The sequence below is a fragment of the Pseudopodoces humilis genome, chromosome 1 (assembly GCF_049639895.1).
Source record: "Pseudopodoces humilis isolate 2021_Gansu_Grassland_sample_001 chromosome 1, ASM4963989v1, whole genome shotgun sequence".
In the NCBI taxonomy this organism is placed as follows: domain Eukaryota; kingdom Metazoa; phylum Chordata; class Aves; order Passeriformes; family Paridae; genus Pseudopodoces; species Pseudopodoces humilis.
In genome coordinates, this window is record NC_142200.1 from 46,289,301 (window position 1) to 46,400,233 (window position 110,933).

The 110,933-nt window shown below is 43.4% G+C and overlaps 1 protein-coding gene across 1 annotated transcript; it reads right to left on the reverse strand.

Annotated features, from left to right (window-relative positions):
* Positions 1–13,195: 13,195 nt before the first annotated feature.
* On the reverse strand, positions 13,196–83,927 carry CABLES1 (Cdk5 and Abl enzyme substrate 1). Its single transcript, XM_005517438.3, has 10 exons — positions 83,404–83,927; positions 50,193–50,264; positions 47,804–47,896; positions 41,009–41,086; positions 31,058–31,157; positions 29,399–29,555; positions 28,499–28,602; positions 19,054–19,160; positions 17,919–18,126; positions 13,196–16,355 (listed from the first exon to the last, which is right to left on the reverse strand). The coding sequence occupies exons 1-10, from the start codon at positions 83,925–83,927 to the stop codon at positions 16,215–16,217; spliced, it is 1,584 nt and encodes a 527-aa protein (XP_005517495.2). The 3' UTR covers positions 13,196–16,214.
* Positions 83,928–110,933: the final 27,006 nt, after the last annotated feature.

The window sequence follows — 110,933 nt, forward strand, 5'->3', positions numbered from 1 at the left end:
GGTTGCTTAATAACTGTTAAAAATTAATCTTGATATATTAGAGCCTGCAGTCTATGTGAAAGTAATATTAAATGATGAGTTTATATTGTGGGAAAGGTCTACATGGTAAAAGGAACTCGATAGCAAAGCTTCAATAAGGAGAGGGACTAGTCTCACATGATGTTAGATATGTAAAGTGTAGTCCCTTAATCTAAATTGACCAACTTTCCTTCATAGTCAATGGAAAGAGGGTTGCTCTCACAAAGATATCCTTTTGGATAGATTACTGCGTTAGGAAGTGCATATCGCTCTGTAGATAGAAACTGGGCGACTAGTCTAAACAAGATACATGGTTTCCACAAGGCTACAATTACCAGAGGAATATCTGCTTCAGTGTAAAAAAAATTCCACCAAATGGGCTTGAAAACATGGCTACATTTTCATTTCAAATAAAGCACCATAGAGTGAAGGTAAATTTTACAAATGCTTGCAGTAAATTCTATGACTGAGGAGTTTTAGATAAAGATCAGGTTGTTGGTTGTTGTTTCTTGGTTGTTTTTGGTTTTTTTGGTTTTTTTTTAAAAAAACACTGTAGTTTGAAAGAGAACTAGTCTGGCCTATATTAGTCTGTACCTAAGCTTATGTCAATTTATCACAAAAGGTGTCTTTATATGGGCATGTTGTCTCTGTATGTTGGATCCCACTCTGTCTCAAGTTTGGAGTGAGCCATTTTTTTGCCAGGTGGTAAAACTCAGGTTTGGGAAGAAAGGGGGAAGAGAAGGACAAGCATGGAAAAATAGATGTCCAAACTGTCCTGAAACCAGCATGAGCCACGTGGGAAGCTGGGCCCATACTCACACCCAGTGAGCCATGACACAGCCAGCCATGGATCCTCATGGCATCCTGGTCTGTAAATTCAGACAGTCCTGGCAGTGATGGCTGCAGCATTCTGGCTTTCCCTAGAGAGCTTTCTCTGCAGCCAGTTGTGGCAGAATCCTTGCTGTGCCACCTTTCTGCTGACTTTGAAGTGAATAGTGACCCTAGGAGACCTCATGGAAGAGTCCCTGCGTGATTGCTGAGGTTTTGCAATCATAGCTGGAACCTTTGCTGTGGGAAAAGCTCATCGTGTACCTCTCTTCTTGCATAATTCTCAAGGATAGGCTGCAGTCTGTTTTTTTTTCTTCCTCTATCTTGCTGGTGCTGTTCCTAGCAATGTACCAAAGCAGAACACCCATTTGCTTTCTTGCTGGTGGTCTCGGTAGAAAGGCAGAGGCCAAACCAGCAGCCAGGATTGCTGTAGAACTTTGATCAGAGGGCATCTTGGTGTGACTGCAGGAAGCTTGTTTGGCTGCAACAGGCATTTAGGCTGCCTGGACTCTATGGGAATTCAGTCCCTGCAGACAGTGCATTAGTGTCCCCCTACACAGTAAGGCAGCTGCCTTTTTATTGAACTTACATGTGTTAAACAACACTGAACTGTTTTACCTTTGCTTGCATTTTTTGTGCCTTAGTGCAATGTGCTTGCATTTCTGAGACTCTGCTTGAGACAAGTAAAAAATGCAGGTTTAAACTGATTGCTACATAAGCAAATCAAAGAACCACAGTTAACAGTGGAGTTGGGCTCCTCTGTCAAACACAACTGATTCAGTACCCTCTGAACCAACCCTGCCTGCTTCAGGTGAGGATAACCTCTGCAGAGCAGCATGAGGCTCATCCGTCTTACTGAAAACTCAGAGTAGTGTGGAAATAGAACTCAGTGGCCTTCAAAATCCATATTTTCATATTTGGAGTTGTCTTAAGGTGCTAAAAGTATGGGTTGGCTTCCTTCTTGCTCAGGCTGTGGCAGAGGGAGCAGCAGAGCCAGGCTCCAGTGTGGCATCTGCCTCCGAGGGAGTCCTGTGAGCCAAGGGCTTGTTCAGTGCTGCTCACAGTGATCTGTCAAAGGGTCAACCCTGCAGTAGGGCAAGTGGTGGTGGGGAGAGAGCCCTTGGGGGACTTCTGGCTGTTGGAACAAGTGGTGCCTTTCTCGACACGTGTGTACTGGGGTGGGGATGCCAGCCAGGAATTGGTGACCTGTAGCAGTTGCAAAGCCCCGAGAGGTCATCTCAGCCGGCAGTGCAGAGCAGGTCATACAGACCTAAAGGTCAGCCGAGGGAGGGCACCAAGAAGACCCTGGCTGGCCACCACTGCCCTTGAGAAGGTGTATGTTCCCACCTGTGGCACTCAAGGAATCAGAGACACAGAGCTGGTTGGGCTCCCTGCCAGCCTCACAGCCCTGAGTGAGCAGGCAATGGCAGCAGAGAAGAAATGTGGGCAGAGCAGGCACTACTGCCTGCTTGCAGAAGTGGGGACTGGAGATGATGGGGTAGAGCAAACCTGATAATTTCCTGAGAAAGCAGTGCCCTGGTCTTTCATTCAGCTCTGCCACAGAAGGAGGGATGCTAGGGGTTGTTAAAGTTATCTTTAAAGCAGGAAACCTCAGAAGTTCAAACTTAAAATGGCTCTTGCAAGACTAGTGAATAGTTATGCTAAGTAATTTAGAGCAGGAATAAGCAAGGGTGGACCATTTATATCTAATTGACCTTTTTTCCAGTCAATCAAAAATAGAAAGTGCCAAACACACAGCTCTGAGGAAGGAGGAGCTCCTTTAGGTTGTGGAGAAGCAATGACACCGATTAATACCTGAATGCAAAGTGGTGGGTCTATAGCTCAGCTGATGCAAAACACTCCAGATTTATCAGTATCCATCATTTAAGGAATTACTGCCCTTGGATTGTCAATGCATGGGACTAGAGAGAAAAATTGGAGTGTGCTGGAGAGGCAACAGGTGCTGGAGGCTGTCCCATCGTGCCCTTTTCACATCTACTGGTTTTTGATCAAACAACTGACTGAGATGGTCCTGAATAATTTCATATCTTTCTGATCCTACCTTGCTTACACTTACTTTCAAAGTGTCTTTTTTTCCTTACAAAGTATTTGGAACAAGGCTTGTATTATCCACTGCAGTGGCATGACTCATGCATGTGGCTGGCCTTCAACATAAAGAGCATCTGCTTAAAGCCAAGTGCCATCAAAAGAAGACTTGAAGAGTAAAGCCGCTGGATATGGACTACAAGTGGATTGCAAAAATACAGGCCACAGGGATTCTGTTTTGAAACAATCTTCTGGATCTGGTGGCTGTAGCATAGCTTCCAGCAGAAAATGTTATTAAATGAATTAGATGAACCTGATACTTAACACTGAAGTGAATCTGTTGTTGCTTATTGCTACATTGTGTTGGCAGAGAACCTGTTCCAGTCTCTCAACAGAAGCTGAAAATCTGCAGAGCAGGTGATCTTAGCAAAAAGCAATAGGAAAACCTTTAAAATTATTTTTAAAAGAAGCTCTGTACCTTTTAAAATATTTGGTAAGGCATAGAATTCTGATTTACCATTAGTCTTTGTAACACCTATCACCTTTGTCTGAGTTGGTGGATGACTATATATATATATATATATATAATGTGATGTCAACATAACACATGCTTTGAAAAGGATGCTTTATTAAGTATTGTAGAAAAGTTAGTTGCTGGGAGCTGTACTGAGTGCTGAGGGCAGGTTTCCTCCAGTTCCTGTTACCTAAAGGAGATGGTGGGTTGAAGAAAACTCCATGGCGAATTTGCCTTGCCCAGAGCTGAATGAACAGCTTTCAAACAGATCATCTGCTACTGTGAACAAGGCAACAGGCTCAGTGTGAAACTTTAATTCTGTTCCAGAGGATAGAAACATGGACAGGCTCATTTGGTTTGAAAAGAAGGCGTGGGTGAGGGGAAGGAGATTGCGGGCAGGACTGAAAAAAATTGAGACTGAAATACTTTTGTACAAGGAGATAAAATAGGATGAGATCTGCTTCTGAAAATGTGTTTTTTATTCATAGGTTTGGGGGGAGTGGGGGCTGGGGCTTTTCTTTGTGGGCTTGTTGTTTTGCTTTTTTTTTAATTAGGGTTTATTACAAATACATATCTGTTTAGTCCCAAAAAGGAATTAGAGGAGTCTATGAAGGCTGTGTAACTATTTCCATATTATTCGACTGGTTTGAGAAGCTTAACCCTTTTTTTAACTAAAGTGTCATTGTGTAAGCCTTGATTTCTTCTAGAAAATGAACTGGTTTTTTTGTAATAATGCTGGTAAAAAAGTTGTGCTCTTCTTGATCACCAAGATGGGGAGACTACCTCCTATTTAGTATCTGTGATCGGAAGGAGTTACACTACTCTTTACCTTTTAATAATTTCCTTGGCTTCCATGTAGGTGGGAGTAGCCAGCCAGCATGTTAAGTTCTTGATTTGATGGTATACAAAACCCCATTGAAAGCCACACTGGGAACATGATTAGCAAACTTTGTCTTTTGTTCTGTCATTAAGATTTGAAAACATATAGCCCAGGACTTGTTCAGCTGTGAACTTGCTGCCCATATAGAGAGGGCTGTATATAGAAGAATACTGTGAAATGGGTGGGAGTTTCTCTCAGTGCCCCTGCCAGGCAGTGGCTGAAATCCCATTACTGCACTCACAAGATGTGGCTGTGGCAGACCCTGTGACTGCTTGAGCTTTCCTGCTTCCTGTTTGCCATCAGCAGTCCCGTAACCTTCATGACTTCTGACAAACATCACTTTGAGACGGAGGAAAACATGCACATTCATAGGTGAGGCTGGTGAAGAAGTGTTTGCTCTACCCTGAGATTCATGCTGGTTCAAGTACTTGAGCGCCAGTACAGCTTGGGAATCAAAGGCTAGGCCCATTTTCCTGTAGGAGTTTGATCCCTGTTTACACTTAAACTTTGGATTTCCTTACTGCTGCCAATGGGGAAAGCTGGTGCACCAACAAGTTTGTTTATGCTGGAGTTGCAGGCAACCAGTGCCTTGTGATTCCCTGTAAGAACAGCACCTGCCTGGAGCAAGCTGGCTGAATAAAAGAACCAGCACAACCCTTTTGAAACTGATAAGGAGAATGGTTGACGTTGTTTGGAGGCAGTGGTTATTCAGATTGAAACTGGGTCATTAGGCAATGAAGAGGGAAAGGAAAAGTGGAGAGCTGGGAATGTTGTTTGCTGTGCATAAGCACAGAAGAAGTACCATCAGTTGGACTAACAAGAGGGTTGGAGTTTCTGCTAAAAGGGCTGTGTTTCAGACATGAAGTTGTTGTTAAGAAGAAATGTTTTTGAGACTTGCAGATGTCCACTGTAAGGACTGTGTGGCTGTAATTAGCAGTCACAATGCAAAAGCAGAAAGCATTCATTGACTGGGGTGGGAAATACCTTGAGGCAAATATTTCTCAGACCATCCTTTGAACACTGTGGAGACCAAGCTAGTCTGGCTAATCATCCCCTCTAGCCCTGGCTAGAGACAAGAACCAAAAGGGACCTTTTGCTATTTCTTTGTCACATACCTTCTGGGACACCAAGGGATGAGCTTGGCTTCGAACATGGGCAACAACTCTTAAGGAGTCATTTCTCCCTTACTGATCACCTAGAAATTGGTCTGTTCTTTGCCTTCTCAGGGGCGAGGTCTCTGTGCCAGTTACCACCACAAGTTCAGAAGTTAGCAAATTAAGTTCCTTCAGATTTGGGCAGACAGAAGAAACTTTAATTGAGACCCTTCATGCCCATAAGTTTGCAACCCTGTGGGCAGTCCAATGCCAGGGAAAAGATTATCAGCATGTTGCCAAGGATGCTCAGCATGATCAGCCCTTACAGTGAGTTTCTCTGTTTAAGCTGAGTGACAGAAGTGACAACCCCAATTCAGTGTCAGTGGAGATCAAGCTGGAGGTACTGCTTTTATGTGACTCTGCAGGCATTGTCCTGGATCTTGCCTGCCAGCCCTTGAATGACTGGGTCTACTTGTGCAAGTTTCAGCAGTTAGTAGAGAAATCCCCATAGCTGTAGTGTAAAAGACACAATAAATTTATCAGGCAGAAGCAAACAGCATCCAAGTTCTTCTCTTCTCCATTCTGCTGCTGACTGTCCCACTGCCCAAGTCTGAGATCTGCAAATCACTGCCATAATGGCCTCTCAGAAAACATAGCTGAACTTTCTTTCAAACATTATGTTCCTTTCGGGGGAAGTTAATTGTTTTCCTTCATTTGATGTCTCCAGTTATGGTCAAAGAATTAGGATGTAGGATAGACACAGAAGCTAAAAATTTCAGCAAGGCAGCTTTTATTTCTTTATTATAGTTGTCTGTTCATACTATCTTCATCATGGGTGCTCCTTGGTCTTATTATTGATGATGAATAGGAACAGACTGTGCAGAGATTAACACAGATGGTTGTAGCCTCAAGACTTGATGAGCTGTTACCAAAGAAAATAAATCTCTACTTTGAAGGAGAGCCTTACACAACAGAATTTCATGTGGTTCAGCTGTATTCAAAGGGGAATATTAAAATTGCTGAGCAAAGAATTGAATGGCTCCTGTTGTGAATAGCCGTCTGTATGGGTAAGTTGCTTACAGCAGTCTCTTAGATGGAAAAAACTCAGCTGTAGTGTTTTCTTTTGGGTTAAAACAAACAAACAAACACATAAAACAAACCTTCTGTGATTCAGAAATGTTTGGAGAGAAGCAGTGTGGTTCACCAGAGCAAATGCTGAATTGCAAAGGCAGTGCCACTGAAAATTTTGAGAGAGGAACCCTTAACCTCCTGCTACAGAACTAAGTTTAAAAGCTATAGAATAACTTCCCCTTTCCCTTCAAAACCCCTCTCATGTTTTTTTACTCTTCTTGTTTCTGAAAATGTGACACAAAGGCACCATTCTGGTTCAAACCCCTCTTTGAAACCATAGAAAGTCAGTTTTAAAGGTGTATATGCAGTGGAAAACAGCTGAGATTGCTGTGTAATCTCTTGCTGCAAGCACCTGGGGCTCCAAGAGATCGTGGGAAAACAGGGAGAGTTTTTTAGACTAAAGGTAACTTGGGTCCAGTACCATGTTCTGCACCATGAGCTAATAAGGCAATCTTTCAAACTGGAGCAAATTAAATCTGCTGTATCAATCATGTCCCTCTCTTCACAGTGTATGGGCTTCAGGCTAGATACAGCTCCTGTAAACAGATGGCTGTGCTGATGGGAATGTCTTAGGCTGTGACTTCAGCTAGCAGGAAGAAAGGAATGGAATATTCTGTTGCACCACCTCCCAGTCCATGCAATCATTTCATTCAAAAGTAATGACTGGAAAGGTTTTGCAAATGTTTCTGTGTTTTTGTGTTTCTTAGAGAGAGGATGCAACGTGCTCTTAATCATGTTGGTCTTTCTGAGAGACTTCATGAAACTCACTTCATGACGAATTCTTTCATGGGCTGGAGATCTGTCTTGCCTTAATAGGAAGGTACCAAGTAGCTTGAAATATTTTTGACCACTCCAAAAATATGTTCCTGCTATAGAATTCTATCATCATTTTCCATGTAAGAGTTTAAAAACAAACAATAAAGCAAGACCATGGCATGAGATTTCAGCTAGAGTATTCTTTAAGGTTTTGGAATCTGGGGGGCAGGGGTGGGGGGTGGTTGTAGAATGTACTGAGTTTCCATTTCATCATACTGGTTTAATCTTCTGTATTCTGTAACAGTCTTACATAAATAGCCATAATTACAGTGATACTTTTACTTTATTGCTACACTGTTAACTGCAAAAAAAGAATCATATGAGAACAGTATTGTTATTATATCAATCAGTAGGTTTAAAAGCTGCAATTCTGCTTGGTTTTACAGCTTTTAACATATTTATTCTCCCCCCCTAGGAATCCCATTGCTAGGCTCTAAGCCTGGTTGGGGTTTGAAAAGTCACTGATTCACTGTCTTCTGCTCCATGGAGAGCAGCAACCCGGGTGTAGATTGTTTTCTATGTGCCTTGATGGGCTTCCCCAATGTCTGATCAGGTTTTCAGTAAAGTTGTCGTCTCTAAGCTGTTTATTCTACTGAAACTGCAGAATGGTGTCTCCAAGATTCTTATCACTTTCTCAAATCAGTTGGATGTCATCAGATATGTCTCACATCTTTAAGAGGTGAGTAACTTGGATGGTTAGCAAATGTAGCATCACAGTGGTAGTGGTTCTATCCTATGTGCTCAGTTTTGCAAAATGTTTGAACTTACTGCTGGTGAGGAATATTTTAATTCTGCAGCCCTGTGGCCTTGCAGATTTTCGTGCTCCCCTCCTTGTGACCCAAGGATCTGCTTTAGGTCACAGGCTGCCATTTCTTTAATATTTGTGTGCAATTATTGCACTGCCACCATCAATTAAATTCTCTAGATATTTTTCTTCCTGGTCTCCTGCAGCTTTAATCTGAAACTTTCCATTTTCCTGTCCATGGACACCATCACAGCCTGAACAGGGTCCAATTTTCCATTAATGGACACAGCAGGCTTTTAAAATAAATCAGATGAAGGGTGGAGTCTGCAGCTCCAGATGCACCATGTGAAAGGGTCAGCCAGACCCAACTCCCAGCACTGCATCAGCTTCTTTCTGTTCATCTCTGTGCTTATTGAAATAATAAAAGGTGAATAAAATGGTGGGGGGGTGGGGGGGAAGGAAAATAAGATGCTTAAACAGCAGCAGTCAAGAGAAGAGCACATAACAAGGAATAAAAGAGGAAATGGGATGTAGTTCTTAATCCATCTGAATGATCCGTAATTTAAACTGTGATCTGAAAAATGTTCCTTAGAAAGTACATCTGAATGCAACGCCTCCTATGCTCCACTGACTGATGGAGATCTGACTTGGCATATTTCTCAGGTTTGAGGAAATGAAAGGTTATGCACTAGACAAAAATATAAGTGATTTTTTCTTCTTTTTTTTCTTCTGTGCGGTTGCTGTCTTAATTCACTTCCATTCTCTACAGATACACAGGTTGTCCTGGCAAGCAGATGGCATCTTGCAGAGTCTTGTGTTCAGAAAACATTACTGAACCTCTTGGGCTGTTGTGGGAGATGAGCACAGTGCTGTTCTGGTGTTGGTTTTTTGTGCACTGTCATCTTGGCCTGTGGAAACACCCCAGAGGTTGATACCATAGCCTCTGCTGCTCATGGGAGAGAGTGTTTCAGGACAGCTGGGAGGATGTTGCTCTGGAAGAAGGCATTAAATATTGAGCCTTCAAAAATATGCTGTGCTTTTGGAAAATCTGCATGTAAATGTCTTGGGGTTGCTTATTAAGCTGGAGTTAGTCTAGCTTTGACTAGAAGAAATGTTCACAACTAGAAGAAACTGACATTGTCACAAGCAACTGATGTTTGGAAATCTGTTGGACTTTGTGCATCTCAGATGTGTGAGCCTGTGCTTTGATGTTTTGCTGAAATGCTTGTGTTCCATGAGGAGCCCCAGTGCAGTCAGTGCCTGGGCATCATCGTGGCAGGCTGGAGGTCAGACTAAGCCCTCTTCAAATAGCTCACTTTAGACCTTGAAGGCAGAAGGACAGCTGCTAATGGTTGCATTTCAGTCATGCTGTTCATTCAGTACCCTCTTAGTCCTCTCACAGCTGCTGGGAGAAGAGAGGCCCACTTCTCAAGAAGAGATGAGGGTGAAGGTGAAGATGACGCTGACAATAATGATGATGATGATGATGGTGAGTGGGTAGTCATTGCTCTAGTTCTCCTTTCTTCTCCCTTTTCCTCTAGGGATGTTACCATGGACAATTGTGGTGATGACCTTTCTTCCCGTCTTGTCAGTGCTGTGAATTCCTTTTCAAGGGAAGCTGAATGGGCGTGGGTAGGTGCACAGCCAGGTCTTACCCCAGCATGCAACTAAGAGGCAGCCAAAGTATCCAGGTGGGAACCAGGTCCACCATGCACTCTTGGCCTGCACTGAGGACGAAACTGCATTTTTCCCAATTAAAAAGGAATGCATGAGGCAGTTTAATTGACAGGTGTTAATTGCTTCACTGGCTGCGCTCTCACAGATGCAGGACAATGTGAAGGAGGTGTCTAGGGTTCAGGCTTCTGTTTACAGATGTGCTGGCAAGTGGGAAGGGATTGGGGAAATAACACGGTCTAGACCATTAGTCCAACTCAGATGGTAGCAATTCTGTCATTTTTGACTGAGTGGGATGAGAGCAGTTTAGAAATAAAAGCATTGTATGTGTCTTTTTAAAGCTTCACAGCTACTGTTTCTTGATTAGCTTTTTACCTTTTTAAACAAAAATCCTGCCCCAATACTCACGCCTCTTTGGTTGCCAACAAAAAGTATCACTAGAAACCACAGCCTCCTGTTGTTTTATGCATATTTATAATTTTGCAAACCATTCCTCCTTCCCTCATGCAGCCTGTTCAGCTCTGCAATTCTTCTAAATCTATTCCTAGTGTTATCTTCCCTCCCCACTGAGTGGCTGTTTAGTTAAGAGCATGTTGAGTTGTGAAGGGCTGGGGGAGGCCGTCACGAGTGTGCTGCTTCCCCAGCCAGTGGCTGCCACGAGCATTCCTTGCAAGAAGGGAGCAAACCAGCATGAAAGTCTTGTGCTTACTCTTTGGTGAGCTTGCTCTTTTCTTAGCACTCTATAAATATGTTGAGATTTGCCATCTTACCTCCTTTTTATTTTAATTTGCATGTATGTGATGATTGGAGAAGTGTGAGATAAGGAGAAAGAGCTGAGACCTGCACACTCCCAGGGATTCCTGATACACAGATGGGAAGAAATCTAGGGACCAGATCAGGGTTCTTTTAGTCTTCTGGTGTGGGAGATTAAAAGCTGATGTCATGCCTGTCATTTTTGTGCTTTTGTAAAACACTGCCTTTGACTTTTGTAAAACCCCAACACAGTTCAGTCCTGTGGGCAACAAAAATGGTACAGCAACAGGGGAAGAACAGGTGGCTTAAGCTAGTCTAGATGTCTCCAAACCCTTCCTTGCTGGAAGGCTTCAGCCTAAAGAAAAGTTTAGCTAAAGCTCTGTCTTAAGATCTAAGAGAAAATCCCAACATTCCTCTCCTAAACCAATGAAAAGACTCCATTCCTGGTAAACCAGTCTTTGTTTTTGAACATAGGTGATTTAATACCAGTTTGTAAATAAACCCTTCTGCCTCTTCATCCTTTTGCTCTCCCAGTTAACTCTCAAGAGTAAAAACCTTCCAGCTGTTGGTAAAGAGAAGCAATGGAGAGGAGGGAAACTTCCCCCTTGGGTGAAAGAAGGAATAGAAGGATATAAAGGCTTGCTCATGGATGCTGCTGCATTGAAAATGAGGGAAGTTTAGGTCTTGTGTCAGTGTTTCTGAAAACCTGACTTGCACAACTTCTTCCACAGTAGTTGTACCCCTTGATGTTAACCAAAGCAACACTTCACTACACGTGGAAGCCCCTGGGAGAGGATTTGTTTTCTTACCTCTACTTTCTCCTTTTAGTGTCTTGCTTAACTAAATTCCAGGACTTTAAGGATTGCTGCTAAGGAGCACCACACCCCAGAGCTCACTTAGTGAAAAGATTTCAGTTTCAAGTTAGACAAAATACTAACATAAATTCAAAAAGCTATAAATTGGTCACCAATGAAATTTGACTGCAAACTGGAAGACTTCTTCATGTTTGAGAAATTAAGCCCTGGAGCATCTGTCTAAATAGTGCAACAGAAGCAAAGGTCCTAGCTGGTTTAAGATGATGTTTAGCAAGATTATGGAAAGGAGTGTATGACAGGCTAGATGAATGTGTAGGAAGGGAAATTTATGATAGCAGCCAATATTTAGTGTTTGCTGCTCAAGTCAGCAACAGCTTCTTGGTCCACCCCTGCCTTGCTTTGAAGGTGTGCAGGCCATTTTCCAGGATCACAGTTCCGGCTCTTTCCCAGTACCACGCTATAAGCATCGCTTCTCTTCTCTCTCTGTTGGTCCTGCTGGGGTCTGGGCAGGGTGTATGTTTGTTGTTTTTTCTCAGGGATTGAAGAGCTCTCCTCTGAGCTCATCTGGACCATCAGGTTTCAGGCTGTGGTGGGGGTCTCTGGCTGTTACAGGTTCACATGAAGTCGGTGGGAAGGATCACAGTTTAGGATTTTGCGAAGGCCTTTTTGCTTTGCATACAACATACAACAGGACACACCTGATGGTTTTTTCTCTCTTTTTTTCTCCCTCTGCAGTGCAGTTTGCAATGGGAGATCACCAAATTAAGTTCAAATCTGCTTCCCACACTCTCCTGCCTTCCCAAAGGTGCAACCTGGACAGATTTCAGTCTAGTGATGTTGGCATTGTTACTCCGATTGCTCAGTCTCTCACCTCGCTCAACTACTTTTACCTTGTTTGTGTATTTTTACATGTTTATTGTGGGGCCTGGTGCCAAAATCCTTTAGCATTGTGGGAAGGTGCAATCGTGTCTTAGCAAACCACTCCTCACAAGTCTCATGCTCTATATTTTAGGAGGCTGGAGCAATTAGCTGAAGTTGTGTCATTTAGATATGTTACAAACTATCCCAAATAAGCCATTGCAAGCTCATAAGTATCTTAGGAAAATGATTGCCAAGTATTTTTCTGTATGTTTGCATGTTCTGAAGTCTGTGTAAATCATGGTAATGTTTGCATTGTCACAAATATGATTTAAAGCTGTGGGTCTCTGGAGTGATAGGTAAAGGTAGAGAGGCAAACCTTTCCCATAACTTTATTAACATGGAATGAAAATACAAGCTAATGGGTGTGTTTGGTGAAACCACCTAGATAGGCATTGGATTTAAGGGCTGTCATAGGTGTAAAAAACATATCTTGAATGCAAACACATGGTGGGTGTGCAACACACAAATGTCCAAAACACAACTTTCAGCCTCCAAAGAGGAAGCAGCTGCTTGTGAACTACAACTGGCAGGTGGGCTGTTTTAACACCACCTGGGATAAACCAAAGTAATGCATTCCTAATTCTCCTGTGAACAAGGGGTCATGAAGTATGAACAGTGGTGAGGAGCCTGCCTGTGCCTCATCCTCTGGCATACCCACAGCTGGGACTCAGAGACCCTGCTTCTGGCATCTCCAGGTGTTGCCAAAAAAGAAGGGCTTAAAATCCCAACAAACCCAAAACAACAGTCTGGGAAGAAGGTTATGATCTTGAATGGAAGGAAAATGTTTGAAGTGAGGGCCCTGCAGGGAGCTGAATACCAGGAGATGGCCTTTGGCAACCCCACCACTGGCTTATTAATAAGCAGCTGTGTGTCCCAGGGGGAGACAAAACCAAACCGCTTTTCACAAACAGATGAGAGACAGAATCACCTTACATACTGTCACTGGTGGAAAAGAGTCTGTGTTTTTCAATTTTTTTTTAAAATTTTATTCATTTTTTTTTAGAAAAGGAATAAACTCTGCATGGTAGAGCATACGGTATATAATTTCAAAACAGAACAAGTTATATGGAATGGATTATTTTCCCAAACTATTTAAAGTTGAACCTAAAATCATTTGTAAATCAACACTCATTGCCATGTAAGACAAAGGAAAACAATCAACATGTTTTTTGTTTGGTACAGATTCTCTCTACCTCTTCAGTCTGAATTTTCCCAAGGTTGGGCAGAAAAGGGGGGAAACTTCTGCCCATTGTCCTAATCATAATTGTACTGACCAAGCTTTGTGCTCTGAAATCTAGCAACATATGGCTTTATATATGTTCCTAAGTGAACAGTGCAACATCATCACCACCTTAAGTGTTTATTCCACATTCAAACTGTAACTGAACATCACTCTGAAACCCTTTTCTGCCCCCAAAACAACAGCAACGACAATGAAAAGCAGAAAGTCGCCAGCAATCAGATTTCATCCCAGAAATCTGTGTAAACTGTAGATCAGGGTTGGGTAGCAGCACAGAAGGCAAAAAATGTGACAGCTTGATTCAATAGCATCTCTAAAGACTACTGTAAGACTGTCATTCTTTAGTCTGCATCTTGCAATCACAATTTGCTTTTTCCCTGCAATGCTATAAAGCAATATAAGAAAAAAAATCAGACTCAAAAGCAAAAGGGAGAAGCCTTTGTGGAAAGGTAAAGCTTCTGCTTAGTCTTGAGTGGTGGCTATTAGAAACAGATCTCTGCAATCAGAAACAAATCTTGAATGTATATACACAATTTGGGTGGAAAGGGATAGGGCCAAGGGCGGAAGCCCTCCTAGCTGACCCACAGACTGTTTTGGATCATAGGTCCACACTACACCCACTGCCTTTTTGGCCTGAATAAACCAGCAAGGCAGCCGCAGGCTCCAGGTGTGCTGCAGGCTCTTGCCTCCACTGTTCCATGGCTGTGTGGGGGCTAGGAGAAGAAGGAGGAGGGAGTAAGAGTGCTGTCAAGGGCCCCCCTCCCTTCACTTTGCAGCTGGCTGAGTGACGCGTGCGTTGCAGCGACACGGGATGTTACACTGGGAAGGTTTAAGTGCACACTTTCCTCTTCATCCCCTCCTCCCCAACCCTGTTGGAATGTATCTATATCAGTAATCAGGTAAGTATTAATAATAACTGTAAGCTAGTATAGTCACCCGCCCCTTTAGAATGGGGGAAGAGCAGTAGCATCAAACAAACTCCCCGTTTGTCCTGATGTGTAACCTTTCCAGATCCTGTAGAGAAACTGTATGCAGGCTTTTTTCATACTAGAATTTAAAGGAATCAAAGCTGGTAAAGAAACTGGATGTTTCCTGGCCTAACTGAAGGAAATAGTAAAACTGATTAAAGTAAGAGTGAAAGAAAGTAAGCATTAGTGTGTTTGCATCCTCTGGTATGTCCCACTTCTCTGCGTTCTGCTCACAAGCCCTTTCCATACTCTGAGCAAGCACTCCTAAACTTAGAGAGGTAAGGCTTCAGCTGAAATCTCACAGTTGAGACTATTATTTATTTTATAATTACCACAAATGTAATAACTTGACTTTAGTGGATCCATGTGGGGCACGTTGAGGGCAAGGCTTGGTAAGTGAACCAGCACAGGAGAAGATTGGGCAGGGGTGGAATCCCACATGATAACAGCAATTGAACCATGTCCATCAGCATGGCATCAGCTTTGTGTGCATATAGCATCAGGAGCTTGGATAATGCCTGTGAGCTCTCTGGGTGTCCAGTCAGAACTAGGGAAGCTGCAAGAAGTTTTACCATAAAACTCCAGTACTGCAATGTCTAAAGGAACTGAATCTCAATGGGCACAGATTTTAGGTTTTGCACAGTCAATCCTAATTAAAACCCCAAAACTATCATGGCTGATGCCCCTGCTGTTGGAGCCTTAAGACACCCGTTATACTGCTGAGCCCTACTCTTTTTTTTTTTTTTTTAATAAAACACTGTTTTAAGATAGAGCACAATAAATGTGCTTATTACGCACTCTAACATAGAGCACAGAAATACAACACTACAGTGTGCAAGTCTAACCATCTCCACAGTGGGAAAAGTGCGAAGGTTAAAAATATGCATGTGGCTTAACACAAGATATTTTTAAAAAACATGACACAGAAATCTTATACTAATGCTTTCATCTTTACCACAAACATGACTGAAAACTTAAGGTCAGTTGCTGATCCTTCTCTCGCAGTAGTAGTAGTAGTGTAATCCTTTCAATGGTACAATGTTGGAAAGATCAGAGAATAAAAAAACCCAAGTGTCCAAAAATGATCCCATTTACCACTTTTCCAGTAGTTACATTTTTCAAGAAGTAAACGTGTAAGGTCACCTTGATCTTCACCATCAGTAACTGATACACTTGGAAACAGCTAAGCCAACCACCTGGACTGAGATCAGTTCAGCGTCGCACACGCACACACACACACGGATACACACACAAATACCCCACAGGAAAAAGTGCACTTTCAATTGCTGATACAAAAATAGATTGGCACATTCTTTTTGACACAGTGAAGATATCTTCTTTAAAAGCTTTTGCACTTTAAGAAGTCCTCTTGGAATTTGCAGCAGGTCTGTAGAAAAAGCGCTACGAGAATGCACTCAGTGGGCTTCCAGGGTTTGTGTGATGAAGAGAGGGGTGGTCATGGAGGCTGCCCTTCTAATTTTTGCCTACTTTTATAGCTGTAGTCCCTACAGGTAGGGTCAGTTGCCACCCAGTTTCAGCACGTGAACTATTTACCAATAGCTCAGTCTTCACCTGCTTTGAGAAAGTAACGATACATAAATTCATCAAAGCCAAGAGTCGATGCAGTATTTCCTGTAGCCAGAAAAACTGTTTTAGGGGGGGAGAGAGAGCGAAGTATTAGGAGTCTGATTTTGCATTTCCAGTAGTAACTGCGGCTCGGGAGAGCCAAGGGGGAACAGTCGGGAGCCCCTTCCCCACCGGGCAGCCAGCGCTAGGAGTTCTGCACCAAGCGTCTGTAGTGCGGCATCACCTCGTGCTCGGGAAGGTGGAGAGCGAACTCCAAGGCCACCAGCACCGGGAACTCAAAGGCGATCAGCTCTCGCCTGTTCAGCCGGAACTTCTCTTCCAGTTTCTGCAACCACAGCCAAGGGGAAAAAAACAAATTAACAAAAATTCAACGAGGGTTTGCCTTTCTAGAGCTTTCCCACAAATGACATTATTCAAAACACGCATGCTGCTGTCATTAAACTTCTGTCCTGATCGACTTGCATGGCTCTAGCTTTAGGAAATCAGAGCTGTGTGAACTGGATGTATCCAATCCTTACTGTGAAGGTGAACTCATAGAGCTCAGCCAGCCGTGCTATTTCTGACACGTTCGTCACTTCACTCATTCCACTGTGAGCAGATACATCTTCTAACAATCACAGTGATTACCACTGCAGCAACAGGAAATTCCTGGCTTCATGCAAACATCAAAATCACTTGTGTAATGGGAGACACGCATCTTGTAATTGTCCACAAATTTCCTGCACTCCTTGAAATCACTAGTTTTCCTTTCAGTGTTAGGCTGTGCTACAATGCCCTGTTGGGGAAACGATTCTGCCACAATTTGATTTTAATACTTCTGAGGCAGAAGGTGTCATAAGAACAGTGAATAATAGAAACTGCTATCCTCAGGAGGGATGAGATGAGTTTTATAGTTGTTTTTGTGCTGTAAGGTACTAAACCTCCCATTGGTTCTGGTGTTTTCACTGGATGTGGATGCTACAAGCAGGCTTGTAACCAATTGCTCAAGGATATTTCCACCCCTCATCCTCTTACGATCTCCCTGGCTTGCTACTTCTCTGCCCACTGGGTCTACTGCAAAGTTCAATGTATTATGGATGGGCCAACGTTTCAAGATAGCAAGAGAGGCCAGATCTTCTAGTTCCACTTGGCTGATTTTTTTTTTAATTTGTAATTATTCAGAGGGCTTTCTAACAAACTGACTGTCAGCCCAGCTCTGTGACTGCAGGAGGAGGGCATGAGTCCAGCCTTGCCCCCCATCCATGATCCCATGTCTCTTCCATTGAGTGAGCTGGTTGTAGCCACATACCAAGACACTAGCCTAACTTTCTGTAGCATTAAATCATATTGGTACCTAGGTGCTTGCAGAGGATTATGACATAACACCCCCATGGTACCTCTTTCATGTGAAGTGGGTAGAAGACCCACCCCCTGCAAAAAACATCTGGACTGAGGTGTTCTAATGGGAACACCTCCTTAGGCTTTCTCATCCAAAAGCTGAACTTGACAAAAGAAATACAAATGTCTATTGGACTCCATTTGAAATTAGTATTTGCATTTAATTCCCAAAGGAGAATCCTTACTGACACTCCTGAAAACACAATTAAAAGCAAAATTAATTTCCTGAAGGTTCACTTGGTGCCTTGTATTGCCAGAATGACAGTCATATACACCTCAAACCTCACAGCATCTGACACCAGGACCTTCTATCCCATCAAACAAGCTTCCCACACCTCTGCAGGGACATTGATCACTACTGCTTCCACAAAAATGGGTAACAAGAAAAGATATTTAGCTGGCTGTACAGCTGGAAGCCTAGAGGAGAGCATGTCCACTGACAAACAGACTTGCACAGACCACACACTGGCACTTCATGCAGATGGAACACTGGAGTCCTATAGATACGTACATCTATAAGATGCTTGACTTCATGTTTTCTGAGGTCACTGCCAATTTTGGCTGCTAAAAGAACACAAGCTCCAGCACAAAGCTTTCTATTCTGCTTGTTCAGCTTCCCCTTGAGAGCGAGCTTCTCAAAGTAGACAAAGGCCATGGCCACTGTGGGCTCTTCAAAACCACATTCTTCTTGAGCAAGCTTGCGCATTTCTCTCTTCAAGCTGAGTAAAGAGACCAGACAAATATGCCGTGAGGTGAATTTTAAAGCATTTCTCCTTTCACCCTAAGAGCCACGCTTTCAGAGATTCCTCCTGAGTCAAATGGCAGGGAAAACATAATTTGCTGGGCAGATACCCTTATTCTGTTTTGGGGGCACGTTTCATGGCAAATTTTTACATCACCCGCACTGCCCCCAAAAGACAGTTGTGTCAAACTATAAAAGCAACGAAAAAAGCTCTGACATTTTTAGCAACAATATTTTATCAGAGGTCTTACACTGCATACATTTGTTTAGTGTATATATATTTATATCATAATAACATTTTCATTATTGGTGCTCTGTACGCTGCTTTTGCTGCGGGATATGGTCGGTCAAATCCAAACTGACAGTTCTGCCCATCTACTGCAGCACTGCCTGGTTACTGAGCAGTGTGGCTCAGTGTCCTTCTGGCCACTAGGGTCAAATGAAATTATCATTACTTCAGTGGAGCAGTATGTCTAGCCTGCTACACCAGAAACAGAGATGGAATATTACAACTCTGCTGTGAAGCCAACTACTCTTTTTGCTTCTGGCCAAGGCACAAAAGTCAGCACTTCTCTTTCCTCAGTCTCTTTTTAAGCCAAGTGCCATGAGCTTAGAGACTCCTGTGTTATTTTTTTGAGTATTTTAATACAGTGCATGCCCAGCTCTCATCCTCATCCTGCTAGATGCTGTGTTTGACACCTGACCAGTGCATGTTTGCACATTCCTCTATCCTGTTTACTCATCCCAGTAATCAAAGCAATCATCTGACTTACTCTGCACCTCTGCTGGTCACTGCTCCTGGAAGATCAATCAGAGCTGTGCTTCCTCTCATGTACAGCAGGAATTGCACTGACATGTGAGACAGCTGCATCACGTTGCAGCCTTATTGAGCTTTGCAACGTACCTTCTTATTTTACTGAGGGTTAGCTTGATGTGAGGGAACTTCTCCTTAAAAGTCTCATTCATGTCCTTCTTGAGATCTGATGGCTTCACGTAGTCTATGACCGTGGTCTGTAACACACGTCAAGAGAAAATTACTCTTTTAGTTTGCAACAAAGAAGATCACTCAATTCCCAGAAACAGGAAATCCCAAACAAGTGCCAGTCAGTCCCAATGCTTTCAGCAGACAGGAAAATGAAGTCTGAACTAAGGCAACTATTTATTTGTGGCTGACAAAACAAGTAACCTATTCAGGCCTTGAACAATACATACCTCATTAGCATCCTCCAAGTATTGCTATGAGTGATTTTAAGATAAATGTGTGTGGATGAAACCCACCTGAGAAGTCTTGTAAGATTAAAAAAACCCCATCACAATAACTGATATGATGACTAGATTTTGGTGCATACCTCCATGTGGTTCTGAGATCCATTCTGAGTTTCTCTCAAATTGATTCTTTAAAGAAACCACTTTTAAACAAATTTTGACTGCTGTAGCATACATTTATGATAAAGTAAGTAATCAGCTTGTATGGCAGGTCACTCAGTAGAGTGGAAGGCAGCAATGTGGTAAGTTAGGCAGTAAATGGACAAAAGAGTAAGGACAACATTCAAAGTGTACAGCTCTCTGTCTCCTTTGGGCTTCCTATTCCAGCCTAAGGAATCTCCCCAGTTTGCAGAGAGTTCTCCCAACCAACACAGCACCTGCATCTGTGGGTGTCCAGCACTTCTCTTGTTCCCTTAGTCTTTGTTCAGATAGCATTCTGCCCAAATCCTCTGTTATCATTCACCTGGCCAAAATCTATCAGCTCAACAACAAACCAACCTTTCTTTTGGGAATGTGTAAATTCTCTTCCAAGCTATGGCAGTTCTGCCCATTGGACAGAAGTGGAGAGGAGCCCCAGCTTGGGCACCTGGGGGGCAGCCTGATCCCCAGGCATCCAGCAGCTCCCTGCCAGCCTCAAGCATGTAAAAGAGCAGCAGTTGATAGTGCAGTGAATTCTCCTGCTCATAAAACAGTATTTCCCTTCTGGTTTTGATTAATCTGTATTACGGCAAAGGGCTGTTAACACCAAACAACAAGAGGTGGAAAGAGGCATGCAAAACCCTTGCTGTACGTTATGCCTTTATAGAAGGTGGAGCTCTGTTGTAATATATCCTCATGGGAATTGAAATCAGTCAAAAAGACTGACTGAATATGTTTTCAGACATTTTTTTTTATAATTAAAATTATATATGGAAGGGCTTGGGGAATACAAAGTGCAATGGCTCTAGAGAGAAACCAGACAATTCCCTTTATCCAGTCATGTTGTTCTCTGTTTCCAAAATAAGCATGAAGGAGTATAAAACACACCTAACTTTTCCTGCAATTTATTTAGGAGATATGGTACTGACATACTAGGACTTCAAAACAGAGCAGAGTTTGTGTTTCCCCTGAATAGGGCCCAGCAGTATTTGAGGCAAACATAATAGAGAGTAAAACCCCAAGTTTTTGCCACAGGATGTTGTTATGGTCATGAACACGTTTTAAAACATGGGCCATTCTGCCACACCAACACTCTTCAGCCACACCTGCATCCCTGCATGTGTATGGATGAGTCTGACTGCAGGTTCAGGCAGACAGTGCAGTGCCCCTGAGGTTAAAAATTCATAAGCTGCCTTGATGCTGAAGCAGGCAATGTGCTGCCACACCTGAATAAAAGGAAGAGAGGAAAAGACCAGGAGGAGAAGCCTTGCCCTACCCAGGATCAGTGGGAAAGCCTTCAATGGAATGTGTGGGCCTGCCTGGTTTTACCCCCACTGAGGCTGGAAGGATGTATGCACACCCCATGCAGCCGTGGCTCCTCACTGCAGACAGCTTCTGACATGCTTCATCTCACCTGGCAGGCCTCAGACGTCTAAAGCAGAAGAATTAAGATCTTAACAACTATCCCTTTTCCCTTCTTTCCCTGGAATGTTGCAGCCTGACTGCCTACTCCTTGGTATTGTTGCCAAAGGATCATCAGCAAGCTGGGTGCTGCTGATGTACAGATACACTGGGAGTTTTGTGTGTTAAGAGGCTTCCTCTTGGTACTGCTGCAAGAGGACACTAAAACAAGCCACATCTAATTTAGACCACTGCTGTCTGCTACTCAGGATATAGAAACATGGGTTCATGCTGCTCTTGCTTACAGAGCCAAGCAACGCTAACCAGATACTTCCTATTAAATGTAAAGATGATTTTAGTTACCACCAGTATTTTTCAGTTGTCGTGGGCAATCCTACAAATAGGGAGCTCAGTGTTACTGTGCAAAGCTACCTGACACTTTATTTCATGCTTCACTACCTAAGGGCCCATTGTTTGTTCTTCATTACCACAGAGCTCACAGTTTTATCTTAATTAACTTGCTTTTAGATCTCTCCAGGTTATCTTCTTCTTTTGCTTATGTGCACAACAGAAATCACTTCCCCACAGAAAGGGCACAGCAGCAGAGGGAGGGAGGGCCTGTCCATCCTCCAGACCTGGCTGAAGGGCTGCACAGGAGTTGTGCCAGACACCAAGCTTCAGCTACTTTCAGCTCTAACAAGTGGGTGTCAGGGTGACTCTGGGGGCCACTGTGCAGAGGGGGAGCAAGCCCTGGGCTCTGCCACTCAGCTGCAGCAGCAGCCCCCTGGGATGCACCTTTCCCCATGGCTGCTCTGCAGGCACCGACTTGTTTTACCTGGGACTCCTCCAGCCTGTGGGAGGTTTGCCAGAATTCAGCTATATTCTCTTTGGAAGGAGAAAAGCTCTTTTAAAAAATTTCATTTAAAGCAAAGTGCTAAGAGGCTTGAGACTAAGCAGACAGCTTAAAACTGAGAACAGTAAAGAGGTATGGTTATTTTTAAACATGGAGATTTGTCAATTCTGTCCTGTTGATAAGGATCTCCCCCTCTCCAACTCTGAATACTGCCGCTTCCTGTGAGACAACAGTCTCTACAATACAAATCACAGTAATGAAATCCAGATGAAAGCTGGTGTGTGCTGGTTTTGATTCATGTAACAGGATAACAGCAGCATGTTTGAACACACTGGCTCTAAGGCAGCTACCTCATCTTGTCAGTGCCATGCTGGAGAGCTCAGCTAACTGCCCTTATTCTCAAGGAAAGGACTTGTACAAGTCTACTTTTTTGTCCCTTGATTTTTTTTCCTTCGCAGCTGCTGCAGAAGCTGAACATTGAGCAACAGGATGCTGCTTGTCCAGCTGATACCTACAGAAATGCCCAGCAGAGAGGCAGGCAGAATATACTCCTAGAAAATATCTGTTGAGAAGTAGTTTAAAAGCAATGCTGGGTATTAGCATCTGTTGAGTGATTAAATCAGCTACCCTTCCAAATGGTTTCTGAGCAGGCACCTGAGTACCCCCTGTTGCTGGGGCACAGCACTCATGAGGCTACATAGGAATCTTGGTCCCCAGTCCTGAACCTGCTCAGGGTATCTCATGCACCCTACAAACAGCTTGCCACAGAGCAGCAACCCCCACTGCTGCCCCTGCCCACCAGTAAGGGAGTGGAAGAAAGCTCTGGGGTGGTCTAGCAACCCACAAGAACCAGCTGGGATCTGACAAAGGAGGGCTTGGACACAACATCATCCTTCTGTGCCTGCTCCCTGCTCAGCATTTACGCTTCTCTTCTGTTTTAGGCCACGTCACTGCACTTGAGCTGCCTGCATGGCCCACATGAAGCTGCCATGTGAAGGAAAACACATGACTGTCTGCCGAGGACAATTCTGGTATTGCCTGGGTCAGGGCTATGATAATACTGATGCTCCAAATTTCATGAAGGGTTTTCAAATATTTCCCTGAAAGGAGCACAGCTTTTCTCTATCCAAACATGCTTTCTTATACATAATATTACTCCCTACCAGGCAGACACTCTGTACTCCCAGAGCTGTCAGACACAAGAACAAGGCACTGGGAACTACTAAACTGTCTCTCTCATACTCTAATCTCCAGTGTTTTTAACTTCTGTCATCCAGAACTGCCTGTCTCGTTTCTCACAGCTTATTTGCACGGAACACATTTCAGTTCAGCATTCAGCAAAACTCCTTCGTGGGCTCTGTTACGTTCCCTGTATACAAATCTGTGTATGTATATTTTACTTTGGCAATGGAAGCTGCACAAGACAAATGAAAGCCCTGATATATGGCAGCTGACAGATGCCTGGACAGCGTGATAAACGCTTCGGCCCAAGTCTCTACTCTGCACACTTTTTTGCATGGCTGGCAGTTTTGAACTTGGGAGCTCAGCTCGCGTGCTATTCACAAGCGTTTTCAAGCAGCTGCTTTCTCATAGGAAAGCTGTATATATAGTTTCATAAATATGAGAGGAGAGAGAATGCCTGAAATGGTTGGAAAGACTGGCAGGATGAAATATTGTTGAAAATAAATCCTACCTTGGCACGCAACCAGTAAAAGATGATCTAGGCTTGGATGCCTCTATCTCTTAGCTTAAGAAGGATAAAATCAGAATAAAATAGGTGAATAAAATGAAAGATGTATGATAGGCTCTCTTCAGCTGTTGTTACTGTGTACCCCCGGTAAATCTACTTCACAGAGAGCAGACAGAAGACTGATACCTGAAACAGACGTTTTGGTAGGTCACTGATAAGTTCTCAGCCACACAAGAAGAGGAAAGCAGTCAATAACTCTGCACTCTCTGACTACTTTAGTGCATCCCTTAGGTGACCTGCTACGTACCTATCAACTGCTAGTAACCTAATTCATATACTTATGGTTTATGATGCATATATATGGGAAATCCTAATAGAGAGGAGACTTTAAACTGTGAAGGGAAATGGGAGTTATTCCAAATTATAAATAAAATTCTGAAAAGGGAAAAGATAAGACTAAAATAAGATGTTTCTGTTGTTACAAAGTTATTAACATTCAACGACCTTAAACTGAAAGATTTTGAATTTCACAAGGCAAATAGTCTCCAAACTGCCTCTTTGTAGTTAAGTACATGGATGGAAACGAGTTTATTTTATATTGTTAACACTATGGAATTATTCTCAATATAGTTGTTTACTACAGTCAAATGCATAGAGCACAAGATTTATATATGATTATCTATCACTGCTATCCTCTGCTCCCTGAGACTTTTGGGTACAAGGTCAGTAGCTGATAAAAAAGCAGTCTGGAGATACTTAATATACAGCTACAGAAGTGGCTTGAAGAACAGGGTGACAGCACTGAAGGACACTGGCTGCAGTGGAGTCTGCCTGACCTTGGTGCTCCTTGTGAAAGACAGAACAGGGGAACGAGAGACCAAATGCATTATATCGTCATGCAGGGCTTTTGTTAGACCAAAGGGCTGGAGCAGCAAGCAGTTCTAATTTTAAAATCATACTGGAGGACTAATATTAGGTAACACAGCCCAGCTGTGCTCACCACTAACACAGTACCTGGCAAGTGCAAGCTGCCAGACAGGCACTGCAACAGCTCTGCAGACTTTTGTGACATGCTTCTTTCATTAGTGGTGTGGAAATGTCAATTTGCTTTTATATAATTAAACCAACACGCTGACATTGTAGTTCAGTACCCAAACCTAATTCCACGTGTATCCCTTGAGCACAGATATAGATGGATATTTCAGGGATGCGACTACAGAAGGGTCACTCAAAGTTAATGTGCTGCTGATCTGGGCTTTCCTTCTTCTGCTGCAAGTTTTGGCAGCACACAGTGACCAGCTAGCATGCTCCTGTGTTACCAACACAGCCTCAAGCCTGTTGAGAATGAGTTTTCTAGATCAGCACAGAAGGAGTTTCTGCTGGAAAGAATGCAGAGAGACCGGGGGGCATTGATGAGTCTGTACATATGCTAGCCAACATGAGATTCGAGGAAAGAAATTAATGCTTAGTCTGGTAGATAAAGTTCCTGTTCTAGAGAGATTTAAGAATCTGCACAAATTCCTGTTTTAGCAGTATCAGCCAGGAAGACATCTGTTAACCATGACATGATGTTTCCCTTCCCCCCCACCCCCCAGCATGAATTTTTTCTATCTCTTACTGTTTATATTGCGGCAGAGATTGCAGACTCTCCTACAAAGACAACACAAAATGAAATAATTTCTCCAGGGCAGACTAGAGTTTGACTATAACTCATACAATTAATACAAGTCATAGAACTTGTATTGGGAAAGTATTAAAGAATACTTTCAGAATTGTCCCCTGACAGGCAATTTATGGGTATTACTTTTACAAATGCAACAGGGAAGTGTATGCTCTGTTAAGCCTAGGACTTCACGACAAAAAAAAAAAAACCCAAAAAAACCCAAACATAACAAAACAAAACAAAAAACCCAGACCAAACCAAAAGCACTTCTGCTTCCCTAGAGCCATCTGCAAGGAGGAAGCTCAGCTTCTCTTTGAAAACAGCTGAGGACCTGCAGCTAACACTTCTCTGCAAGAGCCAGGGCTAATTCAGCTCAGTAAAATTAAAAGACTATAAAGTCAACGTCAGTGATGATAAATTCAGGCTCCACAAAAATTGAGCACACAGAGTTGCATGCATTTCTGAGTAAACTCCAACCACACATTTTGTCTGTCTTATGCCTCGGGATAAAGCCTGCAGTGTTTACTGATGCAGTATTCACACAGATCTCAACAGAGCTTTCCCAGAGGAAAAATCCTGGCCTGCAAAGCACAAGCCAGGCTCATGGGAGTAATATCAGAGCATACAGCTCTATCCCGCAGGCAGTGACGCAGCCCAGCATCCACTCCACTTCCACACCTTCCCCCCATTAACTGCTCTGACATCCATAAGGAGGGGTGAGGGGAATATCTACAAGCTTGCAGCTGTCAAGCATTAATGCTAAATCCTGGCCAAGTAACGAAACTTTGATTACAAGCTGCAGCTCTCCGCGCACAACAAAATGCTGGGCACTGACATCAGAGCCGCTCTCAGCTGCTCCGGCACTTGCGAGAGGCAGCAATTACAGCCAGATTCCACCCAGCTCCCGGCCTCTGCAGGCACTTGGCAGAGGGCTGGCACTGCTGCAGTGGCTCTGCATGGTCAAGAAAAGACCACAGGTCTCTCTCCGGCCCCGTACTGCAATCTGCTTTAATTGCGGCGTGCACCGATTTTTATATCTGGGGGGGATAAATTACTTGGAATTATGAACCTATTAAGCTCTTGCTCACACTGATGTGAACTGCAGGGAGAGGGGGAGGGAATGCCAGTAGAGTCAGGAAAGCCTATAACAGATGTGAGTAAAGTCTCCTACATGGCAAATATGGCCTTATATTCGGCTCTATGAACAAGCCTTTGCCCAAACTGAAAAATCCTACTTAACCTGCAAGCTCCCAGGACACTCCAGCACTACTTTTTCTCCCTTCTCTTGGCTGAAAGAAGCACCAGCACGTTATAAAATCTTTCAGCTGAGCACTGAAGAACAGCCATCTACCCTTCAGTTTCTTGCAAGGCTGTGCAGCTGCTGCATGGCATCACAGCTATGCTGCTTCGGCTGTGGGCAGGCAAAGACAGAGCCCTTGGCACCCGCCTGGGATCCCCCTCAACAAAAGAAACAGAGCACTTAGTGTCCTTCAAACCCTTCTTAGATTAGTGTCTGCCTTCAGAAAGGGAGATGGGAGTCCCACAGACCCTCAGGCAGTGCTGAAGAAGTGATGTCTGGAAGGCAAATTCAGGAAAAAAACCCTCAGCTGTCAAGTAAGACATTATTTCAGACACAGCAGCAATTAATCCCTAGAGAAAATTAAAAATCAGGGAGATCCCTGTCAATGCAAATATATTCTAGACAAACAATGACAATGATTTAAATAACTGTCCTTGAAGTCCATTTTTCACTTTTAGGGCATCTAGTCATACTCCTTTTCAAATCCCCAGGCAGCTCCTTTTTACAACAGAAGTACAAATATAAGACTTTGAAATGCTTTGGTCAACCAACATACAGAGAAAAGTGGCACTGAATACCCTCTCCTGGATGGAGAACTTCCTTGCAGGATGACATCCTGGCTCCCCCATTTTGACTCACTTAACTATGTCCATGAGAACATCAAGTTAAAAAGGGATCAAAGATCTCAGGTGATTTTAGGGGACCTGGCAGACACTCACAGCCTGAGGAAGGTCAGAAACACAGCCATGACTGCTAGAGCTATGTTCCCTTTGGATGTTGGCTAACAATGTCTTCCTCCTTGAGGGAAGACAGTTCCCTGACCATGACAGTAACCATATCAAAACCTGACAAATATTTTCCCACACAGATGCAGCTGCTATAAAAGCTACAGAAATGCCAAAAAATAGCTCGCCAACCCTTAAAGGAAAACCGGCAGCAAGTAAGCAGAGGACATTCTTGACTTCCCATTTGAAAATCTAGAATAAACACAGCTTCAGAACTCAATTAAGCCTCTGTGTGCAACAGACAGAACATTCCTGCTAGCAAGGAGATAATCTTCAATCCCCATGAAACACTTAGAGCTTATTTTGAAGAAGGAGCACCTAATAAAGAAGGAGAGCCAAATTTCCCCTGGGATGGGGGGCAGATGAGAACATACAAAGGCTGTACCTTTACATACATTAGCAGTTTCTTAAATAGTGTCTTCTGTTCCAAATTAAACAAGAACATGGACAACATTTTAGACCTCAATGTTTCAAATCCTATCATATCTGTATAAAGATAAGAGTAGTAGGTCACCACTTTGGGGGAGAAAAAATAAATCTTTATCCTACTGCCTATTATTACTCTGGATGTATAACCCAGACAGATACAGGCTCACATGTGTGTGACTGCACTGCATCTTGCAACAGTCCACCCATATTAATCTACAGACTTGGAGCAATCAAAAAAAAAAAAAACAAAAGGCTACAGAAGTCTCTCACCACAGAGAACATTTAGTCAGAGCACAGACCATGGAACAGTTATGTGTCTGTATTGTTAAGAGTTTGGATGTAGTGAGAAATATACAGGCTCTGCACACAATTGCTGCAATTAAAGGAAGGACTATCCCATGGTGAAATAAATACCTGGGAAACCAAGCTGTTCAGAGAAGTGAATGATTAGCATCAAAACACAGAGTAACTTCATGACTTCAGAAAAACCCCAATGGGCATCTTCCTATTTTGTAATAGGTGCCAGTTTGAGGAAGTATAAATTTTCCTCTGAATGCCAGAGAATGAGTGCATTGTTTGAACAAGCCTTTCATCTAAAGCATTTATGAAATACAGCAGTAATAGAAGTGTTTGCTTTTGTAATACCTCCACAAGTTTGTTTTAACATGTCTTGAGAAGTAACTGTCATTTAGAACAAAGCATTCCGAACAGCTCTTATTAGTAGATTAAAAATAATAACAGTCTTCTTAAAATACTGCCAAAGGAAGCCTCCACCTTCAGGATTTTGTTACTGGAATTTCTCTGTCCTACACAGAATCACTTACCATATAGGAAGGAAATATTAAAACCCGCTTATGTTTGCCACATGGCCACTGGGGATCATCTAAAAGATTTGGGTCGTATTCAACAAAGTCTCCCAGGTCGCTACCTATAAAACAACAATTTAGATATAGAATTCTGAGAGGAATTCATTACACCAAGAAATCTCTGGACTTAACAGAAGTGGCAAATGAATTCACAGATAATGCACAATATTATCTCCATTCAAGATTTTTTAAAGAGATGAAAAATTGCTCTAAGTCTTGACAACTCTAAGTATTTCTGTACTAACATGATTTGCCAAGATACAGAGGACCTAGAGGTTACAAATTACCCGGTAAATGTGAATTTAGGGGTTAGAGAACTGCAGAATTACATCAAGCTCCACAGTGACTTTTATTCCTGGCAGCAAGTTTTCATCTGTTCAAGCAGATGTTTTGATTTGTTTCATTTATCATACCAAAGTATTTTAAGCATATAGTGCTTTGGCTTATGTTTTGTGTCCGGTTTTGTAAACACAGCCCTTTCCAGCCTAACAAAGGTCACAAGCGGAATTTACACCTTCAGCTTATGACTACTGTGTTGCCACTGTAAATTTTCCATGGTAAAGGAAGGTAAGGACGAGCCTGGTGCAGGAGGGACAAACAATGCTGCTGGCAGGAGGAGGCATGCTGGGTGCCATCGGGGCTGTCGATACGACCAGCGTGCTTGTTTATGTAATTTCCATCCTCCACAGACAAGCTTTCTAAGCAAATATGGAATAAGCTGTGCTGCACCCGAAACAGAAGACTGTATCTTATTTAGTTTAAGCTCATGGAGAGACTAAAACACATGTCAGTCCTTTGCAATAACTGCCTACCATCAGGGTACCCAAGGATGTTAAAATGAGCTACTTGAGAAGTTACCTGCATCAATGCTCCCCTGGGTGCTGTTAGCTCTTCCCAAAGAAAGGCTACGATGGCTTGCATTGCGAAACTGGGAGAAAGATGAGGTGGAGTCTATCGTGTTCCTCCGAGTTCCCAGAGCATTGGTGGGAAATAGGAACTGTGTATAAGAAACCGTCTAAAAAAAAAAAAAAAAAAAGTCAGAATGGACAGACAGTTACTTTCAGCCCAGCTTAGATGCAGTGGGATGCCTTTGGTGCATTCCAACTGGAAGCAAGAGAAGCCAAATTAGTGGAGGATTTTCTGGATTCAGTAGTCAGGCACAGATGAATAAAAACCAGTCACCTACATTTGCTTCAGTGCAGTCAGTTTATCCATGCAAAAAATGCTTTTGCAAAGGCATTAATTCTTCAGCAAAACACACACACACACAAGCTCTAATACACTGGATTTACAAAATCCTGCTCAAGGGTCAGATTTAAAAACATATCAGTTTGGTCAGGTTTTTTCCGGTGGGCCTTCTCTGTAGCACATTTCAGCAGCTTCTTTACTGAACTAACATCACCCATATGGGTCCCTCAGCACACAGCTGCCAGAGGCAAATCACTTAAATGTTGCTAAACTGAAGCACCTTCTCCTCTATTTTTCTTTCTCAGGACTTTGTCTGGCAGAGTCTTATTGATGTAATAAGTGAGCTCCAGTTCACAGCAATGGTTGTGGGAGATCATTTACTAGCCCCCCCAACATGGACTAAGTGTGAATGAGTAACTTGTGACAAAATTATTTTTAGAGTGCACTGATTCTCTGTCTGTACCCCTGGCCAAGAAAAAGCTATGCCTTGCTTCTCGTTGGCTCATTTTCCAACAATAACATTGCATTGAAGAAAAAAAAAATGAGTTTGAGACTCTAGACTGGTTTATGAGGAGGTCAGAACAGGTATCAAATAAAACATGTGAGCTTTCATTATTTATAAGCAGACAGATTGTCCTCAAGAATTTACAGCCTGTGGTCTGGCCTGACACCTGGTTAGGTGAGCACAACATGTGTAGCAGCATTGACCCAGGGCCTTTAAATCCATATATGACAGCAGACTGAGTAAAACTGAACTGTGGAAAGTAAATCAGGCTTTCAGGAAGAAATATTTTCTTCTATGATTAAAACCATTTCTCCTCAACATTTTTCTTTAAAATTGATCACTTCCCTAAAGATTCATATTTGCTTATTCTATTCAAATGAATGAGGTCCTGGATTTTGAAAGACTCAACAAATTTGTGCCACTGTCTTTCTGCTCTCTGGAAAAATATTAAGCAAAATGTTATTAAATACAACTGAAAGCAAACAGAATTACAGCTACAACTCTCACCAGAAATTATTCTCAAGCTCCTGACAATATACCCTGCAGTGATAACTCCTGCTAGAGCCAGGGGAAGGCTGTGTAATTCAGTAATGCTTTGCACACTCAGATATTGCCAGAGGCAAATTTCTTCAAGGATACAGAGTTGTCTGTGTTGACAGCTTGGACAGTCCTCATGAATTTCTGCTAAGCTTATTTACAGTTGCACATACTGTGCTTTAACTACTGCGTTACACTACATGTTATATTTGCGCTTGTTATTAGTTAAGCCAGTTTTCTCCCTTATAACATAAAATCTGAGGGAGTAAGAACTGAAGCATCCCCACCTTCCCATCTGCTCCGAGCTCCACACCTTCAAGACCAATTATCTCTTTCAGGCACACTCCAGTAGAATGGCACTGGCGTCCACCATCCAGCTTCATATCCCTGGGAAGCAGAAAGAAGAGCAGAAGCAGCCCTTAATACATGTGCCTTGTTCACCTCCCACCACCAAATGCTGAAATTAGGTGCAACATGAATCCAGACATGCCAATGCAAAGCACAGACCAGACAACTTTTCCTATGGGAAGCACTTGTGTTGTCTAAAACACTTTATAGAGAAAACACCCCAGTTTGCTCACGGCTGCAGCTCACACCCCAGCCCACAGTGCAGAGCAAGGTTCCCCATCTCTGGGTACCTCTGACAGAAGCTGGCACTGGGGAGGAACTGGAAGTCATATACACTTCAGGTGAGATACAACAATCCAGCCTGAACACTTGACTGCCATACATCCGGCAGACAGATGTTCCCAGACCACACACACATGTTCCTCTATGTGAAACAGAGATAAATTCCTGTGCAAGATTCCAGGAAGGATTCACAGGAGAGTGGCCAAAGCCCAGTGACCCTTCAGCTGGAGGCTGACAGGAGAAAGCCAGTTTTCCATGACCCTAGCACGGAAACTTGGGGATCTACTTTAGAAGGACTGACCCACCCGGCATCTTCCATTTGGAGATAAATGAGATGCCTGAGACAAGCAGGCTGTATCTCATGCTTTAGCCTCATGATCAAAATGTGAGCAGAGGTAAAAAAGAGTAGGAGCAAATCCGTGCCTCACAAATGACAGCTGTATAAACTCCATAATATTTATCCTGCAATATTTTCCTGGCTGATTGCTGCTGGGATCCAAGTGTGCGCTCAAAACTCTGTGTGGGACAGATGCTGATGGAGGCCAGGAGAAGCCCTGCAGGCTCTGCACCCAGTCACAGCCTGCTGGGACATACAATACACCCTCTTTCCTTTTCTTTCCTCTCCAGCCTATCATACATTTTATTTCTCAGGCTATCCTGAGTCACCAGTAAGTTATGTACCTCACTGCTGGAAAAATCCAACACATCTATCTTCTGGAAAACATACTTCAGTGACAAAGGAAAAGACTGTATCGAGTTTCTAATCCCAACAAAGTCCTCTTAGTTTCTTGATTGGAGTTCACTTAGCACAGTGTCATATTATCATTCTTGTTTCCTGGTATCATGTTACTGAGGGTTGGACTAATAATTTTGTAAAAATAACTCTCAGTCAGAAGCATGGTATTAGCCTCTCTGCTCCTGCACAGAAAGTGCTTAAGGGAACTACTTCTCAGAGAGATAAATGCCAAATTGTAACTATTTCAGCAGGTCTTATCTATGAAACAAACACACAGCCTGAGGAAGCCCCTGAACCCCAAAATGAAAACAAATATCTAACTACCTGAAATCAGAACAGTGTACCTTCTTTCCATTCAAGACCTTACAGGCACAGAGCAAGAAATAATGCTGTTACAACTCTGAAAACACATCATGGAGAAATTTTTCCATGTAATTAACAGACATGGATAGATAACTCTGCCACTCATCAAATGGAAATCCATCACCCTTTGAAGAGTCAGCACAGCAGCTTTAAAAAATAAAAGGCAGCTCTGACGACTGGAAAGAAGTCAGTGCTTTGAAGCAGGGAGCAGGGTCAGCTGGCAAGTGTGAGCACACACAGGAATGATTCCTGGACATCAGCTGAAGATCGACAGACACTAATGCCTCCATTTCCACATCTTTCTGGTATTTCTGAAGAGGATTCTCCTTTCAAGACCCTGTGAACAACACTGCAGTAATTCTGCTTGTTTTGCAAATCTGCTTGGAGTGTTTCCCTTCTCCACATATGCTCTTTGTTTCTAGAAAATATATGACTGCTTGTGTTGTAAAATGGAGTAATAAAGTGTTACTGTTTGGAGAGAAATCTGCCCATAAAACAGAGAATTAAATGCTCTCTCTTGAGGAAAATCAGTACTAAACAATGTGCAGTTTCTTATGAGCATATAAATGGAAAGGCTCATCCTGGCTTATACACATCCTCCTCTCTCTTGTGAAAGATCTTGGTTAACACCTCATAAGGAATTCCTAAGAAACTTGACTGTATCCTTTTTGAGCTCCCTATCAGTGTGATCAAGAGCAAGCTGAAACAGCAAAAAATAAAATTTTTTGCACTACAAACCTTTATTTTTTTTCTCTCACTCCTACTAAAGATGAAGAGCTCAATAAGGTCTTGGCAAAGCTCTTGCTGGGAGAGCAAGCCCAAAGGCTGCCAGCCCACTGCTGGGGGGAGCCCCACACAGCACAGCTGCTTCCTCCACACAGCCCCAACACCCCAAGAACAACTAGGAAAGGTCTGGGGGATGCTTTCCCTTAGACCTCTCCAAATGGGTGAGTTGTGCCTGGGGAAGGGTCAGGACGGCTGTTTGGGTACAGCCACTGCCCCAGTGTGGCCATCCACTGGCACCAGGTTCTTTAGGACACATCCTTACATGGCACCAGGGTCAAGGGGTCCCACAAAGCAGGAGCATATGGAGGACAGGTACTTCATAGAAAAAACAAACCAAGCTTTCACTGTGTTTAAGTTATTTAAATTACCAATTGGACTGAGGAACTGCACAAACCACTATCCAGTAGTAAATGGTGCTTAGAAAATGCAGAGAAGGAACAACAGTCCTGGCCAAAGAGGCATGTAAGTAAAGAAAGCTTCCTTCCTCCTCATCCTCAGTTTTGATTTTCCTGCTTTATTTCCAAAAGTGCTTTTTAAGAAACTTCAAGGAATTCAAGCAGACACTCAAAACCAAAAATAAACCATAGGAACTTATTTTACCACCTTCACTTCATTTGAGCAGGGAAAGCTTGAGAAAGTGAGAAGATCAGGGATAACATTTCCTTAGGAGGCAAAAAACTAGATCTCAGTTTCTGACAAAGTTTGGGGAATTACCCTGATTTACATCAATGTCAAGCTCTAGATATTCTATTCATGGATATCATTTCTGGAAGACTGAGCTGCATTAGAAACTACCCACAGAACTGAATATATTGTCTCAGTTATCCATGACTGCAGAATGTTGAGGAATACATGGGTACAAGTAGCCAGGCTCACAAGCTGCAGACTGAGATGCAGATGGGAGTGCAGAGCTCTGGGCAGGAGCCTGAGAAGAGAGGCCATGAGCTGCCAGCCTTTGGGGTAACACAGGGCATGATGGTGGGTGACACCAGCCAGGTGAATGAACACTGGGAAACACTGAGAGATCCAGGAATTGTGGCCTTTTGGATAACAAAGGAGATGAAAACCAGTGAGCCAGCAAGGTGGATGGACATAGGGAGGGGGCAGGAGCCAAAGACTTGGGAGGAAGAGGAGATTTCTGGAGACTGTGAGGGTATAAAAGCCATGGGGTTCCTTGGCTGGGGATCCTCCTCAAGGCACCAGCTTGGGCTGTTTCTGTGGAACTGCACCATGAATAAATGGCTTTATGGAACAGAGATCTGAGACTTTGCCATGGGAAACCTGGGGTCAAACCAGAGAGGAAATCTGATCTGACTGTGTGAGTGGGGTGTGTGAGGAGTCAAGTGAGGACCTGTTGGGTTACTGGAGCCACCCACCAGGAAGTGGCTTCAAACTCAGCAGTGAAAGTCTCTGGCATTGGAATGTGACCAGCAGTCTCTTGAGCAGTCAGACTGGGTAGTTTCCTTAGCAAGAAAAAAAGAGAAAATTTCTCCATCTAACAGAGTTCACAGATTTTCTTGGAACCATACCAGGTGACATGGGATCCCAGATTTGTTGTCAGATGGTGAAAAGTTTTACTGAGCAGATAGATAAGGATCAAAACAAGCAATCTCATCATGTCTTTTATTAGCCAGGCCAGGATTAACAGAGTATAAACTGGATGCTGTTACCTTTGGAAGTATAACACTTCTTTAACGAACCAAATGTTATGCTTTGACGTATCTACAAAGTCCCATGCAACACTCCTGCTGGGCACTTGCTCTTTAAATGACAGTAACAGTTGAGCACTCTAACCTGTGAATAATTTAGGAGTCCATGAAATATTAAACAGACTTCTAGATGCATGAAAAAGCCTTCTGCTTATTGCAAAAAGGAATCTGATAATTGTTGTTTAGAGATGTCAGCCTGTGCCTGAATTTTATGCTTAGCTATTCCCCCCCACTGCTAAGATTTATTCTAAAAGCAAAGGAGGTTCATGAGACATCAAGAAAAGATGCCATTCTCATCTGTCAGTGTAAATAATTTCTACTTATCATCTCTGTTTATTAAGACAAGGACAGTGACAGCTCTGGAAAAGATGCACTGCCAGTCAGACCAGCAGCAGATCTCCCGCTGCCTGAGACTGCGTGCTGTAATTGATCAAGAGCTTTCAGATCCTAATGCCATTAGTGTTGCCAGAACAACTTCAGCTGCAATTCACAGGGAGAAGGAGCGAAAAAAACTCCTGGAAAGATGTCTCTAATGGGCCAGCCTTCTTTTTCTCTCTCCAAAGATGTTTAGCTGTCAGCATGCCAACTCTTTTCCTGATGTTCTGCCCAACACAGAGTAAAAGTTCAAAATTTAAACTTACTAGCTTTTGGAGATTTATTGGTCAATTTCAATCTAAGAGAACAGATCAGCTCACAAGAATGAGCAATGCTGGCTCTGTAAAATTCTTATATGAGATGATCAGTTTTGAAATGTCCTTTTGTGAGAAAAAAAGCTTCAGATTTATGTGTCTTTCTGTAAAGCTAATATGCACTTGGTTTCATTTTTTGTTCAATTTCTGAGAAGCAGGGAAAATGGGCAATGGTAAAGAAATGCAGGGATATTTCAGTTTCCCTGTCACAGGCTAAAAACAGATAGTTGTTCTTCCCCAGGCTTACAGAATGATAAATGCTCAGGAAAAGCATTGAAGATTGATGACTTAATCAAAACTGCCTTGCATACAAAATCTGTTGGGGAAGAACAGCATGGAACTTGGTAACAAATCTGAAGGATGTAACAGAGTATCCTGCTTTGCTGTCTGCTTATTGCTACTATCCATATGGCAATTTAGATGCTCTCATTTCTCCTGTAAATATTGCCCTCTTTTCCACACTCACTAACCTGCCAAATAACTGATGGCAGCAAGACAACCACACGAGTCCTTCTTTTTGCCTCATTTTGCATTTGACTTTCTTACTCAGTTTAAACACTAAATATGAACAAAGATTGCAGAGCTTAGGTAAAGAAGGCTGTTGGGAATGCCAAGTCTGTGGACTAATTGATCATTTTGGTTAGAAATTATTTGGGGTGATGGCATTGAAAACCTCTTGCTCTTGGCATCACTTGGCATCAATATTATTGCTCTGGGCAGCATTTAGTTAAATTCAAAGCTAAATTCAGCAGCGACTTATCTTTAGAAACTGGATGAAGCGGGTTAGTAGCATTTCTGAGAAGGACACAAATTCTTTTTATCTAGTGACTTGCTGCTTTACTTCAGAAGAACGGTCTGTTTCCTGGGCTTGAATCCATTTGATTACTCATACTGCATTATTTCCTTTAACTGGAGGCAAGTTCCATCAGATGAATACCTGTATTTTTGTCAAGACAGCAATATTCAGCAGCTATTCCTGCTGCAGGTAACCACTTAATGAATTCAATGCCACAAAGAATAAAAGATAAGGTGAATTTGCCATCTGTATAAGGATGTGCATTATCTGATGCTCTGAGTTTTCTGTCCTGTAGCTCATCACCTCCAGCCCTGCTGTCAGTCAGTCACTGCAAGCCCAGGTCTGAGTGCTCCATGTAAGACTAACCAGGCTGCAGTGCTGCATTTGTGGTTTTCTGCCAGCTCTCCTTCTCCCCCAGGTCCGCCAGATTCATCTTCTGGACAGGACTTCACAGAACTAAGCTCTTAAAAGAGTTCTTACAACATCACAAAAAAATATCATCAGAATAGGTATGATTTCAATCTGTGGATGCTATTGCCATTGATAAAATCAAGCTTAAAAAGCACCTTCTCCAAAACATGTTTTTAAATCATGAAGCACAATGCTGTGTGCCAAAGATAAAAAACAAACCACACATCAGAACAGTAAACCCAACTAACTGCAAAACCTTTTATTCTTGGGGTGAAAAACAACATGGCACCTTCTTCCTCCTTTATAACATTTCTAACAGTGACAAACACTGCCATTGTCCTTTTTTTGAAATTGCTTAGGCTGTACTAATGAGGACTGGGTTGCTCTCACTTGGCTGCAAGCATATGCAGCCATTTTTGCAGGCTACCATGTCCTCCTGGCCACATGGAGCAACTACAACAACATCTGTGAGCACCACCAGAGTTGTACCATCTCCTTGGAAGCTGATGGAGAAGCAGTGCCTGGAGAAGCTTCATGAACAGGCAAGCAATGGAGAATAGGCTCCCTTCTCCCCTGGCCAGGATATCTGCTTTTTCCAGGATAACCAGAGTTGAACCTGGTTCTTCTCCATCCTGGCTTGGGCCCACAGAGCACCCTTGCACACACCACACTGGGGAGTGGGGTGGTCAGAAACCTTCAGGAACGTTCCAAGAGAGTCTGGCTGTAACAGCTCCTCTTTAGGGACTCGAGTGTCCAGAGCATGACCTGCCTAATGGCTAAAAGGATAATATCTGCTGTGTCTGATCCCTGTCTCCGGTCTCAAAGGGCTGAAATCCAATTCACCTCAAACCATCTGGAGCCCATCTCCAAACGAATAATTCCTTCAAGTCTTATTTAATCCATCTGCAAATGGCTTCACTCTTTGGTTTGCCATGACACAAATCCCCTCTGAGGGCCCAGAGCAGGTCAGCATGTGGGTGTACATGCCTGTGCTGAGGGTGTGTGAGGTAGGACAGCTACCTGCTGCTGACCTGAGGCATCTTCCCCTGCCCTGGAAGTGGAACAGTATCGAGGCTCAACTCTGTTTGCTGTGAGCTTCCACAGTGACAACCAGCCTCTGACAGAGGAGGTGTGTGTCACAGCAGCTCAGGGGATGAATAAGGTGCACCTCTGATAAAAATGGGAAGTCAACACCTGCAATTTTCTGCCCATCTACAGAACTAGATGGGGATTAATGCTTATCTGTGGCAAGGAAGGTATGAAGTGGATACTGAGGCAATTTCAACACTGTTCACAAAGTAGATATTAGAGAAGAAAGAGGAACCCTTTATCCATTAACGTTTTCAGTGCATTGAAAAATGAGAGGCAACTGCATAACCCAAACCTGCAGTACTAGCACTTGCCTCTAACCTGTGCATCGCACAATGACTTTGTCATAAAGCCAAACATTTGGACAATCTTCCTCTGTGTCTGTTAAATTAAGAACAGAGGCAATAAGGCTGCTACAAGTGTTTTCACATCACTGCATCCCTCCCCTTAGCTACCACTAAACCCTGCCTAGGGTCTGATGACTTTGGGCTGTAACATCAAGAGATACTGTGGGGCAAGCAATGCCAGCAGGCAAGATGCTCAGCACCTCCTTCAGCTCCTGACTTGCAGTGAAGCTTTCCTCACACTGTCTTCACCTGGCTAGATCTGCTCTCACTTGCTCTGCTGGTCTAGACAGAGGAAGAAAAGTAAGCATTTAGGAAACTTATTCCAGGGGCACCTCAAACTTCATCCCCTCATGTAGATCTAGAGCTCTCTTCCCAGACCTCCATTTGTATTGGCACAACCACTTAAAAACACAGGTTTGGAGGTTTTTGGGGAGGGTTCTTGCTGTTGTAGTTTGATCTCTGGATGGAGGGCAGGCAAGTGAGGGCCACAGTCTAGAGTACACTTCTCTCACCTCACTGGTGAGGGGTGATGCTGCCCCATCCACACAGGACAGGTACAGGTACATGGAGTGACTTCAGAAAGTGCCTTTTGCCATGTTTTTATAATGGATCTGTTCCTGCACACTGTATCTACCATCCTTGGTAGAGTACAGCTCTTCTGCACTGCCTCGAGTACAACACTGGCTGGCAGCCTCCACAAAACAGCTGTGCCTGGAGGTTCACTGGCCACAGTGCCTGTGAGCTGGAGCAGAGGTGGAGAAGCAGCAGCAGCTGCACTATGTGCTTGCTCCTCTTACACAGAACAGTTCCTCCTGCCTGCTCATCCATCCTACTCTCCCACTCCTGTCAGGGCTTTCTCCAGTTCAAATTTCAGATGTGTTCATGGCTCCCAGCAATGACCTGTTTCTTTCCATTTACTGTTCAGTGATATTTGCAGAACACAAACCAGCTGGGACATCTTACCTGGGGACAGACATCCAGGGATTCAGAGAAAGCAAAGCTAAAGGATGCTGTCATTACAGTACTTCATAAGAGAATATCCAGTGTCTCTCCCCCCTCCAACTTCACATCCAAAATGTGCAAGTAAGCAAGCACTGAGCAGCCTGAACAGAGTGGCTATAGTTTATGCTATACTGCCTCATCTGTTCTTTGCACCAGCTGTTCCTGGAAGGAGGTGCCACTGAATTGTTTCTCTCTTCCTCTGATGCTCTGGAAGAAAGACAGAGGGCATTTTTTTTAAATCTTGGCTTTTTAGCCAAGGGAACAGGGTTGGATTGTTTTGTACTGGCACTTGCTACCTTCTCATCCCATGCCCTTCTTGCTGTGCAAGCACAGTACAAGACATGACATGCTGAAATAATATTTAGTTTTGCAGCTGGGCTCATTACTGCTGTAATTTAGAAGGTATAACCAGTCATCAGAATTTCAAAATATGTTCAATTTTCAATAAAGAGCCATTTTCCACAGGATGATGACCATAAAAGAATGACAGTGTACTCAAGAACAAAGAAAAAATGTGCCAGTCTGTCAAGAATTTGCCTGATGTGTCATCACAGCTTAATTAAAGGAAAAAATTTACTGTAAGAGAGAGCAGACAGAGTCAATCCTCTGACAAAGGTGCTTCCTTTCCTTTGCACATTAAAAATAATCTCCCTTTGTTTTGAATTACTGGTGCACAAGGAGATTGTGACAAATCATTCTCCAGAACTAAACTGATGGCTGGAAAGTACAAGCCAAATTTGTCTTTTATACATTGGATAGATTTGACTGTAGATGATTTGGGGATCTTTCAAACCCCCCTCAGTGTATTAAATCACTATTTCCCATGCATTTTGTGCTCTGCAGTCCCTGAGTCAACCACAAGGACTTCTCAGGTCTCTGACAAGTGGTCATGGTTTCCCCCCCGTCCCAGGGTCACAGAGCTGCTGCCCACCAGCACTGCTGATCCCAGCCTTGCACTGCACCTCTAAAGGCCCATCAGAGCCTGCCAGGCCACATCTTCCAGCCAAATCCAGTTTCTTCCACTTCTGTGGTTTCAGTGGAAGAGCTAAGTGTTTTCTCAGTCTTTGGAGAACTACTTTGTTCCAAAGTAACTTTTCTATCAGATTTACAGCGTCTCAGCATGTCAGGGGATGTGAGGCAGCTGCATGGACAGCTGTGAACCTGTATAATATCATGGCCAAAATAATGTTTTCACTGACTGAATGATCTGACCAGTGACTAAAAGTATTAAATAAAAAGGTATTCTGCTAAAATCCAAGTATTTCTTTATAATTCTAGAAATCTAGATACATCATGATATACCATGATTGCATGGAAGAAAGAGAAAGACAAGATGGCTTACACAATCAAAGTCGTGCTGTCTAGAGTAATTGTTTTGTCAAAGATGAGTGAAGCCAGAAGAAACAATAAAAAAGTGTATTTTTTCAAGAACATTGATTTCATGGGGGTAGTTTTCTCCAGCTTAATAATCATAGATACCACAACACATATAAATAAAGTGGGGAACTGAGAGCTGTAGTTTTAACCTGGTAATGGTCCACAAAGCAAATACACCTAGGAGCATTTATCTCTTCTCAGAGCAGACATGTAAAAGCATTATCCTCCATCATGCTGTTGTCTGTTATCAGGTCTACATGCAGGCCCAGAAAGACTATGCAGTACACGTATAAATATACATACCCGACTTGGGTACAGTCTCGATATGGCAGCACTGAAAATATGCTACAGAAGGATCTTCTGCTGCTGATAAGGACTATTCTAAAATATAAAAGAAAATAAAAGAAATCAAAGACTAAAATTTAAAAATCCCACCACAATAAGCAAAGCAATAGATGTTACCATTGAGGAATTTGCAATCATAAAACTTGCATAATGGACGATTTCTCTGTCCTCTTTTACATCTCACAGATATTGTGCTCAGTCTTTACAGAAGTGCTGAAGCCTGTGCTGCAGGGAATGAGCATTGAATGAGTAGCAGAGCCCCCTCTACAGGCTTTCTAGGAAGACTGTCTTGAATATGTGACTTGGAATCCAGAACAGATGCTTTCCTAGTGAAAGAAGTCCACCCACAGAGGCACGGGACCATTCTGTCGACTCACTACAATGGCTGAAACTCAACAGACAAACCCAGCAGCAACCCTGGTGATACACACCAGCAATTACCATTGATACACGCTCTGGCTGCTGGTTGTGACCTTCCTCTGCTAAATCGAAGGACTCCCTTGGTTATCAGCTTCTTGTTCCTGAAACAGACTTCATCCATCCATCAGGCTAGGTTTGCCTAAGTTTTCCGATCCTTTCACTGTTTGCAAGCTTCTTCCTTGAGTCTTCTCCAGTTTTGCCCCATCACCTTTCTTGGTCTCCAGGCATTATCCCTGACCTCAGAAGCTGCACATCTTCCAGTCTTACCTTTAGGATCAGTGTCCAGCCATGACACTCTGCCAGCCTCTGGGCTCAATAATCACACTAGCCCTCTTGGTTATGATATTCCATTGACACTCAGTCGTAACTGATCCACAACTCCCTGCCACATCTGTCTCAGTCACTGTCAGGGCTGAATCCCTCCTCCTCTAAGCATGGCTTGCCTTTGCTCCTCATAGGCAGTTAGCCAAGATTTGGCTGCATGAAATCATACATCATCTGCCTGCAGAGAGCTTATCTCAGAATCCAGGACACTCTCAGAGCAAATGCCTTGTATTTCTAACCAGTCTCCAAATCTCTGCAACATCTGCAAAGTCACTGTGTGATACTGTCCTGGTTTCAGCTCAGATAGAGCTCATTTCCTTTAAATCAAATAACTTGGAGCCACCTCTGTCTGTTACACAGCCACACTGTTGCCTTCAGCCATCAGACTATGACATATCAAGCAACATCAAAACCACCTTGAAGTCAAGACCCGCTTCCCATAAAACAGAGTGGAATGCCAGTAGCTACATTAAGAAAGATTTGGGAGATGCAGACTTGCAAGAAGCCAAGAGAAGCTTGGTCAAGAAGTAAGATATAAAATGCCAGTAAGTAACTGCTTACAAATATACCCTTTTTCTTTATTGCCTTCAAGACACCAAGAATTGTACCATTGTAGAACTCACCCTTCTTCCCTCTAAAGTTGGCTGACAGGCTGCACCATGCTGAACTCCTCAAAGACACAGTGACAGCAATTTGTGATGTTTTCTGACCTGATTAGTGTTAGAATTTACTGACATTTTACCTTTCTAAAAATCTCCACTTGTGGTGAAAATGCTAGGACCTACCACTACGTTGGCTGTCAGGTCTACTGTACTTCCTTGCTCTGCTCTCCAACACTGATTTTTCTGACATTGTGTCCCACAGATCTGTGTGTGAGGATTTAACCTGAATTTTTCATCCTTCGTCCTGCACTGGTCAAAGCTGGACAACAAACCCTAGCAAACTCTTTTTGTTCTTTGAAAACCAGCACACACACCTATGAATCTCATCACAGTTATGCTGTTATTAGAACACTGTTTCCTTAAGGGACCAGCTTAGTCATCATTCTTGGAAAAGGTTTAGCTCCCCAAGAGAGCTGCTGCACATAATCCTTGGAAAAATGCAGAATGATCGATTTTCCTTCTCCTGGATTACTCCGTTATAGTAATCCTATTTCCTTCCTTAAAAGCCCGTTTGAAAGCAAAGAGGGATTTACCCTTTAATGAAGAAGGGCTTCTAATAGTAAACACACATACAGCTTTAGGAAGTTCTCTTGCAGCAGATGAAGTACAATTTCATTGTTGTCTGAATGCTGTAACATTCCTTACCTAAGGGAAATGTCTCAGATCCTACAAGATTGTCTCATGGTGCAGCAGTGAGTTACAGAGCAGGGAGGAATAATTCTTCCCATTTGAGAACAGCAATCCACAAGCAAAAAAACCCTGGCATATGATTAATTTTGTGCTTGCCACTGCTTACTGCTGAATGGTTGCTACTCACAACAGCTTGCTTGTTCACTGGAAGCCTTGTTTGCTGATGTATGAAACTTGGCACAGGTTTTGAGGCTGACATCAGAAAGCATCTTTGAATTCGGAAAACCACAGTACCCACTAAGCATATTATCCCCCTCCCTCTGGCTGCTTCTGGAAATACAGCTCTTCCACCAACGCCCTACACCTCCCTAAAAATACCTCTCAATACTTAAAAGAAAAACAAACTGGTGCTTCCATGTCCACAAGCAAAGACAACAGTAGGAAGTCACCACAGAACTGTGTGTATCAGGAGGAATCAGACAAGAAAGGAAATAAAAAGCACCAGCCCAGCCTCTATTTTTTTCCGATTTCTTTCCCTTGGGACCCAAGTACTGCGTCTCTTTCCATGAACCAGCAGACCCTCTTTACACAAAGATCTCCCAGGCAGAGCAGGAGAGAAGCCCACAGCCTCCACTGCCAGGACGCCACAAAACCTCATCTGCAAAGCTGCTGAGTGAGAGTGATGCAAAACAGCTTTAGGAGCTGGACTGGAAAGGAAGCAGGGAAAGCAGTGGTCAGATACTCATCACAGAGGCATTTTATGGACAGGTACAATGACATGCATGGAAGCAAAACAAATTCTGAAAGCCTGATATGGTTTGCTGGGGCAGAAAGTCCAGAAACTTGCCACAAACTATGCTTTGGAGAAGTTGCAGTGGAAGTCCATTGCTGTTCAATAAAATCAAATTATTGCTTATGGAAGAGAAGTATTTTCCTGGACTTCAACTCTTTAACAAAGGGCATCTGCACACCTCTGAAGGAGCTATCTCAGAAGCTGCGTGAGAGTGTTTACATGCCTTGGTTCCAACTGTGCCACCCAGACATGTTCAAAACCACTTCACAAAAAGGTTTTCATTCTTTAATTCTCACATTTCACCAAAAAGTTGTACTAATTACTATGGTTCAGAGCAACCGTTATTTTGCAAGAGAATTTTGACAATGTGCAAAGGCTATAAAAGCTAATCCTTCAATTTCTTTATGAAGTGTATACTGCAAAAGACCTTAATGAGCATGAAGCTCTCAACAGAATCAGTAATTTGTTAGACCTAGAAAAATAATGTCTGCTTTTCCTAGCATCTGTCTAGGTTTGATTGTGTTGGACCAAACGGCTGCCATCAGGCAATGTGATATACATTATATATATGCCATCCACAAGTGGAATACCACAGCCTCTTTTCTCATTCATGATTGATGACTTTTGACTGCCGGGGCTCTGTTGCCCTGCACACAAAGGTGAACACACAAACCACGGATGCTGTCAGGGTAGCAGCCTTCATTTTGGAGTCTCAGAAGCTCAAGAGTGATTAGAAGGTGGCTGAGAGTTATTATGAACCCTGAGAGTGCTGCCAAACCTCTTAGTCTGCATGTCTGTGCAATTAAGAGAGCAGCAAAAGAGACATTTCTTGATGGCATTCCCTTAGATATGTTTGCTAACAAAAACACCTGAGAAAGCAATGGCATGGGGGTGGGAGAGGAACGTTGTTTTACTGCTTTTTACACCTGCTATATACAATAACTCTAGACTTTTTCTTGTCCCATTCTCACCAGTAGCTGTCTGTTCAGCTGGCTCAGGTTGCTGTTTTGGTGGCTCATTTTTACTAATCCTCTGCTTCAGTGTTTATGGAGGATATCACCAATAAACCTGCTGAATAAAGCAGGTAAAACCATATGCTGGTGGCTACCTGTGCTAGTTTGTATGCCATGACAGGGTTGATTTGTCTTTAAATGGTAAAATTTATTTTGTGCTGTTTTACAAGACTGCTTTGCTACCACAGTCTAGGAACCCTAATTCTCTAACTCCTTTAATAAGCTATGACCTAGAAATCCAAAGAAACCGGTTTAACCAGCGATCAGAACTATCAACAGGAAGCAATACAAGGACTTGCTGATTAAGCTCCAGTCTGTGTATTTTTTCTGTATGAGCTTTTTCTCCATGCTAAATAGCTGAACTCTTATTTTAACCACAGCAGGTCCTGCCTTGCCGCAGGACTGCCAAAGGCTGGACACAGAGCATCGTTGCACAACACATGTCATCCCTGAGGCTGAGAGGGGAAGAGGTCTCAGAGCCACAGGACAAGGACACATCACCTTACAGGTTGACAGAGGCAAAGAAGGGCAGCTACTGGAGAAAGGAGCCCTGAGCTATCACTCACACTGCAGTTTTCTTTGCTGTGACACAGTCACAAGCCAATGAAACAATTTCTGAAAGTGCTGGCTATTTTAAAGCCCGGTCATCAAATTCACCACCCAAAAATATATTCAGTGTAGATGTTTTCAAAGCTGGGTTCCTCCTCTTAAGTGAAAGACTGGCATGCTGTGACAGAAAGGGTCAGGGGTTTTGGAGGAAGCTCAGAGCCCGACTCCAGCCCAGCTCAACACCTGCATAACCATGCATGAGCCACCTGGGGCAAGGTCTCAGACATAGAAAGGAGCCCTAGGAGGGTTTTCTATCCATTACAACAGCTGTGCTCCTCTGTGTCACAGGCAACTGGGGAGGACAGCTTCAGAGATCTTAACGTACTCAGAATCATTGTTGATTTTAGGATGAATAAACAAAGCAGATCCACATGTATTTCTAGAGGTCCTTTTCACCCCAAATGCCTATTAACTCCAGTGATTACATCCAGACCCCTGGGAAAAACAGAGTCTGCACTCAAATTACTTACTGCTAGATATAGGGGTGACACAAAGTGTTAACTCCGCATTTTATTTTTAGCTAGTATCGTTGTGGCTCTACGACCATAGGATGAAAACTATTGCCCAAACTGTGTCTCTCATTCTTATTGTATTTGTATTCCAGATAAAGAGATCTTCATTATGATTGTGGAAATTTTCTGGAAAACTGTGTCTGCTGATAAAGATAAGCCAGCTGAATGACAGAAGCTTTCACACTGCTTTCTTAGCAAGAAAAATATTCAGTTATATTGTCAGACATAATGACTGATCTTTGAATTAAGATAAAATGTTGCATATATGCTACAAATATTTCTTTGCAAAACACGGAGAAAGGAGTTTACAAATCAAATATTTATTCATTCTTTTGCAGGTATTATTTCCATCAAGTTTATGCCTAGATTTTATATACACATCTCAGAAATTGTTCTCTGTGGAATTTGCATAATACCTTGTAAGTCTATTTGGCTGTAAGAAATTCCCAGAGCATATATCTACTTATACACAAAATGAACTAAAATTAAAGGGCTGCTTTTCAGAGTTTGATTCCACATGTATTTGTTATAAAGACAATAACTGGCGGCTAGTCAGACAATAGTCAAGTCAATAGTTCTGCATGTGACTGATACAAATGCTGGGTCTAAAAGCTGTTTCTAAAATCTCTCAGGGCCACCTTGTGCAACATTTATGTTAATTACTACCTTTCACTGCATTGTGTGTGAGAACAACACTGAAGAAAATTTTTCTTGAGCCAAGTAACACCTATCAGAATTCAATTCATAAAACCTGTGTTTCAATGCAATGTTGGAATTTCTACTGATGTGGTTCCACGTCTGATGGAAATCAAAGGCTATGGGCACAAATTGGTCCATCAGAGCATACATGGTTCTCAGCCATGGCAGTTTTATGAGAACAGGCATGTGCAAGGGTCAACTCTCATTGGGAGAGTTTAGTCTACATGCAATCTATTCAGGCAGCCTAGTTCAAACCTACTCCGATTTGGAAGAACAAGAATAAAAAAATCACAAGGCACATGGAGAAATGGTTTTTGGAAAAATCAGAGCGGACAGGTATGTCCTTAATAAGCAGGGAGGAGCCAGTTTCACTTCTGTGCTGGATGGTAGCACAATAGAGAACCCATTTTGCTGATGGATACACCTTCAGCTGATGGGAATACCATCACTTTGGTATTACTACTTTGCAGTAAGCCAGGTCTCAGTGGCTGCTGTACAGGTCCCACCAGTGCCAATGGCTGTAACCTGGGCAGTCCACATCCCAGTTCAGGGCATGCTGCAGACACAGGTGCACCTCTCACATCCCCTGGAAGCCTCTCTGCCTGCATCTGCCATGGAAACTAGGATCCCATGCCTCATCTTGCCACGACCATCCTTGGCTGCGCATTTACCAGCACGCTGTATCCACTAACAGATGTTGGCAGTATCCTTGAACCGTTGCTAAACTTGGTCCAGGCAGGTTCAGACGTGTGCTACTCTCACACTTAAAACGCGGCAACACCCTTGAAGAAATGCAACCAGATTATGCCTAGTTTACTCCAACAGCATCACAGATTTTCCTTTTATGCAGGTTATTTGTATTAAGGAGGCAAAGGTCTTAAAATCCAAGGGCTAGCACTTCCATTGACACGTGCTTCCCTGGGGGATGAAGCATGCACTGCAGCCTGCACCCTCAGAGATCGTTTGAAAGACCATTAGGAGATATGTGATGAGTGGCAGTGGCTGTGCTCTTGCAGAGGGATGCTGATCCTGCCCCTTCCCTCACATCCCATGGGTTGCCTCTGCAGAAGCAGCCTTTGCATGCACAGTACCTGCCGTTTCTGGTGTCGTGTTGCCGCATGTTCTTGATAAAATGAACCTTCTTAAAGTTCTTTGGTCTGGGTGATCCTGAGAGTGTCCGACATCTGAAAAATAAATCAGTTGCAAGGGAGGGGAGGGAGAAGAAAAAAAAAAAAAAGTTCTCAATTCCCTGCTGTACCGCCAAGAAGTCTACACAAAAGCAGGAAGGAAAGACGAGACAAATGATTCAAGTCACCCTGTGCTAGGAATCAGCAAGAACAATAAAGACAATAAGTCTGGAAACGCGACAGCTCAAACAAAAAATAATATTTAAAATAATAATAAGAAAGGCACCATCCCCCTCCCTTCATGCAAAAAAACCCCAAAACACCAAAAAACAAACTCGTAAAAAAACTCAGCAAAGTAAAACTTCCTGTAATCTGCCATGACAGCTGAGCCCAAGCTTTCAGAAAAAAAAAATTAAACTAAACCAAAACCTAGAAAATATGCAATTTTCCCCACTCGCACCAACACCCACGCTTTTGTACGCTCCTCAGCTATTGATAAAGGACCCATTGAGGGAAGTTCTTTCTTGTTTTAATTTTAGAAAGATTTAAAATCTCCTATTTGCAAAGATAATTCCTATTTGATTTTAACTCTAAATATTACTTTTCATGTTCCTGACAGTATATGAAACAACTGAAAATAAAATAAACTACCCCAGGAAAAAAAGAATAATTGTTCTTCAAAACATTGAGCCTTAAATCTATTTTACATCTGAATACACTTTATAAATTGCAGTTACAGAAAGAAATTGCCAGAGGGAGGAGAGATGAGACAAACAGCAATATCCTCCCCCCCCTCGCCTTCCACCCTTGCTCTTTCTAATCAGCTGAAACCACGGCGCATGTGAAAGCGCTCTCTGTTTCATCTCAGGGCTGTTTTGTTGCAAGGCGAGGCAGAGCTCCCAGACACTGGAGATGAGTCCTGTGCTCACAGCACAGCCAGGGCTGGACTGCAGCTGCTGCATCCTCCTGGCACCCACAGGACCAGCATCCTCTGCCGGTGCATGGGACCACCACAGTCCCTTGGTGTTAAGCTTCCCTAACCTATCTTTTCCATCTTCTAACCTTCTTTCCATCTTCTCCCCAGTGCAGGCGGAGTTCAGCAGCTTCTCAAACCATGCTGGACTGAAACCACAGGCCACCATGCCAGTCCCTACCACTGTACCTAAACGCCATCGTGCTGCACGGGCACACCCTAAGAGGGGCACCCCATCACTCTGCCACTTCTGCTTTCCTCCTGCTAGTAAAGGCCTTAAGATTCCCTCACCCTCTGATTGCAGTTAGCCTTGTTAGCTTCTCCACAGGAAAATGGCACCAAGAGAGACATTCTACCACAAATTCTGCAAATTAGCAAGTGAAAGTGCTGCCTGGCAAACCATACTTTGTTTATATCTTTTACCAATTATACATGTTTGAATCACTTATGGGAACTATTCATAACATGCTGGTAAGCAAGCAACAGTAAGCTTTGTAAAAATAATCAAGCTTTGGTAATAAGCCAATTGGTACAGCCTCTGCTACTCTTTGCTTCGAGGTAGGGAGAGACAGCCAATCTGCATGTGGATAAACAAGGCTAAACACCAGTATAAACCAGCTGAATTACAGGTCCTAAGATAAAGAGGCTGTCAAACTTAGGCTGCCGTCTTGCCGAACAGCTGACCTGGAAGCATTCCATGCACTGGTCAGATTACTGACCAGCCAGTTTCTGAACTGTTAAGCAGTTGCTCCATTTTCCATCACCCCAGAGGATTGCCTAGCGACTAATTACTGTGGTCCCCAGACAAGGAAGCTGTGGTCTCCCAGATGCACAAATCAAACCGCACTGAAGCTGCCACTATTGACAAGGATGGGAGCAGATTTATTAGTGGGGTAGCAGTCACAAACCTACCAGCCAACACGCAGACAGTAATGCTGGTAACCAAAATAAGCTTGCTTGTGCTGAGAGAATAAATAGTAAAACTTCATTAAAAATACTAGCCTTCAAAAACTTACTGTTGTAAACCATCTCTACGTACTTTTTAAATGTACCACAGATGTTAGGGTACTACTGACTAGGGGCTAGTCATTCGTATTGGTGCCAACTAAACTTTTCTATTAATCAAATCTGGCATTTTAATTCCTGACATTTAATCTAAATACTGGCTTTTTGTTTAATGACCTAAAGCCAGGGAATGTGCAATTCCTATCAGCCACCACCTCACAGGGCATGTGGAGCTTCAACACTTTCACTCACTATGAGGAATATCTCAATGTGAAGACCCAGCTACTTTTCAACATGAGGAGGGAGAGCAAGACTGCCCATGCACGTGCTTTACAGACAAGAAGCCAGAGAGAGAGAGAGAGTAAATAAAATGACCTCCGCAGCGGGGCGTTTTCCTCAATGTCCTCCAGAGTCTCCAGAGAAGATCGCTGGGAGATCAGCCGACGTCTGCGGAGAAAGCAGAACACAAAACATCACTGCTGATTAGAGGGCACAAGAAAGTCCTCAGAGCTGTTATTCAGTTAAGATCACGCCCCTCACTAGCCAAGCCATACCTTTTGTTATTAATAAATTTTGTTCCATTCTGCTTATCTTAATCTATTTGTTTCCACCCAGAAGCCAACTTACTCCATACAAGCTGCTACAGCAGAGCAGAAGTTGCAGTTTTGCAACAGCTCCTCCTCAGTTTGTGCTCCCCTTCCTTCAAGGGTTTAACACCCATCTAACACAGTCCCACATGTGCTGCAGTACAGTTGGCAGTGCTACAAGTACAGAGCTTTGACAAAATAATGCAGACAGATTCACAGAGACTGCCTGTCCTTCACACTGCCACTGGGGACACTTCTCTTTGCCCCTTGCACTTTCTACCAAGCAAGTGCCGCTTGTTTCTCCATGATGTCCATCTCATCACCCCTGCCAGGAGTGTCTGAAGTGACATGAAAGATGATAGTGCCAGCAACACTGTTCATAAAGCAGCAGTTTAAACAGAAGCTCTGACCATCCCCATGAGCTGCACAGGTGAGCTAAGCTCTGCTTTAAACCATTTTCCTGTGTCTGAGTCACATCCTTCCTCTACCTTCAAAGAAATAATTACCGAAATCTTAGCATTACAGGTTTTCTCTCTGTTCTAGCAGGCAGGGATGCCCCAGTACAGGCTTTCTTTTAGCGGCCATTACTGCTGCACAACCTCCAAACACCCAGACAGCAGCACAAAACCAGGACTGCACCCAACCCTCCAAAAAAACACCGTAAATACCAAGAATGACTGTGTAAGACATGGCCCACCCGCAGGCACATAAAGAGAAATTAAGCTGGCAATCATTGAAACTACTCCGTCGTTGATGGGCGTCAAAACAGCTGCAGCAGCCAGCAGAGCCGTGGCACTGTGCCCCAGCACCTGGCTGGCAGGAGCTGTGCCAGCACCCATTGATCCCAGGGCCATGGCTGAGGCACAGAGCACCTCACCAGTGACTTCACGAGTAGGAACGATAGAAGTCCTCAAAGACTATCACTGTTTCTTGCCCAATTCCCACTGAGCTGCCTTACTCCCTTCACCTGCAAGCAAAGAGTTTCAAGAATGTCATGAACACTCCTATATGCTTGGAAAGGTGCTCATTAATTCATTTATGGGCTGTATTTTATATATTGTTTTTCTCTGATGCCAGTGTAAGCAATTTCTAATCCTTCCTGTAATTCCCTTGCCCCTCCAGTTGTGCTGCTACAACTGTTCCTGCAGTCGTGCTGCAAATCTGATTACCAAAATGTTTTTCAGTTCAAAATAACCCTGAGGTTCAGTCATTCCATTTGTTGTTAATTCAAACACCCAATTTCTATCACTTTCCCACTGACAACGCATGTCAGGACAATTTTAATGTGCACACAGCTTTTTCTTTAGTCCTTAGAAAATCATAGAAAACCCCTCAAACAATTTTTAGATCAATTAAGTGTGAAGTATAATCCTCTTAGGAAAAATATGCAAACCTAAATCTCCTCAGGCTTTGTCTAAACTAGGATTTTAGAAGATCTGGTGCAAGATAGGATACACCTTCAAAATGCTAAAAAAAAAAAAAAAAGCCTGCATTTCAGGATGTGCTGGCATAGACAAGAAGAGACCAAACACCTGTCTCTTGCACCCATGGATGCTCCCACAGATCCATCCACAGTCAGAGAGGACACAGGAATTGTTCTTATTGGGAGAAATTCAGATCAGGAGGAGCTCCTCCTCCTTTTTTGGTTTCACTGATCCATAAGAAAAAGCTGGAAGTTTCAACTACCAGCACCACTGGTAGATGAGGTGGCAGATGATAGCTGTTGGCTTTTTAATACCTCTTTATACATCATTAGCTTAATAACACAAATAATGGCATGCTCCCATCTTGTGGTGTTACAACACCAAAATCATACTTGGCATGTTGTTAGTCAAAGAGAGATAAACAACGGTACAACCTCGCCACCTTCTTCATATTAAATTTATCAAATTAGTCATGCTGTAGATGCCGGGTGCTTGGTACAGCACCAGGTGCATATTCCAGCTGCCACTGAAGCCTTTTTCCAAGAGTCTCCTTGCCCAAAGTTATGCACCATCCTCAACTTCATTGACGATAGTTTGTCAGACACGGGTTTGAAGATCGTACATTTGCATCTGTCATTGAGGCAGATGTGCTGGGCTGCAGGAACACACACAACTGCATTTCACCAGCTGGTCATCCAGCTGCCTGCTGGAGTCCTCTGGCTTCCCTCGCTGGTCTCAACTTTCTAAACCTGGCACCAGGGATGCTGCCTCCTGACTTCTGCTTGCTAACCTCACATAGGCTGGATGGGAATCACTGCCACCTCTCTTGGTGTGAAAGACCTCGCACCGATTTTCACCAGTACTGATTTTGTAGTGTTTTGGGTACCTTACGTGACAAGTGAGTCTGCACAAAGGAGTGGGGGAAGCTCTCTGTTCACCCAAACTTGGGAGAGGAGCACTGATACCTGACCTCCCTCCCAAATGGGACATAATAAAAGCATAACTCTGGATAAATCCATCCAGGAAGAAAGGAAGAAAATACAAATAAAAGGTACTGGTAGCAGTGAGAGCAAGGATATCCAGCCCAGCCCCCAACCCAGCTGAAAACTGCCACATTTTTCACCTCTCCCCAGAATTATTAGTTTTAATCACTTCAACTCTCAGCACTGTCAAAGGAGCACAGGAGAGGCGGATTTGGAACAGCTCTGTTGAAATCAGTTCATACTGTCCAGGAATCACACCCTCTTTTCACTGAAGAAGCTCAGCTGCAGTGAAGGATGTGCAATTATTCCACTTTATCTTAAATCTTTATTTCAAGGCCTAATTAAGATGACCTAAATACCAGTATTTTATAAGCCTTCCACAGCTGGATATTATACTAGAAATGCCAACTAATGAATCTACCTGCTGTGAACAAAGTCACATCCTGTGCCACACACACAGGACAAAAAACAATTTTGGGAAAGCAAAGCTTTTGAAAGGATCTTCCAGGGAATACAAGAAAAATCACTTTTTCATTGACTACATTAAGAATTAATCACCTCAACTGTGTTTAGTATTTAAATTAATCATCTTTCTCTCTTCAGGCAAGCAGCCATGGTTTGTCTATACAACTCCTAAAAGGGTTATTTTTCAAAAATTGATTTTCATTCTATAGCAGCTGGTGTATGTAGACACTTGCACTGAAATAACCGAAACTGTTTTATATCACACATCACTATCATTCTGATGTAAAGCTGTGTTGATACCTATTTTGTATTTAAAAATGCCCTATTTCAATAATAATTATGGGAAAATCGTATTGTGAAGGAAGAATATATGCAGAACAAGACAAAACAGCACTACGTGACTCACACAGGATTCAGGCTTTGGGATGAGTCTCTAAGCAGATGCAATTTCAATATAAAATTCTTTAAAACTTTTGTAGAGTAAATGCCAGTCAACTAACACACAAAAATACAATTGTCCTTAATAAACAAACTAAAGAAGTTCCAATAAAAATGTTAATTTCTGCTAGTCCACAGAAAGCCTTAAAAAATTCCTCCTAGTTTAATGATCACATTCTAGGATTACTAAACTCATCCTCACTCCCCATAGCCAATTCACAAACACAGGAAAAGGCAGATCAGCACTGGAAAGATGGTGACCTCCTCGTTCTAATGGTCAGCCCCTGTAGGACAATGGTCATGGTCTCATGCAAGTTACAGATTTATTTTGTTTAAAAACCATGTAGTATCACTTTCCCTTAAACACCTATCTAAAATATTTTTTGTCTGTTTCCTTGCTGTTGGTTTCCTGTGCATGTGCCCAGAAATAACCAGTACCCTGCAATCAAATTCCAAGTGCAGAGCAAAGAAACAAACTAAAGAGACATTTGATGCCATGGTATTTTAAATGGCTGTTTTCTAAGGTACTCATGACCCTGCTCGCATACTGGATTTATCTTTGACCAGCTGTCTGAATCTCTGTGGAAGTTTCTTAAAAGCTAAAATGTTGTCTTTATTTCCCCTCTCCAAAGTCAGATTAATACATTGCAAAAATGATATAAAATACAAGGGCAAAAAAAAGAAACTATAGACAAGGAAAAATGAAATAAGGCAGGTCTGTAACCAAAACTGCAAATAGCCAAAGCAAGTAGACTGCAAATATATTCACCATAACCACCCCATCTATCAGTAGAATATTATCTTCGCTCTCAGCTGCTGCAAAATACTCAGCTCAGTTATGTTAAACATACAAAATCTTAAGCCACATGCTGTCTAGCAGGTGATAAAAAAAAAAAGAAGGAGCTGCAATCAGAACACTGGATAAATTCATCCAGGAAGGAAGGAAGGAAGGAAGAAAGCCAATGATAATCCAAGAGATAAGGAAAAATAAATCCATGTGTAATGACTTTCTAGCACAGCTATAAAACCAGGAAGAAAAAGCTGCATTTTAAACACAACTAATTTCTGTGAAAGTTAGGGGTGTAATTTTTCCCCCGCTTCTGTTAAGATTACAAACCTGTAACAACTGAAGCCAGCAGTGTGGGTGCTGCTGGCTCTCAGAACAAAAAACACCCCTGCAGGACAAGCTTCTTCCCTTTGTCTGGAACAACTGCATCCCTTCAGAGATGCAGTGACATGGGACACACAAGTGCCAATCAACCAAACACCTGCTGACTGCATTAACAGTGATGGGAGAACTTGGGAGGACAAAGGCATTTCCAGAGCTGAAGACTGCTGGCAGTTCCCATGTCCACTGGGCTACCTCTTCCCTTCAGGTGGCCAGGCAAAATGGGCAAGAATCATGGGGCAGAAACCTCTGGGCTGTTAACTTCTGCTCACAGCTGTGTTTATACTAATGTGGCTTGGAAGCATCAGAAAAGCACAGGACCGCTTGACACTTTGAAAATGTTGGATTCTTTATTTCCACTGTGCCTTCATCACAAAAGATGTGTCTTACACACAGAAACACTACCCTGGATAGGTGCAGAAGGGGAGTGGAAAGAAAGTAACCATAAAACTTAGAGTGATTGGGAATGAGATCAGGATACCTGTAAGGACACCTTGGGGCCTGCCTAGAGGTTTAAGTGAAGGGTCTCCCTCTGCATCCATCCACTCTCTGGAAGGTGCCAGCTCCAGACTCAAAGAGGTCTTGCTCAAAAGCCAACCTGTCCTTTGCAAGCACTCCCTGAGGAACTACCAAAACCTACTCTTGGACTTGCAGTTCCCATAGGTCAATCCAGGCAGAGCATCACCTTGATCTTCTATGGGAACAGCAACACTAGGGCTGTTTTTTCATTTGGACTTCATATTGTTCCTTCTAGCACCAAAATGGCTTGAACAGTAAAAGGAAAACAAGGAGAATATTCAGTGAGATCTAAGATTAGGCTTCCATGTAATAGAATGAATAAAAAAACACTAGAGTAAATATATATATATGTATTATATTATAATATTATGGCTACAAACATATCTTGCAGGCTATTCTGAGTTTTGAGTAAGTTATCATTTACCATTCTCTTCCCTAACTCCTTTGGAGATGGATTTGGGTACAAACAGAAGCACAGCTCCTGGCTCTCTCCCCACTCTGGGGCCACAGGAGTAGGTATAAGCAGAGCTGCCAGATGCAGGCTATGCCCCATCCCCAGCAGCTCCAGCCCCTTTCTCACTCCAGGGAAACTTAAATGCCATTTCTGTCCAACTCCTCCTCAGCCTGCCGGCTGAATGCCTCTGACCAAACTCCCAGGCAAAGCTGTGACAATTAATACACTCTTCTGAAATATTATACAAGACATCAGCTGTGAACGAATCCCCATTCACTTCCTGACCCCTGACTTCATGTCCCAGCATGAACCCAGATGAAAGATCCGCTAATGAGTCACCTCTCACCCTCCCTCTGAAGTTTTTACTGGGATTCTTATGTCCCAGCTCATTTTCTTCCTATCTTTTGCCAATATTACAGGAAGACAAACACAGGAAAAACAAACCCTGAGACTATTGAAAATTATTAAGGGAAATAGAATTTCCAGGAGCTATCCAAAGTGATATAAAGCCGTTTTTAATTGTGTGCTATCATAATTACACAGCAGAGCCATTATCTGCAAAGAACATCAAACTCCATTTAGGACTTCCACACTGCACAGTGTATAGTCAAGGCTGCCCACAATGGGAGTTAAAATCATCTGGCACATGCGGAAAATGGGTTATTTTGTTAATTCAGCAGCCCAACCCAAACACACAGAGAACATACTGAGAGCCCTCCATTTAGCTGTCACCTATGTGCAGGCAGGATGCCAGCACAGTCTAAGACCAGAGCTTTCTGCAGTGGGCTGTGAAGAAAGTCTTTGAAGCAGAGATCCTCAGCTAGCAGGACACTCAACAACCTCCTTTCTTGGGATATGCACTGCAAGGAGACAGACCTTCAAATCTAGTGATAAGTAGGAGAATGATGCCATGCCATGCCATGCCAAATGTCTCCACAGTCTTCATCAACCTTTTGGGCATAATCAGGAAGATGGACAGAAACAAAGAGATGACAGGAGAGCTATGGTATGAACATGGCTCTACACACTCCTCCTAAACCAGGGGTACCCCCTGCACTCAGTATTTTATCTATACTGTCATTCAGCTCCTTCTCCAAGCCTCATCCTCCTACAATATCTGAGGCAGAAGCTCTGAAATACACAGTACTTGAACTGCTACCTCCTGCAGCATTACATCTGCACATAACATCTCAATGTGAAAAACACACTGCCATCCGAGAGGTAGGATGTAAGTAAGAATTAAGTAAGAATGAGGAAAGAAGTTAAGTAACAATGAAGAAAATAAACACGTCAATTCTGAAGTATCCCACTGACCTTTCACAATGCAACACAATGCTCTGTTCACATATGATTATGTAGCTTTACACACATGATCCTTCAAATAGCACACAAAATTCTAGCACAGCCCTGTCCCAATACCCCAGAGGGATCATCTGGGTCTGGTTAAATCAAATATAAAATTAAGATTACCAGCACTCCAAAGAGACAAGGAACTTTCACTATAAGTGCTGAGTAGCAAGCTGTTCACTGACAAAACATTTGTACAGTGTGAATGTGTACATGCAACTGTGCAGAAAAACAGAAGGTATGGTAGAGCAGGACTTTTTGGACCTTTGGGCTTTTTTAGTATCATGCACAATTTAACTTGACACACTATCAGTCCTTCTAGAAGACACGATTTCAAGAAATTTCTAGCAAGGAAAAAAACTCCCAGGGTTTAGTCTAGGGAGAACAGAAGAGCAATCACTACAAGCTGTTAACTCTGGGAAACATTTAATTTTCACCTTCCCCGGTAGGATTCCAAATTCTCCAAAGATGTATCTTGTTTGAAACCTACCATCATGGTTTAGTAGTGGATTTGGCAGTGCTTGTTAATGGTTGGACACAGAGAACTTAAAGGTCAGTCTAAATGATTCCATGATTCAGTGATGCCATCTTCCCTCTGCAGGCAGCTGCCTCTGCACCCAGTCCTCAGACTGTTGGCTCTGCCCGAGCCCTAATGAGGAGTTACAGCCGCAATTCAGTAAGATTCATTTAAAGACAGCAGAGCTCTCAAAGATGCCAAAGTGCCAAACATTTACATTCTGTTACCTTTAACCAATGATTTACAGATTCACTGTCTTCACTTTACTGACTGCAGCAGTGTGATAGCTTTCAGAAGGCTTCTATGCAGTGATTTATCCTGAGTATGCCCAAACACTGGAATAACTATGTTTTTCAGAACAACCATTACCTCATAACCTAACACACATTATCATGGTAAAACATCAATGGGCATCAGCTTAATTAGAGTCATTCAAAACTAGGAAAGAAGCAAACAACAAGATTAATCACCTGACCTTATGAAAACAAGGACGCTTGCCAAAGCAGATACAATAACACTGTAAAGAACATACAAACTGTCCATCTTTATATCCTTTTGTTGCAGTAAAACCCACGCCCTAATAGCCTTCGTTGGATTAACATGAATCTAACGGATTCTTCATGCATCATTTATCCCTGATAAAACTCTATGCATTACAAAACAATTAATATTTAGTTCTGTTCAAAAGTAGTGTCTCCCCTTAAATATCACATCCCAGGGAAATGAAGCATCAATTAGGCATCATTTAAACCAAGTATTTGAGAAAACCACACACTGCCAGAGAGTGTGCAAGTATCAAAGCACAAAATGTTGCATTCCACAACACCCAAAGTCCTGTAATTAAGTAAGAAACTCTCTTTCAAGTCAAGCCCATATGCAGTAGATATTAGAACACGTGAGAACACAGACATGCACTGCTAAGTCATCTGAAAAAGAGACTTTAATTCTAGCCAGCATAACCATGCTTTTCCTCTTTCATATGAGGTAGTTTCTAGGTTACCTACATCCCAACCTCATATCCCTGTCTCTCTTCCAGACACACATGTGCTATCGGCGAGAACATATTCCACAATCCTACATCTTAATATTCTTAGAAGAGACATGAACATACGATTAATTGCACGGTTAAAAGAAGCCTAGATACTGTGAACGGTCTGGATAGAGGTCTTGACAGAGAAAGAAAAGTCCCCTGTGTGAGCAGGGCACAAAGAACAAATGAATAGGAGAAAGCTTATTAACATGAGGCACTTCGGGCATGAGATATGAATGCTGGCACAGGTGGTGGCAATCTGAGCGTTTACTGGTGTGTACTTTGCCACACATTCCCTTAGGATCAGCCACTTCTCCCAGCATCTCATTACATACCCAAGAGTCAATGCCCTGCTTTCCCTGGCCACTCATGGCTGAAGACCAAGCCTATGTATATTGTTCAGAGATCAGTTGCCATATTGGATGGCTTAGACATCTTAACTTTTTGATATCTGTGATAAGGTGAGACAGTCCAGTGCCACAGTTTTAAATATTATTTCATCTACAGGAATTAATGCCTTGTTAGTTCATGCACAGTCAATTTCAATGCCAAAGGCCTTTGAGTACAAAAATATGTATTCACCTAAAATATTGCATTTGCTTATGCTTTACACTAAGGAACATATTTGCAATACAGGAGACACGTTCTAAACACAGTACCACAAGATCCATTATTAGGGTAAAGGCAGTTCCTTACTGTCCAGCAGAACTGCTTCAATGTACCAATGAGCTTGTGGACATGAGTCTTGCAGGGGGAGAGCTCAGTTCTCCCCTGCTTGTCTCACTAGGGACGAATCCTGGAGCCACCCAGCATTTTTCACTCTGGGAAAAGCAAATATCCTCCTTGTTCCCCCATGTCAGCCACCATGACTGGGCATGGCCTCTTCCTGTTACTTGGCCACTGTGTTTCTGCTGGTAGCAGAGGGTTAGATCATTTTCTTCTCTCTCTGTTCAGGTTCTCTGCTCAGCATGGCTTACAACAACTGGCTTATTCCCTGTCTGAAGTTACTCTTTCCTGATACAGAACTCTAATAAAAATTTAAATATTTTCAAAAAAAAACAGTTTACTCCATTGTGAACACTTAGTTCTGCAAGGTGAAAGGCCAGCTACAAACTGAACACCATCGTTCAGCCTATCACAGGTGCACAAAGACTAATTGTGGTTTAAAGGGTGGCATTTGAGAGACTGGATCTCCTCAAGGAACCCTCACTTCCCCCTACTTCTAATGGGGAAGTATTGTAGGAGTTGTCATAACACTGGTAACATTTGGTTGTGTAGCTGTGTCATTGCTCTCTTTTAAGGTGTGGTGGGTACAGACATGTCCAATATTTAGAGAAGTTGGCCAAGAAGCCCATCCCACCTGTTTTTACAACAGAGAGTACCCAGCAGTCACCCTAATGGACATTTCATTGACTTGGCAAATGCAGCCTATATCTGCAGGCTGGGGAACTGCCTTTCCCAGGATCAATACACCCCCAAGAGCACACATAGCAACTGGCAGAGGCCAGAGGCTAGAAAGCACCTCCTTAACTCTCTTCTGAAAACAGCCTCTTTCCAGGGCACCATCCCCACTCACTCAGGGAACACATGGTGCTCTGCCACCCCACAAATAGCTGGATATGCAGACTTGAAAGGTTCCCAAATTTATGGCCTTTTATTTTCCTATATTCCCCACATACTGTCACAGTGTTGGGTTATAAAATGTAATCTGAGCAATCTCCTGCTTAGTAAATTATGTAATTATTGGAGAACTGAATTTTTGTGGATGCCAGCAAGTTGGCCAGCTAGGAAACATTCAGCAATGAGATAGCAGTTTTCAATCAGTTTCTGAGGGGAGAAAACCCACAAAAAACTTCAAGAAATTTGGACAATGCCCATAACAACTTGCTTTAACTTCTGGTCAGTTCTGAAGTGGTCAGGCAGTTGGACTGGATGATCCTTCCAGGTCCTTTCCAGCTGCAATATTTTATTCTATTTTATTCTAAAAGCAGATTCATTAACACATCAAAGTGAGGAAAATTGCCAGAGCATGCTGTTAGACTGAGTCTACTGATAATTTGTATTATCAGAATGATAAAATAGCAACTTATAGTGACAAAGCTGGCCAAAAACAGTTTAGGGGACTGATATTAAAATGCAGCACAAGACACAAATTTCACCTTTTCCATATTCCCCTGTCTCGGTTTCCTCATTCTGTGCCAGAAGGATCAGAGGCAGCAGCTCTGGCAGATGCAAGAGCGGACAGTCTCCTTAAAGCAGCACTGACTGCTGTACCAAATAACCTCAGAGATGATTCTTGACTTGCTCAGTATCTCGCCAGCACATCCAAAAGTTATGTTGCATTCATATTATGCAATGAGGAAAAGTAGAGGTTGGCTGACCAAGCCCAGCATTCACAGTGATCCACTTCAAATGTGTATCGAGCCCTCAATTTAATCTAGTCTATAGTGCATATAAGCAGAAAAATAGATAAAGCAATCATTAAAGCAAAATAACCAACAATTAACTGTAGTTGCAAACCCATCTCCTGGAAGAGACGATTAATTGAGAATGGGGTCACACCCTGACCTTACAGGAAATCTGGAGGACCTGAGTCACTAAGCTCTCCCCATCACAAACAAACAACACAACATTAAGCTATGGTGAGTTTATATAACCCATACATTACTTCAGACGTCTATACACACAGGAGGTGGGGGCAAAAAGTCTAGAAATAACTGTAAAGTCCCAGGACAGGCAGTTTGATAGTGCATCTCTCTCCTCCTTCTCTTTTGAGGCTCAGGAGAGGCAGGGATGGCCTCCATAATCCCATATTCGATGAAGGACTTCCCCCTGTCAATAGCTTTACTAAAAAAGCATTCAGAAGGGCATAAAGCACCACTCAACTTTATTAAATCTTCTCAGCAGTCAAAGCTCTCTGCCTGAGGTCTCTGTCTCCAAATATCTGGGAAGCCCAGGAACAAATCCCAGCACCAGACCTGAAAAACACCTGGCATGGGACCCTAAGCTGATGTGGTGGTTGGTTCTTTCAAGGCTGAGGTGTGGTCCGCTAACTTAGTCTGAAATGATTTCGTTTGAGTGATTTCCAGGGTCTGGAAGATTAGTGTTGTGGCTGTAACTGTAGCCATGCTAAGCACAACCTTAGGCAGACCTTTGGGTGACAAATGCCATGACTGCAGATGTAAAAACATATTTAATTCTTCTGTAGCGTAGATCCTTTTTTTGTGTGTGTTTTTTTCTTGTTGGTGTTTAATTTCTTTATATACATGCACTTTATAAATGGCTTTGGGAATAATAAACACGAAGCCAATACAGAAATGGGTATATTTGATTTTAAAGGCTCTGCCTATTTACATGGAACAAATCAATGACATTACCATTTCCCTGGGATGAAGAGGCATACGGATAGAACCTATGCAGATGTAAGACTTTTAGTTTTTCTGGTCTCCCCCTTCCTTTCTCTTCTTAAAATCTCTGCACTTCCACCAGCAGCCTTTAGAGACAAAGGGTCTGTCACTTTTTTTCAGAGTTGCATTATTGCCTAGTCCACCCTCAGTCAGAGGACTTTTCTTGATAACATAAAACAGTGCACTTTGTCATCTGATTCAGTGGCAATTTTAAAGCTCTGCAATGAATTGCAATGAATTTGCAGCTCATTTGAAATGAATTAAGTTGATGAAAGGTCACAAGGAACCAAGGACAATTTTTACAAAGCATCTCCAGGCCGTTTTTCCAGACCATCAGCTCTCTTTTGCTAACCCAGGAACACATCTCCCACTCTTTAGAAAGCAAACCGTCTGTTTCCCCATAAAAAAAAAAATCCCAAAGTATTGCCTAATGAAACACACAAAGAGTCCTTCTCATGCTATGGGAACACATTTCAGGATTCTGCTCACGTGCTTTTTACTCAGGCATGCTTTGATGTAATAGCAGGGGAGAGAAATTTTGAAGGATTTACAGATTAATCAGCCAGAGCATGGATGTAGGTTAGGACTATGAGAACCGTTCTCCTCTGGGATATTATCTGCAGCTCAACTTACCCAAGATGAAATGAAACGTTGCTTTGGGAATGCAAATGAATTAGGATGTCACGAAAAGTAATTCAATTTGTAGCAGTGGGGTTTTGAATTTGGTTACTTACCTACAAGATCTTTATTTAACTGTAAACCTGGTACAATACTTACTGTGATTTCCGATTTGAAATTAATTGTACTGCTAATTTAAAAATCAGGCCTGATAAGTACTAACTGTTTTTCAGGTCATATCTCTATCACCTGTGTGTATATCTCTATGCCACTGCACACTTATGGATGCTCTGTAACAGATCTGCACAACAGTGGGATCTCTCACACGTAAAAACAAGGGTAAGACTTTCATTCATTTCACCACTGTGGAAGAGGTAAGTGGAACAAGACAGCTAATTAGTCATTCTCCATTTCAATCCTCGATAACCACAAAGAGAGCTTGTTTTTTTACTGCAGGCATTGTCTTACATCAAACAATTTGTAGATAAGAAAAACCAGTTCTCTTCCTGAAGGCACACAAGCAAGAATTTTGATGGAAAAGATGAAACAGCATTAGAAATTAACTGTAACACTTCTTCCCTTCCCTAGTCACCAGAGTATGTCCATTAGGACGCAGTGCTTATATACAACTATATCATCCAGACTGACAAATTTTGCACAGTCTGCTGTTTTGGTACTACAGAGCACAAGCCATTAATAGCTGACTGCCTCATTCAAATGAAACAAGACAATTATCAGCTGTAACTTACACAATTAATAATACTGCTGCCAGCATTTTCAGCAGAGATTTGATTCTTTTATAGCTCATTTGAAGTCTTTAGGGAACGTGTTATTAGTACATCTGTCCTGCTGTAAACATAATTATCATGCAGAATTCCATTTATCATGCTGATCAGGAAGCACTTTCTATCAGCCTTTCAGCCTGGGAACACTGATAAACAGGCAAGGGAATTTGACTGCCCCAGCTCAGCGGGAGTGTGCTCACTGCCGGGACCATTGCTCTTTCTGGCTGAGCCTGTGGCAATTTTCTGAATAAGCACAAGACTTGTGCTGACCTCTGACTTTGGGGTACATCATGTTTGAACTCGGGGTATATCCTGCTGGACACCGCTTGTTTGTATGATCTGTTGATTTTATGTTCTCCTGTAATTCCTTGCTCTTCTCCGAGACCACACTCAGAGGTGGTTCAGGCTTCTGGAGCTGCTGCACAGGGAGAAGGCAGCAACTGGATTCACCATGACCACGGCTCTTAGTCAGCGGCATAAATCAAGTCCATGTCACAGACCACAGGCGACACCTGCTTCAACAGAGCATCACTTTTAATATACAAAACTGGGCTGGGGCCAGGTGTAAACAAACATCAGTTAAACAGATGTCAGTGAAAATGGTGCTGAATTTTGGCTAAAATGTGTATGAGATTTTAAATAGTGAATACTATCAAGACTTATCAAACTCTGATACCTTACATGCAGAACAGCCCACAGCTGCAGGCTTGCTGTGCAGAGAAACTGTCTACATGGACAACTTAACCCTCAGAGACCTGCAGAACATCCTGACATCAAAGTAAGATTAAGCAAAGTAAAGGTCAGCCCCTGAACAGACCTCCTGCAAACTACAGCTTCAAATTGGTTTAAAACAACCTCACTTATACTAATAAGCTGATGCTGTGACCAAAAGGTGCCATGCTGCTTCAGCTATCTACCACCCCCTGCATCACACCAGCAGAAGGTCTCCTGCAGCCAGCCAGGTAAGGGAAGCACACAAACAATTAGTGATCAGCTTCTCTTTGGTGTTGTGAGGGAGGAAAAGATCTGCTGTCCTCAATGGGATCAGCACAAAACAATCCTCAAACCACAAGAAGTGATTAACTGTTCCTGCAGGCTGCTCCCATAGCTGCTGGCTGTCCTCACGCCTTCCTCCGCTGCAGCTCTGGGTACCTCCTTCAACTCAGCCACTGAGCAGCACCTCAGTCACAGGAAACAGGCTGGACTCCTTCAAGCTCAACAGACAGAGATGGCAAACAGGTCTGTGGATAATACTGAGCACATCCAGTCTTTGGAACTTATTTTTTTCTATTGGTCGAAACATTCTTTTTTCCCAGTGTTTGAAAATTGCCTGACAGGACATAAGGGACCTGCGGGTGCCCTGAGGTTGATGGAATCAGACTGCCACAGCAAAGGGCAAAGGAGGAGGAGACCAATTCCTGATGATATCAGAAAGCAAATGTTGTTTCAAAGAGAAATTATTTGACTGCTGATAAATTTGTGATAAAGTTATGTTGTTGTTTTTTTTAATGTGGGAGAAATTCATAAATCTAACTCAAGAAAACTGCTGTTGCAGGCTGACATTGATACATGCGGAACAGCTGCATGACCACAGAAACTCCTAAGTTCACTATGTTAATATATTGAGCCATTATGGATTGTATTTTAGGCAACTTATTTCCAGATCATTCTGATGTTTCATTTAATTGTATTAAGACGGGGTGACTGTGAGAAATAAGTGGCACAGTGGTTACATCAATTACTCTCTTTAAATTCAAGAATCATGCATATCCAGATTGCTTAATTTCTCCCATACATCTGCATTTGCATATCTTTCTTCTCTGAAGAGCTTTCAAAAGCTCAAGTTTTAATCAGAAGACTATTTTTGATCCTAATTTTCCAAGCTGCAGTAAAGCTGCTTCATGACCTAATCTGATGGCAAACGTACCATCATTATACTGTGGCTTCTAGCAAGTAGTACAATAACTAGGCATAATGTTTCTTATTTTTAATCACTGATACACCAGGTGCCTTGTGTCTAATTAGAGCTATCGATTTGTAGACATTGCTTTAACTCAGACTGGCAGATGACTTGTTGGAGCAAGCGCTGCCTGAGGTGAATAAAATCCCCTGCTGGGCAGTGTATGTACATCAGCCCCCCCAGACACACCCCAGCACACCAAAGCTGTGAGCCAAGGCAGCCCTGCCTCCTTGTACACCCAACTCCGACTTTCTGCTTTTATTTTTGATGCTATTCACAGCAAAATCAAAAAATCTCCTATTTCATGGGGAATGGAGCATTTTGATTTGCCTGAAGCCAAAGTTTCACCTAGATTTTTTTTTCCTTTTATATACACAGAAGCATACATATTCATCTGCACATACGATATGAAAGATACATACTCAGGAAAACAAAAGAACATTTCCCACTGTTTGAACATGCCTCCTTTATGAAGAATTATTGAAAAAAAAGTTCACAGAGTTTCCTCTGGTTTGGCTTAACAGCTTTAAACGTTGTGCTTCCAGACAGACAGAAAATCTGGCTTACCCACAGCTTCCCCCCCTCTCTGCTCCACATTTAACAGGTCGCTGTTGTGACCACAAGAAAGATGGCAACTGCTGCTAAAACTTTAATCTCCCCCTAAAGTTGTAATCTTTATATAGCAAATATAATGAGCTTTCTCAGTGACATACTTCAACAATGTTTAACAGGATTGCATAAGCAAAGTTATATTTAAATCCACTGAAAATGCAACCCAATTCTCCACAGTCTGCTCTGGTGATAATTAATGACAGATTTCATTAATATTCACTTATCCAATATTTTTTCTTGTAGGATTGTGTCCTGCTAACACCAAGACAGTGGAGAAGAGCTGTCTTCTATTAAAGAAGCTCTGTTAGGCATCACAGATAACATATGGAGCGTGACCATGCTGTTCTCTATCCTCTATTACCCCTCAATTTTATTCTCTAGAAATTGTTCCAGGCGCTAGTTCCAGGCTATAACTAGAGTAGGAGCAGGAGGTATTCTGCCACTGCTGTCAGAGAAGCCATTGGAGGACAGAAAAGGAAAAAAGAAAAGAAGTTTCCAAGTATTTTGCAAAGTAGTCAAACACTTGGAGGTGGCAAGGTTTCACCAGGAAGCACCAAATTATCTATCCTATTCTCAAACAGGAACAGTCAAGAGACACTCTTTTATGCCAATGAAATTTCAGTTTCCCAGGGCAACACAAGGATGATACCACAACAGCCTCCCTCTCTAGGGCAGGCTGCAGGAATGTTACCCCCAGCTCTGCACTTAATGCAAAAGTAGGAAAAATCACATGAAGCCATATCCCCCAACCTCTCTCACAATCCACACCTCACCACAAAATAAGTCTTGAGCCCAAATCTCTGCAGCATTCTAAGCTCCTCCTAGCTATGGAGGAGGACAGGGAAGTGAGGAGGAAAGTGGGAGGAAGAAGGAAACAGCTGCTTCCCCTTCCCAACCCGGTATTTCTCCTGAAAGATCTGATCTCCACCTCATACACAGAGTGTAACAGGAGCTACTTTCTTTTCCTGTGTCCTGGAAAAATATGGACAAAACCCCTTACTCTCCTTTACTCTTGCAAATCATCTACCCTGTCTGTGCCACTTTTGCTGGGAAGCTGAAGCAGCATCTTTTGCTGGGCTGCAGAATCCTGTGCAAAGACAACTGTCACTCCCAGCATTTAGTTTTAATTCCCATTTGAAGCCCAGTGAACTACTCCAGAGCATAACAAAATGTCCATTAAACTTTGTAAAGAACCAAGACTTCAATTTCAAAAATATTTATCTTGATCTCAAAGATGCTCACTCTAACTTCTGACTCCATGGGCGAATGATTTGACAGACCACACATACATAAAAAATCAGAAACTGAAAAGAAATTCAGTAACACCAACCTCCCAAGCTATGCACTGGGAAGCTGGCCATGGAATTGCCTGATTTCTTGAATACTTGAGAGGAGGTAAAACTTTATTTCAACTCATGGATTACGGCAACAATTGGAGAGAAATTCTTATAAATAAGGCTCACAGGTTCAAGAGGCAGCTGTTTGTCCCATCCTGACATTACGTGTTGGCACAATCCTGCAGTGCCACTGCTCAGTTTTCAAGGTTCTTTTACTATTGGCGGTGAACGTGTTATTGTCAAAGACTGTCAAGTCAACCACACCCAGTCATTTTAATCAGACACCACACAGCTGGATTCATACCCCAAAGCCAGGACTGTGGGCAGCTGTCAGCCCCACAGCCACCACAAAGCGAGCAGCTGCTGCTGGGACAAGTTTCAGCAAGAGCAGGCGGTGAGCTACTCACAGGCACTGCTGTCGGTATGACCACAAAACAGGTAATTGTGAACAAGCTCCAAGCTGGATTTGAACAGCTCAATCCAGCAGGAGGTGACACCCCATCTCACGACAGGTTAACGACGTGCTGGGGATTTGGCATGCCCCAGAGCAGCTGGCTGGTTTCGTTGAGATGGGCAATGGTGCCCCTGGGTCACATCCACAGAAGAAAGGCATTTTTGAAACAGGAGGCAATTGCCTTGCTGAAAAAGAAATGTAATAATAAAAAGAAATAAAATCAGAAGTGCCTCCTGATGGACTTCAGTATGACAAGTTTCTGGGAGAAGAGAACAAAAGCTGTCCATGCGTCCAGGCCCTAACCTCAAATACCACTGGATGGGTGGAGGATGTGAGAACAGAGTCAAGCCACGAGAAGGATGCCTGGTTCCCCTTGCATTTCTCTTCACCTCCTCCTATAAACTCAAGAACCACACTGCTGATCATTAGGGTGTGGTGGCTTGTTTTCCAGTTTCACATCTACCTTAGCCTGGCCCCTGCTGTGGGACATGCCAGTGCAGAGGCAGCTCCCCAGACAGCCCCCCATACTCCTGGGGCACACTTTGCTATTGAGCTCTCCCCAGCAGCTGCATCTTCCCATGACAGCAAGGACCAAGGCAGACACTAAAAGCAGCACTGAGATGGGCACAGTTGTTACCACTTCCATGGTGATATCCAGCATTTTCCAGAGAGCCTCATCTCCATGAAAAACATATACACAAGGACTCTGCATGTGCACATGTTGCATTCAGTATTCATTGCTGGTTCTCTGAAAGTGGAAGGCATGAGAGACCTGTGACTCGGTTTAAACAACAAAAACAAAGCTAAAACATATTAAACATTCATGAATTTCTGTGAATCCTTAATGAATCTTATTTTCTGCCTTCTGTTACGTAGCTCTTTAGGGCTACGTCCTTTAATTTTTTATTTCTTTTATCTTGAAAGCTAGAAACTTTGTCAAAACAGCAGAATGCAAGGGGATTAGGCTGAGCATCTCCACTTCTTCTCAACAATCCATTAACTTTGAAAAGCCTCTACCATAGATTGGAAGACTTTGGAGCTGGAAATACTGGAATAACTTCCTCTGCCACAAAAATGGAAAGGAGACATGGGACCCTTTATCAGGTCATGTGACTCAAATGTCGCTAATGCTTCCAACCGTCATGAAAAAACATTAAAATCTTACGCAGAAAGAAAAGAAAATAAAGTTTGAGTCCCTGAAAATGGATAATATTCATCTGGCTCCCTTACTCCATTCAATCAATTAAGCAGTGTACTTCTGAAAGCTGAAAAAATTAAATGTGGGGTAATATGAGAGCAGAGGCAGACCTCTGTGCTGTCTTAACCCAGCGTTGTTAACCCAGAGTTGGAGTTTAAGGTGATACTTCGGGTTGTGAAATAAAATCCTGGAATTTTGAACATATTTGCTTCAGTGAGCCTCTGCTTTGGGGCCACTAATCCCTTTAATTGCCCCAAATCACCTAGAGGCAGAAAAATCTTTGTTCTATAAGCAGCATTAGGCAGACAACAAAGCCCTTCATCATAAAACCAGCTGGGGAAAGTTTGACAGCAGCTCATCATGTCTTCCTAGATTAAGTACATTAAAAAGAACATAAAGCATTAAGTGCCATGAAAAAAAATCTAATTGCACACCATCGTTTACAAGAACATCTCAAACTTTCCCTCTAAGATTTTAAAATATACCAGACCAGTAGTGCAAAGAGGTCACTTACAGCAATAAATTGTTCTGATCCTGTCAAAACTCCCGCACTTCAGTATTCGTAACAAAGGTGTTAACTGCTTGACTAATGATGCATTTCTGCAGAAACCTCAGCTGATGGGGCTCATGCTCTAATCAAACTACAAAACTGCTCCAATTTGACTATTTTAGGCAATGTCTTTATGAGCCAAAGGCAACAAATTACCTGGAAAAGTAAGACTGAACATATCTGCAAGTGTTTGCAGGATCAGGCTCTATTTTTATATTGCCTTTTATCAATGACAAAAGCTAATTTAAAAAATTGCCTCTTTCAAGAGATGGTACTAAATATAATACAAGATTTACTTTGTAAAAGCCTTGAGGGTGTGTTAAAACACACAAAAACTATCTCCTAAAAAGGATTAAGACATATTTAGATGGCACAGACATGAAATGCAATCCGAACAACTCCAGTACAGATACTAATCATGTGAAATGGATAACCTCATAATATCACACATCTTAGATCATCTGACTTGTGTGTCTGTCTGCATATTCAACATCACAGCCCCAAGCTGAAAAAACACAGACAGAGAAGAAAGAGATTCTTGTTTCCTGGTAAAGCTTCTTGCATTAAAGAAGTGAATGCAGGGCAAAAGGCCCATTCAAAAATGTGTCACAAAACACTTCACCACAGACCTAGGAGCTTTGTTGTGAGAGGAGAAAGGAAAAAAAGAAAAAAGGATTTTGAGCAACAATATTGACTAATGGGATTATGTATATACAACAGTCTCCCATTCACAACACCCTCCCAGGGAGCTGAACACAAGCTCAATTTTACCTGCGCCAGGAACAATTACATCATTTTATGGCAGATATTAAGCCAGCAGGGTACAGACCACAAAGCTGCTACCAAAAATACTTAATCTTCCAAGGAGGATATCAGACAGGCAATTAAAGAAACAGTAATCCTCCGCCAAACATTACATTTTATCATCTGTAAACGTACATCTGTAAATCTCTCTTTGTTTTAAGTAGGAGCCCATGAAACATACATTTTTGTAGAGTAATTCTGGTAATCTAAAGCTTCCAAATTATATATAATGTGCTAATAGTGTGTATATATGTATACATATATCTGTGTGTTATATAATGTATATAATTATATATAATATATAATATCTGGGTAAGTAAAACACAGAAAATAGAATCCTGATGACAATATAGCAGCACATGAAGACAAACTGTTCAGCATCCTTTTGAGCTTGCTTGCATCCAAAATCTTTCCTGTATTCATATTAGACAGAAGGGGTATACAGAAAGAGACCCTAGGAGTGAGCATCCCTTCTTTTTAATATATGAACTAATTTTTCACCCAACCACAACAAGCATATATGCTTTGAAGGTTTTTAAGAAAAAGGAAAAAAAACAAACCAGAAGACAAATTTGGGAGTAGAACGGCTCCAGCTCTAGACAGGAAAAACGGTGTTTTAGCAACCGGAAAAACTTCTTCATGCACCTCAAAGAATAAACACAGCTATGAATACAGAATAAACATCCTTGATTGTACTAATAAGAACAAATATAATGTAGGCACACAGCTATTGTCTGAAGAAAAGCACATCCAAAGCTTTCACAGTGACAACTCCAGCCCCCTGCCACACTCCAACAGGCGCTGCACAGCCTTGCAGACTGCCAGGACAATGTCAGCAAGGAAAGGGGTGGTCAAGTGCTGTGATGGTCACCACCACGTGCCTGTGGTGAAGCTTTCCAGCGCAAGAATGTGTCAGGAGTGCAGCAGAGGAGGGGGGAGCATAGAGTTTGCAGCCAATGCTGAGGTTCCCCCAGAGGTGTTGTTGTGGCGCAGTGAGTAGCGCTACCAGCAGTGGTAGTTCGGATACTCGATCCTGACGGCAGGAAAACATCTCCACAAATTCAACAAGCAAAATGAGGGATGCAGGTGCTAACAGAGCAGCACTCAGCTACCTGTGACAGAGCAACAATGAGAATCGTGAAAATTTCCTCTCCTGGCAGGATTTGCTAACTGCTATTTGGAAAACAGAAGATTCACATTTTTCATTTTTCATTTAGAAGCAGCAGGACGTTAGTAATCTGTCCAGATATGGAACCAGAATTGCACTTCTGCTGCTGTCTCTTTGACTGCCAGAGAACCCGCAGCATTTTCTGTCCTTCCCACAAGTCTCTGCAAAGGAAGAAGGTTGAACAAAGTGCCACTATATGAGGGCCATGGCCCCCACAGCAGCAGGAAAAAAAACAAATTATGCAAAACTTGTACTGTTTTGCTTCAGTCACCCTTTGCCTCCTCAGACCTGAACAATAACGAGCTTGTCTAACATGGAGGAAAGGGGGGAATGGCTTTGTGCTTGGATGGGTCAGAGCAGATAAATGCAGAGATGTGCTCACCAAACACCACCTGCATCTGGCTGGAGTAAGCAAGAAACACAGAGGTGTTTCTCACAAGGGTGAGAAGCTGCAGACAGCAGCACCAAGAGAAGACCACAACCCTACCCCTCTGTACAAAATCCTGGTGTGGCTCCCCCTACCAAATCTCTGGAGGGATAAAGCATGAAGTCACATTTGAGAGCTACTAACATAGATGTCATTGGCAAAATTTTGCCCTATTGCTTCCACTGAAAGTGAAATCAGCTATACTTTGTATAAAAGTGTGGCTTTTTATTTTCTTTTGATTAAAAAAATGAGCCCTCCTTGCCAGACCACAGGAACAGAAACCACTACTTCCTCAGTCACTGCATGTTCACATCTAAAAAAAGCCCTGGACAAGGATAAAACCATGCTGGGTATGGCATCAGACCTCTGCATTGATCAAGCTCACAAACTGCCATCAACATGTGACAGACAATTTTGAAATTTTGGTTTTCCTGTTTTACCTTTTCCACTAAACAGACAGGAAATATATCTGTTAATGTGAACAACTGAACAAAGAAAAGTAATATCCATTTTTGCAGAATCTACCACATTACAAAATGAAAATCTAGAGAGCCCACGACTGACCAATAAAAAAACAAATCCCTCCTCAGTTCCCTAGGGACCTGAAGTCAAGTTTTCACTACCATAACCCCTCATCTTGGGAAAGTGGATGTGAGGATCAAGAGCCTCCCAAAAGATAATTTCTTCTAACTTATGAAAATGTTAACCCCCAAAACAAACAAATAAACAAAAAACCAGTCAGGAGCATGTTGAAATATTCTTGGGGAATCACGCAAAACAAAGAACTGCAACAACTGCAAGGCAAGTGCCAGTTACACAAAAGACCGTGCCACCCTTTACTGTTGCTATCACATTCATTTATCCCTTAAGATATTCAAGATATGCAATCGCTCAACGGGTTGGAAATAGTACCTCTGCACTTAAAATAGAAAAGACAGGCCTAATCCTGTTCTCATTTGTACCTGAGCAACCCTGCAATTAATTCAGAGGTTGTTCGTTTTCAGGTGCCTTGATCTTTGCAGACAGGCAGTGGCTTACAAGCGGTTTTTCATGCCAGCCTCTTTGCTCTCAGCCCATCCTCCCCAAGGGAGCGAATTCCAGTTACAACCCACACCCTTCTGCAGTGCCCTATTGCACTAAACAGGACATGGGCTTGGGGCTTAGGCCCCAAGGAATATGGGGGAGTAATGGTATTTTGTACAGCACTGAGCATAGCACCGGTACTTGCACTGGAAGAAACATCCTCACTCCTGTTGCAACTCTGCATCTTGCAGGAGAAGGAAGCCTGCGAGCTCACAAACACACTGCAAGAAAATACACATTTCCATTCACATCATTTATTCAACCTTCCCACAGAGCATGACGACAGCATCAGAAAATACTGCCTTGAAATTGTCTGTTTAAGGGTGCTGGCAAATTCATACAATTTGTGGTTTTTATTTTCAAACGTGTCTGCTCAAAGTTGCTCCCTGTTGCACCCTAGCACTGTCTTTGACTTGAATAGCCTTACATCAATAAGGAAACTAATGAACAAACAAGGAACAAGTATTTCTAATAATCTCTTTAAAACAAACAGAAGCAATTCAGACAATGAAGTCTGTTCCTTAAAACAAATGTGTGCAGACACTTGCTACTTGTGAGGCTGCTCTTGAGTTCTGCAGTACCTGGAGTGCCTTTTAAAATAGAAGAATATTTTATCTTGAGGCAAGTCATGCACATGGAAAAATACAGATTTTCCAAATAAATCTCAAAGGTCACAATGGAGGTATTTGACAGTGGCACTTTGTGTTCTGCTGTAAATAAATCTGCCTCTTTAAGCAACCACCTCTGAGCTCTCACTTCTGGATTAGCTTATGCTAAAAAATGGGATTCTACAAAGCAGTGAACACCACCAATTAAAAATCAAACCCAGTTTTGCTTTAGGAAAACAGCCTCATATAATTAAGGAGGTTCCACAATGCTGAAGAAAAAGGTTTATGTAAACTCCATTTTTAAAAATACAAACGCAACCCTTTGTGCTTTAAAGGCCACAGTTCCAAGGCTATTAACAGCAAATGAAGATCCTTCCTCACCTTTTTATATAACCTGATGCAGCACCTGCACGACTCACCTACCTAAGCAATTAAACTGCACTTTGCACTGTAACACCTGAAAGCTGTTTTGCCTCTCTTCCTATTATCCAAAAAACATCTCCATGTTTTGCAGTCAGAAACGCTATCATTCACTTAACTAAATTCAGGGAACTATGAAGCATGCTTGTAACTACCAAACCTCCTCATCTGCGCCCATGTCCTAGGTATCAAGATGGGTGTCTTCATTTTCAAGTAGCTGTCACCTAATGAGGACTTTAGTCCCTGTTGTGCATGTCCACCACACCCCATGGACACGTGGGCAATACTTCTGTCACCCTGCATTTGTCTGGGTGTAGCTGATTGCAGCCTTGACTGGAAAAGGAGGAAATTAATCTACTCTTATGTTGGATCTGTAGGTATTAACAGAGGCGCGAAAGCAACAGGAAAATAAAATTTTGACAAAACATAAGGAATAAAGTTGGCGAGTTAAAACCCCAGAAAGATATTTTCCAGATGCATTTCAGACCACAGCTGACATCTGGCTTCTGCTCTACCCTACACCCTTCACACAGGCTGAGTACAGTGGGGTGGGGAGTGCAGGTTCCTAGAACATGTCCCTGTGAACAGGGAGCAATGAGAGCTTTATGAGCTGCATTTCTGCATACACAAACGTATGTATGTGATCCAAGCAGGCCTGAAGGCAAAGGGCTTTATGTGACATTCACCTCCTGGCTCCCCCATTCTCCATCCCTATATCTGCTGGGGGTACTGCATGAAACCAGATTGCCACAGGGGCAATCCCTGAGTGCCAAAGGCATCCTGTCTCCTTGGGGCAGAGAGGCTCTGCTCTCCCCTCCTCCAGCACCATGCACCCTAATTCAGCAGACCTCTTTCTGAAGCAGGCTGGTGAAGTTGCACCCTTCTATGGGCACACCACAAGGCTGGGAGTAGAACCCACTTCTCTGCTAGCTGCAGGGGGCAACAGACTGCCCCAGTGCTGTGAGTTATCTCTGTAAAAAGCAATAGTAATAATATCCCTTCAATCATGATGAAACTAAATCCATGCCACTGTGCCAGCATGTACACCTCCTGTCAAAAAGGGAGAGAGCTCAGCTCAGGATCTCTTGCCTTCTCCTCTCCCCTTTCTGGTATATGAACCTCTGCATCATCCAACCTCGTTGGAGGGCTAAGACATCTCCTTGCACTTCCACCCGTGGCAGACCTACCAGAAACAATGATGCTGGAAATGATGGAGCCTTCCACATTTGTCCATTCAATTTCCTTACTGGGGGTTACTAACCCTCTTAGCTACCTGCAGTGGCTCTTTCTTCATCCTGGAAAGGGAAAGGAAATGATGCCCCAAAGAGGGCAGAGGATAAACAAACCTGTCACCAGCCTTCCCACACCGCAGAAGATGCAAGCAACAAGGACAGCAATGATGCCTGTGGTTGGTACTTACTGAGGCTGCACTGGTACCACCACCACATCCCAGTATCACTTCTCTGTCCCTTGTGTACACAAAAAAATCTGAAGGTATGACCTGTGCAGTCATGGGTGAAGCTACCCACAGAAGACAGCACATGGATGGCAGAAAAAAAGAGCTCAGTGCAAGTAGGCTGCTAACCCAGTGGCACTGATGAATTCCCAGGAATTCACTAGGAATGCCCAATATCCTACCCTAAGCCCAGAGAAGGGGAAAAGCAAGCTCAAGAGCTTAATCCCTGCTTGTTTCATACAGCTCAGTTCCTGCTACATGGTGCAGAAAGAAGTCATCATAATGTCACCTTACAGATTTTTCCTGTTACACAAAAAGGGGATGTTTTTTTTCTTTGCAGGAAAATTTATGCTTCTTTTGAATGCCTTTACCTATAAACTGATGTGCCTATGTCTGATTTGCCTTGACAGCATGTAGATCTGAAAACTTAATCATATTTACCTTGGTAATATGATTATCTCTAGGAGAACCAAAACATAATCCATTGTTGACTGAAAAATTATGATAAACTTCTCTAGCTTTCCATCTTTTAATCCCACCAATACTATAGAGTCAAATCCCTGATATTGCAAAGATTTACTTCCTAGCAAAACATCATACACTGGTGCTTGATTTAACTGAGCAATTTTATATATAAGTAAACATACAGTCCAGGCTTTTCAGGATCCCTTGTCAGAGAGGACATACCTTCCTCTGTTATCCAAGACAATGAGTGGAAAATATATTTCAATTGTGGTGAGTGAATCTTTCCCCAAACCTCAATTTCACAAAACTGCTAGCCTGATCTATAACAACACAGGGGGAAACACCACTGCTTGCTAAGAACATGCAATTGTGCTCTATATTCAGATGAGGTGAAAAGTTGCTTGTTTTTTTTTAAATACTTCTGCTAGAAAAGAAGATAGCCTTTGCTTCACTTCTCATTCACTTCTCAGTTTTCCACAACAGAAAACCTTCCCTAGGCAAACACTCTGAAACACTGCTTCTAAAAGCAGTGCTGGCTTTGAAATACATCATGAGAACAAAAAATACATTTAGCATTGATGACAGGAAAGCAGTTGCTGTGAACATAACACGCCAGCCCTTGTAAAGGAACTTCACAGTTCCTTAAATATGTATCCCCCTAAATCTGCATATTGCACACTGAAAAGCAAATCCCAAGAGTCCTAGAAAGCTCCCACTGGCACATCACGTTTTCTCCAACTACAGTTGAATTTTCTTCTCCTAAATGCTCTATCAGGCTCTCTATCCTACCCTTGCAGCAAAAAAAAAAAAAAAAAATCCCAAACAAAAAATCCCAAAACTTCTGAAAGCCCTTCGTTACAAAAACAAATACCATTCCCTAAACTTCTCAGCATGTTATTTGCAAACAACAGGCCAGCAAGCAGATATTCTCCATATGCCAAATTATGTCATTCCCATTTTCTAGAAAGAATACTTCTCACAGCAAACTGGCAAGGGTTTTTTTCAGTTGGGTTGTGAAAAGAGCCAGCTCTGTGTCTTGCTGCACCTGCTGCGTTGCTAAGTCTGGTATCTGGTGGCAGCCCCACAACTATCCATAGCAATTCTGGGTCCAGAAAAGAGTTTGTCATAAAGGCTGAGTACACCCTCAGAGGTACTGGCAAATGTTCAGAGGTGAATTCTGTGGATATTTGTATATAGATTCCTGCAGACATCAGCTTGTCCCATTTGCAAATAGAATCTGCTTTCCCACGCTTCTCAAGGGACAAGCTGGTGCATACAGAAGTTCCAGTGTACCGAAGCCCCAACATATAAAACCAAACTTCTGCATTTTTAGGTTAAATATAAAAAACAGCCTTTTCATTCATGTGGTGGAGAACTTACACTACAAGAGTAGTGCAGCTGAAACCAGAGGGAGAAAATAATTAAAGAAAATAAATAAATCAAGACTTGGTTCTGCTTCTCATCTTTACCTTCCATCCATTTGCTGTACTACTGAGTCTCCTGACAGCCCACCTGACATTTACTTTTTTGAAACAAGGAAATCACAGAATTTATAGAAGATTGGGCTTTTTTCCTCTTTTCAGAAAGCACACTTGGGCAATCTCATATTTGTGTTTTAGGTGTTTTGAACTGTTCCAAAGCTAAGCAGTATCTTCTGCCAGAAGAGTTCTCAAAGTCATAATTGCAGACTAAAGCATACTTCATATGCAAAAGCTATCATCAAACTATGATCTGTCATTATCCTATTTATCTACCAATAGAACTATGTGATGTCTTTTGTGATGGTCTGCAGGGCTAGTGACTCACATAGCTGCTACCCATTTTCATCATTTCAAGGTGCTTTCAACACTGTTATGGTACAGATGAAAGTTATATAGCAGGCTTCTAAGGAAAAGATCAAGTTTGGCTGCCTGCACAGGAGATTTACTGGTAAATAAAAGGGTGAAAAGACAGATCAAGTAGTGGAAATACACCCAGCACATAAGCAAACCTGCTGAAATTTGTTCCTTCTGCTCTCCTATAACCACAGCACTATAACCACACATGGCAGGGTTGGACCTGGAAAGCTTTGCATTCGCAGCCAGTGAGGGCAGCCAACACAAAGATGACTTCTCATGGGTTACCAGCTCAGGTTTCTTCACAGGGGTTAATGTGTACCCATCCAGGTATATCCCTCTCATCTGTCCAGCTCTAAGGCTGCCTCGCTCTGAAACCTGCAGAGTCCTGAGGCTCTGGCAGACACAGCTGCCTCTCAGCATCTGTCCCTCTGTAAAGCTCCCTCATTAATTCCCTAGTACGCATGACCACCATGTTCTGTCCCACTGTTCTGCTCTTCAGAATTGACAGCAAAGGGTTTTTTTCCTTGTCTGAAGAATATTAACCTTTTTTATCTGCCAGAGATGCTCACTAAATAGTATAATAAGAGCCTATAATATGCCAGAGCAAATTTCTGTGGGATTTGTTTTTAAAAGCTTGTGTACTAAGGGAACAAGGCTGCTGCCCATCTATCTGTGTCATATTCCAATGACTTCTCAACCACTGGTCAACTCCAACTAACACTGGAAGATCTTCCCATTTCCACCAGTTTCAAAGGAAGTACCAGAGGCAGGCACAAACATCTGTGCCCTGAATAAGGGAAATGTCTGGCAGAGACCAGTGGTGGTGAAAGCTGGTCTGTGTGATGTGGGGCAGGCTGTGCTCAGCACAAGCACAGCTCAGCGAGCCCAGCAGCATCAGTGACTGCCCCTGCACAGCTCTTGGTGAGCGAAAGGACCCAGCCTCTCAGCGTGCTCGTGCTGAAGGGTGCACCCAGCCCTCCTTACAGGACTCACAGAGGAGCTCACACACTGTGTGCTACTACTGAAACAGCCCTTATTACCCGAGTCTTAACCCTGCTGCTGAACACTCCCCCTTCAGGGTGGCACAGGAATTTAGCCTCCTGAAGTGACAACTGAGGTCAATAAGCATCCCCTTCTTTAGAGCCAGCAGCTATCAGTGGTATACAAGGTCGCACACCTAAGAAAAGCCTTAGTTTAGCATGTGCACTTCCCATTGACTTCTCAGACCATCAAATTGCTGTCTTCATGCTATGCTTGTATACGTCATTCTGAAATCCATGCTGCCCAAAGGGCTTTAGGTTCAGTGAATAGCAGAGTGTCCATCACACACAAAAGGGCTGATGAGCTTTCAGTGACTCACAGGCTACCTCTTGATGCTGAGATGACCCCACCGGGTGGAAAGTGCTCCCAGCTCTTTGTTCTGCTCCCCTTTCAGGACTCTGTCTGTAAGACACTTGTTTCTGAGACACTCTTCTTTTGTCTCTTGTGTGTTCAGTTTGGAGGCATCTTCTCTGTAGGCTGAAACTGCACTGCCTGCCTGCCCAAGGCCATGGACAACTGGATCCTGACCCCTCAGCTCTCCACCACAAATACCCAATGGACGGATTCAGCCCCTAAACACAATCCTGGAGGCTTCCTGCAGCACTAACAACCCATGAAACTTTTCAAACCCACTGAAGTCAAGGAAGTCAACCATTCTAGCATCTCCCTTCATTGCATGTCTCCAAAAGATAAATATTGAGGCCAAATGCAACTCTGTCCTTTCTAATAGGTAGAAATAAATTGAATTTTCACAAGCTTAGAATTACTTAGGAAGTGAGATTTATTGTAGGTCAGTAAATTCTGAAGAAAAATCTGTTTGGACCATGATAACCTCAGTGTCCTTCTGAATGGACCTCTCCCCAGTGATAACTCAGCAGATACTCTCTCCTTGCTTCCCAGCACCTGCTGCTCCCAGAAGGAATTTTCCTGCCCATCTGCCTTCAAATCTGACATGGTGACACAGACAAATGCAACCTTAAGCATTGTTTAAACTCCAAATCCAATCACCAATTTGCTTCCTTATCAAAACAGAAAAAAATCCAAAAATAACACAAAAAAAGAAGCATGTGCTTGTTTCTAACCACCTGGCCCACTGGGAAAGGAAGCTTCACATATGGAGATAGCAATACTTTTCCCAAAGAAAACTATGGCAACAAGAATTATAGGCGCACATAAAAACAGGTACCTGGACCATCACCTAATCCACAGGATGTGAAATTATTTTAAACCAATGTTGTTGAAACCTGATTTCACAGAATTCCTCACTAATTTCAGATTATTCAGCTATTAAAATGAATTATAATATCACATGAAAGAAACCTAGTTACTAATAATCTCATGTCCTTGTCCACTTATTTACCACAAACTGAAACAAACTCCTTCTGCAGGAAAACAGGAGCCTTTGGCACCAAGCAGCCAACTTCTGAACAAGACTATTTTTTGCTATTTACATATAATTACATACTAGCCTCCAAGCAGCTAGAAGCTCCATGTTCCTTTTTTGTATCATTTGTTTCTTGTGAATACACATAGAGCACAAACCCAAACCACATTAATGATAACCTTGTTAAATATAAACTAGTATGCAATTATACAAACTGGTAACACAAACAAAAAAGCCAGGGAACTCTGATTACATGTTCACAATGGTTTCTGAAAACTAAATAAAAATAACATAAGGCTACCTGTCTTGCCTGATATTGTAACAGAAAAAGGTTTCACTTTGTAACTTACCTGTCTCAGCACACAGGACTAGTCTGTCAAACAACTCCTCAAACTCAATTTCAAGCTCACTACACAGAGAGCAGAAGGGTGGGAGGAAAGGCAGCCGGTGCACGCGTGAACTACCAAAAAAATCTGATTTTCCTCCCTGCATCATCCTTCAGATGAGCTAATGCCTGTCCCTGGGCAGGTGCTGTGCCTTTCACCCTGTCACCCTGAGAAGGGCTGGCTGTGTTCTGGGGACTTGGCTCCTTCCTCTCCATTAAGAGAGCAGCAGAAGGGCTGCTCAAACCCTCTGTTCTTGAGCTTGTGCCAGCCCGGTGCATGCCTGTGATTTAACTTGTGTGCAGCCAAGGGTGAACCCAGCAATCAGAGCTCCTACCACACCTTTTCATTAAGAAGATGAGGCACTGGCGTTCTGTGCAACCTCCCCAGTCTGCAGTTGCCCGTTCCTGGTGTTTAAAAATATATGCCTTTTCCAGAAGAGAAACAGATCTGTTGAAGGCAGGCCAAAGTCTGCCCTGGATTGCACACATGCAGCATCACAACAGGCAGCAAAGGCAGGGGACATTACCCAGAGCTCTCCCGCACAAGTGTCAGCCTTAAGCAAGTGCTACAATGGAGAGCCTCACACTTGTCAGTGGAGTAATGCAAAGTCTCCACCACAGCTGTATCTGGCTCTCAAGAAAACAAAACAGCATGAGAAAACCAGCACGTTCCTTGCAGCCTGCACCACAAGAAAATACACGGCAAAAATGACAGCCGCTATAGGATGGGAGGAGCATACTGGAAAGGTTTCCTTAGGTGATTTCCCTTGCCATGGATTTGGGCTATCCATTCAGTTAGTTTGCATACGAGCAGCAAAGCTGAACTTGCAAGACTCTGGATTTCTAGGTTGTAAACAAGAACAGTAATTACCTTTCCCTCTTAAAATCCACTCTGCCCTCATGTAATAGAAAAAAAAACGCAAAAAGCAAAACAAACAACAAAAAACCCAACCCACATAGGTTGTGGAAGAAAATGTTCAGAAAGTGAGCAAAAAGGTGCATGGGAAAAAATAACTGGAAGAGGAAGGGCTAAATGAAGTGGTACCAGTGAGATCTAAGCATCCTTCCCATAACCAAGCACAGGATCAAAGCATGCAAGAAAGGAAAATCAAGGATGATCCCTGGGAATCCAGAAAAGTAACACTGGAACCATGCATCAGTAATAAACTCATTAAGTAGAAGGTTGAGAAGAATGCAGTCTCTTGAATGCTAAGTAAGTTCAAGAGTAGAAAAGCAATTCCCAAATCATGGTCTTTGGGTCACTTCTCCCGCACAAGGCTGTGGGTAGAATCACATCACAGACTGAAATGCACAAGAGTGGGGGTGTGTGTGAGTGTGACATAGCTGTGCAGGTGATCCACGGAGAATTTAAATGGTTGTCACTGCAGAAAATGTTTTGAGAAGCACATGACTAGGAGAAGAAGGGTGGTAACCCACCAACAGGTACTCTGCTTGGGAAGGTGGGGCTCCCTCTAGCACAGCACCTGAAAAGGGGCTCAAAAAAGCCATCAATACAACCTAGATGGAAGGGAAAAAAAAAAACAAACCAACCAACCAACAGTGGGGCATGCAGCTAAAATAACTTTCTTCTGGAATACCTCCAATTCCTCCAAGCTAGTTGGTTTTGAAAAGGACTTTTCTACAGCAATCTATGCTCAATTACCCTTATAAACCCTTGCAATAACATGTGACTCAAAGTCTACCTATTTGTCCAAGGGAGAAAGAAGGAGGGAGTGTGGCAAATGGGGAATGTGGGAGTGGCTGCCAATGTGGGCTTGGGGAGAACAGTCATTTCCTCCAGCTTCTTCCCTGCTTCTTCCCCCCTCAGTCTTTGATATCTGTGTACGTTGTTAAGGAAGTGAAGGAAGGTGATTTTATATCCACAGGCATTTACACATTTTTACATGATTGCACCTTCTTAGCCAGAAGTCTCAGCTTGAGAGCTGAAGCAGGTGAGCTTGTTCCTTTGGGAATTAAAAGGCAAAAGAGTACCCGGCGGCAAGAAACGACCCAGAGGAACACAAAGTGCTTGGTGATAAAGAGCTCATTTAGGGTGGTAGCGAGACGCTGCTTAAACCACGCGTTCGCACCGTAATCCGTGGATTTCGATGCGAAGATTTCCTTGCCCCTTGTGGGCTACCAGACCGGGCTACAGCCCACTTGACTCAGAGCCGGTTCCCAGCCTGCTGTCTATAAGTAAGGACAGGCAGCACGGCGGGATGAATCCACCACCAGTCGGGAGGGCAGGGTGACAAGCGCTGCGCAGCTGGGCTGGGCTGGGCTGCGGCGGGGCACGGCGGCTGTGCAGCCGCACGCCCGCACTGCTGAGCAGGAGAGAAACTTTCAGCCACTCGCACCCAGGCGGGACCGACCGACCGCCTGCTGCCGCCCGGGAGGCTCGGGCACCTCCGCTGACCTGTCCCTGCACGCTCGCACATCCCCGCCGCTGCCGCTGCTCCCTCCCCCGGCCGGACGGCAGCGGAGCCGGCCCCGAGGAGAGAGGCTCCCGCCCCGCGGCTATCGGGTCTCCCTCCCTCCCCACGGCTTCCCCCGGCCGCCCGGCGGCCGTGCCCGCCCTTCCCGAGCCCATCGCCATCCTGCGCATCCCTTATCCCCGCATCCCGAGCATCCCTCATCCCCACGGCGCGGCTTACCGGGACCGCTGCAGCTCGAAGGCGGCGGCGGGGCCGGGCTGCCCCAGCTCTCCGCTGCCTCCGACGCTGCCCTGGGGGCTGGTGCGGCCGAAGGGCACCGGCAGCACCCCGGCCGTGAAGGAATTGAGGCGGCCGCGGCTGCCCGCCGCCGCGGCGCCCAGGAAGGCGGCGGGCGGCACCTGCACCGCGGCGAAGGCGTCCTCCTCCTCCTCCTCATCTTCCTCCTCCTCCGGGGGCTCGGCGGGCGCCGCCGGGGGGCTGCCCAGCCGCGGCGGCGGCTGCGCCTGGCGGGGCCGGGCGGCGGGGCCGGCGTTGCCCGGCGGCGGGGGGCGCCCGTCGAGGGGGATGCTGGTGAGGAAGGAGAGCGCGGCCTGCCTGCGGCGGGGGCCGCTGCGCGCCGGCGGCGGCAGCTGCGGCGTCCCCGGCGGCGGCTGCGGCGCTTTCCTGAGGCAGGGCTCCGCCGGCGGCGGCAGGGGCCCGGCGGCGGGACTGCCAGGGCTGGCGGCGGTGGCGGCCGCCGCCATTGTCGGCCGGCTCCCCCTCCCCTCGCCGCTGGCCGGGCGCTGCCTCTCGCTGCCGGCCCGTCAGGCGGGCGGGCGGCGGGGCATGGGCGCCGCGGTGCCGGCGGGGGGCATGGGGGTGTCGGGGGGTGCGCTCCGCCCGGCCGCGCCGCGCTGCCCCGGGCCCCCGCCGCCCGCCCGCTCCGTATTTATAGGTGCAGCAGCCGCGCCGCCGAGCGCCCTGTGCAATAACACGGCAATCACGTGTGGGAAACGGGGCGCTGGAGGAAAACAAAAGCCCGGCCAGCAGCCCGGAGGAGGAGGGAGAAGGGTGGGTCTCGGCGAGCTCCCTCCTTTCAACCTCTCCTTTTTTTTTTTTTTTTTTCCTTCCCTTTCACCCCCTTCCCTCCTCCTCCTCCTCCTCCTCCTCCTCCTCTTTTTCCCTTCCTGGATGCGTGGGGGCGGGCGGGAGCCGGGGAAGGTGGGGTCTGTGCCCGTAGTACTCGGCACATGGCCCTCGGAGCCCGGCACAGACCGCCCCGGACCCGGGGCTGCGGCTCGGCCCGGCCCGTCTGCGGCACCGGGAGCAGCACTGGGAGCGGCACCGGGATGCAGCCGTGCCGTGCCAACCTGCCCGCTGGTTTTCCCGAATGGGGGCTGGTGCCCGGGACAGACACTGGTAGTGCCCGATGGGCACGGAGGACAGTCGGGGACTGGGAGCGGTCCCCGGGGATGGCGCTTGAATGCCGACGGTGCGTCCTACGGTGCGGCAATCCTGGGCTGTCCCGGCCCCTGCTGCCCCTGCTGCAGTCTGAGGCGGGCGAGTGCCTCTGTGTGTGCAAGTAACATCTCACGGGTTCCGTAAACCATTAAAGCAATCTCCTCCCAGCCTTTCCCTCAACTCCCCTCCCCAATCCTTCACACTCCTCTGCACCAGAGAAAGCACATTTACTTTGCCGTTTCCCAAAAGGACGTATAGCCCAAGCCCCAAATATCTGCAGTCGTGTCGTCTCCAGAGTGATGGCTGTTGAGCAGCTGCCTCATCTGCAGCTGTGGCTTGCGAAGGCGGGCAGCCAGTCCCACCTCAGCATAAAGCTCCTTCATTCCTTCATTACTTTATTGTGATCAACTCAACCATGCTACAAGTGTGCTTGTCCTGTGATGATAATTTCATCAACGGCTTATGTAAGTGTTGGATAACAGATAGATACAAACAGAGGAACATATGGTTGTCGCAAGATAGCAACACGCACTTTCTTCATAAAGCATTACAATGGCTTGTATTACATTCCAGTTATAGCTGGTGGATGATTCACAAGCCATCCCAAACTGTCACAAAATATTGTGATGTCCCCTACAATTTTATCAACTTTGCTAACTTGATGATTAAAAAAACCAAAGATGGATCAGAAAGGAGAACCTAATCCCATTGTTAGAGGAAGCTGTGGACACAGGTATGTGTTCCTCTCAAAAGTGGTATTTTGAACATTCAAAGACATTAGAATCAAGCTCTGTGATTTGGATTTATTTCTGAACCTTTGGCCTCTACTGAGTAGCATAATCCCCAAATTTAGGCACCAAGTCTCTACTGTGTGCTACTTCTGTGTTAGGGACACTGCACAGGCAGCATCCTAAGCAGGGAGCAGTGAGGAAGGGAAGGGGAAATGACGGATGAAAGAGATATCTTCCAGAAAGTGCTATTTTGAGATGGACATTCATATTTCAGTCTGCTCTCTTGAGGTTTACACTGATTTTGTCTTTCTTGTCAGAGGGTGCTTCTGTGCCTGTCCCCGTGGCAGGTCAAGGACTGATCATTTGGGTGGAAAATGGATAGGTGAGAGTGCTAAACTCTCCTCTCCAAAGAAAAGCCTAACTGACATATCCCATCTGTTGGAAGGATGCTCTGTACCCCCGTGGTTGCAAAGTGGTTTCTGCAAACTTGTGTTTTGGAGAGGAAGGCTGAGGAATTTCAGGCCTGCCACCTTCCTTTGATGGCAATGCCTCTTCCTGACCAAAGGCATTGTCCCTGCAGTGGCAGCCAGTGATATGTCAGGGCACTGATGCACTTGGCTCCTGTGGAGGAGTTCCAGGCTTCTTTTGAGACTCCCACATTTAAAAGAATTCAGGACTTTTTGGAGGAGGACTCCTGGGTCACATAAAAATGTCACAGCTCTGTAGCCTGGTAGTTGTTACGTTACTGAACGCTGACCCCCTGGTCCAAGGACCAAAATGATAAATAGGTCATGAAAGTCAGGCCTCCCACCTTAGAACCAAGTAAGATATATACTGGGATATTTTTTTCCTCTTGTATTTCTGAGGGGCAGCAGCAACAGTGTGTATTTTCCTCTGGAGCTCAAAAACTGTGTATGGCAACTGAGTGCTGGTGTATATTTCCCAAATTCAGCTTCTCACAGTACGCAGGTCTGGGAAAGAGAACCACCACCAAAATGCCAGATGGGGTTCCAGAGGCTGGTTTAACTTAGGACATTTTTTATGAGTGCAGAAGTGTGCACTCCTTTCACAAAATTACTCTTGTGATGGGATAAATTGCTGTCTGACGGAAGGATTTTTTTAAATAAAGCCACAACCTCTGCTCCAGAGCTCCTCTATGGCTGACCCAGAAGGAAATGTTACCCTTTCCCGTGTCCACATGTGCATCCCAATGATTTTGGCATCTGAATTCTACAAAAACATTTTTTACAGTCTCTGCGATCAGGAATACTTTTGTGAATGGTTGAGCCTATCAATCTTCTTGCATCAAAATTTGAGTGGTCAGGATAGATTGTAGGTCTTTCCTGGCCTGGCTCATGCAGCTGAGCTCACTTTGTCACTTTGCAAAGTGCTTGTCACCAGCCTAAATACTCCCATGGACCCAAACAGATGCTCATGGTTTAATATGCACAAGCTGCCTTTGGGGGGTACTGTATTTTCCAAAAATCACATTGAAGGTTGGTTAAAACATCCCTTCTACTGCAAGTGAAAATAAACCCATTTGAGAAAGCCACATACAAGAAGAAAATTACTTTTTTGGTCTGAAGTGAAGCTATTTTTGATAACGAGTGGGGTACGACAGTACAAAGATAATTGGCACGTTAGAAATACCCAGTTCTCTAGACCTATTTATACATTTAGTAGCAAATTTAAATTTATGTGCACAACATAATGTGAATTCTTTTTTCCAGTTACTTATGTCCTCTTGATCTGTGCTTAGCAAAACTTTAGGTGGTCTCATGAGCTATAGGAGTCCTGTGTGCTGGAGGACATGTGAAAATGTTAAACAAATTCATTTTGCTGGTTGGAATTTTTTTGTTTGATGGGGATGCAGTGGTTGACTAGAGGAAATGGCAAAGTTGAAAGGAAAAGCAAAAAGACACATTCTGGAAGCTTGCTTCTGTGACTGCTTTTCCAATTATTTCCTTCTCCAAGTTCTCTTCCAACCAACCAGCTCTACCCAAGTGCAAGTAAATGTTTTTATTTCAGAGGTCACAGGCTTATGTAAGCGGTTAGATGACAAGTGGTAATGGGAGTGATGGAGCATGATGGCTTTTTCACCCAGTGCACCAAGACCTGCAAGAGAGACACATCATTTGTGGGTGTTCAGGGGCAGCATGGAATTTGGGGGGGCTGTTAATACAGATGGTGGAGAGGCTTTCTTTATAGAGATTGGAGGGAGTTTGAACAAAAACAAAAGCTCAGCAGCTTAGCATTCTGAGGAATGGGATTAGAGAAACAGTGCCTCACATACCTGCTCTCAGAGGAAAGTTAACACATGTGTAGAATCCTCATGTTGTCTTTAGTTTAGTTTAACTGGTGTGAGTGCAGTCCTGTTGCAAGGCAAGTATGTGGCCAGCAGGATGTGAAAAGCCAGCCAAAAAGGCCACAGACCTTGAGCTGAAGTTGGGGTCCTGAGTAGTTTGTCAGGCCAAGCTTAAAAGTATCTTTGCAGATGAGTTGAAAATGTAACCCAGAATTTGAGTTAGGGGCAAGATTTGTGTTATACTGAGAGTTAACTCCATGGGAATAACCGGTCCTGAGTCACCAGTGTGAGTCACCAGGCTAGTTCTTGAGTGGCCTCTGCACAGTGCTTGCCTGCTTTGGGGACAAAAACAAGTTTTGTATTGTCACAGGTACTTGTTAGAGTTGCAGCACCTAGGCAGCTAGGGGAAGAAAGAGTAAATGCAATTGCTCCTTGTAGTTTTGACAATGGTGCTATGCAAAGCTCAGCAAAGATGTCTGGCAATAATGCTCCTGTAGGTGAGAACAGAGATCATTGTTACCAATGGTCTTGGATATCACTATCAGATCCTCATAGCCAGGCAGGGTTCCTGTAGGTTGTGAGTACTGTAATCTTGCTATGCAAGACTTTGGAGAAACAATCCAAATTCAACCTTCATAAACACTTTCTTTTTCCTTTACTTTGCAGAAGAGAATTGCACTTCAAAAGAGGAAAGCAGTTGTAACTTTGGAGAAAGATTTGGAATGTGAATTTAATAATCCTTCTGTTTAGAAGGAGTGTCTGGCAGAAAAAAAGCTGGGGGAGTTTGAACAAATTTCACTGAGAGCCATAGTTAAGAATGGAAATTGGATAAAGACAGTACAAATTCTTTACAAAAGACTAATACTGCATTTGGATAGCAAGACCTGTTTTAGTGCCAGGTCCAGACCTTCAGTCTGTTGTAAAATTAGCCTGATTCTTGGAAATGCTAAGTGCTTGTGCTTTTCACTGGTGATTTTTCAGGAGCCTGGAAGTTTTGTGTGTTAAGGGTCACCTTTGCTAATTGAAATGTAGAATTTTGACAGTAAGAAGAGTGTCACCTTCTTGGAAAAGCAGGGTAGGATTGGTCCATGCTTACCTCTTTGTGCAGAACCTAATTTTGCTTGCATCATTCCAGGGTAGGTGCCAGCATTGCCAAGTTGACATAAAACCAAATTCAAATACAGTAGTGGGAAAGTGAGAGAAATCTGTGAGCACCGAACATCATGGTTGGAGTGGTGTGTGTGACTGTGGGGCAGGACCCACACGCAGAAGCAGGTGCCCTCAACAAAGATGAAACAGTTTCTCCTCAGATCAGCTGAGGTGTGGATGGTCAGGGCACCCAACCTGCCAATTATTTTGGATGTCAGAGGTGCGGCATCCATGGTGTTTGTGTTTGTGTTTGTGTTGAAGAGTTCCTGAGATCATCAGTAAGCTGGTAGAGCACACACGGGTGGTAGAGCCAATTTGATAGTTGTTTGCCTCTTAAAGAATTTAGGGCAGTCTAGTTAAGTCAAAATTGGCCTCTGTATCATTGCTCCAATTTATTGCACCTTCACTAAGGACACTTAATATTTTTCATTGCTAGATCCGACTAAGGCCAAGCATTTCTTGGAAAACTGGTCAGAATGGTTATGTGAGCTCCAAGGGCAAGGCCATGAAAAACATATCGCTTTGCCCGGATTAGAAATCCTTGTGACCTCTCCTTTGAGATACCTGAGCATCCCCACAGTGAGATGAGAATTCAGGAGGTGGGCTTCTGTCTCTTAGGTGGGGCTGGGGAATGAAGGATGCCCTTCCTGTCAAAATCCACCCACCTTTGTCCAGTTTTAAGCCTTTTGAATCATAGCTCATGTATGCTTATTGCTTATTTCTACCTGGCAGCTAAAACTGCCAGTGCCTGAGGATATATCTTCATGGAGTGAAGTTCAGGCTTCCACCTTTGCTGAAGGAGCTGAGCACATGCAGTCCCCAGAACTACAGGATCACTGGGAGGGATGCTCTGGAGCATGCTGGGGGTGGCTGCTGGAGCACAGGTGCAGAGTGGACAAATGGAGTGGAGGAAGGATCAGCCTGTTCATATGGGGAGAGGGAGGGAGCTGCAGGAGCAAAAAATACCATCCTCAGGTGGGATGCATGCACATGGCAAGGGGGCTGTGGTTTTGTACATCCAGCATGAATTCCTCCTCACTTCTTTCTTGCATCCTTGAATTTTTAAAGTTCCTCATTCAAACTTAACCTCCTTTGAGGTTTTTTGTTGTTGTTTCTGCTGTTGTTTTTTCACTTGATATATTATTGGATTCCTTAAAGACCCACACTAAACCGGAAGCTCCATTTTACTCAGTGCTGCTAAAATACTCTCTCATGTCTCAGTGAGCTTGCAGGATAACTAGACAAAACAAGAAAGGTGGCCATGTAGGACCTGCAACTGGAATGTGGCTGTTGCTGGCTCCTACTGGCTCCTACTGGAGTGATTAAATGGGAACAGGGCCACATAGCTCCTCCCTCCCTTGAAAAACAAAAACTGTGGGCACTTGTACAGAAAACAGCCCCTGTTTCTGTTTGTCCTTGTCTTCCAGCAGTTTTCTTCTTTGAAATCAGAGTTTGAGTTTTGGTTTTTTTTCAGTGTCATAATACGTTATAATGGGCATAATGTTCAGAATGGAGTCATCTTTATTGAAATGACATAGGGGCAAATGTCCTGTTTGTTTGAAAATCACCTTAGGCAGTGGTGTAAATAAAAATCGACTTCTAATTGCAGTAGAACAGAATGACTCGTTGCTAAGAAGAGCCGTTTTGAGGTTTTCATTAAGTGACAGCAATGATTTATCCTGTGCTTTACCATTCTGAGGCTACTTGGAATCAAGTATGGAATCACTGGACGCTAAGATTTCAGAGGGAAGCCTGGGAGAACATCCATCTTTGTCACAGTGTCTGTTAATTTTTAATTGCCTCAGGATAATTTTAAAACAGGCTGCAGGTTTCTGAAACATTCATGTTGGCAAGTCTTTCAGTTTGCTGGTTGCTGAGGGTAAGAAAACCCTCCAGTTCACAGGACAGTCAGACCAAGGAGCTGGATGAGAAGGAAAATGCTATTGACACCTTCTCAGACACAGTCTTCAGTGAGTGAAAACACTAAATAAATAGAATCTAAAGTTTCTTGAGGGTCATACTGGTGGAGTGTTTCAGAGACTCTCCTACAAGTTGAGCTTGACTGGAAATGTTTAATATCCAAGAAAAAGGAAAAAAAATGTTCAAAGGATTTTTTTCCTCTTGAAAATATTCAAGGAGTGTGACTCCAAGGGGAATGAAGGAAGCAAATGGAAAACTTCTGGTGGCAGAAGCTGGGTTTTTGCGTTCAGCTTCGTGGCATTTTCCGGTCTGCAGGCAACACGATATCCCATGAGCACCACACTTGGTTCATTCCAAAATTTCAGGGAAGGTTTCAGAGCCATTTAAACTTTGGAAGATCCTCAGTGGGTAGTGCACATTGTAGGCTGGTGTGGAAAGCTTGCAGTCAGAAGGGAGAAATAAAACCTGTGCCTGCATCTTTACGGTCTGTCACCTTGGGCCACCCGCATGGGAGTGCCAAGGCTCTGCAGACACTTTACCTTGCCCCCAGGACAGGGCACAGAATCTGCCTGGATCCCCTGAGCAATATTCCCAACTGAATATTTGCCACTGGCAAATTTCCAACATGATAAAACCCAGCCAGGTCAGCCCTGCCTCTGCTCCAGGACGGTCAGGAAAGCTGGCACAAATGACTGGGCTCCTGAGAAGGAAGGTGCAATGGCAGTGACTTTGGTGGCAGGGGAATATGGGTCCAGCCTCACCTGCAGGGTGGGTGGGAGGAGGTTGATGGGCAGCTTCTCTTTCCCCAGACCTGTGAGCTGGCAAAGGCTGTGCATCTCTGATCTGGCATGTGCCCAGCTGCAGTTCTCATCACAGCCAGGTCAAGTCTCAGGCCTCCCATCACAGCCCTCCAGAGGTCTTTCACTGCTCCCTGCAGCCCTGGGCCACGCCTGTGGTGCTCATTTGGGGCTGCTGCCTCCACTTCCCAAATCCTCCCGCTTGCCTTCATGTGGCAAGGAGAGGGAGTCCATCCACCCGCTGCAGGAGCAGCAAATTTACCTCCAGAGGAATGGTATGGGTGCTCCAGCTGTACAGTGGGGTCTGCCAGGGCCTGGGGGCTGCCTGTGGGGTGGGGATGTCCTGCTGCCATTGCAGGGGGAAAACAGCAGCTCAATCCTACCCCCAGTAACCGCAGCTTGCCACATACATGTTTTACATAGTCTGATAGCAATTAAAGCTGCTAAAAATTGGTCTAAACAGGATACATTTGTGCTCTGAATGTTTTGGCAAGTAAGTTTTGTAAGCAACAAATGGAAATTACATAAATCGAAAGGCAATCCCCTGGCAAGACAAATCCAAAGTCTTCTGCTTTCTCTGCTCAAATTGCACCTCAATAGCACCTCAGCGTAATAATTTTCATGTTGAGATCAATGAGGCTGTTAAATTAAGTATTCAAGTGTAGAACAAAGTAAGGAAAGTGAGAGATGGCATTCAACTTGAAAGACTAAAATTCAAGCTTCCTTGAGCCCCAAGGAAAGGATAAATCCCTTAAGTTGTGAAGAAATAAGACTGGAAAGAGTAAGACCTGGAAAGAATCTGTCTGATCCATCCTAAAACTTATGACAAAATAAGAATTATTAGGGGCCAGAAAGGAAATGGAAAGAAATGTCAATGTAGGGTGCAGCTCTCCTGGCATGGCATTTGGTACATACTTGGTACATCTGCAGGTGTCTCTGTTGGGATGTTTGATACACTGGTAATTCCTTCTTCCAAAATAAAAATAAATAATTTATTTCTAATTTACCTCAACGTTTTTGGAGATGGCTGTTTTTTGGGCCAGTCCCTCATGAAAAAGAAAAGAAAAAGGAAATAGTTCAGATAGACGGCAAAAAGAGTTAATAAGATTTTGGTTCTCTTCGTGTGTGTATTTGTGCATGTATATGTGTGTGTGTATTTATATATATATATATTTCACTTTGCCCTATGGGCATATAATTCCAACTAGATATAACAGAACATAATACATACGCTCAAACCAGAGCAGTAGAAGGAATACATAGCAGAATTATTCTGCTGGCTGATTTTGGAAATGTTTGAACTGTCTCCATGTGGCCAGTGTGACTTTGTTCCTATGGGAACAAGCTCCTTCAAAGCAAGAGGGTTCTATAGCAAGAGTACATAAATCCTGGCTAAAATCTTCGTGTTTAGCACAAAATTATATATTCTGTAAATGTGAAGCATTCTGCAATATTCTAATTAAATTCACTCATTTTCAATACTAATTGAGATAGTTCTTTTCTACTCTGCTAATGAAGCAAGATGCAATCAGTCACAGTCAAACCATCATTAGGACTAATTAGGATATCCAAGGTAGTAAAAGCTAGTTTGCACCTTCCATGCAACCCTAGTGTTACTTCTTAGAGCTGCAGCCTAGTGATGCTATCCCTTTCGAAAAGCACATTACTTTGGGAGGAATCCCACAGGCTTTAATGGGATTTATGCTTGATTTATGTGCTGTTCTGTGAGAGGGAGCACACTGGAGTCTGGCTTTATGTTAATGTTTGCCTTAAACGCAGATCTCTTCTGAAAAACAAGGTCTTGTGTTGTTATTATTGTCACTTATTTTAAGTGTTTTATCTTGTCTTAATGTTGACTTATAGCAGCAACCATGCTTGTAGAAGAAAGCCCTGGAATTTCAAAGCTCTCTTGAATATTATAAACACGTCATGGGATGGGAGAGCGACTGCTCACAGGTTGGGTGCAAAGTGACTGGGGTGATATCAGACTGGGCAATCACCAGGTGTATGGAGTTTCACAAGGGCATGTGATGGATTTTGCACCTGGAACAGGGCAACCCTGGATTTGTGTATAGACAGGAATTAAACTCTGTGGAGTGGCTCTGCAGAAAAGGGACATGAAGGCCTTGGTTGATGGCAGGTTGGACATGAGGCAGCCAGGAGAGCCAGCCATGTCCTGGGGTGCATCAGGCACAGCATGGCCAGCTGGGCAAGGATTCTGGCTGCTCTGCTCTGCTCTGCACTGGGACAGCTTCACCTTGAGCCCTGTGTGGGCACCATAATGTGTGAAAGTTACAAAGCTATTCAAGAGCATCCAAAGGAGGCTCCAAAGGGAAGGACCTAGAGGGGAAGCTGTATGAGGAGTGGCTGAGGTCACTTGGCTTGTTCAGCCTTGAGAAGAGGATGCTGAGGAGAGACCTCATAGCAGTGTACAGATTCCTGTACAAGGGAAAATGGAGGGGCCGATACTGATCTCTTCTCCCTGGTGACCAGGACCCAAGGGAGTGGCATGAAGCTGTGTCGGGGGAGGTTTGGGTTAGATATTAGAAAAAAGTCCCTCACCCAGAGGTTGGAACAGGCTCCCCAGGGAAGTGGTCACAGCACCCAACCTGACAGAGCTGAGGAAGCATTTGGACAATGCTGTCAGGAACATGGAGTGACTCATGGTGCATCCTGTGTAGGGCCTGGAGTTGTACTTCCATGATCCTCATGGGTCCCTTCCAACTTGGGATATTCTGCATTCTATGATACGCCTTGAAAAGAAGGGATTCTGGGGAAGAAAAGCATTCATCTGACAAGCTGGTCAGAGACCAGAGTGATTGCTGCATCTAGCTGAATACTTATTTGATTCTATATATTCTGAGTGTTCATTCCCTGATCTGAAGCTGATCAAAGGTATCTGTGCTTTACTTTTAACTCCAAGCTGCTATAATTGCCAGCAAAGTAGTTTTTATGTCTGCAAGTGATATGAGGGACACAGAGCTTGACCTGCAGTTCTTTGCCAGCAGGTAATGAATGAACAGACTGGAAGTTAGAGGGAGACTGGAACTCAGATTTCAAGGCAAGATTGTAAATTGGGGGAAATACACAGTTAAATGAAGTCAGAAGTCCTGTACTTCAAGAGTAGATCTGTAAATGAAACCCCAGTGTGGTCTCATTATGTTCCATCTGGTACTAGGAGTGCAGAAATACCAGTTTTCTAATGGAAAGAAATGAAACAAGGATGTCAGGACTGTGTCTTCCAGTCAGAGTCTTATCACTTCAAGATAAGACCTCTCTTAATCACTGCTCAAATGTCTTCTCTAGCTCTGTTCTTAGTCCTGGTTCATCTATAGCTTGTCTCTGCTGACACAGCCCTGTTTTGCCTTGGTGCTGCTCTTACATCAATGCAGCTTCTCTTCAACCCTGCTGGAGGTTCTGAGGGGCCAGGGTGAGACACTAACATGCTACAGGTGTGGGGATCCTTTTGAGTGCCATTTCCCCTGTCACCCTTAGGGAAGAGGGTGGCGAGGAGGCCCTAAGAAGAAAATCCTAAAGGTGCCTAAGCAACCTTTATGTTTAAGGCACCAGTAAAAAGATTCAAGGAGGTTTTAGTCATAATGTGGTGGGATTGACACATGGTGCTGAGAAACTTGAAGCACATTTTCGGGAGCTGTCTTCACTGATTTTTGTGGTACTGGTGTTTTCAGCCACCTCAGCAGCTCACGAGGGGCCTTGAGGTGCCACCTCCCTGTACTGTTTCACCTGAGTGATTGTGTACTTTGGGAGGTGTAAGTATGTTTGTGAGAAAAAAATGAAGAGGGACAGGCTATAGAGAAATGTTTAAAAATGGCAGAACTTCAACTAGTGTTGAAATTCCTCTTTCTAACATCAAGAAATTTCCTGGTTTGAATTTCATGCTGTTCTAAACAGTAATCATATGTTGTCGCCTCTCCTTGTTTTTGTTCTTAAGAATGTACAGGAATTTTAAACCGACACCTAATCAGCATATTGGTGGACCAAATGCAGTATTTGATACTATACCATGAAACATACTCTTCCCTTGGAAAAAACAATTTGTAGTTTCTATCTTCTGAACAGCTCTTACAGCTCACAGAAGAGCCACACAGTGAAAACATGGGTGTGCCAATCCTTTCTGGGCCCGATAAGACCTGAATTTGTTTGAACAGCCATCTGCTGGTCTTGAGCCTTTAGTGTTTGCCTGCCAATAGAACGATAGGTGAGGGATATGTTGTTTTTATTGCTCTGTACAAAGCATACCTGGATTGCAGAGAGAAGCAGGAGGATGATGGCCCATAAAGGTAAGAGTAAGACAAATGTATGTAGGGCAATCAGTCCCAGAACTTCAAATGCTCAAATTCAGCTTGCAATTGTTTCTGAAGTGGACATTTCTAAAGGGCAACAAGCCAAGTAACTTTAGGACAAATCTGTGGCTATTTAAGGAAACACATTACAGAGCACTGAGTGACTCCTATGAAACATCATTTTTATTGTGCCTGAATCTGTGCAGTTTTGCCCCAATGTGGAGCCAGAGACATGGAGAGACAAGGTGCTAGTGCCAAACAGAGTGAGAGCCAAAGCTCTTAGAGTAACAAATCACATTCACGGACGACCTTTCTTTTCCCTCTCTGCTTTGAGTATTCCCTTGTAAGTGTTACAAAATATAAATTCAATAGCCTCCTGTGCGTGAAACCTAGAAAGAACAAATCCTGCGTGAAACCTGCCAGCCCATTTGCAGGATAAACCCTGCCAGAGTGTCCTGCTTTGAATAAGGACTTTCCTCTCCGAGACAGCACCAGCGTGGGTCATCAGCGTTTCCCTGAGGCTGTTTTCGCAGGGGAGGAGGTGCACAGGTGAAGAAAAATGGTTTGCAAGAGAAGCGGGACATGCTTCCTGACCTGGGCATTGCTCCCCACTCAGGCCCCTGCCCTCCTGCAGCATCTCCTCTGGCAGCCGAGTGGCACTGCGTGCACAGCAGATGGTTTCAGCAGGATCTTTGAAGTCCATCAAAGCCATCCTTAACACAGTGTGACCAATTTACGGCTTTTTTTCTTTTGCGTTAGCTGCGTGAGGGAGAAAGCACAGCCACTGCATGTGGGACGTGGCAACACTTTGTCCTATGCTGGAGCACGGGAGCTTCATCAGGACTGAAGAAAATTTTCTCTGCCCTCTCATTCTTCTCGACCAGGGCTGATGGAGATGTTTTCCCAGGGAATTTCCAGCTAGGAAATTTAAATAAACATCTTCCCAAAAGCTTCTGCCTTGAAGCCTATATTTACCTTTGTAACTCTCTGTGATGTTCACTGGGGCTCTCCTCTCCGAGGCTATCCCTTGTGCAGCTGAAATGAACCCCTATGCAATCTTAGAGGGCACTAATATCTCATTTTCATCACACTGTGACACTATTTGAAGGACTTAGAGGTATCCTGACTCTGTGACAGTCTTCTGAATGCTGCCCATCAGGTATATCAAAACCCAACCTGGATGTTCTTCTGTGCCTCACAAATATTTTGTAATTAAGTCACTAGGCAAGATGATTTGGCTCTGTCTTTGTTTTGCTTTGTTTGTGTTTTAATCTTCATTATTTGCACCCAAATTCTAAAGTCCATGGTTAGGGCACCTACGGTCAAATTTCCTTTAACTCTTGCTGAGGTAGAAAATTGAGCCATGGCCTTATGATCTGAATATAAGCAAATAATCTGTTGTGACAAACTCACAAGGGAATAAAAAAATATGATGATTCAAGGCAACAATATCCTAAACCTGAGATCATCATTTTCACAAAGGCAGGGGGTAACAGCTGCTTGATCATCAGAGGATTATATCTTCCCACTGCTACTGCTGTGACCCTAAATAAAACCTCTAATGCCAGCACAGCAGCGTGGCTGGAGAACACAGTGATGGCGGGATAAGGAAGGGAGGATAAGTTCCTCCCTTCTGCTTTGGGGAGGTTTCTGTGGACAGTGTTGTCTTTCTGGAGCCTTAACTGAATTATTTTTCCTGTTAGTTCCAGATAGTGGAGATTCAAATCATCTCCCTCCTATCACAGATCCCTTTCTAAAATCATGAGTGAGGTGGTCCTGCCCTGCTGAAAATGTAATTGAAAGGCACATACAAATGTAGGGTTTAATTTCAAGACTTTCCTGTATTTTGATTAAAAACCTTCTGGATTCTAAAGCTTAGGTTGTGCTAGATATAAAAACACATGTTCATCCAAGAGCACAACATGAATGAATGCAAGCATTAAATTCTGCTGACCATTCACTTGAATTTTTTTCTGCCGCATGTGATTCCAGGACAAATATTGATTGAATAACCTCTGTGTGTGTGTGTGAAATGTGGTCTAACACCCAGAGTGACCTTTCTCTTCCGTGTCTAATCACCAGCGATAGCTGTAAGCTTCCTTTTATATCAAAAATCTTGTTTCATAACCCAGCTCCCCTGCTCTTTGGAACCTGAGTTTCTCCATTTGTTTGTTCAGCCAGTTGAGGTCTGCTGGGATATTTCTCTGTTTGATTTGCTTGTTAGCTTTGTTGCTGGCTGAAATGGCCCGGGGATGGTTTGTTCAAGGCTTTTGTTTTCTTTTCTGGAAGAGTTGGCAGAGGGTTTTGTTCTCCACAAGTCAGGCAGCATCACACACATGTGGTTTGCCTCTGCCCTCTGCACACCCACCTGGGCAGGTGGCACCGTGTCCGTACACACGCGCGGGCTCCCGGCACCGCCCTGGCCTCTCAGGGGGTTATCCAATGGCTCTTCCTTTTTATTTATAAAAGCACCGGCTCATGTTTTGACATGCTGACTTTTTGGGCCACTGCCTGTCTCTTTCCCTGTCTTTCCTCACAGAGGAGCTGAGCCCCAGGGGCAGATGGAGAGAGAAGCAAGGTCAGGGCTGGTGTTTGCTGGGACTGGCTTAACCAAAGCTGGGGAGGCACAGGGTGCAGCAGAACAAAGGAGTTTGAGTGAGATACCTGCTTGCTCTCTCTCTCCCCCGCCTTCTCTCTCTGTCTGTCCCTCTATTTGAGATGGTCCTTATTACAGGGAAAGGAGACGGATATGATAATTGCCATTATAGTCACTTTCCACATTCACAGAGTGCAGTGTATAAGGTCTTTATAGAACACGAATCTCCCCTGAAGGCTTCTCATAGGAAACTTGGGGAAGATCTGCTGCCCCCACTCATGCTTCTCCATACCCAGCCACCCTCCTTGTCTTCAGCACATGAGTTATGGTGGCAACTGGAGCCTGGATTTAGCTGTCTTCCATTTGTGCCATCATCAAAACTACGATAGTTAAGGCCTCTGGTTCCCACAAGGGATGTATGCGTTTGTGTGCACACATTGCTCCCTTCCAGCCTAAGGAACAGTATTATTTATTTTCATGCTAACTAAAAATACTCATATTGGTTTTTCCTAAGATTGTGATTCTTACTTCTCTACATAAAAATATATAAATAAACATGTACTAAATATATACTGATAAATATATACATCTATACACACACAAATATATATATATTCCTTCCCTCCCCTTTCCTTTTCTTCTCACAGTCTGAGCAGTCCCAGTGAGAGGACAGTAACTTTCCATCACAAATGCTTTTCCTGTGACTGTTTCTGTTTTCTAAGCCTGTCACATGAAAATAGACATAATATTTTCATTCTGGTTGTCTGTAAATAAATAGAAATTTGATTTCCAGAATGTGTTCCTAGAGCAAATCAAGTTGTTCTAAGATTACTCCCTTTCTAAATAATACTTAAACTTTCTGTGAAGATAGCCCCCTAATTTAAAAGTACTGTGATGATGAACCAAAATCTCTGTTACACAGTGGTTAATTACAACACTTTCAGTTTTGGTTAACATTTGCTCCATTAGTTATTCATACTGCAAACAAATATGCTAACAACTTTTTGTTATATTCTCTTAGAGACATGATTAAACCAAATTTTAGCCTTCACAGATCCAAGCCTGTGTCTGGAGCCATGCTCATACCAAAATGAGGAGACAAAGGGCTGTAGGAAACCCTCTTCCTCCCCTGCCTGTCCTAATCCAGCTGGTAAAGTCTGGTGGACAGATTTCAGCTGCCAGCAGGGCTTCTCTGGGGACTGCATCCTCCTCCTCCTCAGCATAATGGCAGGAGATTGCTTTCCCTGAGGATTTTTCAAGGAAAAAGTCTATACTTTTAACATGAGCTCAGCTGGTGGAAGGCAGCAGTGCCCCAAGGTAGCACTATGATTGTCAGGGAGAAAAGTACCTCTCTACGACTGAACATTGCACCTCCTGAGATCCTCCTGGGACCTCCAGGTGGGTCACAACTCATTTTGATAGTGTCAGCTTCTTCTGGCTGGTCTGCTCCCTCTCCTTGGCTTCAAGTTGTTGCTGGACTACAGCTCATCCTCTCTGCTTGAGGAACCTAAAGCGAGACCTAGAAGTGACTTCACATCACCTGACACTTGGATTTTTTCTGCTGTGAGCAAGCATTACCAAGTCAGGCACACAGCACAGAGGCAATCTCAACACAGTCTGAAAAGAAAATATGGAAATATTTGCTTTAATGTGCAGCACAGGGATCCTGCTATTGACTCACAGCTTTAGCTCACTCCAAGCTGTACAAGCATTTGGAGGGATGGTAGGATGCTGATGAACCTTGGTGTTGGGACATATGAGATGGCAGTCCCTTGGAGACATTTTGTTCACTTCCTCTGAGGTATCTGCTTATTTCACATGGGAACAAGCCTCCCTCCTTGTGGGGGGTGAGAGTAAGCTTTATATTCAGATGATGGTCCAATGAATAACCTCTAGTAGAAGAAATCTCTGAGCTTCAGGAAGCTGGAGTGCTGTGCTGCAGGAAGAACAGCTTGGTACACTTTACCTGTGTTCTTCTTCTAGGCTCTTTCTTCAAGGCACAGCAGTGGTTTAGTGGACCTGCTCTTCCTGCTGCTACCTTTAAACATTTGGACCAAATCTTGAAGCTGCCTTTCATTCTTAAAATTTCAACCCAGGTGAAAGGGGAGGTTTGTCAGAGTCTGTCTCTGAGTGAGGAAAACTGTCCCTGCAGCACGTGTAGATGCTCAGTGTGCTGGTGTGGAACAGATTGTGTCAGACCATTTTGCATTTGGGTCTGTATTGACTGCTTACTTTGACCTGTGGGATTCACTGTCCATCTCCCTGACACATATTTTAGAAATCCCTACTCCAGAAGTATTTACCTCCTGAGGGAGCAGATTGAATATTAGGTGGAGGCTAAAGAGATCCTTGTTCCTTTTCTTACAGCATGCATAGTCAGAGGTTGTGGTGTGTTGACCTTGGCTGGATGCCAGCTGCTCATCAAAGATGCTCTAACACCTATCCTCAACTAGATAGATGCTCTATCCCCTTGCTCAGCTGGATAGGTGAGATAAAATGTAACAAAATATATAGAAGAGCTCATGGGTCAAAATAAGGACAGAGAGATCATGCACCAACTACTATCACAGACAAAATAGACTCAACTCCAGGAAATTAATTTATTACCAATCAAATCAGAGTAGAGTAATGAGAAATAAAATCTAAGTCTTAAAACACCTTCGTCCCATCCCTCCCTTCTTCCTAGGCCTAACTTCACTCCCAATTTACCTCTTTCTCCAACTGGCACACTAGGACGGAGATGTGGGTCTGCAGTTAGTTCATCACACTTTGTTTGTGCTGCTGCTTCCTCCTATGTTGGTCTCTTTGGAAACTACAAGTGCCCATCTACTGCTGTGCAGCATCCTCCTCCCCTCCCTCTCTGCCCTGTCTCTTGTGACTGTTCATGGCTGCTCTGCTGTCTCAAGGAACTAAACTAAGAAGAGGGAGCTGCTTATTTAAGCATGGGAAGAGATGAGGGACCATAGGTCTTTCTACTTCCCAGTCTCAGGGAAGAGAGTTCAGGCAAGGTAGAAATGCTCTGGTGTTAAAGAGGAGATTGGGGATATAGGCACAAGCCAGGGTGTCTTGCAAAAAAAAGGGGACCAGTCTGAGGTGTGCAAAGTGCTGCAGAACGGGACAAAAAGGCTTGCAAGGAAAATCACATGATGGTATCGGGCCCTGGCAATGTTGTTCTGGGCTCCATATTACTCCATGCAGCTGGTGCATTATCTACAGTTTCTGTGTTATAACTTTTAAATTACTATGCTCCTCCAAGTTTTAATCTTTTTCTTATGTTGAGGCTGTTGGGTGGAATTAAATCCTAACTCACACCCATCTAGGAGCTGAAAATGTCAGTGGGGGCTGAAAAGTGGTGTCTGCTGAGGGACTATCATGTTGAGATGTACTCCACTGCACTGCTGGTACGGCTGCTGGAGGCAGAGGATGCTCCTGCTTTGTTGTAGCGTCATACCTGTGTGTGGGAGGTGGATGTCAGCACAGTGTGGTGCAGATGTGGACAGATGCCTGTTCCCATCCTGCAGGCAGGACTCTTGAGTGAGCTTTCTGCCTATCAAGCCACCTGCAGAAGCACAGCTGCAACAGAAGCAAACAGGAGATGACAACATAGAAAAAGAGGAGGCCAAATGATGTTGCATGCCCAGCTTGCAAACACCATCAGATAAAGCCAAGCTTGCCTGAAGGACACCTCCAAAACAGCCCTGTGGAACGGACATGTTTATTGCTTCCTCCTTGTTGTCATTTTTGGGGTTCTTTTGCGTGTGTTTTTTGTGGGGAGAAAGGGTTTGTTTGGTTGGTTTGGGGTTTTTTTGTTTGTTTGTTTGCTATTGCCTCTTTCATGGAAAGCATTAAAAATCAGGAATTAACGCTTTTCTTTTTTTTTTTTAACGTAGGGCTGCAATTGAAGCCTTCAGCACAGGACCATGTCACAGCCCCAGCTGTGCGTGCATCTCCTTTGATAGGACTGCCTTGCAGCAATGCATGGCTTTGAAAAGGTGCCTTTTTTAAGAGAGAGTGTGGACCAACTACTCACATTCAGCAGTGCTTGCAGAGAGAAACTCTCTCTCTCACTTGGGACCAGAAGGCAGACAAGGAGCTAAGGCTGACCTGCTTCCACTGTGTTGTTTTTTATCCTGGTGGGAGGATGTGAGGCATCACCTGTACAATTTCCTGTCTCCACTCAGTTGGGCAGTGAGTCAGGTGTTCCAAGCAGCATCACATCCAACCCAGTCTGTCATCCTAGCAGGTGCTGAGGAAACATTTCTGCTTGATACCACAACACAGGAGTCTGAAAGGGAATTTTAAAGGGTCTCAGGGATTTCAAAGGGTTTGAAAGCTTTCCATCACTGCTTTCAGAAGAAGGGTTTTACTGTGCTTATTCATGGCTTTGATGCTTGGAGCAAACAGATGCTTGTTTAGAATTAGGTCTGAATTCCCAGACTCATAAGAAATACTCTATGCTTTATTTTGCACTGTTTAATACTCAAAGCTAACCATGCAAACTGTCCCTGTGAAAAGTCTGAGCTGTTCCCCCACCCAGGGCACTTCTTGTTCATGCTGAGAGCTTTCTCGGAGCGTAAGCAGTCAGAGACCATCTGTGCATGGGCTGGAGAAACTTATGTAAATATTGCTGCTTTGGGGTTGGTATTTAGAAGGTGCTGGGCTAAATGATTTATTAGTGCGCTCAGCGCTGACGTGGAGCAGGTTCTCAGGTTGGCTTTTATCACTGACACCTCCTTATGGGGTCTCACTGGAAAATTCCTGGTAACTGGATAGTGGGAGGGACCTGCAGCCCCAGGTCATGTATCTTATGATCTTGTGCTGGAAGCTGTGCAATCCCTCACAGCATGAGAGAATGAAATCCACAGGCACGGCCATCCTGGAGGCATGGCCTTGCAATGGTTAAATTTGATGGGAGAAGCTGCAACCTCTAAACTAATGGCAGCTAAAAGTTTCTCCCTCCATAGTTTGTTTCTCTAATTTTTGCATGGTGGCTGTGCCGTAGTCAGAAACTACTTTCTCCTGTACAGGTCCTTCAGCAGCCACCAGCAGAGACTGGGTCGACCCCATGGGTCTGTAAGCCTTCCTTGTATAAGGAAAAATCCTTCATTTAGAAACCCCAGTAGTCTAAAACTCAGTAAATATCAGACTTCAGGCCACTTCTAATTGGCACACACACAAACCCTGTGTACATGCGGCCACACACCACAGCCCAGTGTTGTGGTTTAGGCCCAGCTGGCAGCTCAGCTGCTCACTCACTCCTACCCGGTGGGTGTTCAGTCACCTCCAGGATAGCCAGACCCCATCACCATCCCTGATGGTGACTTGGGAGGACAAACTCCATCACTCTGCACATCCCTCCCTTCCTCCTCCTTGCCCCAGCTCTACATGCTGAGCATGATGCCATATGGTTTGGAATACACACTTGGCCAGCTGGGGCCAGCTGACCCCTCCCGGCTCCTTGTGCACTCCCAGCCTCCTGGCTTCCAGGGTGCAATGAGGAGCACAGAAGGCCTTGACTCTGTGTCAAGTGACTCTGTGGCTGCTCAGTCAGAACAAAAACATACCTGTGTTTTCAACACTCTTCTCAACACAAATCCAAAACACAGCCCTGCACCAGCTACACTGCAGAAACAACTCTATCCCAGTCAAAACCTAGAAAACACCTAGAAAACAGCACTTGCACAGGCAGCACAAAACTTTTAGTCCTGTCCCTCTGTGCCTGATCCACACGAAGGCCTGTGTGTTGGAAATACAGGCATGCCATGTGCAGGAATTGTCCTCATATATCCAATTTATCCAGTACCTACTGGCACCTGGGGGCCACAGTAGGTACTCCCTTGCAGGGACAAACATACAGACACCGACATGTGTACGTACACATGAGGGTATGGAACCCTCCTGTAGCCAGTCATGGACACTCAGCCTACCTGGCAGCTGGCCCTGGATGCTCTCATCAATCTCTGCACACACACACACACTCTCAAGCAGACAGGTGAACCCCAGACCTCACACTCTCCCCTGTGCTTGGCATGGATCAGGAGCCAACTCTTCCAGCTGTTTCACAGGTAGAGATGGAAAAACACCTGGCCCAGGCTATTTCTGCTTTGATATCTGTCTCCCAAGTCACCTATTCCATTTGCCTGCCAGCAACAATAGGGAGCCTCTACCCAGGAATGAAGCTGGACACAGTTTAATGAGCAGACAGGACAGATAGCAGCAATGAGGTGCAGGGCACGGCCAGATAAGCGTTCTGACTGATCTCTTATATCCCTTAACTCTTGTCTACTCATTATTCTCCAAACCACCATGATCCCTCCCTTTTGCCACTTCTGATTCTTCCCTATAACACCCTCTAAGTTTGTTGCATCCCAAGACATTGTTCCCCTGCACCCCATAATGTGCCAAACCCCTCAGGTGAGACTCTCCTGTTGTCTCACCCTGATGGATGTCACCTTTGGCCCACAGGGCTAAGGGTTCCTGGGACAGTCCTGCAAAGTGGGCTTGGTGGTGAGATCAGGACCTTCAAAAGCAGTGCAGCAATGAAAATAGGAAAGGGGAATGGTCTGAAAACACAACCAAAATAGCTAATTGCACACACATAAGTAGTAAAAGAGGAAGATCTCAGAAGTGCTGGCAGTAGGCCAGGAAAACACTGGAATTTCACATGTTGAAAATTCATCAAACCTCCTTGATATAAAGTTACATGCAGGCCACTTTTGAGCAATAAATGAGTCTGTCTTATCCCAAAGCCTTAAAAAATTGAATAGGCTAGTGAGTGGGAGCTTGGAAATCCTCTCTGAAAAATTCTTCCCGGCAGCTTCAGCCACTGCCAAGGAATAGCAGGTCTTTTATATTTTCGATTTTTTTTAGCTTTCAAAAAAATGAGAGATGTGAGGAGCAGCAGATATTTAGCTTCAGACTGCACTTAATCACATTATTTCATTTTTTCTACACTCTGTTCTTGATATTTTTCCACTTGCGTGATTTATTCTTGGCTACTGTATAACATAAATCTATACAAAAGATGTAGTTCCCTTTGTCTGAGTGCTAAAAACACAGCAAAAGAGGCAATAGGATTTAAAATACAGTAAGCCAATTCGAAGCATTTGATTCAACAGCCACCAGCTGCATGATGGCACAAGGAAAGCTACCAGAGTAGGTTGATACAAATGGGCGAGTTTTGAAAGTGGCAGTAGAGTAGGCCAGGATCTGCGTTAGAGCATCCTAATGTTAACACGCCTCTTTGAGAAAATGGAATATTTTCACACAAAACTCCCTCCACGTGAGTTGCCCTCTGCCAGTGCCCCAATGTATACCTGAACTTTCTGCAATGGGATGTGAATTATAACACCTTGCTTTCTGATTTCTGGACTCAAACATGTTTTAGAGCATCTTGAGTCTCTTGCCCTTTGAAAGAAAATCCTCTTTTCAAAACACTTCAAGTTAGTCTGAGCTGAAAGCCTGAATTTTGGGAGAGATGGGGAATTATGAGGGAAAAGATTACACCACCAGGAATGTAGGCCCTTGATAGCCCTTGGCAGGCAAGCATCAGTTTTGTTCCTGGAAATGGATGTACATCTAGAAGTTGGAAGAGCTGAGCAAAATAAAGCAGGGTGCTGCCTCTAGGTAGGAAATAAGAGTGGCAGAAAGAATAAATGTTTGGTTTTGGGAGTCTCCTGTGAGTCTCATAACTGCATATTGAAAGCAGTTCCCTCTAGCATGAATCAGGGTGTGCTACAGCTCATGGGTGTCTGGTGGGTGTAAAAGAGCTGCCATGGGTTTTGGGGACATGGGTGAGAGCCCCTAGAATAGGTCATGCCAAGTCTACAGACCCATTTGGAATGATAATTTGTAGTCTCTCTGGGTAACAAATGCCTTAAATCTTACTCTTCCTTTTCTCATGTCCTTCCCAGGTCAGTCCTAGGATAAGCAGATTCTGTAGAAGTTTGCTTCTGAGAAAGCCCATGAGAGCTATTTTTATATATACTGTGTTGGAAATTGTTGACATCGCAAAGGGAAATATATTTTAATAGCAATTGTTTCAGTGCCAGTTCACATTTGCTTTAGCATAAATTGCCTTTTTATAAAAGAACCCAGTTCTGTGAGAACCCCATACATGCAGTAACTTCAAAGAGCTGGCACAGCCTGGAGCCCACCAGCCTCCACAGCATATACCTGTCTTTTAAAAGAAATATTGGTCACATTTAATGACTTGTGAAACAAGTCATATCTTTTCATATATATTTCCACAATACTATCACAGGACAACATGGCCATTTAATGTCTTGACAAAATTTTCACGAAAGCCTCCTTTGTTTATCCTTAGGGTGAATGAAGAGCCTTAACGGAGTCTTGGTGAGTGGTGTTCTAGAGGAGCTTTATCTGTAAAGTGCCACTAATCCCAGACCTCCCTGGCTCAATGCTCTCTATTAACCACAGCAGAACATGGAGCAGATGAGACATAAATGCAATTCCTTTCTTGGGAACGCATAATACTTTTCCAGGATTGCTAAGAAAATATTCTCTGTCAATACTCAGAGGCTGAGGAGTAAAAAAGGCTTTCTGACACCCACCCTAAACAGTTAATTCTTCCAACACAAGTTTGAGAAGATAATCATATTCCCCATGATTTCATGTGCTTCTCTATTACCCACCAAAAAAGAAGCAGAGGGAAGTATGGCTAAAAAAAAACTCTTTGTAACTTTTTATATTTCTTTTTTTCCTTAAGTGTCAAATTATTAGGATTAAACTTCAAAAGTCCCATTGGTTTCTCTGAATGGTTTGCCAAGCATTTAATGAACTATTAGCAATTAATAGAGTGTGCTTGGCAGGCTAACAAGCTGGAAAGTATTCATTTCATATCCAGCAAGCAAAACACTTTAGAAACACATATAAAGAGCACAGTGATTTCAGACAGGGTTGTCGTGATGAGTTTGAGTTTCTTGCCTGCTTCTATTAATTTGACAGTAATGATATAAGTTCAATTCCTAGGGCAGAGTGAAATACTTCAAGAAGTCTAATATTTCATACCCAATTATTTTAGATTTCATTTAATGGAAAATTTTTCCATTTTGCTCCAAAGTGGAAGACTACTACAATTTGAGATTCAGGATATTTCCATGGAATAGAAATAAAAAATTAGATTTTCCAACTTGCAGCTATTAGCATCTTAGTTCTAATTATATTCATCCTTACATTTGTGTGAGAGAGTACCTGTATTTTTGCAAACTGGCTTAAGTAAAAGAAAATTTGAATTAAAATAATTGCCTCTTCTAAGACATCTGTTCAACATTAAAAGAGTATAAACTCATTATCTGATACACATTATCCAAGACAATGTTAGCTTTTCTCATTTTATGCTTCTTTTCAATTGCAGCTTAAATTCCCAAGCTTTTTGAAATGGTGAGTCATTAGGAATGTAATTTCAAAGACTGTATTTAATCTCTTTATCTTTTCCCACAACTGATTTACCCAAGGGCACAAGTAAAGCACACATAACATATTCCTAAAGGCTCCTAAATTGTTGTTTCTTTCTTATCTAGCTTTATTTTATTCTCACTTTATTTAAAGCTGTTCTAAAAGGACACATAGACTTGGTAATTTTGACTGTGAGGGAATTGAGTGGCTTTTATCACCATATGGATTTGAGCTGACAACTAGATCTGAATTCTGTCTTCTCTGCTTTTTGTTTCACACGTGTCTGATCCACAGCACTGTCTCCTGTCTATTCCTACTGGCTTTGGAATACAGACATATAAAGGTTTTGTCCTTTGCATCACTACATTTTTTTTTCTTAAAGCATTCTCCACATGAAATTGTTACTTTAAGTAGGAACCATGCCAGGTAAGGTATTAAGTAACTGAGAATAAATTAATTCAAAGCAGTTATTAAAGTTAGTGACTATCAAAAATGAAAAAAAAAAAAAACCAAAAACCCAAAAAACCTCAAACTAAAAATCTAACTGATCTCTACTTTGAAGTTTAAAGTCTGGGGTAGACCACTCAGAAATAAGAAAGGGGGAAAAGGGAGGTCTTCTGTGTTCCAAATTGGTGTTAATATTATATTTATTCTGGTACAGAACCTGAAATATATTAATGTGCATCATCACCACATGTGTGTAATATCTTTGTAGTGGTGGAATGGTGTGGAATAGAGGTAGACATGGAACCCCTCCTGAAATTATTTCTGGGGATATTTTCCTCACCATTCTTGTCTGAATATGTCATGTATATCACCAGTTTGTACTGAAAACTTTGTTGGTGCATGGGTTAGTTCCAAGTGTAGTCACTGACTGGTGTAGAAAGTATGTACCAAATGTTACCATCCTCATTTGGTAACATGATCTAGTTTGAGGATGCCTTCCCAATAAATACACACTTTTAGCTTGAATCAGCTTTCCTATCTCTAATGAAAAAACCTTTCTCCCAAACCTTAAGCTCCAACTAATTTTCCTAATGAGATGCTAAACAGGAGCCTTGGTTGTAAGTGAGACTGACAAGCCTTGTTCATGGCTGCAGCTGGAACGTAGACAAAAGCCACCCAAGGACAAGCGGTCTTCAAATGTCCTTCTCCAAGTTCCTGCAAGGGAGGGTTATCTCCCACCATTGCTAAGTGTGGGAGACAGACCTCGCTGCCCTTGACTGGAGGCTCTCTTCACAATGAGTGTGATGTAATAACTTCTCCCAGACCCAGAAAGTCCACGTGGCTCTGCTGCGATGCTTACACCTCAGGCACTGTGCCCAGGATGCCAAATGTCTAGCCACGTATGTATCCTAAAAAATATTCTTAAGAGAAGTAGCTTTTAAAAGAGTGGGGTGAGACAGAAGACAATCACAATTCAGAAATAAGCTCATATTGATCACTGAGGGGAGATTGATGTATATTTAGAGGAATCATAATTTTGAACTTGATGATCAAAATGAATTGTGTATTTTTATAGCACATCCTTGTTCGAAGATGCAACAACCCAACATGTGCTGTCACTTTGTAACTTGTAAAATATTCACAGAGGACAACACTGTTTTTATCACCTACAGTACATACTTTTTTGATATGGTGACATACAGGAGTATGTTGATGCAATGCACAGACTTCGAGAAGCAAGATGAATTCTGAGGAAAACACTACATGTCAGGTTTTCTTGAAAGAAATTAAACCTAAGGTCCATCCTCCAATGAGGGAAACCTTGGCCTTATTTCTGCAGTGTCTTGCTCTCTTTCCTTCATAGTTAGGTGTTCATACTTGTACACAGAGAACACTCCTGGAAAATTTATTCTCTGTGAAGGAAAACAACAAAGACAGACTATGTTGAGACCGAGCAATCTTTCTACACTAAGAGACACACAGGACAAAGGAAGTGTCAGCTTCTTCTTCCAAATGCTCCACAACTGATTTATTTGAACACAGTGAACCCCTCCTCTGGAGGATCAGGGCTGATGTTTATTATTTCTAAAAACAAGAGTCCACTGATAACCCATGATTGTACCACCAACAAGAACCTTGTTGCTCTCTTCTGCTCTCTCCTCTGTTCTTCCCTGGCCTATGTTTTTTCTGGTTTTGTGTTATTTTTCTTCTTTTTCTTTTGACAGGAGTTTCTAATTATCAGCAAACAGACATAGTTGTCCCTCTGCTTCATTAGAGACAAAGCAGTCATCCTTTCTGCATGAGAAAGGCAAAGTTCAAAAGCACAACTGATTAAAAGCAACTAGCAGCCAAGTTGGCCTCATAGGCAGCACAGGATACATAGCTTGCCTGTGGGTATTTTACCAAAAATCTGACTTCTGCGCTCCAAGTCTAAAAAAACATTTTTTTGATCAAAGGCTTCTTTCTCAGGCTGAGATTGTTTGTAGAGTGGACAGATAACACTTTGGAAGTACTAAAGCCATGATTTTGCTATCTTTACGTTTTTGGGAATGACACTAAGCCACCAACTTGAAGTTGTACAATGGTTGGGTTCACACCAGCATCTGAATGTGTGCTAAGAATCACCAGGCATGTACTGTACTCCAGCAGGCCATAAGCTCAGTCAGAACCCAAGAAGTTTACCTTGACATGAGTTCAGAAAAACTGACTTTGAGAAGCCCATTCCAGTTTTCAATCTGTTCCAGGGAGGGTTGTCTTTGATGTTGAATGGATTAGTTCCTCAATATTACTGTTTCTTTGCGTGTACTTACTACATGAATGTTAAGTCTTCAAGCTCTCCCAGTCACGACTAATATTGTATCAGTATCTATTTACATAATTTGTGCAAGATGCACAAATCATAACATCAATTACTAAATTTTCCCTTGTCTCATAAAAAGAGAAGCAGTATGAGCCCTAAGACACAGACCCAGACAAGGACAGAAGACAGCTGCGGCTGTCCTGGCTGTTCTGCCAGGTGGTGGACGCATGACCCAACAGGCACTGCTGTTCACAGATTCCCATTTGGATGCTCATACTTCAATGTACCTGAAGAAATTTCTCCCACTCTTTCAGCTTCTGAATAAAGCCTTCAGGTAAGAAGCC

What these genes read in the sequence shown, in the direction of transcription:
- CABLES1 (XM_005517438.3), bottom strand. Translation starts at nt 83,927, where the DNA reads ATGGCGGCGGCCGCCACCGCCGCCAGCCCTGGCAGTCCCGCCGCCGGG. An exon ending in TTCGAGCTGCAGCGGTCCCG is followed by an intron (nt 50,265 to 83,403) that starts GTAAGCCGCGCC and finishes CTTTCTCCGCAG; the next exon opens with ACGTCGGCTGATCTCCCAGC. An exon ending in CGAGACTGTACCCAAGTCGG is followed by an intron (nt 31,158 to 41,008) that starts GTATGTATATTT and finishes TCTGCTTCCCAG; the next exon opens with GGATATGAAGCTGGATGGTG.